This window comes from Schistocerca serialis, chromosome 5, assembly GCF_023864345.2.
Source record: "Schistocerca serialis cubense isolate TAMUIC-IGC-003099 chromosome 5, iqSchSeri2.2, whole genome shotgun sequence".
Taxonomy (NCBI): domain Eukaryota; kingdom Metazoa; phylum Arthropoda; class Insecta; order Orthoptera; family Acrididae; genus Schistocerca; species Schistocerca serialis.
In genome coordinates, this window is record NC_064642.1 from 394,331,654 (window position 1) to 394,475,832 (window position 144,179).

At 44.9% G+C, this 144,179-nt stretch overlaps 1 protein-coding gene across 2 annotated transcripts; it reads right to left on the reverse strand.

The window, feature by feature from the left end:
• Positions 1-1,715: 1,715 nt before the first annotated feature.
• On the reverse strand, positions 1,716-69,612 carry LOC126480753 (zinc finger and SCAN domain-containing protein 5B-like). 2 transcript variants are annotated; one of them, XM_050104036.1, is made up of 4 exons: positions 69,221-69,612; positions 64,474-64,861; positions 60,144-60,372; positions 1,716-4,828 (listed from the first exon to the last, which is right to left on the reverse strand). In XM_050104036.1, exons 1-4 carry the CDS (start codon positions 69,601-69,603, stop codon positions 4,653-4,655), a joined length of 1,176 nt encoding a protein of 391 aa, XP_049959993.1. In that variant the 5' UTR covers positions 69,604-69,612; the 3' UTR covers positions 1,716-4,652. The 2 variants fall into 2 exon arrangements, with proteins under 2 accessions (XP_049959993.1, XP_049959992.1); XM_050104035.1 differs by having other exon boundaries at positions 64,474-64,918.
• Positions 69,613-144,179: the final 74,567 nt, after the last annotated feature.

Consider the following 144,179-nt stretch of genomic DNA (forward strand, 5'->3'; position numbering starts at 1 on the left):
GTGTCGGAATCGTGGACAAACCCCAGTTTTCGTGTTTCTCGGCATTCCGTGTACCTTACTTAGTGTGTTTTTCTTGGCGTTTTATTGTGCTGTTGCAAAACTTTGTTTAACCTTTTCCCTCCTTACTTTTCTGCAGAGTGCCTTTGAATCCTGTGGCCTGTAATTTCGCTTGTGCCAATTTCCGGGGCTTTGGGGGATAATTGATTAAATTATGTTTTGGAATTTATGGGATTCTGTGTGTTTGTCTGGGGTTTTTGCTGGCCTGTGCCCGTACGATTTCCCGTTTCCTCGCCCGGGCCTCGTACGTAAAGTTTAAGGTGAGTGAATTTTGGTAGTTCCCGTCCAGTGGTTCGGTGGTCCCCGTGCCGAAGTTTTTTTTTTTTTTTTTCTTTCTTTTCACCCTGCCTGTCCTATCTCCCTGGCATAAGGTTGGCTCCTCTGTGCCCGTGCGCGAGTGTGTATGGGGGCGACGGTGATCGTTTCCTAACTTGTTTATCTTTTCTTGCCGGCTTCTCTGCATAGACTGCCGAATCTGCAATTTGGTCTATGCCATGTTATAGTTGCTTCAAGTTGGTTCGCACACTCCCCTTGATAATGACATCTGCGCACCTATGAGATTGAATAACGTTTTGAACTATTGTAAGCTGGCGGTTGTCGCCGTATGTGTTAAATTTTAACTTGTATTTGAGTTTTGGTGTAATTGTATTTTGTTAACTGAGTTAATTTTATCTGCCTACTGCTGTGATGTCAGAAATGTTAAAATCCAGCTTTGGGCTCCTTGTGAACTTTTATGTTGATAACTGATGCAGAATTTTAGTGTAGTGATTTATCTTTTACGTTTTGGGGAAATTTTATCTTGGCAAATCCTTGGGGTTAAATTGTGCAACTTGTGTCTATGATCTATGGAAATGTTGGGATGGATTGCACTTCCTCGTTAGGCCTATCACTTATTCTTTTACTAAAGGCGTTAAGTGATATTTGTTGAAAGTTGTTTAAAAAATTTAACTATCATAAATTTAATCTTACCTGTGAAGCAATATATGTGGAGAGTTGTTATTTAAATTTCATTGTCTACTGTTCACTCCAATAAAACCACCCTGTTAAAGAAAAATTTTGGTGCTACCATTTGTTTCCCCCTTGTTCCCCTACCACGGCTCAGTTACTCATGTTCATTTCCATTTCACAGCCTCTCTACACACTCATTTCACCTCTGAGCTTTTCCACCTTTGGCTAATACTGGTTTCCCATTTCGGTTCTTGATATTGATATGTTCTCTTTTCACCAGTTTTTGTTATATGAGCATAATGCCAATGTCTAAGGCGTGTTTCTGTGCCTAGAATTTCGCCTCCTAATGATGGAGACCTCCTCAGAGACTATAAAGACGTCGTAGTTGATAACCACACACAGTTTTAGCCCCTGAGAATACCTCTAGCATTAGGCGACTAAAATTTAGGTGGAGAAACATGTCTTAGACCACAGTCTAATGTCCGTATACAAAAAGTCAGCAAGGATCTAAATTTCGGACGTGAAATGATCCAGTGTGTGATGGAAAGTACTGCTTGCGGTTGCGTCAGAAACGCCGACGAGACGCAGTATGTGGTTGTTGGCACTAGTCCAGGCACTGAATGTTATATGATTTCTTACCTGTGTCGTCTTTTGAACAGCTCACGGTCAGGAGGAGGAGGGCATTATGGAGAAGAATGAGCACGGGCGTCTGAACAGGAACGTACGTTTATTTGCAGTGAGCAGATATACAAGCAAGAGTAATGCTCGGCGAGGACGCTGGCGGTCGGCGGCTTCCGCTCTACAACGCGCAGGCGCAGAACCGCGCGACCGCTAGCGCCGCCGTCGGCATTCACACAAACTAGTGAAATACAATTTAAACAAATTTCTTGGAGAAACATTAATCCTTTTTTTTTCGGGGAAAGTGGTCGAGGGCTGTCGGGTATATCAAAGAGGAAGACTGGAAGAAATACAGGGATGGGAGTAAAGGGAAGTGGATAAGAAAATGAGAAGAGGTACTCTTTTCTCACTTTTATCGGAGTACGCTAAGTCTCTCGACGAGGGAAAAACAGATAATATTTTATAGAAATTATAACTATTTAAATTATCTCTTAAAAATACGTCAATATCTAGGCAAAAAGCAGTTTTTAAAAAATTCAACATGACAAATTATTCATTTTATCTTGCTTAAACATTAATAGGATGTACTTTTTTCTCTGATATTACGCCCATTTGCAACATCTGAGCGCCCGTATGCGTTTTTCCACCGGAAGAACTGTAGATGAGGTTTTTCACTTTCTTATTTAAATGCTGCAGAGGACGCGTTATTTGTACAATCACTTTGATCACTCAAAAAGATTAACTGACCCGCTAATCATAATAATCATAATAATAATAATAATAATATTTATTAATATATATTAAAAACAAACTTACAATAGCCTCTCGTTTTTTCTCTTTTTTTAATTTGGTTATTTACTCACTCGTTTGTGTGTTGTCTCGTTTTTTTGTAACATTCAAAGCGTCTATTTGTATGACAATTTTACAAATTGTAAAACACAATTGCATGTGCCTTAAATCTGCGCACAAAATATACATTACTTCGTACATAATTTTATCTTTAATGACAGATTTCGCGTGTTCAGCGAAGTCCTTTACTGTACAAAATACTACAAATACTAAAAAATCTAGTTTACTTTCCCTTTCAATAAATTCATTTGTTGTCACAGTCACTCGAGCTCACATGTACTGCTTTTTTTAAATTTCTTTCTTTTTTTACTTTTATAATTTCTTTTCATCGACCGTATTAACAAAGACTCGGAAAGACATAAAAGAATGTAGTCCGATTCAAAAGAGGAATGTGAAAATAGACTGAAGCGAACGGTCTGTAAGGCTATTTCAGAGAGAGGAAGTCGTTGTTACGCATACATCAGTCAAGGACACTTATGCTGTATACTGTGGAGAAAAGAAAAATAGTTTCTTAAACCTATGTCTAACGTACAACGAAAAACAAAGGTGACATAACATCTTTTGACAACTATTTCTACGAACATATTTTGATTTTCTGCTAACATTTGAAAAATATGTCGTGCCCAATAAATGCAAGAAAGAATACAGTTACATTACAAGGCCCACTCTTGTGAGGCACAATTAAAGACTATAAGAGAAATAACATTCGAATTCTTGCAACCACATGTCAGTCAAGAAATTTTTGACGGTCTTTTGCGGGTTCGAAAGCTCCACAAACAAGGAACCACTGCTATCGAGCCCGATATGGAAATACAAAAGTACTGGCACAATAACATCCATAATACAATTGTTTGCTGACAAAAGTCTTTTCTCTCTCAACCGCAGAAGCCAGTCTTATTTCAAAATACTGAAATTGCTTTTTCTTCTCAATCCCTATATAATTCATTTAATCGAAAAAATTTCTTACTCGTAAATATTAAGAAAAAATGGGAAGATGATTGGAAAAAAATTCGTAGACATGGAAGAAGCTTTTTTTTGTTTGGAGAGAAAAAAATTCTTTAAACATCTCGTTAAACCACCTAGAAAATGTTGGATTATGAAAAAACTGTCTTAGAAATTATTGGCGACGAAACCCTGATCTTGAACAGAGCATCTAATACGTAAGGATGTCCGCCCCACACTGCATCTCTTCATACCTTGTATCACACCTCATTACTTCACACCACATTACATCACACACCACACCACGTCACAAAGTGGGGCTCACCTCGCCCCCAAACGCACCGCCACGCACCTGCTCCACTACTCTACCGTCACACGACAAAAAATACGCTTCGTCTCGTGTAAAGCTTTTTTGAGCATTATTCCCGTGTAGCGCCTCTCTTGGTAGGAACCCTGATTTTTTTTTTTTTTTAATTTTGTCTCCTGCTTAGAAAATCGTCACCATACTCTCTCTCACCTTATTTTTTTAAAGTTTCTTAAAATTTCGTTTTCCAGCGTTTCTATCACCTTTTCCGCGCTCCTCACAGTGGAGCTCTACAGACGCTACGCATACCGCGGAACTACGCACTAACGGACGTGGGTTGCAGCGCACAGTACGCACACACACACTAGAGTGCTGACTGGCTACGACAAACGTCTCACGCAACTCACACGACGACTGGTAACACTTCTCACATTTGGCAACGTTACAATACTTATTTTGGGTATCACTTGTCTTCCGTTTTCTTTTTAAATAATTACTCTCCAGCTAACTTCTTTTTCTTTACTTTACACTCGAATCACTACGCATTTAATCGTAGTTTTTTTACCCCTTTTTTGGCATAATTCGAGTCGTCCACTTGCTGTCGAGCACTTGGAAAGACTGCTGTTTAATATTTTTAACACTAAATGAACTGGCCCCTGTATACATATACATATATATATATATTTATAATTCTTTAACAATTCATCTCTCTCTCTCCTTTTTCTGTGTCCTCTGTGTCCTACAGCTTCCTTCCAAAATACTTCCGGAAAAGAGTGGCGAGGCGCCGAGACCCGCTGGAAGGCGGCGGCGGCGGTCTTCCTCTTCTCCGGGAGGACGCAGGACGCAGAGGCTCGGCCGCGGCCGACGGCGGCGGCGGCTGCGGGGGTGGCAGTGACTGGGAGGCGCTGGGGGCGGTGCGGGGGCGGGCCCTGGCCTAGACGTGGCGCTTCATGTGCAGCGCCAGGTGGTCGGAGCGCGAGAAGCAGCGGTCGCAGTGGCGGCACTTGAACGGCTTGGCGCCCGTGTGCTTGCGGTAGTGGCGCGTCAGCTCGTCCGAGCGCGCGAACCTCCACTCGCAGCCCTCCCACGAGCACTTGTACGGCTTCTCACCTGCGGACACACAACAGCACACAACACGTCACACTCGAGTAGTCGTCCGTCGCTCGGGCGCAGCCGCTGACGCTTTTGGGCTGCTCTGGGCTGCTATGAACCCGTATGATGTCTTGCTGCGTGACACCACACGTGCGACAACAGTGGTTGAACAGAACACAAACAATCTTTGAAACTTCCTGGCAGATTAAAACTGTGTGCCGGACCGAGACTCGAACTCGGGACCAGGAGTTTCGCAGGAGAGCTTCTGTAAAGTTTGGAAGGTAGGAGACGAGATAGTGGGAGGAAGTAAAGCTGTGAGGACGGGGCGTGAGTCGTGCTTGGGTAGCTCAGATGGTAGAGCACTTGCCCGCGAAAGGCAAAGGTCCCGAGTTCGAGTCCCGGTCCGGCACACAGTTTTAATCTGCGAGGAAGTTCATATCAGCGCACACTCCGCTGCAGAGTGAAAATCTCATTCAAGACAATCTTTATTTAGTATCTCAAGGCTTTCAGATAAGGTAGTCTTGCCTGTAACTTACGAAATAACTTAAGGACGAAAGTAACTTTCTTACGAGCTGTCAGTGCCACGTAACATAACTCGATGAAACTTGAACTACACATACAAAGAACTGGTGAGTATATTACACAAGGTAGCTGAAACAAACGCGCAGGAGACGAACAGAAATGACACGAAACTTCCTGGCAGATTAAAACTGTGTGCCGGACCGAGACTCGAACACGGGACCTTTGCCTTTCGCGGGCAAGTGCTCTACCATCTGAGCTACCCAAGCACGACTCACGCCCTGTCATTACAGCTTCAATTCCGCCAGTACCCCGTCTCCTACCTTGCAAACTTCACAGAAGCTCTCCTGCGAATCTTGCAGAAGTAGCACTCCTGAAAGAAAGGATATTTCGGAGACATGGCTTAGCCACAGCCTGAGGGATGTTTCCAGAATGAGATTTTAACTGTGCAGCGGAGTGTGCGCCGAGATGAAACCTCCTGGCAGAAGCTGTTCCCGATTTCGAGTCTCGGTCCGCCACACAGTTTTAATCTGCCAGTAAGTTTCATATCAACGCACACTCCGCTGCACAGTGAAAATATCATTCTGGAAACATCCCCCAGGCTGTGGCTGAGCCATGTCTACGCAATATCCTTTCTTCCAGGAGTGCTACTTCTGCAAGATTCGCAGGAGAGCTTCTGTGAAGTTTGCAAGGTAGGAGACGGGGTACTGGCGGAATTGAAGCAGTGAGGACGGGGCGTGAGTTGTGCTTGGGTAGGTCAGTCGGTAGAGCACTTGCCCGCGAAAGGGAAAGATCCCGAGTTCCAGTCTCGGTCCGGCACACAGTTTTAATCTGCCAGGAAGTTTCGTATCAGCGCACACTCCGCTGCAGAGTCAAAATCTCATTCTGGAGCAATGACACGTTTATTCAAAAACAATAATTACACTAGAGTCACCGCGATTTATGATGGGCCCTCAACGTTACAAAAGGCGGAACATGGGTCTTCATAAACATGGACGACACTGCATATTCTGCAGCGTGCTCACATTCTGGTTTTAAAGGCTAGTAATTAGTTCTTGTGATACTCCTCCAGTGTGATGATGATGATGATGATGTATGATTTGTGGGGCGCTCAACTGCGCAGTCATCATCGCTCCCACGAAGTCCCAATTACTACACCGTCCAATTTTTAACTCAGTTCAGCGTAGCAACTGCCACGAATGATGATGATGAAACAATTAGGGCAACACAAACACCCAGTCTGCGGGCAGAGAAAATCCCCAAACCGGCCGGGAATCGAACACGGGACCCCATGATCCAGAGGCAGCAATGCTAGCCACTCCTCTAGTGTGGTTCACAACTGATGGAAAATCGTTGGCGGATGTGGAAGCGCTTCAATACCTCTCCCCAACGCATCACACACGTGTTCCATACGATGTGTGTCAGGGGAACAGGCAAACGACTCCATTCACCGTATATGCTCTCATTCCAAGAGCTTCTCATTTTGCGCAGTTCAATGAGGTTGTGCAATGTTAGGCACGAAAATGAAGTCAGGACGGAATGCACTCCTGAAACAATACACATGTGGAGGGCGTTGTACGGTGAGTGTACCATGTTTAAAGATATGGATGCCAATACTCCCATGCAACATTATCCTCCAAACATCATAAGAGCTGGACGATCAAAACGTTCATGTTCGATGGTGTTCCTGGCTGTGTTATGTACTGTCATATGGCGAGAAATGGGAGCCTTTAATGCGACCAGGCACATTGTCGAACATCGATGACGTGTAGGATGCGTTGGGCAGAAGTGTTCCAGCACGAGCAGGTACACCAAGGACCATCCAGCAGTAGTCAATCGCGCTGGTAGAAGAATGGGCACCCTACTATATGAACTCCATACCAGCCCGGTCCGCAGCTCCTGGTCTCGCGGTCACGTTCTCGCTTCCCGAGCACGGGGTCCAGGTTGCGATTCCCGGCGGGGTCAGGGATTTTCACCTGGTTCGAGATGACTGGGTGTCAGTGTTGACCTCATCATTTCATCATCATTCATGTGCTTGGCGAGATTGGGCTGAGAAAAGGTTGGGAATTTGTACGGGCGCTGATAACCGCGTAGTTGAGGGCCCCACAAGCCAAACATCGTCATCATCATCATCCATACCAACCGTGTGGCCAGCATCAAAGCACGTTACAGAGCATGCACCGCCGTCCTGCATGAAACCATGATTTTATTCTTTTGAAATACCAGTCCCTTTAGCATTAAACGACCGATTCTGTTGTAAAACAGAGACAGACAGTGGTACACCGAGGTACTTCTACGATGGTAGTGGACTGTAGTAGTCGCTTATAGCGCTCATGGGAACAGTCGGGACGGAGGCTGTGCTACTTGATAGTAGGTATTCCATGTATCTGAAGTTTTTGTAAGGAATTCGAGTTTCTGATACTACCTGATGAGTGGTTTTGAAATAAGAGTTCAGTTTTCATACAAAATTTATTAAATTTTAGGCCCATATTTGCTTGTTATTTAGGATTATAAGTTGTTGTAGGATCATGAATTAGTGGAAGCTTCGAGATGTCGGGTTGTGTCTAGGAAAAATACGGATTTGCTTTCAAATACAAGGTGAGTCATGAGGAAAGGCACATGCTTTGAGACGCGATAGTATTAGTGATTCTGAACAAAAACTTCATCTGGACATATCCCCTATTACGAATCGTTTCCGAGATAGAACACGTTATTATCACTTTTGTACGTTTTCGTTTAATAATTGGAAAATCACACACTCTAATGAAAACATGTCTCACTGCACACTTAAACTAAATTAAATTTGCTACAAATAAGGTGGTATTTTTTTTCGTCTAAGACTAACAGTTTGCGCGGAGAGATCGCGAGAATATTGAAAATCTCGCGCGACGCGCGTGCGCTGTAGCTTAGGTACTTTTTGTAGGCCAGTTTGATGTAGATTTCTGACTTGATAGACCACAAGCTTCCTGTATCACAATGTTCGTCTCAACTTCCGCTATATTACTGTGGTACGTTGTAAACACTGACAGTGAATAATACAGAAAATAAATAGAAATGTACATTAAAAGCGTTCTATCTCGGAGACCATTGGGAATAGGGCATATGTCCACATGAAGTCTTGTTCAGAATGCTATCACCCGTCGAGACACGTACCTTTCCTCCTGACTCACCCTGTGTATCACTCGAAATGATGTGTGGTTGGAAACTGTACATCCTAGTGGCTCGAAAGTGAAATCATCACCTGAAAACACTTAAATCTTGAATTTTTTGCCAGTTTCCTCTTACACTCGTTGCTTACTATAATGATAAAGATTAATTTTGTGAAAAACTTTAAAATTGTATCCCGAAGTGATAGACCTCCTTAAAGCAACTGAATGTTTACTCTTTGCTAATATCTTTTAGTATTCGTTGCTTACTGTGATAATGAATGTTAATTGCGCGAAAAACTAAAAAATTGTATACTTTTTTCATATTTATGGGACATAAAGGGTTAAAACAGAGCTGGGACCAGGTATAGATATATTAAGGCGTAAAAGTTTTGATTCGTCCGGACAACCACGCTCGTAAGTTCGCCGCTTCCGGGCTCCTGGGAGGTACGCCGGCTCGGATCGAAACAGCCCAGAGGATTAACGTTGAGGGGTGGTGTGCCGGCCAGCCTGGATGTGGTTTTCAGGCAGTTTTCCACATCCAACTAGGTGAATACCGGGCTGATACTTACGCGATTCGCAAACATTTTGAACACGTTCTCAAGCTCGAACATGGGATAAATCTCCGCGTAGACAGTTGGCGTACTCCCATCCCAGTGGGGAAAGGGGTGGTAACAGGGAAGAAATTCGACCGGCCTCTACGAGTAACATCGTTAATCCAATAATTAACGTGCCAACACAGGACATATGGGGTAAAGAACAGGAAAAAGAAAGGAAGCGTGGAATAGCTCAACAGGATGTACACTGCTCATAACATACTGAGGTGGCACAAGTCATGGGACAGCGATATACACGTATATACACTCCTGGAAATGGAAAAAAGAACACATTGACACCGGTGTGTCAGACCCACCATACTTGCTCCGGACACTGCGAGAGGGCTGTACAAGCAATGATCACACGCACGGCACAGCGGACACACCAGGAACCGCGGTGTTGGCCGTCGAATGGCGCTAGCTGCGCAGCATTTGTGCACCGCCGCCGTCAGTGTCAGCCAGTTTGCCGTGGCATACGGAGCTCCATCGCAGTCTTTAACACTGGTAGCATGCCGCGACAGCGTGGACGTGAACCGTATGTGCAGTTGACGGACTTTGAGCGAGGGCGTATAGTGGGCATGCGGGAGGCCGGGTGGACGTACCGCCGAATTGCTCAACACGTGGGGCGTGAGGTCTCCACAGTACATCGATGTTGTCGCCAGTGGTCGGCGGAAGGTGCACGTGCCCGTCGACCTGGGACCGGACCGCAGCGACGCACGGATGCACGCCAAGACCGTAGGATCCTACGCAGTGCCGTAGGGGACCGCACCGCCACTTCCCAGCAAATTAGGGACACTGTTGTTCCTGGGGTATCGGCGAGGACCATTCGCAACCGTCTCCATGAAGCTGGGCTACGGTCCCGCACACCGTTAGGCCGTCTTCCGCTCACGCCCCAACATCGTGCAGCCCGCCTCCAGTGGTGTCGCGACAGGCGTGAATGGAGGGACGAATGGAGACGTGTCGTCTTCAGCGATGAGAGTCGCTTCTGCCTTGGTGCTAATGATGGTCGTATGCGTGTTTGGCGCCGTGCAGGTGAGCGCCACAATCAGGACTGCATATGACCGAGGCACACAGGGCCAACACCCGGCATCATGGTGTGGGGAGCGATCTCCTACACTGGCCGTACACCACTGGTGATCGTCGAGGGGACACTGAATAGTGCACGGTACATCCAAACTGTCATCGAACCCATCGTTCTACCATTCCTAGACCGGCAAGGGAACTTGCTGTTCCAACAGGACAATGCACGTCCGCATGTATCCCGTGCCACCCAACGTGCTCTAGAAGGTGTAAGTCAAGTACCCTGGCCAGCAAGATCTCCGGATCTGTCCCCCATTGAGCATGTTTGGGACTGGATGAAGCGTCGTCTCACGCGGTCTGCACGTCCAACACGAACGCTGGTCCAACTGAGGCGCCAGGTGGAAATGGCATGGCAAGCCGTTCCACAGGACTACATCCAGCATCTCTACGATCGTCTCCATGGGAGAATAGCAGCCTGCATTGCTGCGAAAGGTGGATATACACTGTACTAGTGCCGACATTGTGCATGCTCTGTTGCCTGTGTCTATGTGCCTGTGGTTCTGTCAGTGTGATCATGTGATGTATCTGACCCCAGGAATGTGTCAATAAAGTTTCCCCTTCCTGGGACAATGAATTCACGGTGTTCTTATTTCAATTTCCAGGAGTGTAGATGTCTGTTGTATCGCGGACACAAGGTATATAAGGGCAGAAAATTTGCGGAGCTGTTATATGTAGTCAGGTGATTCGTGTGAAAAGGCTTCCGACGTGATTATTAACGCACGACCGAACTAACAGACTTTGAACGCGGAATTAAAGTTGGACCTAGACGTACGGGACGTTCCATATCGGAAATCATCAGAGAATGCAATATTTTGCGATTCAAAGTGTCAAGAGTGTGCCGAGAACACCAAATTTCAGGCACTACCTCTCACCACAGGCAACGTAGTGGGCGACGGCCTGCACGTAACGACTGAGAGCAGCAGGGTTTGCGTAGAGTTGTCGGTGCTAACAGACAAGTAACACTGCGTGAAATAACCGCAGAAATCAATGTGGGACGTACGGTGTACGAGTCCGTTTGGACAGTGCGGCTAAATCTGACGCTAATGGGGTACGACAGCAGGCAACCGACGCGAGTGCATTTGCTAACAGCACGACATCGCCTGAAGCGCCTCTCCTGGGCTCGTGACTATATCGGTTAGGTCCTAGACGAATGGAAACCTGTGACCTAACCCGATGAGTCTTAATTTCAGCAGGTAAGAGCCGATGGCAGGATCCGAGTATGATGCGGACCCTCAAAGACACGGAGCCAACTCGTCAACAAGGCACTGTGAAAGCTGGCGATGGCTCTATAATGGTGTGTGCTGTATTGACAAGAGAATTGTCTGGGTCGTCTGGTGCAGCTGAATCGATCATTGACTGTAAATGGTTATGTTCGGCTACTTGGAGACCACTTGCAGCCACTCAACGACTTTATGTCTCCAAAAAACGATGGAATTCTTATGGATGACAATGCACCACGTCACGGGCTACAATTATTCGTGACTGGTTTGAAGAACATTCTGGACATTTCGAAGGAATGATTTGGCCACCTAGATCGCTCGACGTCAATCCCATCGGAGAATAATGAGACATAATCGAGAAAGTTCGTGTACAAAATCCCGCACCGGCAACACTTTCGCGTGTATGGACGCTGTAGTGGTCCCGAACGAATGGTAGAATCCACGCCGAGTTCCTGTACTACGCCGGGAAAAAGCAGGTCCAGCACGATATTACGACGTATCCCGTCACTTTTATCACTTCAGTTTGTGTTGGTATTCGAAGCCCAATGACTTGAATCAAAAGAATATTGGGTCATTCGAATTGCATACTTTCTTAGTATCAGACCCTTGCAGGTGTCAGCGGCGCAGGACCTGAACATCGCTGACGGCGCTCCGCGGCGGCGTCGATGTCCAAACCTGCTGCTCCCCTGCGGCCCTGGGCGACGGTAACTGGGAGCCGGGAGGCGGCAGCGAGGCGTGTTTTTATCTCAATTAGCGCGGCTGCGTGCGGCCTCTTGTCTCGGGCCCCGGCGGAGTAATTAGATTCTACACGTGGCGATGGCGCTCGGAAGGGCCCTCCCGCTACGTACGCCGACGCGTCGCCTGCGCCCTTTATCAAAGCCGCCCTTAAGGGACGACGAAAGGCGCAAGCGAAGCGCTAACGTCGTCTTTGAAACGCAACTCGAACTTTTCGTCGTCGTCTTCCTCTTCTTCCTGCTCACGAAAGTTCATCTGAGAATTTTCACCTGACATTTCGTACGTTGCGCATTTTGTATCCAGACAGACTTGTTTTGTAGAGCTGCTTACAGTTTTTCCACTAATTCCTGCAGAATTATTCGCTCAAATGTGATTTTTGTCACTCAAACTGCAACACCTGGAAGAGTAGCGAATAACGAATGCACGTATGCCTTATATTAGGAAGAATATACACTCAAAAACAAAAACAATGAAAATTACAGAAAAATTATATGCTTTATCCCGGAGAAAGGTCTTCACAAATTGAGCTAGTCAATGATGCACTGATCCACGTCCGGCCATTATGCAAGCAGTTATTCGGCTTGACATTGATTGTTAGCGTTCTTGGACGTCCTCCTGAGAGATATCGTGCCAAATTCTGTGCAATTGGCGGGTTAGATCGTCAAAATCCCGAGCTGGTTGGAGGGTCTTGCCCATAATGCACCTAAAGTTCCCAGTTGGGAAGAGATATGGCTCAGATCTTGCTGAAATGTAAATCAATGATGCCTTGTCATGAAGAACAACATTATGGGGCGTAGAATGTCGTCGACTTACCGCTGAGATGTAAGGACGCCGCAGATAACAATCAAAGGGACACTGTTATGAAAAGAAATGGCACGCCAGACCAATACTCGTGGCTGTCGGGCCCTAGGCGGAAGACTGTCTGTATCCCACCGCTGACCATGGCGTTTTTAGACACGTCTTCAGCCTGGAATCTCATTGACTGGAGCAGAATGTCTTCACTGATCAGTCTCACTTCGAACTGAGCCCCAATGACCAGCGATGACGTATCTGCAGACGCCCCATATCAGCCCAGACCAGCAACCAGCAGTGATGGTCTGGGGTGCCACTTCTTTTCATAACAGGACTCCTTTGCTTGTCATCTGTGGCACCTTAACAGCACAGCGATGCGGCGAGCATATTCTACACTCCGTTTCGTTGTCCATCGCCTGCCATCCTGAGCTCACATTGCAGCAAGATACTGCCCACCCGCATATGTCGAGAGTTTCTACGACTTGTTTTCGTGCTTCTAAAACCGCACCTTGGCCAGCAAGACGGTCGAATCGCTCCCTAATTTAGGTGTTTCGAGCATTCTGGGCACGGCCCCCCAGTCAGCTCGGAATTTTGACAATCTAACGTGCCAGTTCTACAGAATTTGATACACTATTCCTCGGGACAACATCTAACAACTCTGTAAATCAGTGCCAAGGTGAATGACTGCTTGAACAAGGGCCAGAGGTGGATTAACTTGCTCAATTTCTGAAACTCTTTCTCTTGAATAAATCATCCAATTTTCCTGAGACTGAAATCGTTTGTTTGTCTGTACACGTACATCACATCTACCGATTTTAATCCCATTCGGATAATTTCTTCATGGTTCGTCGTTCTTTAGTCTTTGAGTGTACTAAGAAGTGACGTGAAGTGGGACGATCACGCAAACTCAGTATGTGCTTTAAATTCAAGGAAATAATACCGACAGTAACTGAGAGACATATATCAAACAGATTAATGAGAGATGGTACCGAGTTCCCATGGTACACAAAACAGATCAGAACATTGTTGCAGAAGTGAGAGATGGTACTGATTTCCCATGACACACAAAACACGTCAGGACACTGTTGCAGAAGTAACGAGAAAACTGTGTCAGATTTAAAAGGAAGCAAAATTCCCAAGATTTGCGAAGGTGTAATGAAGCTATAAGTTCAGCGTGAACGTCAATGCGAGATCCTTTTAATCTTTGTCACAATGACATTCTGTCTGGGCCGGCCGGAGTGGCCGTGCGGTTCTAGGCGTTACAGTCTGGAACCGAGCGACCGCTACGGTCGCAGGTTCGAATCGTGCCTCGGGCATGGATGTTGTGATGTCCTTAGGATAGTTAGGTTTAATTAGTTCTAAGTTCTAGGCGACTGATGACCTCAAAAATTAAGTCGCGTTGTGCTCAGAGCCATTTGAACCAGCCATTCTGTCTGGAAGCTTAGCAGGAAACCCAAAGATATTCTGCTTGTATGTAAAGTACACTAGCCTCAAAACGCAGTCAGTATCTTCACTCTGCAATACCAATGGTGACTTCACTGATAACTGTACCTCTAAAGCAGAGTTCCTAAATGCGGTTTTCCGAAATTTCTTCACCAAAGAAGGTGAAGTTTATACTTCAGAATTCCAATCAAGAACAACTGCCAGCATGAGCAACTTAAATGTCTACATGCTCGATGTAGAAAAATAGCTTAAAACACTTAAGAAAGGCAAGGCTTCCGGTACAGATAATGTACCTGTCAGGTTTGTTTCAGAGTATGCTGGTACAACAGCCTCACATTTAGCTATCATATACAACCGTTCTCTCTTAGAAATATCCACACCCAAGGACTGGAAACTTGCACAAGTCATAGGAATACCCACGAAAGCTAATGCGAGTAATCCGCTGAATTACAGATCCATGTCAGTAACGTCGATTTGGAGCAGGATTTTGGACAAATAGCCACCACGGATTCAGAAAATATAGTTCTCTTTATCCGCAAGAAGTAATGTGTTTCATCGACAGGGCATCTCAGATTGATTCCATGATTCTAGATTTTCACATGGCTTTTGACTCCGTTCCTCACACTCGACTTAAGTTGCGTAACTATGGTGTATAGTCTCAGTTGTGGGACTGGATTCCTGGTTTCCTGTCAGAAATATCACATTATAAGTCGTCGAGTGGTACACAAGTAATATCTTCAAATGTTTCAAATGGCTCTGAGCACTATGGTCATCTGAGGTCATCAGTCCCCTAGAACTCAGAACTACTTAAACCTAACTAACCTAAGGACATCACACACATTCATGCCCGAGGCAGGATTCGAACCTGCAACCACGGCGGTCGCGCGGTTCCAGACTGAAGCGCCTAGAATCGCTCGGCCACAACGGCCCGCAAGTAATATCTGGCATTCCCAAAGGAACTGTTATTCATCAGATGATCAAAAGCAAAAATGATTTATACATGGTATCTGTATGGTGCGAAAAGTGGTAACTGAATAAATAATTGTGTAGTATAAATGCACCCTATGCAAGACAGAGTGGAGCACATGGTGGGAGATATTCATGCATGGCTCTATTACTGAGTACCACTGCTAATCCATCTCTTTCCAATTCCGCTCGCAAATGGTGCGAGGACGATTGTCTGAATGGCTATGTATAAAGTTAATCTCTCTTAATGTGTCTTTACGGCCTTTAGGCGAAATGAACGTTAGACGCTGTCGCAGAAGTGTATTCTCTGGACGGTGTCCCTCAAAGATCGTTTTCTTCCGTAGAAGGATTCTCTTTGAAGCTCATGGAGCACCTCTGTAACACTCTCGTGCATATCGAACTGACGGGAAACAATTCTAGCACCACGCCTCTGGATTGCTTCGATGTCTTTCTTTAATCGGACCAGGCAGGGGTGCTCAACACACGAGCAGTGGCGAAGAAGGTACGCAGAAGCTTTCTGTACGCGGTATCCTATGTACGTGGGCTCCACTTCTCCAAAATGGCACACACGGTCATTAGTGCAAGTTCATCGCCAAAATAGTTTCAGCGCAAAGATGCATGTTTGCCGTATCACTTCTTATAGGTTTCAAACACTTATGATTCATGTTTTTACTACAAGGATTTGTTGACAGGTAGCATTAATATGAAAATTACAAAAGGAATCTCACATAATTAGCTAATTAAAAATGTTGCAAGCCTTGGTCATAGAGAAAATTATTTCCTCCAATATATATCACCTACCGAAAGTTTCTTTAGAATGCTTCATCGCTTATGGTAAGATTTAAAGAGAACAGCTTTGGTGCCCAATAACGTCTAAGATTTTCATCGATCGTCAAACATCAACTGCGTTTTAGTTGGAACACAAGAGGTTCCCCTTACAGAAGGGAAACCCTTTGTCAATAAATCATACTCTCATGCAACTTAAAGTTTCCGAGACTGTCGCGGATCCTGTTTATGTGACTTTAAATGACCCAGAGCGAACGTCTGCCATTCTGGAGAACTTTAACTTTTCTTTTCCTGTTTTAGTCGAATACCACAAGCGGTATGTCAGAGCGTTTCGGACAGGCCCGACCGCACAGCTGCGGCAAAACTCTTACGACCGGAGTGTCTTTTATTTACGATTCCCCGAGGTGAAGTGGGGTGATAGAAAAATTGAGAGATTTACGACGTCGGACCGTGACGTATCTCTTCACTTAAATCCCGTCCGGCTGTGGCGGCGATATATCCGACCGGCGATATTCCCCTCCACCCCCTCCTTCCGCTTTCCCTACTTCCCATCCCAGCTGTCCTTATCGGCAGCCACTTCCATAAGGATCATCCGATAAGGTTGTCGGCTTCAGATGCGAAACCAGGTGACCTGGATTTCGTCGCAATGCAAGTACAGGCACACGGATTAACTTTTAAAAGGGATTGTGAGTAGTTTCAACGCAGAAAACCTTTGAAGAGTGAAGAGTCACCTAAACAATTCTCAACTTTTACGAGTGCTATACTTCGGAAAAATTTATGTATTTACTGACTGGAACGTGGAATATCGCTGTTCTTAAAGTAAAGCCCGCTTCCTTCTTTGATGTTTTTCTGCCGTGTCTTCTGCCAAAATAAAATAAAATTTGGAGCTGTTATGCATTATAACACACATTTCTGTACTTATGATTATTTTCTTTCTCTTTTCTTTTTGTTCTCGACGGTTCCAGTCAACAAACCATAGTAATAACATGAATCAAACGCATTTGGCCTTTCTCTATGTAACTGTATACAGAAGCAGATTATAGATTCATTTTGGGGATGTTAACTGTTTCAGTCCCATACAATACAGAGCCAAAAAACTACAAGTGACATATAGTGTACTCGAACTACAGTCAGATAACGTACACAAATTTAACCATTTTGAAACACTACAGTGCCAAAGAAACTGGTATAGGCATGCGTATTCAAATACAGAGATATGTAGACAGGCAGAGTACGACGCTGCGGTTGGCAATGCCTTTATGCAAGTGTCTGGCGCAGTAGTTAGATCGGTTACTTGTGCTACAATGGCAGGTTGTCAAGGTTGAAGTGAGTCTGAACGTGGTTTTATAGTCGGTGGATGAGCGATAGGCCACAGCATCTCCGAGGTAGCGATGAAGTTCGCATTTTCCCGTACGACCGCGTCACGAGTGTATCGTGAAACATCAAATCTCCGACATCGCTGCGGCCAGAAAAAGGTATTGCAAGAACGGGACCAACTACTACTGAAGAGAATCGTTCAGCGTAACAGAAATGCAACCCTTCCGCAAATTTGTGCAGATTTCAATGCTGGGCCATTAACAAGTGTCAGCGTGCGAACCATTCAACGAAACATCATCAGTATGGGCCATTCGTGTATGACTGCACGACATGAAGCATTACGCTTCCCCTGGACCCGTCAACACCGATAATGGACTGTTGATGACAGGAAACATGGTCGGACGAGTCTCGTTTCAAATTGTATCGAGCTGATGGACGTGTATGGGTATGAAGACGACCTCATTAATCCATGGGCCCTGCATGTAAGCAGGAGACTGTTCAGTCTGGTGGAGGCTCTGTAATGGTGTGGGTCATGTGCACTTGGAGTGATATGGGACCCCTTATACGTCTAGATACGACTCTGACAGGTGACACGTACGTAGGCATCCTGTCTGATCACCTGCATCGATTCGTCTCCATTGTGCATTCCGACTGTCTTGGGCAATTCTATCAGGACAATGCGACACCCCACAATCGCTACAGAGTGGTTCCAGAAACACTATTCTGAGATTATACACTTCCGCTGGGTACGAAATTGTCCAGATATGAATATATTGAGTATAACTGGGATGCCTAGCGACGTGCTGTTCAGAAGAGATCTAGAGCCCCTCGTACTTTTATGGGTTTATGGAGAACCCTGCAGAATTCATGGTGCCAATTCCCTCCAGCACTACTTCAGACATTAGTCCATGGCGCGTCGTGTTGCGGCACTTCTGGGTGCTCGCGGGGGTCCTATACACGATATTAGGCAGATGTACCAGTTTCTTTGGCTCTTCAGTGGATATTCAGGTACCGTACTACTGTGACGCCGAGCATTGCATCCAAAGTGATTACAATAAATACCAGCGGATTAGCTACCAGCAGTCGATAATGATAAAGTAGTTGCAAAAAGGCCAGTTTTAATAACATTCTTATCCACACAAGTAACAAAACGCTCTCTTTACGCAGGGAAAGGCAATGAAGTAGGCACACTTGTAAAGCCATCCGTCGAGAGACTGCCTTAAGTTCATCTCGCAGTGCATTTAAACACAAGGCACGCAGAAACTTTGTGTGAAGCCCAAAGTCGCGATATTAACGGCCGGGCGCGCTGTTTCGCTGTCTGCGTTTAATAACAAGGGCAGCCAACCGACGCAGACGAATCGGGTCGTCAGAGTATTGCTCGTCGTACCAGGCAGCCATTGGAGGTAGACGTACAAACAATTATGTCAACTTCTCAGAGTTAATAAGAAGTTTTCGTGCCCTTGGGACAAGCATTTTGTCTCTCTTCTGCTGGCCTTCTAAACATACAGCTGGCAAATGCACTGACACCCAAGTACTTTCGGGTTCTCCTCTTCGTGATGTGTATGAACCATTGCTGATCATGTTAAATGAAATAACTGACCTGATAACAGCGGTTACTGAAAAGACCTGGATACGTCAAAAAATGGTTCAAATGGCTCTGAGGACTATGGGACTCAACTTCTGAGGTCATTAGTCCCCTAGAACTTAGAACTACTTAAACCTAACTAACCTAAGGACATCACACACATCCATGCTCGAGGCAGGATTCGAACCTGCGACCGTAGCGGTCTCGCGGTTCAAGACTGCAGCGCCTAGAACCGCACGGCCACTTCGGCCGGCTGGATACGACAGTAGCAGTTGTGACCATCAATTTGGTTTCTACATTGAAGCGCGAAAGAAACTGAGATGGGCATGTGTAATCAAATACAGTAATATGTAAACAGGCAGAATACGGCGCTGCGGTCGACAACGCATACATAAGACAAAAAGTGTCTGGCGCAGTTATTAGATCTGTAACTTCTGCTACATTGGCAGGTTATTAATAATTTAATGACGCTGAACGTGGTTCTATAGTCGGCGCACGAGCCATGGAACACAGCTTCTCCGAGGTAGCAATGAAGTGGGGATCTTCCCGTACGACCATTTCACGAGTGTACCGTGAATATCAGGAATCCGGTAAAACATTAAATCTCCGACAGCGCAGCGGCAGGAAAAAGATCCTGTAAGAACGGGACCAACGACGACGGAAGATAATCGTTCAACGCGTACTGCTGCAGATTTCAGTGCTGGGCTATCAACAAGTGTCAGCGTACGAACCATTCAACGAAACATTATTGATATATGCTTTCAGAGCCAAAGGCCCACTCGTGTACTCTTGATGACTGCACCACCCAAAGTTTTACCCCACGCCTGGGCCCTCCAACACCAACATTGGACTGTTGACGGCTGGAAACATGTTGCCTGATGGAACGACTCTCGTTTCAAATTGTATCAAGCGGATGGATATGCACTGGTATAGGGACAACTTCACGAATCCTTGGGCCCTGCATGTCAGCAGTGACTGTTAAAGTTGTTGGGGGCTCTGTAACGGTGTGGGGCGTGCGCAGCTGAAGTGATATAGGACCCCTGAAGCGTCTAGATACAACTCTGGCAGGTGACACGTAAAATTTGTAATTTTCCCGGCGAATCAACTGTTCAAAAAGGTTTCGGGCTTGCAGTCGGTCATCGTAATTCGGACAACTGCCAGCCATCGCCAGGTGAGCCGAACGAGGACTGACGAAGACGTTCTCCGCTCCAGCTTATACAGTGCGCTCATAGTACTGCCGCGCATGCGTTGCAGTCGTGGAGACAGAAGGGCCACACCGCCCAGCGGCAGCGCCTTCGCTGGTGAAAGTGCAATACTCAGCTGCCGTCGGTATTGTCTCTGACTGCAGCTATCGAAGTTTTCTGGCGTCTCCGTCTCGAGCAAATTTCGGAGATGACGGGATTCCATGCGTTATTCAATTGGTAACCACTGCCACGGTTCATTAGATTTCCCGCAATGCGTATTTCAACGAATTCTTTGATAATGGAGCGCCAAAAAGTTGTCGCTGTGGCCAAAATCAAAGTTTTGTCCTACTCCATTGAATGTCCGTTAGAAATACAATGTTCCGCAACTGCAGACTTACTGGGTTGCAGTAGGCGAGTGGAGCTTTGATGTTCTGTACAACGCTCTTCCACTGTACGCGTTGTGTGTCCTACATAGGCCATACCACATTGACACAGTATTTTGTAAATTACTACCTTCCGCAGTAACAAATCATCCTTCATCGATTCCAGCAAATCCGAAATCTTAGAAGGCGGACGAAAAACCACTTTCACATGAAAATGATTAAGAATCCTCGCTATCTTGAAGGAGATATTTCCAACGAAAGAAAAAAAGCTAGGGACCTGGCTGGCGCGTTCTCCTCTTTATCCACTTCCCGGTTCCTGGCTCTAGTTGAGAAGGTTCTGTTAATTTGCCGGGTCGAGTACTAATTGTCTCTGAACAACGTCCTCAAATGTGCAAGTTGCTTAGGCAAATTCTCTGCGTCCGACACCGTATGTGCTCTGTGAACAAGGGTTTTAAGTACACTCATGGTCTGAGATGGGTGATGGCAACTTAAAGAATGCAAATACAAATCAGTGTGAGTGGGCTTACGATAGACAGGATGTCCCACCGTGCCGTCACCAGAACATCCAGGAATGGGAGGCAGCCATCTTTCTCAAGCTCCATAGTAAATCGAATATTCTCATGGATGGAGTTAAGATGATGAAAAAACTCCATTAACTTTTCTTCTCCGTTGGGCCACACTATGAAAGTGTCACCGACGTATCTCCAAAAAACAGTTGCTTTACAATCCGCTTAAAACAAGTGACACGTACGCAGCCATCCAGTCTGATCACCTGCATCCATGCGTGTCCATTTTGCATTCCGACGGATTTGGGCAATTCCAGGAGGACTATGCGACACCCTGCACGTCCAGAAGTGCTACGAATTGACTCAAGGAACACTCCTCTGAGTTTAAAGACTTCCACTGGCTACCAAACTCCCCAGACATGAACATTCGTGCCGAGGACGGGCACGTCTTCCCGCTCGGGAAGCAGCGCGTTAGACTACGCGGCAACTGTATATGTTACTTTGTTGTTCAGAGATGAATCCTAATCCGTGCAGACCTGTCAGTACTACGGCTTGCTTGGCAGGTCGTCTGGTTGCCACTGTGAGCACTCGATGTGTAGCGGACGTGCGGCAGTGACAGCGCAGCGCAGCACATAAACAACGCAACGCCGGCGGCGTCCTCGTAGCCGCTGCCGCCGTGCCTCAGGCCGTACTGCCCCCAGGGGAGCGCTGGACGCCCGCGGGGCATTGAGACGAATGAAGCGCCGCCTCCAGGAGCGAGCCGGCCCGGGCCCACTGTCCGCCTCCAGTTTCGCGGGCGACGGCTGGACGGCTGGCGCGTGACGAGAATGGATGGTCACCGCTGACGGCGCCGGTCGATATCTGGCCCGGCTCTGCTTTACCTTACACCCAGTGCTCCCGTCTCTGCTGCTACCTACACGATTTCTGAACCTCAGCTGCCGGCCGGAGTGGCCGAGCGGTTAAAGGCGCTACAGTCTGGAACCGCAAGACCGCTACGGTCGCAGGTTCGAATCCTGGCTCGGGCATGGATGTGTGTGATGTCCTTAGGATAGTTAGGTTTAAGTAGTTCTAAGTTCTAGGGGACTTATGACCACAGCAGTTGAGTCCCATAGTGCTCGGAGCCATTTGAACCATTTGAACCTCAACTGTCCACAAACGCGCTCTTCCTACTACAAACTAGTCACCTTCTTGATTTTGATGCGCAACTATTACTTTTGGAGTCTTCAGTCTTTCAACTACTTTACTGCTACTGTGCAGTACCATTTCTGGACCGCGTCCGTCAGTTACTGCTGGCCGCTATTGTGAACGGCAGCTCAAGTTTCCCAGTTTCCTGTGACGCGGGGCTGATCTTCCGCCTGGAGATAATGGAACATATACACTGAAGCGCCAAAGGAACGCGTATTCAAATAGAAAGATATGTAAACAGGCAGAAGACGACGCTGCGGTCGGCAACAGCTATATAAGACAACAAGTGTCTGGCGCAGTTGTCAGATCAGTTACTGCTGCTACACTGGCAGGTTGTCAAGATTTAGGTGGGTTTGAACGTGGTGTTATAATCGGCGCATGGCCGATGGGACACAGCATTTCCGAGGTAGCAATGAAATAAGAAATTTCCGTACATACTAGTACGCCCTTCAAGAGTGCACCGTGAATATCGGGAATCCGGTAAAACATCAATCGCCGACATGGCTGCGGCCGGAGAAAGATCCTGCGAGAACGGAACAAACGACGACTGAAGAGAATCGTTCAGCGTGACAGAAGTTCAACCCTTCCTCAAATTGCTGCAGATTTCAAAGCTGGGCCATCAACAAGTGTCAGCTTGCGAACCATTCAAAGAAACATTATTGATAAGGCCTTTCGGGGCCGAAGGCTCACTCGTGTACTCCTGATGACTGCACGAGCCAAAGCCTTACCCCTCGCCTGGGCCCTCCAACACCGACATTGGACTGTTGGCTGGAAACATGTTGCCTGATCGGACGAGTCTCGATTCAAATTGTATCGAGCGGATGGATATGTACGGGCATAGGGACAACCTCACGAATCCGTGGACCCTGCATGTCACCACGGTACTGTTCAATCTGGTGGAGGCTCTGTAATGGTGTGGGGCGTGTGCAGTTGGACTCATATGCGACCCCTGAAACGCATCCTGTCTGATCCCCTGCATCCATTCATGTCCATTGTGCATTCCGACGGACATTTTCAATTCCGGCAGCACAGTGCGATGCCCCGTACGTACAGAATTGCTACAGAGTAGCTCCAGGAACATTCTTCTGACCACCAAACTCCCCAGACATGAACATTATTGAGCATGTCCATACCACGTCGAGTTGTGGTACTTCTGCGTGCTCGCGGGGGCCCTACACGATATTAGGCAGGTGTACCAGTTTGTTTGGCTCTTCAGTGGTCATACACACTCGGCAAGTCATCGTACGGTGTTTGCTGGAAGGTATCAAATGGTTCAAATGGCTTTGAGCACTGTGGGACTTAACATCTATGGTCATCAGTCCCCTAGAATTTAGAACTACTTAAACCTAACTAACCTAAGGACATCACAAAGCACCCAGTCATCACGAGGCAGAGAAAATCCCTGACCCCGCTGGGAATCGAACCCGGGACTGGAAGGTATCCTGTAGCACTAGTGGTCGATCCCTGTCTTGTTCCAGTCACGAATGGAGTCAAGGTGAAACGAGTCACTTAACACCTTCTTAGCAGAATGTACCTTGGCGGAAATTAAATCGTACTGCAGCCGGTCGCAAACTCCGCTTTTCCAAATTCTCTATATAGTGTCACACGAAAAGAACTGACCAGACTGAGCACTTGTAATGTCAATTAAAATTTTGAAGAGATGCTCTATCCACAGATATGTATCTACCTTCCGTACGTCTTGTAATTCTGGTGTAGTTGTCTGTTGAGTGCAGCCGGCCGGTGTGGCCGAGCGGTTCTAGGTGCTACAGTCTAGAACCGCGCGACCGCTACGGTCGCAGGTTCGAATCCTGCCTCGGGCATGGATGTGTGTGATGTCCTTAGGTTAGTTAGGTTTAAGTAGTTTTAAGTTCTAGGGCACTGATGACCTCAGAAGTTAAGTCCCATAGTGCTCAGAGCCATTTGAACCATTTGTTGAACGCACGGAGGTACTTACAAATAACTAGGTATATAAATAATTATTTCGGAGCCTTATTTTGCAGTTAATAAGCATAATTGATTCGTTATCTTATCAAATTACTTTTTCTGTTACAGATACGTAATTCTGTTAAGAGTTTAAATTAGGAACAATCTCAGAATTGTTTTTGTGTACATAAAATCTGTTTCCGAAATTTACATGATTATCTGCAATTTTAAAACCCTGTTTCATATTTCCCAACTATTCCGTATTAGCCTCGAAATCGACTTCTTTTAAAACTTATGATAGGAGAAAGGGACCAATAAGCCGTTATGGAAAGCAAAAGAGATCAGGTTTGTAAGAACAGTAAATGGATACACTAGAGCGGACAGCTTTCGAAATTCGGAAATTCGGGAATACACTGAAATGAATATGTAGAAAGAAAAATTGGAGTAACATTACCTCTCTGGACAAGAAGATGTAAGACAGTTGGGAGAAGACGTCAGCGAAGACCGAGGAAGCGATGGATACAGTAACAGGCAAAACAAGAAAAAGCCTAACGCTTGAAGTGAAAATGATGATGATGACGATGATTATGATGTTTCTTAAACTTTATTGATAGAAACACAAATATTTATTTTTAAATAGCGTATTTCGGAGCTATGAATGAATTCAGTTTTGAAATACCACTACAAATAGAAATGGTATTCCTGCTTCATCTATAGGGTAAGTCAAAAAGGACTTTACAACTTTACAATGTTGCAGAAATTTATTGAGATAATTTATAGGATCAATAGATGCATCATTTTGTAGCAGAGGTTTACGTTTCACTTAAAAGTGTGAAGTGTCATTTTGGTTCGATGTGACTAGCATTTGTGATTCGGCAAACGTCCCATCGGTAATCAATTTCTTGCCACACTCGTTGCAGCAAATCGGGCGTAACTAAAGCTACGGCACCGTAAATTCGATTTTCAGGTCGCCTAAATTGTTTGACAGGATAGGAACATACACACAATCTTTAATTAAACCCCAGAGATTGAAATCCACTGGTGTCGAGTCCGGGGAGCGATTACCGAGGAAACCTCGGACTTCCGTGAGGAAATGAGGTGGTGCACCGTCTTGCTGGTAGTAAACCTCCCCATATCGGTCATATTCATCGATCTGTGGAATTAAAAAGTTTTCAAGCACCTCCAGATACACAATACCGGCGACAGTTTTCTCCACGAAGGAGAAAGGGCCGTGCACTTCCAATTTGCTAACGGCACAAAACACGTTAACTTTGGGAGTTTCACAAACGTGTTCCAGAGTTGCATGTGGATTTCCGCAGCATCATATTCTGCGGCTGTGGGAGTCCACCATGCCACTGATGTGAAATGCTAACTTACCACTGAAGATCATTCTGTTCAGGAACGTCTCGTCGTCCTCTATCCGATGCAACATTTCCGCTGAGAATTCCCCACGAGCAACCTTATGTGCATCATTAATGTGCTGTTCCATTGTGAATCTATATGATTTCAAGCGTAAACGGCTACGCAGTACTCGTCAAACGGGTTGGTTTTTGTGAACTGCGGGCAACACTCTCTCTAACCTGCTCGACATAATCATCAACACGGGGGCGACGTGATGATTCATCATGTCGCAGCAAAAAACCCATCTCAAAACAGTTCTTGTCCAAGAGTAACTTTTTGGCCTGCTTTGAGATCCTTGAGCCTATTCGGTGGGAACTTTATTCGGAAGAGTTGTTGCAGAGTTCGTTTCACGAAACCAAAACACACCGTTAGCGAGTTCCGCACCACTGAAAGTGGCCATTGGAACTGTGCACTACGCTGGCGCTGCTGGTGGCGGAATTGGGTACTGATGCACTATGTGAATTAGACACGAAATTGACTGCTACGAAATGATACATCTACCGATTCAGTAAGTTGCCTCAGTAAGTTTCTTTATCATTCGAAAGTTTAAATTCCTTTGTGACCCACCATGTATATTAAAGTATTAGACGTATTTTACTGTAATTTTTATTGTCATAAAAATCTTATGCATATGTGCCACGTTAAAGCAGGGGTGATAATGAAAAGTTATATCTGAGATGGGAGGAGGGTGGAGTGGGAGAGGTGGAAAGGAATTGTGTAAATCCCCTCCCACAAGTGAATCCTGCATCCGTGCCTGATATCTAATCTCACTACAGCCATAGAGACAAAAATACTGATGTAATCGTCAGAACACATCCTGTTAAGACAGAGAGAGAGAGAGAGAGAGAGAGAGGAGGGCAGAACACGAAGCGTGCAAAGTAACTTTCATGATTTGGCAACAGGAGAATTAGTCCAAAGAAATATCAGGGAGGGAAGTGAGGATGGGCACAGCAGGAAGGTTAAAAGTTGGCGGCACGTCGGTGTCAGTGTCGCCGTGGCTGCGCTGCCGCCTCCTCGTCTCCTGCTCCCTGTCGGCTCGCCGCTGCGCTTCTTGAGGAGGCGGCGGTCCCCTTGAAACCGGCGGGTGTGAATATACATGAGGCATTCCGCAGCCGCGCCGGCGGTTTATACATTCGGCGCATGCACCACATCCAATTGAATTCCTCGTGTCGCCTCGCCTTATCCCCCTCCCCCGCCGCCGCCGCCGTTTGAAATGCATTCCGAACGGCGCCTCGCTCCGCCCGCCTCACGTCGCCGCTACCCCGCCACCGCCGCGAGTTCCTCCAGCGGTGCGGCAAGTGCTGCGGCTGCCTGGCCGATAGCAGCGGCACGGAGAGGGCGAGGAGCGATCCGTCGCTCCGCCCCGGGTGTAACTGGCGTCGCATTCCGGCGGTGCCCGGCTATTGGACGTCTGGCGTCGCGGCGGTCGCAGGCTTCGGCAGCGCACCGCACACACTCTCCCGCAGACACAGTGTCGCCGAGGCGAGAATTCTTCGGTTTCCATTCTTCGACAGCGGCAGGCAGAGTTCCCCCCACAGAGGCGCGACCGAGGATTCCCCGCGGGATCGTGACGGGAATTCGGCGTTCTTGTTTGTCGCCAGATTTCCTCGCCCCCCCCCCCCACCCCCTTCCCCCTTAGCTCTTCCCTCACGCCTGTCCCAGAGGACTCCGTGTGTACGGGCCGTACGCCACAGTGTTGGGACTGGCTGCGCTGAGCGGATGGCTGGGGAGGCAGCGACGAGACTGACAGTCCTCATCTTGTGACGTTGCTCAGTGAGGCGATCAGTCGCTGGATTCCTCACGGGAAGCCTGATTCCAAATCAGTTTTCTGCCAAGTATCAGTTTTCTTGAAGTATCTCAGATTATTGCTTGTTCTCAAATCTCATCAGTATGTTCTCTGACATCAGAAGTATTTTCTTTCTTTTTTGCGTCCAGACGACACATATTTCACCATAATATGAAAAGTAACCAGACACCTATTAGTAGATATCAATACGGATTGTGTCCAAGCTTCGCGTCTGTGACGACTTAAACTGTGCTGGGGACACTCCCAATGAGGTGTCTGAATGTCTGTGAACGAATGCCAGCCCATTTTTCCTGAAGGCCCGAAACCACAGAAAGTAGACATTGTGGGCGCTGGGTTCTGTTGTTACTCATCGCTATGGTTATTATCAATTAAATTCGCCAGCAACCGTGTAATTGAGATGTTATTTCATTTAATTTTGACTACCAGTTTCGGTATTCCAGTGTGCCATCTTCAGGTTTCATATGTTGTTGTTGTTGTTGTGGTCTTCAGTCCACAGACTGACTTGATGCAGTTCTCCATGCTACTGTATACTGTGCAAGTTTCTTCATCTCCCAGTACCTACTGCAACCTCCATCCTTCTGAATCTGTTTAGTGTATTCATCTCTTGGTCTTCCTCTACGATTTTTACCCTCCACGATGCCCTCCAATACTATATTGGTGATCCCCTGATGCCTCCGAATATGCCCAACCAACCGATCCCTTCTCCTAGTCAAATTGTGCCACAAATTTCTCTTCTCTCCAATTCTATTCAATACCTACTCATTAGTTATGTGATCTACCCATCTAATCTTCAGCATTCTTCTGTAGCACCACATTTCGAAAGCTTCTGTTCTCTTCTTGTCTAAACTATTTATCGTCCACGTTTCACTTCCGTACATGGCTACACTCCATACAAATACTTTCAGAAACGACTTCCTGACACTTAAATCTATACTCGATGTTAACAAATTTCTCTTCTTCAGAAACGCTTTCCTTGCAATTGTCAGTCTACATTTTATATCCTCTCTATTTCGACCATCATCAGTTATTTTGCTCCCCAAATAGCAAAACTCATTTACTACTTTAAGCATCTCATTTCCTAATCTAATTCCAGCACCATCACATTTAATTCGACTACAAGGTTCGATATACATCTCTCAAAAATAAACGATATTATCACACTGTCCATATATCCCACGATGTCGTGAATTAAAAACCGTATCCCAAGAGATTCATTCTAAGGCTTTATTGCAATTCTTAATCGAAGTAAGTGAACCACATACTAGCTACAAAAAACTGTACGAAAATATTGTTTATTTTTGAGAGATGCATATCGGGCCTGAAGATGGCACAGTGAAATGCCGAAACTGGTAGTCAAAATTAAATAAAATAACATCGCAATTCCGCGGCTGTTGGTAATTACTTGACCAGCTGATGTCACCTGTCCATGACGGATCAACAGAGACATCTCAAGGTTGCTCCATTGAATTGAGGTCGGGACACTGGATAGGTCCGTGCATTTCAGGAATGTTATCGTCCACAGGTCATTGTCTCCTAGACACTACCTTGCGACATGCCGTACTGTAATGCCGATAAACAATCGTCGTCTCCGAACTGTTCTTCTGTCGTATGCAACACATAGTTCTGTAAACCGTGTTCATATCATTCTCCATTTAGTGTTTTTCTTAATCGAAGTAAGGAAACCACATACTAGCTACGAAAAGCACCCCTAATGTTAATGAGGTGGTCGATTCGGTTTAAATCCCATGTGTTTGGTTGCCAGAGCAGTACGATAAACTAATCTCGGTGCTCTTCCAAGCACGCAATTACAATGCGAGCTGTGTGTCACGTTGCATTGTCCTGCTGGTAGATGCCGCCGTACGAAGGAGAAACAAACTGCGTACAAGATCGGACACGGTTTCTCAGAATAGATGCATACTTGCGTTGATCCATTGTTCCTTCCAGAATTACGAAATCACTTAGGGAATTCCTATGCCTGCATCCTTCCGACGATTGTTGCAGGGTGTTTGCTTTCGGAAGTTTCATGCCGTACACGCCAACGGTCATGGAACGTAATACGTTATTCATACGAAAAGGCGACCAGTCGCCTCTTAGTTGATATCTAGTTTCGGTACTGGTGTGTAAATCCCAGTCTTCATCGCCGATGAACAGTAGTCACCATCGGTGGATGAACGAGGCGCCTGCTGCATGGGCGCATACGTAGCAACGGTCGCTGAACGCTCGTTGCAGAGACATTGTTGGTAGCCCCGTAGTTCATCTGTGCTGTCAGTTGCTCAACTGTTGCACGTCTATTCGTCCGTACACATCTCCGTAACTCTGCAGCGATTTCGGAAATGGCTCCACGTTTGGTCTTTTGGACGTCAGATAAATCGCTCCCGTTTCCGCATTACGACGACGACTGCACTATTTTCCGCGTCTTCTCAACAAGCTTCATATACATTCCACTGTTAATGCTACCATCTGCCGTCTGTGAATGGTTAGCACACGTTGACGTCGAACATAGGCAATGGTCACATTAATGTGACTGGACCGTGTAGGACATTCAACATTCTCATTATATGCAAACGATTTATTGGCAGGACTCTAAGACTGTTTTCTGGCGATACTGTTGTGCACAGGAAGCTATGGTCATTTGATTAGCCGGCCGCTGTGGCCGAGCGGTTCTTGGCGCTTCAGTCCGCAACCGCGCTGCTGCTACGGTCGCAGGTTCGAATCCTGCCTCTGGCATGGTTGTGTGTGATGTCCTTATGTCAGTCAGATTTAAGTGGTTCGAAGTTCTAGGGGACTGATGACCTCAGCTGTTAAGTCCCATAGTGCTTAGAGCTATTTGAACCATTTTTTTTTCGTTTGACTAGCGCAATGAAAAGCGGAAAGACTTGGACAAAACTTACATTTGGTATAATGAATGGCAGCTCTCCTTAAATGTCTTTATAGATAAGACAGTGCCCGTACTTCCTGAGCTCGTCACATCGTGTAAGTATTTTGGAGTAATACTAAGAAGCGATATGAAAGAGGGCGATTACGTAAAATCAGTATTACGAAAGCAACTGAAACGGATCTGTGAAGGTGCAACGCATTTGTAAAGGAAATCACATACAAGACACTAGTGTACCAATTCTAGTGTATTTGCAGTGCTCCGAGTCCTTATCGATGCATGACGTCAAACATCGAATAATTCGCAAACGCGATGCTGAGATCGTAACAGGTCGGTGCAGCCAACAGAAAACTATAACATAAATTCTCTGAGAACTTAGATTCCTTGCAAGAAAGACGGCGTAGTTCTCACGAAAACCTGATGGTAAAATTTAGAGGCCTTGTATTCAAATAAGACTGATGTCAGCACAATATATTGATAAAAATGATATACTGAGCATGGAAATTAACTAACTGGTTGATTCTGTTTTGTTGTTTTCTTATTATTGTTACTGTAAAACGACACTATCATAAGTGCATTTCGCTATGCTCGCGTCCAAAAATATCGTTATTTAATGTATCCATACCACGTACCTATGAACCTTTTCCCGCACTCCACTACCCTTCCTTTCATTCTTTTTACAAATTCTGAAATTTAAATATTGGTTTAATACTTATTAAAATTATTAATTAATTTTCAAATGACATGACATTACTCTGAGACGAGTAACTCTTCAATTTTTCTAAAATAAAAAAATAAATTAGTGGCTACTTCACACCTTTCGGATGTTTACTCTTATACCCCAAAACGATTTGGCTGTATTCGATTGAAAAATATGTCTGAGAAGTATTTGAGGAACGGAACCGTGGCACACTGACGGCTGTCGTTTGGGGTCAAGATAGTACCTGCCTGTCAGAAACTTGCACCTGATGCAACGATGGAAAGACACAAAATGCAAATGAAAGTTTGCATAATGCTATTTTGTCCAAGTTCCCGAAGTAAAAAAGAAGAAAACGTACTTTATGGACTTATGAAAGTTGTTTCTCAGTATAGTATGGGATGTTTGAAGGCTGAAGAAAGCAGAAGTCCCAGCACCCATTTGTCACCCTCCCAGGGGAAGATCAGCTTGTCTAGAGATCAGCGATGGATCAAGCAGTCCACAAGGAGCCGACTGGAAATAATTCAGGAAAAAGGCTACTTTACTCACGAAAACAGCACAAGAAAAAGCCTTACAGGAGCAGGAAGGGAAAACGCATGCTACTGATGAATTTTCATGGGCGTTTATCTTGTACCAGCATTTAGTTTTTAATAAAATTTTAAAATCCATTTTCTGTGAGTTTGTTTTTCTAAGTTCACTGCAACTTTCTTATATTAAATATTAACCAACCTCTACGAAATTTTTGCAGGGAGTAGGCTTGAGGTATTTGCATACTTCTATGCATTAACATTATCGAAAATGTAGTTTGATATTTTATGACCATATTTATGCACCGATAACTAAAGAACGCTTTAGTTTGAAACTTGAAAAATTACTGAGAGTAAATTAGTAAGATGATCATAAAATGAATGGATAGGACTGCTGAACAGCGTCTTTTCAATGTACCTAGAATATCTGGACTGTGAAAATTGTGGGGTAAGAACTAGAAACTGGTTTTCAAAAATACCTTTAAAATCATATTTAAAATTCAGAACTTATAAACCAATAAATGTCTTCACGTCTAAGCTAGGGTACTGATACATCTTTAAAAGGGAGGCATGATTTTAAAATTCTGTAGAAATAGGTAAAGTAGAAGACATGTTAAAGTTTTGGATGAGTATCCCCTTAATGAACGTACCTATAAAATGAGCCGAAGTAGCTTGTCCTTCGCGAATATACATGAATAGAGAAAGATAGGCTTGCCCTACACCTATGGAACCTTGAATTCTACCTACTGTTGCGTTTGGTATCGTAGACAGTGTAACACCACCTTTACATCACAACACGCAGCATGTCACTTAAGATATTTCTCTTCTTTTTTAATCTTATGTAGTAACGTGTCAGATTTTATCGTTTCTATGATGGGTTAGGTCCCCAGTTTTCCTCTACTTACATCTGGAAAATCACCACTGGTTAATGTAAACCGGTTATGCCACTGTGGAATGCTGATGTGTTTGTGACGTATAAAACACAATAAAATAAAAAAGAAGCCACTATCGTATATCAGGCGTATGGATCGACGGTGTTAAGGTAGGAGAGACTAAGACCAGTCTGTACAGAGGCATACAGGCAGCCGTTTGCCTTTGCTCATAACCTAATGAAACAAGACACGAAGTCCATAATATTGGTATGAAGTCTCTCCAATATGCACTGAACATTGGCAGTGGAATATATAAACAGATGTGCCCTATCGATCACAAGTATACGGACATCCATATGTAATGTGGAACTGACCACTAGAATTCACCATAGGCAGACCTATCAGTATGAGAGTAGGCAGAGAGTATTGTCTTGTCAGCACATCAGCAGTAGTGCCAGATCGAGTCTGTGAGGACAGCTACGTGACTTCGAACGTGGATCAGTCTTCGCATGTGATCTGACTAACAAAACCGTCAGGGGCATTTCAACGCTTCTAAACTGTGCCCTGTGACCTGTTGGTGGTGTGATTGTGAAATTGAAACGTGGAGGAACAACCACAGCTAAACCAAGACCAAGTGTCATCTACTGACGGACAGCGAACGTCGACCGCCATTTATGAGGAATTTCCATTGCTCAATTGTGAACGCAGAATGCAACTACACTACTGGCCATTAAAATTGCTACACAAAAAAGAAACGCAGATGATAACCGGGTATTCATTCGACAAATATATTATACTAGAACTGACATGTGATTACATTTTCTCACAATTTGGGTGCGTAGATCCTGAGAAATCAGTACGCCGAACAACCACCTCTGGCCGTAATAACGGCCTTGATACGCCTGGGAATTAAGTCAAACAGAGCTTGGATGGCGTGTACAGGTACAGCTGCCCATGCAGCTTCAACACGATACCACAGTTCATCAAGAGTACTGACTGGCGTATTGTGACGAGCCAATTGCTCGGCCACCATTGACCAGACGTTTTCAATTGGTGAGAGATCTGGAGAATGTGCTGGCCAGGACAGCAGTCCAACATTTTCTCTATCCAGAAAGCCCCGTAAGGACCTGCAACATGCGATCGTGCATTATCCTGCTGAAATGTAGGGTTTCACAGGGATCGAATGAAGGGAAGAGCCACGGGTCGTAACACATCTGAAATGTAACGTCCACTGTTCAAAGTGCCGTCAATGCGAACAAGAGGTGACCGAGACGTGTAACCAATGGCACCCCATACCATCACGCCGAGTGATACGCCATTATGGCAATGACGAATACACGCTTCCACTGTCCGTTCACTGCGATGTCGCCAAACACGGATGCGACCATCATGATGCTGTAAACTGAACCTGTATTCATCCGAAAGAATGACGTTTTGCCATTCGTGCATCCAGGTTCACCGCTGAATACACCATCGCAGGCGCTCCTGCCTGTGATGCAGCGTCAAGGGTAGCCGCAGCCATGTTCTCCGAGCTGATAGTCCATGCTGCTGCAAACGTCGTCGAACTGTTCGAGTAGATGGTTGTTGTCTTGCAAACGTCCCCATCTGTTGACTCAGGGATCGAGACGTCGCTGCACGATCCGTTACAGCCATGCGGATAAGATGCCTGTCATCACGACTGCTAGTGATACGAGGGCGTTGGGATCTAGCACGGCCTCCTGAACCCACCGATTCCATATTCTGCTAACAGTCATTGGATCTCGACCAACGCGAGCAGCAATGTCGCGATACGATAAACCGCAATCGCGATAAGCTACAATCCGACCTTTATCAAAGTCGGTAACGTGATGGTACAAATTTCTCCTCCTTACACGAGGCATTACAATAACGTTTCACCAGGGAACGCCGGTCAACTGCCTTTTGTGAATGAGAAATCGGTTGGAAACTTTCCTCATGTCAGCACGTTGTAAGTGTCGCCACCGGCGCCAACCTTGTGTGAATGCTCTGAAAAGCTAATCATTTGCATAGCACAGCATCTTCCTCCTGTTGGTTAAATTTCGCGTCTGTAGCACGTCATCTTCGTGGTGTAGCAATTTTAATGGCCAGTAGTGTAAATAGTAGGTAGTGACTCAAAACACCATCGTCGGTGACTTCGTAGCTTTATATTCGCCATTCTCGAAAATCTTGATGCTGACGCAACACCTACTACTCAGCCGCAGCGCTAGGACGGTGTGGGACTCGGCGCCGCCGCCGCCCCCGCCGCCTACACCACCAGCGCAGGCGTATCCGCTGTGCACGGCGCCTGCGCGGTGCGGCGCGCCGCCGCACGTACTAGATTCGATATCGTAAATTCGACAGCTTCCTGCGGCGCGCTGTATCTTTAGCTTTTTATGCCAGCGGCGCAGACTCCCGTGTATAAAAATCCGCAGGATACGCGCCGCTACAAGGCCCGTTGCCAGCTAGGGACCGCGCCGCGAGCTACGCCGGACGCCGACAGTAAACAGCACCGCCGACCAAACCACCCTCCCCGGCCGACGCTGCCGTTTCTCTCCTTCCGCCCGGCTACAGCCGCTGGCGGATCTTACATCTTGGTCTTCAAATACTGTCCACACGCACCACGCTTATAAGTGTTCGTAAAAAGCAGCATTCTTCTTTTGCATCATCACCATCGTTATCATGTCCGGCTCTGTCAAGTCGGAACGGAGATAAGTAATGTCAGGCATCCCACAAGGCTCCGTATTAGATCCTTTACTGTTTTTATCGTACATTGGTAAAGTGTCATCAGTTCTGCCTTAGTGTAAAAGCCACATGAATGCTGATGACGTCCAGTTGGCAGTGGAATACGTAAACAGATGTACCCTATCGATCACAAGTATATGGGGGTTTCAGCGCTGACCAGTGTGCATTATCAAAATGGGCACCTGATACAGGGTTTGTCAGGCATCCCACAGGGCTCGGTATTAGATCCTCTACTGTTTTTATCGTACATTGGTAAAGTGTCATCAGTTCTGCCTTAGAGTCCAGTTATAACTAAGTGCAAAACCAGTAATGCAGCTGGGTTTCAGCGCTGACCAGTGTGAATTATCAAAATGGGAACCTGATAGAAAGTTAAGGTGCAATTCATCCAAAACACAAGCGGTCCTAGTTGGTGATTAAAGGTTTATTAGAGTGAAATACCTAGAATCTCTACTGTCTTTAACCCGAAATGAGGCAAATGTCACTTTCTTTGCCCTCAGTAAAGAGTCTAGAAGTTACAATAGATTAAAACCTGAAATGCACTGAGCACTTCGCAGCGTTCCACAAGAAGGCATCAGCCCCTCTCCATGCCCCACAAAATATAAAAAAGAGATCCCCTTTTGATTTGAAAGCGAAAGTTGAAGAAATGCTAGGACTTCCATTTGTTGATTACGGCGATTTTATTCTGTGAATTGATTTCAGGAAATAATCTCGCGGCACTCCGAACTGGCTTTTTGATCATATTTCAACATCTCATGTTCAGCTACCTTGGCTACCTGCAGACAAGAGCAGAGATTTCCACACAACCTGCCTCCTCCACCGTCTTACCAAAAATCCCTCCTCGTTAACATTCTTGTCTGAAGAACACACCAAAAACAATAGTTGCCATCAAAACGAAATCGTTTATGACCCATTCAGTCTATCACGCGCTTCCTCGAAGTGCTTTGCAGCAGCCGGAATTCGCTTCTGGGCTGATCTCCCTCATTATATCGCAGAACTGAGTGACAGCTGCAGCCTGAAGAGACAGTTAATGACGTACGTACTAAACCAACAAAAATGTCTGTCTCTGTTCCCGTCCGCACTTGTTACTCCGTTACAATTATTTACCTCCTTTCCAGACAGATCTGCCTCATTTCCCAAAGCAAATATGACAGTTACAAAAGGAAAAATTAGAAGTATTCGAAAGTCCTATGTAAACGAACAGAATAAAATTCTGAAGTCTCGCGAGACTGGTGCGCCTGTAGGTGATACTTGCAAGTCAGTTGGTTATTGGGTGGCCGTAGCAGACAGTATGTCGTCGTCTAGAGTAATTTATTTTTTAAGTGTACTTCTCGCCCCAATTCTACTAGCGCGAAGTACATTTTCAAAACATACGCGTTTTCGTTTTCTTGTATTTAACTCTTGCATCATCTCTAATGCCATAATCTGCACCGTAACATTTACACCCTCACGAATCAACTCACCTGACTCTATATTGTAGACTATGCAATTACGCAGCATATGTGGCGTCGTGTGTGATCGGTACCTCACGGTGCCATCGCAGCATGCCATGAGCAGAGGCATTACTTTAATAGCACGGGTAAAGCAGGCATTTAAATGTGATTATATTGAGGGTAGTGGATGGAGAGTCACCTGGGTGGAAGATGTCCCTCTTTAACCGCCATATTTTATTTTTCGAAGCAATTTATGTTCCTGGTCGTTTGAAACAACTGTTTCTGGGAAACCGCTGAGGAAAGAGCAGATGTCGATATGATGCTTGCCCCTTCACTCTGGCCCATACCTTAATATCCTAACTCCTTCCATACAGAACATTTTTTTAAAGAAAATAGTCACTTAAGTTGAATTCTGTAAATATTTTGGCATATTAGACGAGGGCAAAAATAGAAAAAAATTCTGTCACTAAAATTTTAATGGAAAAACTACTAGCACGATCGTGTGAATCAAGCTTTATTTCACCTCGTCTTCTGACTTATTGCCGCATATTTCATATTATGAGGAAATGTACTTGTTTATTCGATGTAACACTTCGTGGTGACAAAATGTCATCTGCTGTAGGCCAGTTAACGTGCCCATCGCATCACTTGCCCAAACACGATACTGAACGAGGTGTGTGTATTTATATCTTTTTTGAGGTACTTAAATCATCTTCTGATAGTGACTCACCCATTCCTGCACTCCTCTTTTTGTCCGGACAAGACAAAATAGCCAGTGGCCGGGACATCCTAAATTTCAAAAGTTTCATAATGTTCTTTTTCGCTGTCTGGTTTTCCCGGTAGTGCTCCCTGCGCTGAAACCAGCAGTTGACAATTGAAGACTCTGCTAAGAGCAGTAATCAGAGTCTACTTTCTGGTTTTGACCTTAAAGTTGCTCAGTGAAATTTCATCTCCAGAGCAGCAGTGGGCTAGCGTTTTCTGTAACACAATGTGAAGTTCTGGGCGCTTCAAAATCTTCTTCGGCTCTAAAATCATACATGAGTCGTCTACTGGTGACTGTATGAAGGGGAAAGCAGAAATTTATCATCTGAGGAAATGTCACTCAACCCAGAAGTGACTAACGGAGCACGAATCTAATTTTCTGCTGATCCTGCATATAAAAAAACTGATATGCATCAAATCTTTCCCAAAAATTGTTCAAATGGCTCTAAGTACTATGCGACTTAACATCTGAGGTCATCAGTCCCCTACACGTAGAACTATTTAAACCTAACTAACCTAAGGACATCACACACATCCATGCCGGAGGCAGGATTCGAACCTGCGACCGTAGCAGCAGCGCGGTTCCAGCCTGAAGCGCCTAGAACCGCTCGGCCACAGCGGAAAGCTTTCCCTACAAACTTGAACAAAAAGTAGTGATAGAGCGAGCAAATAACACTTTCCATTCAAGGCTGAAGTTATGCTATAAACATCTAATCCGCACAATCGTTCTAGTACAGATTTAACGAAAAATTACTATACGTAGGTATTACTGACAACAATCGACAGTATAACATTGTATACTTTTTACGAACGCTCATGCCCAGAAATTTGCTGAAACAACTAAATTACGAGCTGTTGACCTGGCTAAGATTTGTATTAACTAAAGCCAATAACTTGCGGGCCAATGTGCCCTGCGGTTCTAGGCGCTACAGCCCAGAAACGCGCTGCTGCTACGGTCGCAGGTTCGAATCCTGCCTCGGGCATGGATGTATGTGATATCCTTAGGTTAGTTATGTTTAAGTAGTTCTAAGTCTAGCGGACTGATGACCTCAGATGTTAAGTTCTACAGTGCTTCGAGCCATTTCAGCCAATTACTTGTTCCGACTTCTACTGGCACCAAGTCAAGACAAACGACAAAAGTACAGTGGCTGACATGAAAAGTGAAGCACCCAGAAGAAATAGTGGATGTCGTTGAAACGTTGTGCACGTTGCCCAGAAATTAATGCATCGTATTATTTATCTCAGCCGAAAGGATTGCCTCGAATGCGAAACGTTACGTATGTATTATTTGAAGTCTCCTGAATGAGCGCGCCAAGTGTCTGTCACTTCTGACAGATGGCACGGCTGCAGGACAATTTCAAAATGGTGTCGGAAGGTAATGTACGCTACAAGCAACGTGTTCCATAGAATTTCTCACTGAGGAGAAAGAAACTGTGGGGGATATTCACAAGTGCCAGTCCAAAGTCTGTGGAGAATCTGCTGTCGACAGAAGTACAGTTAATAACTGGGCACGGAGGGTGAGAAGGTGGTTCGGGGGAGCTCCACGATCTGCAGCGGGGAGGCCATCCACGGCTGTCAGACCCGACACACCTTACCTAGCCCTCTCTTGGACCATTAAAGGATGAGATTCGTGGAAGATATTTTGACGACGATGAGGAGGAATTTTGGAACACGTATTATGTTCGAATATAATGACTTTTCTCGAGACTAGAAATCTACTCTGTAGGAATCAGCATGGGTTTAAAAAAAGACGATCGTATGAAACCCAGCTCGCGCTATTCGTCCACGAGACTCAGAGGGCCAGAGACATGGACACACAGGTAGATGCTGTGTTTCTTCCGCAAGGCTCTCATACAGTTCCCCACAGTCGTTTAATGAAAAAAGTAGGAGCACATGGACTATCAGACCAATTGTGTGGTTGGATTGTGGAGTTCCTAGATAACAGAACGCAGAATGTCATTCTCAATGGAGAGAAGTCTTCCGAAGTAAGAGTGATTTCAGGTGTGCCGCAGGGGAGTGTCGTAGGACCGTTGCTATTCACAATATACATAAATGACCTGGTGGATGACATCGGAAGTTCACTGAGGCTTTTTGTAGATGATGCTGTGGTGTATCGAGAGGTTGTAACAATGGAAAATTGTACTGAAATGCAGGAGGATCTGCAGCGAATTGGCGCATGGTGCATGGAATGGCCATTGAATCTCAATGTAGACAAGTGTAATACGTTGCGAATACATAGAAAGAAATATCCCTTATCATTTAGCTACAATATAGCAGGTCAGCAACTGGAAGCAGTTAATTCCATAAATTATCTGGGAGTACGCATTAGGAGTGATTTAAAATGGAATGATCATATAAAGTTGGTCGTCGGTAAAGCAGATGCCAGACTGAGATTCATTGGAAGAGTCCTAAGGAAATGCAATCCGAAAACAAAGGAAGTAGGTTACAGTACGCTTGTTCGCCCACTGCTTGAATACTGCTCAGCAGTGTGGGATCCGTACCAGATAGGGTTGATAGAAGAGATAGAGAAGATCCAACGGAGAGCAGCACGCTTCGTTACAGGATCATTTAGTAATCGCGAAAGCGTTACGGACTCTGGAGGAGAGACGCTCAGTAGCTCGGTACGGGCTTTTGTTGAAGTTTCGAGAACATACCTTCAATGGTTCAAATGGCTCTGAGCACTATAGTACTTAACTTCTGAGGTCATCAGTCCCCTAGAACTTAGAACTACTTAAACCCAACTAACCTAAGGACATCACACACATCCATGCCCGAGGCAGGATTCGAACCTGCGACCGTAGCGGTGACGCGGTTCCAGACTGAAGCGCGTAGAACCGCATGGCCACGCCGGCCAGCGAACATACCTTCACGGAGGAGTCAAGCAGTATATTGCTCCCTCCAACGTATATCTCGCGAAGACACCATGAGGATAAAATCAGAGAGATTAGAGCCCACACAGAGGCATACCGACAATCCTTCTTTCCACGAACAATACGAGACTGGAATAGAAGGGAGATCCGATAGAGGTACTGAAGGTACCCTCCGCCACACACCGTTAGGTGGCTTGCGGAGTATGGATGTAGATGTAGATGGGGAGGTGATTCACACAGTGAAGCACTGGCTCCACCACCAGGACACGAATTGCTACCGATAGGGCATACACGCCCTTTCGCGCTGGAGGAAGGTCTTAGGATGGAGATTACGTGGAAAAATAGGGTGTGTAGATAATGCACCATTCTTTCGTGTGTGTAATTCTCATTATGTTCAGTAAAGAACTGTTGAAGAAAAAAAATGCGGTGCGTTACTTTCTGGGTAGCTTTCGTACATCAGTGTTGTTTGTGTTTGATTACTGTTGTTAGAGGCCTGGGAGTGTATAGAAGCAGTGTACGTAGCGCGGAACCTGCACAATCAATGCGGGATGGTTGGAAGAAGGCAAGAGACTCATTCCGACAGAAAAGGTAAGAACTGAATCCACACGATAGTGTGGATCATTGTGGAAAAGGCTAACGTGTCTCCGATGTCGCCTGAATCGCCGTGTGGACGGACGCCAGCTGTGACAGTCAATGTCGGTGCACAGACTGGACTGGCAAACTGTTCCCTGCGCGAGTACGAAGTGTGTTTACGTAGACAAGAGCGCAAGCTCGCCTCGCAACGTAGAGCGTCCAAGATGAGCGCGCAGTCCAATACACGAACTCTGTGGAGAGTATCCTCGCTCACGCGGCTGCGCGTCTGCCATCCGTGCAATCCTGCGACTCCGCCAGGAATTTAGGACTGCAAATATTCCTCACCAGAGTGCGCCCCCGTTCATCCTTTTTCTTTCCTTTTTTTCCCCTCCTCCTCCTCCTCCTTCTCCTAGTTTCAACTTTCGCGTCAGATAACGGGGGCGACCGACTGCGGGCGCAGGAAATGAGGACGTTTGGAGTGGTGCGGACGAAGGGTGGGGGGGGGGGGGGGGGGGAGCGGCAGGACGCCCAAAGAGCCGGCCTGACATTCCGGGGTATTCTTCACCGCTGCAGGACTCAAACAATGCACACTCGCGGCCAAACTTCTCCCTGCGAACGCGGCCGCTGGCCCGATACATATTTTAATGAAATTCTTGTACCAACAGTTTGTTACGGTAACATTTCCGCGCTTCCGTGTAAAAGGATTCGGAAGAAACCCCTTGCCTTTTTATTTTTCTCTCTTTACTTGGCCGCCGAAATACTTTCGAAGGCGAAGAGCGCGCCTCCGGAATCGGCCGCGGAAACGGTATTCCAGAGAACTTCCGCACAAGTTTTAACAAAGCTCCTGCCTTCTCCCTCGCCGAAGTGGTTGGAAGTAAACCCTAACGCAGCGCTGTTTCTGAAACGCACGTCTTAAGCGAAGAAGAGCAGAGACAAAAGGGGAGCATTATTAAAAAAATCCTCCGCCGCCCTTTCAGCGATATAATTTTTTCCCAGTTTTAGACTCGCCGCCTCCTCTCGGGGCAACCACTACTTGCTAGAACAGAAGCAACCACTTGGTGGTGATTAAAGAAAGGCAGACAACTCGAAGTAAAAGTCGTGTGGTATAAAAATGATGTCTAAAATCGGAAATATTACTTGTGGGTTGCCCTTCGTTGCAGGGAATCATCTGAATCCGCCAATTGGCGCTAGCTGAGATCACGATGTAGTAGTTCACATAATGTGCAATCCGACCAATTTGATCAAAAATGCCTAGACACATTCTTTGCCTTTATGATGGATTGAGCTCTGTTGGAAACACTTCGAATGATGTGATGTTGTCTGTGGAGGAATGACAGCCCATTCTTCCTCAATAGCAGAAATCAGAAGAGGTAGTGATGTTGCGTGCTTGGGCCAAGCCGACATTCTAACTCAACCCAAAGGAGTTCCATTGGGTTCAGGTCCAAACTTTGGACACGCCTGCCCATTTCAAGAATGTTATTGTCCTATTGTCCACAGATTTATGTTCAAATGTGTGTGAAATCTTATGGGACTTAACTGCTAAGGTCATCAGTCCCTAAGCTTACACACTACTTAACCTGAATTATCCTAAGGACAAACACACACACCCATGCCCGAGGGAGGACTCGAACTTCCGCCGGGACCAGCCGCACAGTCCATGACTGCAGCGCCCTAGACCGCTCGGCTAATCCCGCGAAGCTCCACAGATTTATGCCTCACAGAAGCCGCTTTATTCCACTATGGGTTGTCATGCTGATACAATCAGTCAATGTTGTAAAATGTGTTCATATCCTTCCACAGTTTCTTCAACACTGTAAGGCGACCACATCCTAACCACGAAAGAGACCCCCACTCCGTCAAACCAGCTCCTCCGTACTTCGCTGTCTGCCGTTGATTCGGCTAATCCAAAACCTTCCACAAGTTATAACGTGATTCATCACTCCAATATCACTCGTTTCCAATGACGCCGCTCTTTACAAATCCTCAAACATCACTTAGGAGTGACTAGAGAAATTTGTAGTTTATGAGGAGCTGCTCGAGCATTGTGCCTCAGTTTCTTTTTAACACCCTACATACAGTCAACGTGCTAGCTAGACTGCTGGAACCACTTGGAACTGACGATTGATTATTTCCACTGACTTCATACGATTGTTTAGAACCGCTGTCCACAGTGCTCGGCGGTCACTATCCGTCAGTAATGACGTCTGACTGGGTTCAGCTGTGGTCGCTTCTTCACGTTTCCACTTCATTATCGCATCCCCAACAGTCGATTTCGGCAGCTTTAGACGGATGAAATATCCCTGATGGATCTGTTAGCCAGGTGACATGCAGTTCCTAGCCCACTTTCGAAGTCACTGTGTTTTTCTCTCCAACCCATTTTGATACGATACTGTATATTTCGTACCACTGTAACTACACATCTTCATTTAGAATGAGATTTATTTTGAGACTTGTTGCCAAAACTAATTTTTTGTGTAATTAATTTAACTTTCATTTCTTGACGACCAATAATGAAGTAACGGTAGAACGGTAATATTTTAAGCTGCATCCTTCGTGGATGGACTACACTTACTGAGGATTCTTCCAATAAATCTCATCTGAGCATCTGGCGTACTTGCACTTAGCTTTCTGTGGTCGCTCCATTTTAAATCACTACGTATACATACTACTGGGACATTTTCTGTGTGACTGATTCCAATGATTGTTCTGCAATTGTACTGTCGTACAATAATGGGTCTTTCAGCCTACTTTTACATATTTGAGGGTAAAGTGCAATCCCCACAGCAAGCGTCGAAACTATACAGGTATTGCTGCATTTCGCTACAGTTTACTAGTGTTGCGACTTTTCCGTATAAATTGGAAATTTGTGGTAAGTTCCTGTGGGACCAAAAGTGCTGAGGTCATCCGTCCCTCGGCTTACACGCTACTTAATCTAACTTACGCCAAGGACAATACACACACCCATGCCCGAGGGAGGATTCGAATTTCCGATGGAGGGAGCCCTGCGAACCGTGGCAAGGCGTCCGAGACCGCTCGGCTACCCAGCGCAACTCTTTTTGTATAGGGTTGGGTTGGGTTGTTTGGGGAAGGAGACCAGACAGCGAGGTCATCGGTCTCATCGGATTAGGGAAGGATGGGGAAGGAAGTCGGCCGTGCCTTTTGAAAGGAACCATCCCGGTATTAGCCTGGAGCGATTTAGGGAAATCACGGAAAACCTAAATTAGGATGGTCGGACGTGGGATAGAACCGTCGTCCTCCCGAATGCGAGTCCAGTGTCTAGCCACTGCACCACCTCGCTCGGTTTTTTTTTTTTTTTTTTTTTTTTTTGTATACAACTGCATCTTCGTGAAGATTCTCCATGGAGCCTACTGGGCCATGTCACAGTGCAGAGGAATATCTCTTTAATACATAAAACATTGTCCTACTTGCCAGGTATATCACCAGTGTCAATTACATATTTATCAGCTTCCATACGACCATGCCACCCAAAGTTTTTTCGCTATGAACGTGTCAGGACATAGTTAACAGCATGCTGATTAGAACATTTATAAACAAAAGAATTAAAGAATTAATATCATAGGAAATTATCGTGAGAAAGTATGTGAATAAATAGCATATTGTACAGGAAAGGTCTCGGCTACCGTGAAGGTCTCCTGTACACAAGGAATGAGCTACAAGGAAACCTTTCAACTTGGCGTACAATAAGGCAGTGCCTATGTTTTACAGTGTTTGTATAGTTCGATGTAATGTAGCTTCGGACATGCATGCACGCATGTCCGCAGCAGTAGACACTGCTGACAATTGATAGCCGTATTAAATTATGAAATGATTTAGCAAATTGCAGATACGGTCGTACAATGACTATAAGATTTACTAGCAACATATGAAAATTTGTACCGGACCGGGACACGAGCCTGGATTTCCTACTTGTCGCGAGCGGTCACATAAACGGCTTCGGCTATCCGTGCACGCTCCTCGGACCAATCCAAACCTCCTCCATATGCCGCACTGTCCACAACACTTCTGATCGCACATCATGTGATCCCCGCAACAGGGACAGGCCAATGATATCATCGTCACTTTTAGCCTGTCTAAACTTATTTTATCTTAGAAAAGTGTTGCATCCACACAATCAAACTGCGGCGCGGCACGTTACCTTTTTACCGCCCTGCCAGTGTCCAGCAATGTTCAATTGTCTAGCTAAAAGCTGTAGTAGAAAATACTAGACCACTAATGTCTATTGCAGGTCGCAACATACATAGAATTGTCCGGTAAACGGGATGTGGCTAGCTACTGAAATAAAAGTTTTAACTTGGCAATGTATATTTTCAGGTGTATTTTTACGATAAAGATCACAGTCAATACTGCCAAGTCCGTACTAAGTGGCAACACAATGTAAAGTTCACACGCACACCACAATCACACATGTAGCCAGTTTATGGTATTTACACCCGTTACCGAAGTTAATAGAGTTCACCGGATCGTTTCGTTATAAAAATGCTCGCTCAAATGTGCACTCTGCTCTACACGTAATACCTGTTCCAGTTTTAGATCGCACAACACGCCACGCGGTTTTAACAAACAGTCAAAAGCAATAATTTTGATATTCCGTCCGAAATTCCACACGACTTCCACTATACCGTTCACTTTGTGCTACTTCGCGAACTCGTAATTAGCATTTTTCCGCGATTTTACAGTACCTTGGTCGGAGCTGCTTTCAATGAGATGTTACTAGTTCGAACCCCCATAGATCACACTGAAGGCTTTGTTCCCAGCATAGATTGACGCGAGCCTGCATTATTCTGATTGGCTGATACCACAAACAATCAGGTTACAGTATTATACCGCGCTAACCCGCGCTTTACTTCAATGACTAATCATAGTAAAACATTTCTTTCTGTGGCAATTGCTAAATAAATAAATTTAGAAAAGTATCAAATATAAAATTACTCCTTCCGAAATTACCGATTAATTTGTGTTCTACTCACGATTTATTAGTACCATAAACTGACTGCACATTTAAATATAGTAAATGCCCTGTATAGTTTAACTGGTACTTCGTGAATAAACAAAACAATTTTCATTTACTTCTGTTCTTCTTCACTCATACAACACTCACACTGCTAATTACAACACATATAAAACAATTATAATGATGCAAATACATTAAATATTAATCAAACATAACCTTACAACATTGTTTGACTACGACTGCTAGCACTGTCCGTCAACTACTGACCTCCGCCGCCTACTAGTACAACTATGTGCAGCTCTGTAACTCAGGTCTATGTCAGCTGGTGACATCTGTCGATGACTTATGCCTATAACGATATCGTCCTAACAAGTGACAGGATGGATGGGAAGGCGCTACGCCTCAAAACGTTATTGTTAAATTAAGGAAAATATCTACACTCCTCAACCAACCGTTTACGCCTATTAGTGCCTCACACCCAAAATTATAGATGGCTCATTTGGTGGACATTCCTTTCCTGAAGCCAAGCTGCGAGTTTGGCAACAAATTTAATGTACTGAGATGTGCCCCTACTGACCTGTATATCAACTTGTCGAAGATTCCCTGACAAACACTGTATGTAAACCCCGCTTGTTTACTGCGCTATAGAAATGTACCACTACTTTGCGTGCTCGCTGTTGACGGCGTCCTAACTCCCTCGATGTTTGGCGCTGGCCAGACAGAATTAACAGGGGGTTCCGAAGTCCACGCAGTGGAGTGCAGCACGCCTCGATGCAGCAGCTAACTAAGGACTGAAAATAAGCGAAAACAGCCCGGCGCGCACCGACTATAGGACAAACTCGGTGACCGCTCTCCGAACGCCGCGCCGCGGCGTGCCCTTGTCCGCTGCAGGATTAAATTACCGAACTTGTGAAAGCGGCGCGGCGCAGCGCGGCGCGATCCAGACAACTATTCCAATTAAACATTTGTCGCTGCAAACAAGTAAGGAGCAGCGACACTCGAGACGGCTGCCGGGGTACGACCGGGCCGTGATTAAAATCGTAAGGGGGGGGGGGGGGCGGTGGGAGAGGGGGGGATAGCCCCCCCCACTCACCATCATCAGGCACTTGAGGCGGAAACTTTTGTTTGTTGCCTTCTGGGATTTCCTGCTAGCGAGGACGTAGACAACGAAAAGAGTCAGCTAGCAACTATTCGGCCAAGAAATCTAGAATTTCTCGCTTGAAGTATATTTCATTTAAAAGTTGCGGGAGAAAGTACGTGTAGGCTATTCTTGTTACAAAAGAAAATTTTGCCACATCAATTTATATTTTTACGTGCATCAACCCGCGTTGATTGGCTTGATGGCTGATCATCTATAGGAAACATTCCAGCCAGCTAAGGAGCACGTTCACACGCTGACCACACCTGACGCAAACAATAAACCCGACACGTTTCTTGAATTTACACGCAGAACCACTAAATCATAGGAATTAGAAATTTTTCTGGCAATGCATTCTTATGGAAGTAAGTTTTAACTTTCGTTACTTAATCTGATACTAAAATAGATAAATAACGTGGATGATATTAACTATACAGGGCGATTCAGCTGCCCCTAACGATGTCGTTTTATGCAACCCGCTATGCTATATTAGCGGTCCTTGAAAAACTACTCGGGATATTTTCATATTCCCTCGCTCGCTCGATACGCGCTGACTGTTAGTCCTACAGGGAAAATTAACAGGACCGTTTCGTAAGAAATATATTGTGGTAGAGATTTGTGTAGGTATACGTTTCGCTTCAGGTGAAGCTTTTTGAGTTATTCAAGTGATCTTCAAACGCACCTCGACTGCTATATTCATCCCTCACCAGGCAGGATTTCTATCATGGCACACTCTCCTACCACTGTAAAAAAAAATTAGCAACTGCCCGAATTGTTTTCCACATTCGACGATTTTTGGTTTTAATTGACTGGCCTTATTACGCCTCTGGCATAGGCAAACACTTACAAATTGTTAAATTGATATTTGTATAACAATTTTCTGACTTTTAACAGCATAAAATCAACAATTCCCTCACTTTAATCTGACTACGAAACTACTGTTCTTCTAAGGGCTTAAGTTAGGATCTAATTCGCGTTATTAATTTCAGCGTAACGTTTACAAAAGTCGTTTTTCTTTAGTTGCCTTCACGGGCATGTTTAAATTAACAATGTTAACGAAACAGCCGACGATTTTGGTGGTGTAACAGACCAATCAATAGAGACCAAAAAGTCGAATATCGGCAATAATTCGAGTAGTCGGAAATTTCTGTACAGTGATATGAGGGAGTGCCACGAACAATGTATTGGAAGTCGTGACTGGTGAGGGATGAGTGTGGGGGCGGAGGTGCGTTTGAAGGTCACGTTAGTATGTTTTTATTGAATAATTGGAAAACCGTGGCCCTCAGCGAAAACGAATCCCAGTACAAAATTTAACTATATTAAATTTCTTACAAAAAGGTAGTGTACATCTTTTTTGCAGGACTAACAGTTTGCGCGTAGCGAGAGAGGGAATATGAAAGTCTCGCGCGTGGTTTATGAAGGCCAAATACACACGGCGCGTTGCGTAAAACGACGTCTGTAGGGGCATTGATCATGATGATGTGCAATAAGAGCCATTCACTTCAGGAGAGTAACACTTGGGTTTGGATATGGAGAGGGTTGGTGGTATATATCGGACCACTAGAACACCTTTTGCCCCAATGGTGTCCTTCATGAGTTTTTCAGGAGATATAAGTAGGAGGAACGAATATTCATTTATTGGTTGATACTTCGATTACCATCTCCTAAGGTTATTTATATTTATACTTGCTATTTAAATATAAATAACATTAAATAAGAAGATGATACTATAGCGATGGCGGAAAGTGAAAAAGAGTTAAAAGATCCTCTCACTAAATGCGAAAGCAGAAGTCGCAAAGCTGGTCTATGCTGAATGTCAAAAAAACTAAAACTGTAACTGTACCTATCATTTCATGGTACATAGGGGTTGAAACAATGTTCAGTTATCTCGCCTCCAAGATTCCTGCTGATGGTGACTGCAGCACGAAATCAAGAGATGCTTGTTACTTGGCAGAAAGGCAATGTTCTACTTCGACAATGTATTAAGGAGCAGAGACATAACTTTAACAACGAAGATCCGTATAGGAAGGGCTATGGTCTTTCCCGTAGTGATGTACGGACGTGAGAACTTGACAATAAGAAAAGCTGTCCGGTGAAGAACAGACATTTTTGAAGTGTGGTGTTGAAGAAAACTTCTTAAGAGTTCCATGGACAGCAAAGAGAACGAACGTGTCAGTACTACAGCAAATAAAACCAGCTTGCTGTTTGGAAAGTCCGATACTGAAGAAACAACTGACCCAATTTGGGCGCATTATGAGGAAACGTGATTCGCTGGAGAAGACATTAACGTATTGCCTCTGAATCCGCTTACAAAAACCGATTTTTTTAATATCAACTTAAGTCGATGTTTAGACCTTTTTGAACAACATGGTGGTTAAAATAACTGGATTGGACATCAGGAAGTCGTTTAAAAAAGAAATTAAAAATCTCTCGGTGTGCTTCCACACCCTTGTTTCCGCTGCTTTTACACGTCGGTGATGTCATTAGATTCCTGTTCGAGAAACATACACTATAGAACTGTTTTACAAGCTGACAGCCCTGTTAGAAGATGTGCTTTGCGATCCTCTTAAGTTTCCCTACCAGATATTTGGTTTCTGAGTATTATTTTCCTTTCTGTCGCTTGAGTTGCTGCTGTTTGGTTACTCTTGAAAGTTATAAAGCCCGTAATTTGTTTTAATGTGGGGCAGTTAGCAGGTGTGAAATTCTAGAGCTGCTAGGAATATATTCTGGGTATAATATGGTAGAGTCACTGGTGGCAACTGATTGCATGAGCGCGGCCATAGCTGAAACGTGCGTGCTTGAGGCAACTGAAGACGCCAGAATAAACAGGGGAAACAAGAAAAGGAAGACAGTAGATGAAGGACGTGTAAACCAAGAAGATTATGCTACCGGAATGTATTGGAAACCACAACGGTGTCGCCAATGATTAACTATACCTATGAATCGAATTTACCGAGAATTAAATTTTTTGATATGTTTATTTTATGCACATTTAGTCTGAAATGTTTTGGGATGTTGTAAGGTACTGTTTGGACGAAATTAAACAACAGACACTAACATACTATCAACAGGAAGGAAAATACTTACTGGTAATTTATAAAAAAGTAACCTTCATTTTGATTGGGCTGCAACACTCTTAACTGGAGTGCGATCTTTCTTGCCTCCTGATGTTGTAGTAAGTTCAATGTTTTCTATATTTTTGTACACTGTTGTGCGACGACGACGTCGATATCTCCTGTACGGCAATTTCAAACACATGGTAGGTACGATAGGCAATTACATCTCTATCATTAAAACTTTCAAGTCCAGGTACACTCGAAACTCCACTACCACCTCTCACTATGGCAACAGTGAACCATCCATTTCCATGTGAGAAAGTGTCGTTTATGTCCAAGCTGAAATTAAGAGAACATCCAAGAAATACACAAGGTCCATCGACGTCGTCGTCGCACAACAGTTTACAAAAGTATAGAAAACATTGAACTCACTACAACATCTGGGGACAAGAAGAATCGCATTCCAGTGAAGAGGGTTGCAGCCCATGCTCTCGTCGATGGACCTTGTGTATTTCTGGGATGTTCTCTTAATTTCAGCTTCGATATAAACGACACTTTCTCACATGGAAATGGATGGTTCACTGTTGCCATAGTGAGAGGTGGTAGTGGAGTTTCGAGTGTATCTGGACTTGAAAGTTTTAATGATAGAGATGTAATTGCCTATCGTACCTACCATATGTTTGAAATTGCTAATAAAGACTTTGGTAAATCTGCTAATGATTCTACGTCTCCACTTGTATACACGTAACAAAAGAAAACCTTGTTGCTGAAATGACATGACTGTGCCTATCTTTTAGATAGACATGTTGTTTATGTGTACTTAAAGTTTCATACATGTACGTAATATAGTTAATAATTGGGTAGATTCCAAGTATGCACCGGTATGTCCCATTAACAGTTCACGTTTTTCAGTTAGAGCCGTGTAGAGTTTATGAAAATTGTTTGTATTTTTCCAAGCGACCACACGCAAGGCGCCTTAATGCTGAGGAAGATCGAAGGTAAAAGGAGGAGACGGCAGTGAAGGATGAGATGGATCGATGACATCGCAGAAGTAATGGATTCCAACCTGCAAAGGCTCTGTTGGTTGTGCTGTTGTGTTGCCTGATCGAGTCGTCAAGTTACGGCTTCCTGTGGCGTTTACCATCTTTGATGCCGAATTGTTTGCGATCTTGCGGACAATGGAGCAGATGAGATGTGTTCCCAGTCTCAAGTTTCTCATCTGTTCTGACTCCCTGAGTGCCCTTCAGACCATGCAACACTTGTACCCAGCGGATACGGTCGTCCAGAACATCAATGATGTCCTATTCCACCTGCAACGGCAGGGGAAGAAGGTTTCTTTTTGTTGGGTGCCGGGGCACGTGGGCATTAGGGGAAACGAACTGACGGATGTGGCTTCCAAAGATGCATGTTCCCTATGTTCCCTCCCTCACGTTGTTAAATGTGCCGTCCCCCTCCATGCTGTCACCTCCCTTTTGCGTTTTCGTGTTATGCGTAAATGGGAAGAGGAGTGGCTGGCAGTCGGTGAAAATAAGCTGCGTCTGGTCAAGGCCACCACGCGGCCATGGCGTACGTCCTACCAGTCATGCAGGCGGGATGAGGTTCTCCTCACTCGCCTCCGCATCGGGCACAGTCCCTTAACGCATGGTTTTTTACTCCGGCGGGAGGACCCCCCAATCTGCAGTGCTTGTGGCGTCCAGATTACTGTCCGCCACATTTTACTTGACTGTCCCTCATTTTCTGACCAGAGGGCGGTGGTTTCCTTGCCACCGGATTTGCCCTCTATTTTGCAAGACGACGCAACGATTGTAGTTAAGATCTTACGGTTTTGTGTCCTGTCCAGTTGGTTGCCTCGGATTTTAGGGAGTGGACTGGCTCACCCAGGTTTAAGGTAAGAGGTCCGCCAGTCACGATTACCTACTTGTTTCACTTCGATTTCTGTTCTCTTGTGTTTCCTTTCCGTTTTTAGTGCGTTTCTTCTCTTCTTGTTTTGCCTCCGTATGTGAGGATTTGGAACTGCGTCAGGTCTGTGTCTTTTAGCCGTTCTCCTTGTTCGCTGTCCGTCTTCGTCCCTTCACCGCATGTGTTCCTGCTTCTATGCGTTTGGGCGCTGATGACCATGCTGTTTAGCGCCCGAAAACCTCAAACCACACACACACAGAGAAAGTGAAGGACAGAAGAAACTGGCACGCTTTAGCTCGTGGGATCAGGGAGAGTCGGAATCAACTAAATGAATACTGAGAGAAGAGAAAGAGAGACTATTTCGTGAAGTATTTACTATTCCTGCTGAAACACGCGTATATTATACAATGTATTGCCGACGGAGGTAATGCAGTGGTTAAGGACCAGGACTCGCATTCTGGAGCAACTGGATACAAATTCCCTTTAGACCATACAGATTTACGTTTATCGTGATGTCTCTGAACCATTTTAGGCGAATGTTATGACAGCCCCTTAAACCACATGATGCCCGACGTTCTTGTACAACGCGAGCTCGGCCCTGATTTAATTATTTATACATCGACGTACCACAAAACCCGAATCTTCCTCCCCTTTCAGAACCTAGAAGAATATGAGCCCAAAAGCAGTGGCACGCAAGGTACGTTTGCCGAGTCTCATTTTTTCCCTCCTGGTCCTGTTAAACAAAATTCAGCGTTTAATGTAATCTCTGTCCCTCAGAAATATTCTGCATGCCCCAGGTAATGTGGTAAAATGAGTAAAAAGAGCAGTCATGGACTTTGCAACGAAACAAAGCGAATATTTTAATTACGGCGGCGGGGAAGTGCCCAGGGCACGCCGACGAAATCGCACAGCACAAAGCGCACACCTCGTCCATTTGAAGTCGGAATTCTAACCATATTAACAGGCGAAAATGAAATGCACTTCTCCCATTCACAAAAGAAGCACTCTAATTACAATGGACGCCTCCCGCCCTCTGTAAGACGAACCCAGCCCTTTACGTCAATGGACTACAGCTCTCTTCTCTCAGAGCTCTAAAGACTTCTCGGGAACCCTTTAGCCATCATCTGAACCTTTTTTTTCCCGATAGCGGTGAAGAGAGAGCGCACAACTCTCTTACATGGTAGGACGACACACTGATTATTTTTTCCGTCTCTCGCAAGCAAACTGTTCGGACACATTTTAATTCTCTGTGTAGCGTGTGTAACTGAAGAGCACGTGAAGTTCAGTCGAGTTCCACTTACACAGGCCTTTTCGTCTCTGACCGTAGTAAAAGAACCAGCCGCATATCTATTATTTGCAGGCTGAATATCGCTACTCTTTCAGCTGGTAACTCTCGTGGCTGCTCGCTGGTGAATCAAAACATCATGGCCATTTGCTTAATACCTCGCCTCGCATTTATAGGAAAAAGTTCATACCAAGTAGCTAACCTTTCTCGTGACAGTGGTATTTAAATATCCTTCAGCACCAACAATAAGCTACAACAGCACATTGTTCATTGCAACAAGACAAATAGCCAGTGTCACAGCAAGTCAGGTATTCACTAACTTTTATGTGACATTTGGCCACAGCTCTCCATAGGCCAGACGGGAAGGAGTTTCCCTATAAGATACTTTGAATACATGGGTGCCTTCCGGCTAAACAATTTTGATAAATCACTTTTGCAACAAACGTGAAAGAACATGGCCACTCAGCTACAGCCATTAAAGGCAATCTGCAGATATTATACACTGTCAGCAAAGGAAAGAAAATGAATCTTCTTAAAGAGGTCGGAATTCACATCCTTAGCTCCAAATCCCCACATCTACTTCTCAATGAACACGTATTCCTTGCAAACAAGTCATTTGTTTACATCTTTAAAACACTTTAATTCATAACCCCCACATAGGTAGCATTTTTTTCTAAAGTACAATGTCAATTAAACCTTACATAATTTACCAGCAATCATTCTATAAATTTTCAACGACTTTGTGGTTCGGCCAACATGAAACAATTTCATTTTCGTAATTTGCTATATCTGTTACGTAACTGTATGTGTAACATCTTTGTACTTCTTTGACTTAACCTCTTTGACCATAATCTCTCTTTTCCAACGTAAGCTCGTTGGACGTTGTGAGTGCATGTGCTTCTGAAATTACCAACACCTAAACTGTCATAATTTATCAAAGACATAATAGGGAGGTACGAATAATTAGCATGCTCACTACTATACAGTTAACGTGTAAATAACGAAATATTTTTGTAAAAAAAGTGTCGTAAATGTAACATGAAAAACTCATGGTTGCACCAGCTATATGTAAGTACGGCAATGGCACGCCTCCGAAGTGGCTGAGCGATCTGAGGCGCCATGACACGGATTGCGCGGCCCCTCCCGCCGGAGGTTCGAGTCCTCCCTTAGGAGTGGGTGTGTGTGTTGTTCTTAGCATAAGTTAGTTTAAGCAGTGTGTAAGTCTAGAGACCGATGACCTCAGCCATTTGGTCCCTTAGGAATTCACACACATAAGCACTACAAATTGTACAACACATGCCGCTTAGCCGCTTACATATTTCTCATTTGTGTCTATTTAAACGTCATCATTTGTTTTTGATTCAAACCGTGGTCCATAACACTAACAAGGGAACCTCCCCATCGCATCCCCCTCAGATTTAGTTATAAGTTGGCACAGTGGATAGGCCTTGAAAAACTGAACACAGATCAATTGAGAAAACAGGAAGAAGTTGTGTGGAACTGTGAAAAAATTAGCAAAATATACAAACTGAGTAGTTCATGGCAAGATAGGCAACATCAAGGACACTGGGACCGCAGGAGCGCCGTGGTCTCGTGGTAATGTGAGCAGCTGCGGAACGAAAAGTCCTTGGTTCAATTCTTCCATCGAGTAAAAACTTTAATTTTTTATTTTCAGTTTATGTGACAAACTCTTATGTTTTCATCACTTTTTTGGGAGTGATTATCACATCCACAAGAAAACCTAAATCGGGCAAGGTAGAAGAATCTTTTTACCCATTCGCAAAGTGTACAAGTTAGGTGGGTCGACAACATATTCCTGTCATGTGACGCACATGCCGTCACCAGCGTCGTATAGAAAATATCAGATGTGTTTTCCTGTGGAGGAATCGGTTGACCTATGACCTTGCGATCAAATGTTTTCGGTTCCGATTGGAGAGGCACGTCCTTTCGTCTACTAATCGCACGGTTTTGCGATGCGGTCGCAAAACACAGACACTAAACTTATTACAGTGAACATTGACGTCAATGAACGGACGGACAGATAATAACTACGCAAAAATAAAGGAAGTAAAATTTTCACTCGTTGGAAGACTTGAACCAAGAACCTCTCCTTCTGCAGCTGCTCACGCTACCACGGGACCACGGCGCTCCTGAGCTCACGTTCTCCTTGATATTGCCTATATGGCACATGGACTACTCAGTTTGTATATTTTGCTTATTTTTTCACAGTTCCACACAACTTCTTCCTGTTTTCTCAATTGATCTGTGTTCAGTTTATCAAGGCCTATCCACTGTGCCAACTTATAACTAAATCTGAGGGGAGTGCGATGGGGAGGTTCCCTTGTAAGAATGGGAACTTGTACATGAATGTAAACCACATGAAGATGGGCACAAACCAGAAACCGGCCGTGTGTTATATAAAAGCGTCTTGTATTGTAACTGGTAGTGGTTTTTATTCTACACCCAATAAAGTATCAGTCATGGAGTTCAGCTGCATCGATTACGGATAAAATACGATTAATAACGTATTGACCCACCTTTGGAACGCAACAAAGCATCGTTTATGCGAGGTACAGATTTGACAAGTCCTCGGTAGATTTCCGGAGGCACACTTATGTGATCAACATACGTTTTTCATATTAGGTTCATTGGGCTGCCACCTACTGCCAGGTACTCCATATAACTGACATCAGTAATCATTAGACATCGTGAGAGAGCAGAATGGAGCGCTCCGCGGAACTCACGGACTTCGCACGTGGTTAGGTGATTGAGTGTCACTTGAGTCATACGTCTGTACGTGAGATTTACACACAGCTAAACATCCCTAGGTCAACAGTTTCCGACGTGATAATGATTGAAAAGGTGAAGGGACACGTACAGCACAAAAACCGTACAGGTCGATCTCGTCTGTTGACTGACAGAGACCGCCGACAGTTGAAGAGAGTGATAATGTGTAATTGGCAGACGTCTATCCAGATCATCACAAAGGAATTCCAAACTGCATCAGGATCCACTGCAAGCACTATGACAGTTAAGGCGAGAGGTGATAAAACTTGTATCTCATGATCAAGCGGCTGCTCATAAGCCACATATCGCAGAGGTAAATGCCAAACGACGCCTCGCTTGGTGTGAGGAGCGTAAACATTGGACGACTGAACAGTGGAAAAACGTTGTGTGGAGTGACGAATCACGGTACACAATGTGGCATGCGATGGCAGGGTCTGGATATGGCGAATGCCCGGTGTACATCTGACAGCGTGCGTACTGCCAACAGTAAAATTCGGAGGTGGTGGTGTTATGATATGGTCGTGTTTTTCATGGAGGAGGCTTGCACCCCTTGTTGTTTTGCGTGGCACTATCACAGCACAGACCTACATTGATGTTTTAAGCACTTTTTTGCTTCCCACCGTTGAAGAGTAATTCGGAGATGCATCTTTCAACACGATCGAGCACCTGCTCATAATGCACGGCCTGTGGCGGACTGGTTACACGACAGCAACAGCCCTGTAATGGACTGGTCTGCACAGAGTCCTGACCTGAATCCTGTAGAACACCTTTGGGATGTTTTGGAATGCCGACTACGCGCCAGGCCTCACCAGCCAACATCGATATCTCTCCTCAGCGCAGCACTCCGTGAAGAATGAGCTGCCATTCCCCAAGAAACCGTCCAGCACCTGATTGAACGTATGCCTGCGAGAGTGCAAGCTGTCATCAAGGGGCAAGGGTGGGCCAGCACCATACTGAATTCCAGCATTACTGATGGAGGGTGCCAAGAACTTGTAAGTCATTTACAGCGAATTGTCTGGATTCTATTGATCACATAATATATATGACAACGTCTACTCACAGGTCACGCATTTCTGATCAATTACTGACCAGTGGTTTCTGGGTGCGGAGATGTCGGCCGATAGCGTACCAGATCTGTAACATCTGATTCAGTTCAGGCGAATATGCTGGACGAAACATCAATTTCTGTTCATTATCATGCTCCTCACACCACTGCAGCACGATTTTGGTGTTGTACCATGAATAGCTATCCTGCTGGAGATGCTTCGCTATCGGAGAAGACGTCATAGCTTGTAGGGATGCCGGTCATCCTAAATAATGTTCAGGCAGTCCACAGCTGTGACGGGGCCCTCGATTACTAACGCAGGACGTTCGCCTAGATGACGGCGCATATTCACACAGTCATCAACCTGGTGCAACAAGAAACTGATTCATCTGACCAGGTGTCAAGCTTACATTCTTCTTTGGTCAAATTTCGACTATTTCGTGCCCTCTGCTTTCGTCAATGACAACGTGTGAACACGTTGGGTCCTTCTGCTACAGAATTCCATGTTCAACTATGTGCGCTGTTCGGTGTGCTTTGGAACGCTTGTGCCCTTACCAGCACAGCAGTCCGTCTCCAAATCTGCCACATATCCCCACCTGTCCTGCTTTACAGAGCGCACAAGCCTTCGACATCCAATTTCTGGGATGAGTCATGGTCTGTCAGCACTTTCCCGCGTACTCGAGGTCTGATCGTTTTTCAACCACGTTCCATAGATATTCAAGACAGTATCAAGCCAACTGCCGCCAAGTTTTGCCTTTTACGAGACACCTGTTCCTAGACGCCAGGTCATAAAAAGCTACCCTTTGCGGTAGTCCTTCTTGGCAGTGGTCTTTCAATATGCGGCCCGTATAGTCGCCAGAAAAACACATCACTTGCCTTTGCTCCACTTATAGAGACGTTCCCAGGAGAAATGGTCAATATCCAGAGACATGATGCGAACGATCATTCGAAGCAAAAATGTCCAGTAAACATCGGCTCTGAAATGCATACCTTGTCAGCTAGGAGAATTTCGATCTTCGACACGGTGAAATACATTTCTTCTGCTGAAAGCTCTTTACTTTCCATGTTTTGCGAGGTGGTAGTATGTATCAAATCAAGAAAAAACTATCCAGCCTGCCTTAAGAGTTATCAGCACTTATTCATCTTCACTACTGTGAAGCACACCTTTCTAATGAACAAGTGTTCATAGGTATTTAGGTACGGTGTGAATTTTAGAGCTCATGTTTACTAGACTTTCAGTTTCGAATTATCTTTCCTGCCGTATCCCTGAACATTAACTATTCCTCTTGCGACACCTTGTGTACCCCTTGCCGCGTCACGTGTCCATAAAAAGGAACGAACGTGTGCTTGTGTGTGTGTGTGTGTGTGTGTGTGTGTGTGTGTGTGTGTGTTTGTTTTCCTGTATCTGTTTACGGGCCTATATAGAAAGTTGATTCAGAATGGGAACACGAAAAGACCGGCAGGTTCAGCAACACCAAAATTAGGGTATACAGCTTAGTCTAAAAGTATGATGGCAATAGTAACCGGGGTTGTTAGCTGCAGTAGATCTTTCGAAATGAAAAGGTTGCCATCAACTGAGAAATAGAGGAGTGATGACGATAGAAAATATTTTCGTTATAAGACTGTCTGTTATCACAAAGCATTTAATTAATTTCACTCACGCATTAAGTATGTAAGAATATTAAAATTGCATTCACGTATAAGGTACGAAATGATGAGGTACTAGAGAAAATTCTTGATATAAAGTTTCTGTGGTAAAGTGTTTGCAGAAGAAGTCCGATCTGGATAGGGTATATGCTGTGGCGCCTTCGAATAATTAAGTTAGTGCTGTACAGAGAAGTAAAAATGAAAAATTGTGGGACCAGACTAGAATATGCAAACGGATTATCGATGGCATTTGCTGCAGTAAGCAAGTGCAAATGATAATATTAGCGCATGGTGGAAAGAGTAGATGACTTAAGACAGAAAAAAGATAAAAAGTGCGTGCAGGGTGCGGCCCTTAAATCCGGACAAATTTCAATTCGAATTTGTCACCATGTCGTAGTTCTGCCGTAGGTGGCGATCGGCGTTCATGAAAGGATAGGCTTCTAGTAAACAGTCAGAACCTCAAAATGGCAGAGACGTTTCGGACAAGTGCGGAGCACAACCGAAGAGCTGCAATTATTGACAATCTTGGCGCTGGGCGTTCGCTCACTCAAATAGTTCTGTTCATCGAGTACCCGAGCTCAACTTTTTACCATATTGTGATCAAATATAATGCTTCAATGAAGTCTGGGGAAGATTACACTTAACCGGCGAGGAAACGTCATTGGAAGAAACGCTTGTCAAGAACTGCGGCAGTCACTGAAAAAGCTCAGGCACTGATTTCGGTGGACCCGGGGCAATCGCTGAGGAAATTGGCGCCAGTCTTGAATGTCAGCGAGTGGACAATGCGTCGAATAGCAGAGGAGGACCTCATATGAGCCCTTTAGTGTAAAACTGGCTCTCGGACAACGTTAACAAGTTCTGGTCAAAGGATTTCTGGCCCCCGAATAGCGCGGATTTGGACCTCCACGACTTCTACTCGTATGTCTGGAGCGTAGTCCAAAGAGTTACCAACAAGACGAGGCACCCTAATGTCGTATCTCTACGCATAGCATACGCGAATACGGACAGCGCTGTTTTGAAGAATGCGTGCGGTCGCTTTAGGAACAAGATCGGAAAAAACTGCTCCAGAACTGGCCATTAAGACCCAACGGTACCGACTGGCCGCCGTGTCAGCCTCAGCGTTACTGGATGCGGGTATGGAGGGGTGTGTGTGATCAATCAAGTAGCTCCTCAGTTTGCCTAACAGGGGCTGAATGCACGGCGCTCGCCAACAACGCTCGGCACACGGGATGGTCCTCCAGCCTCAAGTGCTAGGCCAGTCGGACAGCGCTTGACATCGGTGATCTGACCGGTGTTACCACTGCGGCAAGGCCAATGACTTTTAGAACAAGACCAGAGGCGGTCATTGCGGTTGAAGGGGTTTACTTTGAGTAACGTTAGCCTTGAAAGATGCCACTACTTACTTATAAAAGGGTTTCCATTTTTATTTGTGTTTTGTTTTAATAACTGTGTTTTTAAAGAAACGTTTCATTTGTCCTGATTTAAGCGCCACACCCTGTATGTTTGAACCACACGGTGAGAAAAAATAAGATAAACAGGTTGCATTTCTTTTACGTAGGAGGGTTTGTGAGCGATGTTCACCCACCTGTATGCGTCCGCTGGTGCGCCTTGAGGTGCGAGCTCTTGGTGTAGACCTTCTTGCAGCCGGTGAACTGGCACTTGTGTATCCGCCTCTTGGAGTCGGGCGACACGTCGTGCCGATGTCGCGTGGGCACGTGGGTGATGTGCGGTGCGTTTGGCGCCACGCTGGGTGGGAGGTGATGGTGGTGGTGGTGATGGTGATGCGCCGATGACGCTGACGCGCGGAACACCACCTGAATCACGTTTGTGCGTCTTTACCTACTGGAGAGAAGCAACACTCTGTGCGTGCTGCAATGAACTACTGGGCAGATAAAGCGCCACGACATCTAACGAATGTTACTCATTATTACTTAAACTTCCTAAAGCACAACTGTGGTCAGTAAATCTGAGATTAAAGTAAGATAAGGGGTTTCAGTTACTCATATTGTGAGGACAAACTGAAAACTTGTGACTTGGGGCGGAGACGAAATTCATATTATTGAAATTTTGCAATTCGTATGTTAGCCCAGTTAATCACTTTTTTTCATCTCGCCCTAATTAATCTCGATATGAGGTTAATGAAGAGTTTTATTCAAGTAGAAGACCTATACAGTATTTCGGAAGTAACAGTGACAACAATCGACGACGACAATCATTAAATTTAAATTAAGCCATCCATAGTACATGGAATCTGTCACAATGTCAGTTAGCAAGCTAACACTGATATTAACAATTCTGGAATGTCCCGTTTGTTGTGTGTGTAAAATTACTTGAGAAATAGGATGGTAGTGTCAACGGACAGAAAGTTGAATGCACTGCATAGAATGGAAAAAAGGAGAACTGTTGAAAAAGCTTGTAGCTGAAATTGATTGGAAGGGACATTTCTAACAACAATAAGTAAGGAGTGGATGGTCGAACGGTTGAACCTGTTCTATGCAACGAAAAGAACTACAAATTTTAAATGCTGACCCCGGAAGAAGACTTATAGCTGTAGAAATGGATTATTTACGTATATATACACATATTTGTAAATAATGACGAATGAGACAATGATGTACAGAATTGAAAGAACCTTATGAAAGTGGTATGGGTGTAGGTTGAGAACGCCAAATCATCGGGAAATAAAGAAAATTTTTGGATGGAAACAACCTGGCAGACATAAGTGCGTCAGACCACAATGTCCTTGGCTGACCACATCATCAAAGCAATGGAGAATCACGGAGTACACAAGGAGGATGTCCGGAAAAGCGAGACTTGGCAGTAGAAAATATGGATTGAGGAAAATGATGATATTAGTGTACCTTTGTATTAATCTTGTAATAATAATAATAATAATAATAATAATAATAATAATGGCAGAAACAAATAGAAATTCTTAAAGAAACAGCAGAAAGAGTAAGTCTCCAAATCTCATTTGAAAAAACACAGTATATGACTAGCAACAAACTGGCACCCAAACTTTTGGAAACTAAGTATGGAAAAATCAAAAGAGTTTCGCAATTCAAATATTTAGGTGAAACAATCTCAGAGACTGGTCTAGAAAAAATTGGAAATGAAATTCGTTGTCAAAAGATGGAGACAGCTTTTAGACTTACAAAAGACATCTACAACAAAAAATGTCTCTCGAGGTACTCTAAATTGAGACATTACAACACGGTCATAAAACCAGAGTGCCTTTATGGGGCTGAAACGCTAATTTTAAACAGAAAAAAGGACATTCAAGAAATCCAAAAAAGAGAAAGAAAAGTAATCAGAAAAATTCTAGGTCCAAAATATACTGAAGAAGGAACATACAGGCTAAGAGCAAATAGTGAAATTCAACAATACACCAGCATATATTCGGATATGAAAAAACGCAGATTAAAATTTTATGGGCATATTAAAAGAATGGATGCTACCAGACTAACTAAACAAGTAGTGGAATTCTACGAAAATCGAAGTAAAGCTAAATTTGAGACAATAAAATGGATTGCTGCTATAAAAGAGGACATGAAAGAGGCAGATATAAAACAAGATGAAATTCAAGACAGAAAATTATTTGGGCAAAAAATTCATGACTGGGTAGTTGGTCAAGCTGAAAAACCAAAGAAAACTGGAACCACATGGTCTGATGAAAGGAAAAGAGCTCATTCCGAGAGAATGAAAACAATTTGGGCAGAGAGAAAGGCTAAAAGAAAATAACTGAATGCCCCGTGATTGTACTTCGCGTGGTCCAGTAGGGCCCAAACGTGAATAATAATAATAATGGCAGTAGTAGTAGTGGTAACTCGAACGGGGTCAGATTGAAAGAATAAACGGCATCATTCTGATGATTTCTTATGGTAAACTTATCACTGTTTCTTCGTCTGCAGACAATGACGGTATGAGGATATTATGACACGTGCGGGAGCAAGAAAGCAGCTGGACAAAATTATGGTTTATTTACAACGCAAGAGGGAGGTGCCTTCGGCTGAACTTATGCTGAAGAAACACCTAAGTGATCGTGCAGTATATAGAACACGAATCTGACTCAAAGCATCATTTCAGCACATAAAGCACTGTTAGTTTCGAATATATCGTGAAACTTAATGTCAAAGTAATGTACAATTTGCGTGAAAATAAATTTAAAATTGCTGTTTATAGAATTTAACCTATCTCATTCTATTGTTTTAATCTCTGGATTAACCGAATTTTGAAGAATCCGGATGACCTACGATACGACCTAGACACGATAAACGAGGTTTAGCTATACATATTGCACAATAAATAAAATCAGATACGAAGTTCATATACAGATTTGTTCTGTTGTGCAGCTTTTGAAAGTTGCAGTTGTGAGTCTTTTATTCAAGTGGATGCACTAGAACACCTTTTCAATAAAAATTTTCTGGGTGTGTGATCAAGTCTTGATTTGGTAAAATAAGCGACATTTCGGCTACTCATGTGGGCAGTCTCTTATCAGTGTATATGCTGAACATTGGTAGTTTCATCACATATCACAGGGTCATATTACCAGAAGAATTTTATTGAAATCGACTCTAGCCATGAAAGCCTATGCCCATGTGTTGATTAATATGTTTAAGATATCTATCCCTTCACTTTTAGGAGTCCAGAAATAGGTGCCTGAATTCAAATACCTTAAAGATGATCCACTTAAGCGTTATCCCATCGTTGCAACTATATGTGAAACACAGAGGAATCATATAATCCAATATTCCACGATCAGTGATTACAAGAGCATGAAATGGCAATGCAGTAGGCATATGGGTTGGATCATTTTACACGAGACTTATTAAGCAGAAAGTTTCGTACCTTTTAGACTGTTGAGCAACAGTGAACGCGGAACGAAATTCTCTGCAGTGTTTGGACCATTTTTAAAAGTAGTCCAACAGATTTTGTGCCACATTTTGATATCACGTATGAGACGTGTAGTCACCTCCTCTTCGCACCAGTAAATTCCTCAGAAATACAATTAATCATCTTATTTCCCCTGAATTGTGTCAAAATGACTTCAGGAACACTACTAAATTGGATGTTTGTGCCTGCTCATTGAAGGTGGATAGCATATGCACAGAAGATAACAACAATACTGGAATACATCTGCTCACTGGAGGTATAGTAGGTTGGTTGGTTTGTGGGTTACATGAGGAAGAGGCAATCAAAATAATGGAATGCACCTGCCCATTGGAGATAGATCGTATGTGAGGAAAATCTAATTCTAATATTGGACTCTATTTGCTATATTATCGGTGGGTCTGGTGTCAGGAAGAGCTAATTACAACAGTGAAGTGGATATGCTCACTGGAGGTACAGTACATTGGGAAGCAGTAATCACAGCACTGAAATGAGGTGTGTAGTAAATGAGGAAGAGCTGATCACAGTGTTGAAATGTACCAGCTTGGTAGAGGTGGCTGGTATGATTGGAAGAACTAATCGCACAAATATATATCTTGCCCACTGGAGGTAGGTCGTAAGTCTTGGAGACTTAACCACAATATTGGAACACACCTGCCTTTTGGAGAAGCGTGGAATATTAGGAAGATCCAGTCACAATGTTTGGACATATCACATCTCGTGTTGGGTGTTACTTCAAGAAGAGCCATTAATAATAGTGGACCAGACATGAGCATTGGAGGTGGAAGGTATATCAGAAGAAGCTAATCACATTATTGAACTGACGCTGTCGTACTGAAGGTGAGGACTGTAGAGGAAGACCTAAAAACCCATCTATCAGTTCAAGGTACAAGGTATACCTCGAACTGCTAATCACATAATTGGAACGCAACTGCCTGTTGGAGGAGGGTGGTGGCAGAGGAAGAGCTAATGATGCACCTGACCGTTGGGGATGGGTGGTATTAGAGGAAGGATTAGTAGCTCACCTGTCCGTTGGAGGTGCTGCCGGCGCTGGAAGAGGAGCTGGAGTTGCTGGAGGAGTTGCCGCGGCCGGACTCGGGGCTGGACGGCGGCGTGAGCAGCGGCTGCACCACCTCGTACAGCAGGTCCTCGTCGTCGTCGAGCGCGTCCGGGTCCAGGTCGCCGTCCGCGTCGCCGTCGCCGTCGACGTCCGCGTCGGCGGGGTCTCCGCGCTGGCCCTGGCGCACCAGCAGCATGGCGGCGCGGCACGCGAGCCGCCCGCCCGCCGGCAGCTCCTGCCACGACAGCTCCGCCTCATCGTCGTCCACCTCGTCCAGGTCCTCCTCGACGTCCACGTCCACGTCCACGTCCACGTCCAGCTCGTCCAGCGCCTCCTCGTCCTCGGACAGCGACCTGCCACGCGCACCACGGCGGTCAGCCCACAGCATCAGAGGAAACTGCCGTCTCGATCTGTGTCCATCACAAAACTTCCCGCTCACCTCAACTGCAGTACAAGAGGCACAACAATAAATTGGGTTGTTAGTCATCAAATTGTTTCCGAGCTCGAACTGAGTGAAATAACCTTAACCGCACCGTACTTCAGGCCAGTGTTCTAGAATCACGTCTGTTATTTTACACTACGCCAGGCATAAGAACAGTTTAAGTTATTCATCTCTCGAGACTCGGTTTGTTAGTGTTGCTACGATAAACGCCATGTGGTACCCACCGACAGCTTTGTTTTCATGGTTAACATTATACGTAATTTTTTTTATCTTGTAACATAATTAATTTTTGCTGCAAGCTACTTCATAATGTTGTTTTATCTCCATACATAGTACGGTGCATTTCGAGAATTTCTTCTCATTTTCGTCTAGTTGTGTTTCGTTTGCGACGGAGATGCTGATTTTTCTTTTTCTTTTTTTTTGTTGCAAAGCGAAAAACAATTAATTATGTAAGTCTTGAACTAAGCTGTATTTACTTACCGCAGAGAAAAACATGTCTTATATAGAAAGTAAATACTACCACATTTTAAATGCAGACTTACATTTTTACAAACTTTTTCGCTCTTGCAGTCGAAAACGACGAAGAGAAATGTAAAATTCAGCGTCACTCATACAATATTGTGTAAGAATGGGCACCCTACACCACCCGTCGTAATGTGGTGTGGAGATAATAGACCTAAATTCTCGCACGATTTCGTCACACTCCGGAAGACTGTTTGTTGTTGCGATTTCCAATTCAGTGATTAGTCTGATGCAGCTCTCCACTCCTCTCTATCTTGTGCAAGCCCCTTCATCTCGGAATAGCTGCTGCAGCCGATATCAACTTGAACTTGTTTATTTTATTCAAGCCTTGGCCTCCTCCTACAAATTTGACCTTCGACACTCCCCTTCCTCAGCAAACTGACGATTCCTCGGGTTACGTACTGTCATCTTATCCCATCTTTTAATCTAGCTGTACAATCAATTTCTTTTTTTTTTCCTTACTCAACTGAATAGCTACGCCATCTATGCACCCAGTCTTCAAAATTCTTCTGTAGGACGGATTTCAACAGTTTTTATTCTCTTCTTGCCTGAACTGATTATTGTCCACGTGTCACTTCCACGCAGGGCTACACTCCAGATTCTATCAGAAAACAACTTTCTCAAACGTACATTTTATATTGGGTGTTAACAAATTCAGAAATGTCTCTCCTTGTTAATGCTAGCCTGCAATTTAAATCCATTCTGTTTCCGCCATCACCAGTTGTTTTACTCCCCAAACAGCAAAACTCATCTCCTACTTTCAGCGTCACGTATCCTCATGTAATTCCAGTATACAGTGTGTTTCAAAATTACACTGAAAAACTTCGAGGGGATGGAGAAGGTGTCTTGAGAAATAATAGGAACCCGCGTCGGCGCTACAGTGTGTCGAAATTTTATGCGTATATGTATATACAGGGTGATTCAGAGATGGTTACAAACTTTCAGGGATGATGGAGAAGGATAAATGTATCAATCAAAGATAAGGGACCCTGGTCCGGAAACGAACGAGTCGAAAGTTATAAGCGAAAAACTTTCTGGTACCTCGAATGGTGGAATACATGGACGGGAAAAGTATACGTTAAGAGCTATAAGCATTTTTTCAATAGAGGAGATGTGTTTCATGCTAGTGATCAACAAGTAGTGCTCATAGCTCCTCAGCTATGCATTTAGAACCCATGTTTACTGGAAATATTTTTCTTGTTTTGTTCGATACTACCACTTCTGAAAGTTACCTACCCTACAATGTTAGCAATAACAGTACCGACACTTGTATTTCACTGGCCAGAAGTATCAGAACTGTTTTCGTTTATAACTTGCGACTCGTTGGTATCCGGCACAGGGACTCACACCTCTAATTGATACATTTATCTTTCTCCATCATCCTAGAAAATTCGTATCATCATCACGGAATCACCCCCTATATACATACATTTACAGGCGCCGGAGTCTATAATTTTAGTGCTCATTAGTGTCATTGGATGACATTTCTGGACACAGGTTCCTATGCTCATTTTGTGCCTCAAGACATCCCTCGAAGTTCGTACGTGTAATTTTGAAACACCCTGTATATTTGTAAAACGTACTCTGAAGCTGTAATGTATTTGAAGAAATTCCTGTCACCACCAGAAGCTGCTTGTAGTGAATACTGCTTTACTCACGACTAGTCATTTTTCCACACCACATGACAACAAGGATCTATCAAAGCTGTACGAGCTTCGTCAATAGGTCTCAGGAGATGTCATACAGATGCGATAGACGTGTGTTTATTGGTGATGAGGAGAACATTTGATAGCAGTGGAGAAAGTTGTAATATAAATTTTCACCACTAACACAACTGTTAATTTGGATATGACTTTTTACGTGTTAACCTGTCTTATCAAGATCATCGCCATCAGCCAAACTAATCCTTCCTTGATGTGGCCCCTTTTAGTCGGCGTGCATCATAGGATTCCAGCAGATTCTTCCAGTTGACAACTGAATCTAGCTCTATATGTTCAGTCGCTGCCCCATCTTTCTGGTGACGTTCCCACGGTCTTTTTTGGCATAAATTGAGCTCAAGTCTAGCATCTGTTTTGACCATCTGCCATCCCTTCTTCGCGCGACATGACCAGCCCACTACCTTCTCTAGATGTTTACACTTCCCGTTACGTCACAGAACTTTGTTGTACGTCTGATATCTACTGCTTTCTTTCGGTCTTTCTTTTTGTAGCAACATTTACCTTTGAAATCCTCGTTGAATTACTAAGAGTTTTCCAGCAATTGAACTCATTTAGTGTCCATGACTCACATCCATAACTTATTACTGGTACACATTAGACAGGAACTATTTTCTTCATCTCAGCCGATATCTTATACCTGAAAACTGAAGATTATCTTCCGTAACGTTGTGAGATTTATGTAATCCTGATTCATCAGTTTTAAAGTATCTACTGAGGTATATCATCATCATCTGAGGCAGTTCCTTTTTCTCATCTTGTCTATAGCACGTCCCACATCTGCGGGGAGAATTTCTGGGGTTTGGAAGACAGAAGCCCACCAAGATGTCTCTTATCAAACCATATTCGTAAGTCGACTTGGAAATGATTGTCAATAAAGCATTATTCACGAAAAGCAGCTTACGGTGGTAACATGAATTTCTGCTTATCTAATTCCGTCAGCATCGACTAACTCAATTCGATTTCATTACATTACCCTCGTTGTACGATAATCGAATTACATATGACGATGGAGTCACACTGAAGCGGCAAAGAAACTCGTATAGGCATGTGTGTTCAAATACAGAGATGTGCAAACAGGCAGAATACGACGCTGCGATCATCAACGCCTATATAAGACATCAAGCGTCTGGCGCAGTTGTTAGATCGGTTACTGCTGCTAAAACGGCAGGTTATCAAGGTTTAAGTGAGTTTGAACGTGGTGTTACAGTCGGCGCACGAGTGATGGGACGCAGCATCTCCGAAGTAGCGATGAAGTGGGGATCTTCCCGTACGACCATATCACGAGTGTATCGTGAACATGAAGAATCCGGTTAAACATCAAATATCCGATATCGGAGGGCCCGGAAAAAGATTCTGCAAGAACGGGACCAACGACGACTGAATGATATGGGAACCCTCATACGTCTAGATACGACATTGACAAGTGACACGTACATAAGCATCCATTCATGTCCATTGTGCATTCCGGCCAATTCCAGCAGGACAATGCGACACCTCACACGTCCAGAATTGCTATAGAGTGGCTCCAGGAACACTCTTCCGAGTTTAAACACTTCCGCTGGCCACCAAACTCCCCAGGCATGAACATTATTGAGCGTATCTGGGAAGCCTTGCAACGTGCTGTTCAAAAGAGATCTCCGCCCCAAGTACTCTTACGGATTTATGAACAGCCCTACAGGATTCACGGTGTCAATTTCCTCTGGTCGAATCCAGGCCACGTCGTGTTGCGGCAGTTCTGCGTGTTCGCGGGAGCCCTACACGATATGAGGCAAGTGTACCAGTTTCTTTGGCTCTTCAGTGTACATCGTGCAGTGTAGTAAATAGTAAAACAAACACTTTCGACTGAAAAAAATTGTTTATTATACTTCACGTGTTCTTTCATTTGTTTATTTTATTTTACGTGTCAACGTGAGTAGAAAGATACTTCTTCAAATGACACGCTGCTTAGTTGTGCGAGCTGTGAAGAGAAAACTAAGCCAATATCTGAATGATACTGTATCATAACTGTATCAGTTTGCACCGGTTCTCACCTGGCAGAGATATGTCCGACGTCGTCGTCGTGGTGCCGGCGGTGCTGCCGGGAGGTGGGCGTGCTGAGAGCGCTGGAGGCGATCGCAGCTCTGGAGGTGGTGGTGGGGGCGGTGGCGGTGGTGGTGTGGTGGAGGTGGTGCTTGGAGACGCCGGGCACGCTGGCGAAGGACGTGGCCGAGGGAACGGCCGGCAGCGGGCTGGCGGCCGGCGCCCTCCTGCTGACGGCGGCGGTGGCGGCGGCGGGGGCTGGGCTGGCTGTGGGCGCCGCCGGCTGCGGGGGCGGCGGGGGCGGCGCGGGGCTGCCGAGGGCCGCCTCCTGCTGCGCGGAGGGCGACGACCGCGGCCGCTGCGCGCGGGGCTCCTCCTTCAGGTAGCGCTCCATCTCGTAGCACGTCTGCAACGCCCAGAACGAACCCAGTCACAACACACCCCACACATTCTGATGGCACTCCCACCAGCGGTGGCAAACGACTCTGCTGGAAAAAATGCAACACCCTGAATGGCAAGGTCACCTTACTGACAGGTGAGGTGACAGGTAATTTGTCATTGTGGGAGTATTTGCACTCCGTCTTCAGGCCACAAATGGCCCATCGGGACCATCCGACCGCCGTGTCATCCTCAGCCAAGGATACGGATAGGAGGGGCGTGTGGTCAGCACACCGCTCTCCCGGTCGTTACGATGGTATTCTTTGACCGGAGCCGCTACTATTCGGTCGAGTAGCTCCTCAATTGGCATCACTAGGCTGAGTGCACCACGAAAAATGGCAACAGCGCATGGCGGCCAGGATAGGCACCCGTCCAAGTGCCGGCTACGCTTAACTTCGGTGATCTGACGGGAACCGGTGTATCCGCTGCGGTAAGGCCGTTGCCCATTGTAGGAGTATATGAAAACAATTTCAGACCTGCTAAGTGAAAACAAGAGTGCAGGGAGAAATTTCACTAGAGATACAAGTGAAACATGTGTGCAAATACGTTTGGAATCTTTCAAGTACATGTAAAATATATCTCACATGTGCCAACGAGGGCAAATACACTGGAAAATAGCTCCTCGTAATCCCAGGATCAATTTCAGCCGAATTTGGTGCACACATTATTTACTTTCTGGAAAGAAATAATATGGGAGTAACAACCAGCAACCACCTAATAGGGTGAGGGTGATAACGTGGTGGGAGAAGGGGGTAGGAGGAGATGAACAGGGAGCAGGACGAGATGGACAGTAAGAAGGGTGGGGAAATGGACAGAAAGCGGAGATGGACAGAGAAGCGAAAGAGAAGGAGAGAGAGAGAGAGAGAGAGAGGGAGGGAGAGGGACAGCCGCAGGAGGAGCTTGACAGAGAAAGGTGGAAGAGCAGATGGACAGAGAAAGGGGCAGGAGGAGGACATGGACGGAGAGAGGGGTACGACGACATGGACAAGATAGTGCCGGTTGGAGGAAGTAGAAGCGAGGTGAAAGAAGGAGCGAGAAGAAGATTCGAATGAATACATACGCAGGCAACGTCAGGTAACTACTAGTAGCTCTGTGCTTGTTGATTAAATATCTGGGCGTAACGTTCAAAGTGATATGAGGTGGAACGAGCATGTGAAAACTGTGGTAGGGAAACTCCCGTTTATTCGAAGAATTTTAGGAAAAAGTTCAAAAATGGTTCAAATGGCTCTGACCACTAAGGGACTTAACTTCTGAGGTCATCAGTCGCCTAGAACTTAGAAATACTTAAACCTAACTAACCTAAAAACATCACACACATCCATGCCCGAGGAAGGATTCGAACCTGCGACCGTACCTTCCGCGCGTTTCCAGACTTTAGAGAACCGCTCGGCCACTCCGGCAAGCCTAGGAAAAAGTAGCTCACCTTTAAAGGAGACAGCATATAGGACGCTGATGCGACCTTTTCTTGATTACTGCACGAGTGTTTGGGATCCGTACCAGGTGGGACTGAAAGAAGACATGAAGCAGTCCAGAGTCGGGCTGCTAGATTTGTTACGGTACGTTCGAACAACACGTTGAGTGCTACGGAGATGCTTCGTGAACTCAAATGGCAATCGCTGGAGGGAAGGCAACGTTCTTTTCGAGAAACACTATTGAGAAAATTTAGAGAACCGCAGTTTAAAGCTGATTACCGAACGATTCTACTGCCTCCATCATACATCGCGCGTAAGGACCACGAAGATAATATACGAGAAACTAGGGCTCATACGGAGGCTGGCTCTATTTTCGAGTGGAACAGGAGGAGAAATGACAGGAATTGGTATGTAGGATACCCTCCATCACGTACCGTATTGTGGCTTGTGGAATATCTATGTAGATGTAGTCATGTGCTAAAGCAGCCACTCCCAAGTTAGTCTTTGCCCTGAGGAAGAGCGTTGGAACATGGCCGAAATGTCACATTTTTTAGTATTTTAGCATTATATTTTATGAGATGGCGTCGTGGTACAGCGAACAGGATTTTAATGAGCTTGTCCTGGTTGCTGCAGTGCGGCTTGCGAACATTAAATAAAACTGTACCACAACATTTCACAATGTGATTGCTAGACAGAGAGTTTATCCATTCCTCCGATTGATAGCTCTTTTGCAGACAGCAGCGCAGTTATATCACGTAGCACAGTCGCTTTCGTCCTACCGCGTCCACGCCGAAAGCACCGCGCCGCGCAAATCCAACGAAATAGTTTCGGCGCAGCGATGTGCGTTGCGTCCGGTGTGGGCGACAAACCGCACCTCTCTGCCCATCGTCGAGCAACAACGAACAAGTTCGGAGAGATGGCGGTACATCAAAGGAAACGGTTCGTTCGTGCGTTCTCTGTCTGGACCGCGTTTCTCGCTACCAAGCCAGAACGAGGCAGTAGTGCTCCGCCAGGAAGCGTGTGGATTAATTTGCGTTATATCTCAAACTAAGTTTCAGCTGGAATCATCAGGAAATAAAAACCTTAACACATCTGTACCGAGCACAAACGGAACTGCGGAATCCGAAATATAATTATTGGCATACAACAAAACACGACGCTGATTGCACTCCTGAGTGCAAACCTATGCTGAACCATCGGCCCCCTAATCACCTCCGACCTCTTCAGTCCTGATTCTCCACGTCAGGTGTCGCAGTCAGCCCACGAAGGAGAACATCATATTCTTCCCTATGAGTATTGTGCCTCTTTTCAAGAACTTGTTAACGATTTTTATCTCACAAAATGCATTGGTAATACAGAAAATTTTAAATAAAGAATGTATACTTTTCACTGCATCTTTGAAAGACCTCAAATTTCAGGATCGTTAAATTACTGGTTCAGTCAAAATGACTACGTGTCTGAAATCTCTCAAAAATATTTGGTAAAAATGTTCAAACCTCCAATCACATTTTTAGGATCATCCAACTTCTGACTGATTTGATGCAGTCAGTCACGAATTTCTCTCCTGTACCAATCTTTTCATCTCAAGTAGCACTCCCATCCAACTTGCTCCATAGTTTCTTGGACATGTTCCAATATCTGTCTTCCCCTACAGTTCTAAATCTCTACAGACCCCCCTAGTGCATGGAAATTACTACCTGCTATCTTGAAACATGTCGTATCATCCTGTCCCTTCTCTTGTCAATGTCTTACACATGTTTACTTCCTCTCAGTCCGTATTCTGTACTCAGTAGACAATTCATTTTATTCAATATGTCCTGTAAGTCAACCTAGTTTTCACAGACGATAGAAATGTCATCAGCGAGTCTTACCATTGAAACGTTACCGATCACTACCGAGACGTATGTCACTTAGAATACTATCTCCACTGTGCCACTCCGAGGCCATACTGACTAATTCCAGTGGATCAGAAACTGACAAAACTCAGATTAAAGTTAAATTCATCGCGAAAATTCGTCTTTAATTATAGCTCAAATTTCTGTTCATCACATTATTGCGATGGTAATTTTGTGTGATGTACAAATTTGACGAAAACACAACACATATAATCATTGAACCACAGAACAACGTAGAATTTGTATTTTTCAAGAGTTAGTCACTTTGTCAACTGAAAAAGTTTTCTTTTTATTTCACTTTAACTTCCAATGTGGGTAATCATCACAATAAATGTTACTGAGTTCTCTAACTCTTGGCCGTTGTGTTCCTGACGAGTGCTCACTAACTTGTAGTAGTCATCGTTCACAGGAGGACTTTATTTCGGCAGGAGCATGGGATCGGTCCTCTTTCCGTTGCTGATGTGACGAATATGTGAGTGTAGGGCATCCTGATTAATATTCGCAAATTCATGTTGGCAACCTGTTCTAGATTCCTTTAGGTTCACTACAAGGAATGAAAGATCCTCGTAAATGTGGTACTGTGCTGTAGAGAGTAAGGCACCTCTCCAGTCGAATCCTTCGTCCGTCAAACCAATTACAGGTAAGCCATCGACTGTCTTCTTGACGTTTCTTATAGCATCTTCAAGAGTCTTGAAGACAAAAAACTCATTATGATTCATTTCAATTACTACAAGAAGGTTCTTTGTCTTGCAGTAACGAATTATGTTGTACCAGTCACTGGTGGGAAGATGTTTTGTGTCTTTTTCACTTCATATTCAGTCACCATGAAGCCGAAGTCCTTTGGCAGATAGCTGTACCCAGACGTTAAAACCTTTAAATCTATAATATCCGCTTTGATTTTTGTGCTTTATCGAAGCTTCATCATAGTTAACTCAGTTTTTATGTTTCGATTCTGATCACCCACATATCAGAGTACGTCAGAATACGTTTGTGGGCTTTTGCTTTGTTTGTTATGTGCTGTTTCAGGCATGTAGCCACTTCGTGTGAGGCGCGAGAATCTTCTTTTCCTGGCCATACATCAATAAAGCCTTGGTTGTTCAAGACGGTTCAAACAGCTCTAAGCACTATGGGACTTAACATGTGAGGTCATCAGTCCCCTAGACTTAGTACTACTTAAACCTAACTAACCTAAGGACAGCACACACATTCAAGCCCGAGGCAGGATTAGAACCTGCGACCGTAGCAGCCGCGTGGTTCCGGACTGAAGTTCCTAGAACCGCTCGACCACAGCGGCCGGCCCTTTTTTTTTTTTTTTTTGTTACTGAAAGATTGACAGGTTCAAATGGCTCTGAGCACTATGGGACTCAACATCTTAGGTCATAAGTCCCCTAGAACTTAGAACTACTTAAACCTAACTAACCTAAGGACATCACACACACCCACGCCCGAGGCAGGATTCGAACCTGCGACCGTAGCAGTCCCGCGGTTCCGGACTGCGAAAGCATGATAGCCAGAGTTGTGTATGTACAAGTTTCATTTATTATATGCAGCCGATTTTGTTATCATTACATATAAGTATTTTGTGGTAATACTAACAGTGATATTAAGTTGCGTGATCACGTAAATTCAGTATTAAGGGGGACGATTGGAATATTTAGATTAAATATGAAAAAGAAAATGCTATAAAAAAACATATAAGAAAATTGTAGTCACTTTGCCCTCCGGATGTTCAGTTGCCATGGAAATTATTGTCACCTACTGGTGCAATAATTAACGAATAGAGTTAAACATTTTGGCCGCTGTAAACACATATGTTTGTGAGGCTTTGGTAATCAAAAGCAGCAAAATTGTAATAAACTGAGGTTAGGCGGTTTGATTTCTCCGCATTGGTTTGGCCCACTGACGATGATTTCTACGTTTTTCCACCTTCATGTGATGATAAACAACTATGAAAGCAAAGCTTGCGATTTTCAGAGATTTGCCTCCTAGTTTTATTGACGCGCGCGCGCACTCTCTGGAACCACGCAGCGCACCTACGAACACTCTGCTACATTCTATGGATTTCTGCGATTTTATATCCGCTCTGCGCCACGCGTTTGAGCAGTGCACTGTGTGCCGCATCTGGTGTGGAGGCGGCTTCACAAATCTGGATCCCGTTACACGTACGTGACACCGCGACTACCCGTAAGTACCGACGAGGGTTGTCACCACTGTGCCGTACTCCTTCTGGAAGTTCCATTTCCCATGCACCAGGTTGCCATATGCTGCGTGTATGTAGCGGTAAACGCTAACAATATAGGATAAGTGTACTGGAGGAGGACGAGAAGAGGAGCAATGCCCCTCACAGTGATGCCTTATCTGATCTGATCTGTGATGAAAATGTGTGGAGTCTTGTCTTATAGCAGCCATCAGTGGGAGGAACAGCAGGCTAAACACAATCGTCCCGACGACGGAACTGCGGGTGCGGGCCGAAACCTTACGCCGTCTCCCCCTGCAGGAGGAGACTTCCTGGTGGCCACCTCGCTCGCTCTCTCTCTACCGCTACCGCTTCTTTTTTGTGCGTCCGGCCTGCGGAAGCCACAACAAACACGAAGCAGAGATCAAAGGCCGGCTCTTCCGGGCAATCGCTTAGTATTACGCGCCGTCTTAACCCGCCGTAGCTTCAAAGTAAAGCCGCCCTACTAATTAGGCGGGCCAATGGCAACTGCCCACTGGTCACTGTAACATGACTACAGGACCTCCGGAGGCTGGTTTCCGTCGTCTTAATCTCAGACGACGGACGGCTGCAACCCCAGGAGCCGCCAAGAAACTAACACGAAGTGACTGCAGGGAAAATACAAAGAAATCGACAAGGAAATGGTCATCGGAAGGTTTGATTCAGCATATAGAAGAGTCACGACAATCTTCGACGAAATTAGTAGCAAGGGCAGCAATATTAAGAGTGCAATGGAGATTTCACTGTTAAGCTCAGGGGAGAGGTGGACAGGTGGAAACCGTAGCCCTACTCTGAAGTCCTCTACAAAAAGTAAGCCTAGTGTGATGATGCGGCAAAGACAGAAGCAATGGTCCGTATGAAAGATGCAGAAGATCCAGTAATTGAGGTAGAGTTGGAGAGAGCTTTGGAAAATTTCCAATCAAATAAAGCAGAAGCGATTTTTCGGAATTTGTAAAATCATTGGAGGATGTGGCGACCAAACGAATATTCCAGTTGCTATGTTGCTGTGATACTGGAGTCATACAATCAGTTTTCCAGAAAAATATCATCCGTACTATCCCGCAGATAGCAAGTGCTGGTAAGTGCGAGAACTGTCATCACAATCAGCTTGAAAGCCCATGAATACAAGTTGCCGACAAGAGTAATGCACAGAATAATGGAAAAGAAAATTCAAGAACTATTAGATGACGACCGGGTTCTCTTTAGGAAGGGTAAAGGCACCAGAGAGCAGTTATGGCACTGTGCATGATAATGGAAACAATCAAGTTTCGTTTCTAGAATTTGTCGACCTAGAACAGCGTTCTGCTTTACGGAAGGGTGTAAGATGTTCGAAATTCTGAGAAAATAAGAGCAAACTACAGGAAAATATGGGTAATATGTAGAATGTACAAGAATCAAGAGGGAATAATCGGATTGAAAGACAAGAAGCGCTCGGATTGAAAAGAGTGTAAGATAGGGATGCATCTTTTGCCTCTACTGTTCAATCTAGACATTGAAGAAGCAAGATTGAAAGAAAAGGAAAGTTCAAGAATCAGGGTAAAAGAATATAACTGACAGGATTCATTAATGACATTTCCCTCCTCAGGGAAAATGAAAAAGAATTACAGGCGCTACTCAATGGAATGAGCAATTTAGTGATTAATTTTGGAAAGAGATGTGTAATGAGAAACAGTAGAATTGAGAAAAGCGAAGAACTATATGTCAAAATTTGTGATGGCAAAGTAGGTGAAGTTAAGGAATCCTGCTACCTTTGAAGCAAATAACCCATGACGAACGAAGTAAGGAGGACACAGAAAGCAGACTGGTATAGGCAAAGAGGACTTTCCTGGTCAAGAGAATTCTACCAGTAAGGAACATAGGCCTTAATTTGAGGAGGAAATTTGTAAAAAATGTACGTTTGGAGCACAGCTTTATATGGATAGTGAATCGAGGACTGAGATAAAACCGCGAAGGAAAGAAATCTGAGATGTGGTGCTCTGTAACTAGGTTGAAAATTAGAGGAAGTAATAAGATAAGGAAAGAAGAGGTTCTCCGCAGATGAACGCCAGTAAACTACAAAATAAAATCCCAGAAGACAGGTCAAGATGTCGAAAGGAGCAAATAACGCGGCTTAGATGATGGGAGTTAAAAAGAAAAAGTAAGGTTTTTTTTTTTTTTTTTTTTTTTAAGAGTCCCATTCTGACAAAGAAATAAATCAATGTCAGGAGTTCCTGTTTTTAAGTACGATTAAATGCTTGTGCAAGAGTCAAACTAAAGGCCCAAATTTGTAACAAAGTGGAACATGTTGCTCTTTGCACATTTTCCTCCAGTTGTTTTCTTTGACTTTTAGAAAGCGGAGGTAGAGGTTGCAGGCGTGTAGAGTCCACATGCGGGGGAAGTTTTCCTTCGGTGTCGCTCCTGCGCTTTTATAATCTCATTCTTGGTTCGCCAGGAGACGGTGTTGGCTTTTCGCAGTAATCTGTTGACTTTCAATTTGGATTACCGTGATAGAATTTGCCGGCTCGCGGCCCGAGATGGCGAATACCTAATAAGGCAAAACTTCCGGACGTGTTCCTGGCTTTTAGCCCGGGTGCCACTCGAGCGTCACTCCGCCTTTGAGTAGCGCAACGGATGAGAAGCGGACCAGAGTGGTTTTTTGGGGACAGCCTATTCACGCAGGAATATGACAGCACCGAGAGAAACCAGCCTTTTCGTCTTCTTTCTTTTCGTGGTATTCACTGCTGAGCTGGAAACATGCATGAATGGCACCGCGTACACTCATTTCAGTGCACTATAACACGACTATTTTTACTCCCTGCCGAAAGTCTGTAAACGCCAATCTTCCAATCTAGAAAACGTAAAAGAACTGCACATAGTCAGTGACATGTCAGAGTTGCCAAAGAAATTAAAAGGGAAAAGAAGTGTTTTACTTGGATGAAATATGATCAACGAGGGCGTAATAACAGGAGTTCGAAATGCTTATAATATTTCAATTGCAAATCTCTTCAAATGCAGAAACAAAATTTGTTTACAGCGGCGGATCAATAAAGTTTCCCTGCTTACGAATTATTGGGTAGGTGGCTCTTTCCTGGAATAAACATTTCCTTGCAACAGCAAAAAAACGGGAACACAGGAATTGATTTGCTGTTTTCATTAGCCTCCAATTATCCATAAGCGTGTTAATAGCTAAAATTTTCGCGTAACTACTATAAAAAAATTCATTTAATTTACAGCGATGTTACTGAAGTCTAGGTCTCACGTGATACTCACTATAAAAGCAAATACCTCGAAAAATTCAAAGAAACTAACAGAAGGTTACAAAGTACAGTCAAAATCACTCGCAATGCTGCACCAAAATTTCTCTTTCTATGGCTAAGTATGACACTGAGATTGGAGACAAAGGAAGCTAATTAACTCAAACTCTCTTTGAATGGTCTATTTTCAACTACGCCGAAATCGTAATGCAAATACAGATTTTGTAACGTTATGAAACTGTCGACCACCTACTCTGCTTTACAAGAGTTGAAGCTTCAAAAACTGATTCAAATGGCTCTGAGCACTATGGGACTTAACATCTGAGGTCATCAGTCCCCTAGAACTTAGAACTACTTAAAACTAACTAACCTAAGGACATCACACACATCCATGCTCGAGGCAGGATTCGAACCTGCGACCGTAGCAGTCGTGCGGTTCCGGACTGCAGCGCCTAGAACCGCTTGGCCACCGCGATCGGCACAAGAGTTGAAGCCTCATATACTTTCGTGAATACTCCTCTGCTGTTTTTCATCAGCTTCTTTGCATCTTTAACTCCTTTCAAGTGATTTTCAGTCACAATCAAGAATGAATAATATTAAGAAAGCATTTTGGTACTAGAAAATTTCCATTGCATCTGGTGTAAGCGCAAACATTTCGGTTGTGGAGAGGGGGAGGGGGGCCTGCTGCCCTGATCCCCTCCCCTGCGTGCAGGACTGCACACAATTATCATGTTTTTGTATATTTGACGACGACTGTATTGGCTAAAAGTTTATTATGTTTCTTTTACTAGTTAAGAAGACAGACGCATTTGACGATGACCTAACAGGTCAAAATCGGTCATAAAGAAGGAAACATTTTGCTATCAAAAACTGTTTGGGACTCCATATCTCTGCCCTATCAATCGGATGCACGACTATCTTTTCGGCTACTCTAATGGCGTGCTACGGTACTGCAACGCGGAGTTTTTAATGTGCCCAGGGCTGCAGACGTATACCTACAAACAAACAAATAATTAATTACGTTCTTTCGAACGAGAATTAAAACATTATGAGTAGCCCTCGCATTGATTTCACCAGTGAAACACCGAATCACAGTTTAGCAGTCCATAAATCTTCAATTCCCCTGGGTTGACACACAGTTGCAACGAGAGGAGCTGTTCTCTGGCGCCAGCATATTTACGAGCAGTTCAACCTTCCCGCTCGTTCGTCTTCTGTATCTGCAGCATGGCCGCTGCAGTTCTGCGCCTCTGAAACCGCATTCGCCCTTTCGCAAAACAAATGCGCTCGCGCTCGCTCACACACGTGCACAAACAAACTCTCTGCTGCACCGACCGCCCAGACCAAATAAACACGCCACTACTGTGCGGGGAGGGACCGGCATTTTTGCCGGCCGTGGGAAGCGCGGTTGCATATATCACAGGGGCAGCAGGTGTTTAATTAGTAACCCAGTCCGTGGCGTTTACCTCTGCATAGTCCCGCCTGGGAGCGCTGTGCGTTTCCTTTCTCCTCTACGGGCCCCGAACCCCGCGGGTGGGCCAACCTACCCACCTACATTAATTAAGGTAAACAGCGCGCGGCACATTTCCGACGCGGATTCTTTTCCGCCCCCTTCCTAGCGTTCTGCTGCCTTCTTCGAAGCATCCTCCCTGACTCGGGGCTACCGTCTTAAGTCTCTTCCCCCTGCCCCTCCCACCCCCAGTCTCCAACGCTCGACCCTTACGCGTGCTGGGAGGAGAGGAAAATTGAGAAACGCGACGAGAACAAGGCTCTGTCGTTGGCGGAGCCGACGCAACAACGAGAAGCAATTAAAAGAGAGGAAAATTAAATAGCAAGCAGGAGACAATCAGGAGGCAGACAATAGGGATACAATCCGGTTTCATTAAAATGTTCAAATATTTTATAACCCGGAACCTGTCAGGAATGAGAGGCGCGGCAAAGGTCGATCGAACAACTTTGCCGACAGCCGCCTATTGTACTGTCTGTGTCGGAGACGAGCTCTGCATCTTGTCATCAAACTTCGGCATGTCGAGAGCGAGGGAATTCGCAAAAGGAAGTCACACTATGAACCTACGATAAAGTATTCTACAGGGCAAGTTTGTTTGTGTGGCCATCATCCGTAGCAAGCTCAGAAATATTTGTTTTGTAAAACAAAATCGCCTTTTCTTGCTGTAATATTTTAAATTTCTTCAAAAGCGTTTCTCCTTTTACTTACCTCTACCTGTGGTAGAATTATGAAATCAGTTTTATGCTCACATATTATGAGGTTCTCAGAGAACGAAAATCTCATCTATAAAAATCAACATGGATTCCCCAAAAGGACATCTTCAGTGAGATAGTTCTTCGGGCTTTTGGTTAGTACCTGCGTTTCCTCTCATCTGCCACGCGCTGGAGGTCACACTATAACTTCACTTACGAATCATAAGCACTTTTACACATTCCGAACTTTTTTCCTCACAATTTTCATATTGTTTCCCTCTTTGCTGTGGAGCCGAATTAGTCTTCTGTGATTTGTTGTAGATATCTGATCGAAAACTGAGATTTAAAACGTAATTCCTGTGAGTTCACTGTATGTCTCAAACCCGTTAATTTGTTAATAGGGCTCCACAGCAAAAATGGCAAAAAATATGAAAATTGTGAAGGAAAAAGTTCGGAACACGTAAACGTGTTTATGTTTCGTAAGTGAAGTTACAGTGCGACCTCCAGCATGTGGCCAGATGAGAGGAAAGGCAGATTCCAACCAAAAACACGAAGAACTATCCCACTGAAGAACCCTTAAAGTAAAAACCGGCACGCGTCTGGAAGAAACAGAATACATTACAGCGATAAAATGCGGTTTTTATTTACAAAGATGTATTCTACAGGGATTCTGTTTGGATTATACGAAAGATTTTGCTCCCCTTCCAGTTTATCGTAGGTCCATGGAACGACAACGGTTAACTAGCGACTGGAAAAAAGAGCAGGTCATTTCCGTTTTCAAGAAGGATCGTAGAACGGATGCCCTTGGTTATAAGCCTCTGTCGCCGACGTCAACCTGTTGTAGAATTATGAACCCATTTTTATCCTCACATATTATGAGGTTCTCGGAGAACGAAAATCTCCTCTGCAAAAATCAACATGGATTCCCCAAAAGGACACTTTGCAAAACTCAGCTTTCTGTGTCCCTCCAAGTGACCCATTGCTCTGTAGACATCGGCCCTCGAGATTGACGTCGTATTCCTTATATCTGGGATCAACCATCGGGAGCGACCTTACGCGTAATGACCACATAAAACCAATAGGGCTAGTGGGAAAAGAAAATGACGGACTGAGAGTCTTAACATGTATCTTAAGAAAATTTAATACATCCACGAAAGAGGTGGCTTACGAAACACTTGTCCGACCAAAACTTGAGAACTGCTCTTCAGTCGGGGATCATTACCACTTTGGATTAACGTAAGAGAAGGCCGAGACCCAACGAAGTGCGGCGCGTTTCGTCAGGGGTTCGTTTAGTCGTCGCGAAAGCGTTACAGAAATGTTCAGCAAACTCCATTGGTAGACGCCACAGGGGAGGCATCACGGAGTTTACTACTGAAATTCCACCGAGCGAGGTGGCGCAGTGGTTACCACACTGGACTCCCATTCGGGAGGACGACGGTTCAATCCCGTCTCCAGCCATCCTGATTTAGGTTTTCCGTGATTTCCCTAAATCGTTTCAGGCAAATGCCGGGATGGTTCCTTTGAAAGGGCACGGCCGATTTCCTTCCCCATCCTTCCCTAACCCGAGCTTGCGCTCCGTCTCTAATGACCTCGTTGTCGACGGGACGTTAAAAAAACACTAACCTAACCTAACTACTGAAATTCCGAGAGAGTACGTTCCGGAAAGAGTCGAACAACATATACATCCTCCCATATACCTTTTTACAAAATGACTACAACGACAAAATTCGGGACATTAGATTTACCGACTATCGTTCTTCCCAGACGCCGTTCGCGAATAGAAGAGGGCAGTGTGGGGAGGGAGGGGTGAGCAGGGCTCAGACAGTGCTACTAGAAGTACCCTCCACTATACACAGTCATGTGGCTTGAGATGTAGATACAGAAGAGAGAGTTTGTGGGACGGTTCTCCTTGCTTACGAGGCAGGAATGCTGATCATTACACCACCGCAGCACTATTGTCAACAGTGCTGCACGAACTACCCAATTTACGGGGAAAATGAGCTGAAGATATGAATTGAAGTTTGTGGTGGGGAGGGCACCGGACTTCGGTAATCCGTGCAAGCCGGGGTTCAAGTCCTGACCGTGACAAAATTTTAATTCATGTTTTCAGTTTCCATCATTATTGTAGATGAAGATGAAACTTAAATGAATCGAGTAAAATTTAATTATAACATCAATAAAATTTATAGAAAGTATCGTTTGAGTAGAACACACAGTACATTTTGTCACAGCAATATGACGATGATTAAGAGAATTATTTAGTTTCCAGAATGAGATTTTCATTCTACAGCGGAGTCTGCTCTGATATGAAACTTCCTGGCCGATTAAAACTGTGTGCCGGACCGAGACTAGTACTCGGGAAGGTAGGAGACGGAAGTAGGAGACGAGATACTGGCAGAAGTGAAGCTGTGAGAACGGGGCGTGAGTCGTGCTTGGGTAGCTCAGATGGTAGAGCACTTGCCCGCGAAAGGCAAAGGTCCCGAGCTCGAGTCTCGGTCCGGCATACAGTTTTAATCTGCCAGGAAGTTTCATTATTTAGTTTGTTTCACAACCAACGAAATACCAAAACGCTACTCGCGCTGTTAACTAAGACGATTCACTTGAACAGCCCGTAAGAAACATAGTCATTTAGGAACGACGTGTAGTACGACCTGCTGATACTTATTGTGTGAAAAATATCAGTTCTTACCCTACCACGCACTTTATAGAGAAAGAACCCAACTCCAGAGACATCAATTTCTTGATCATTCGTGCTTCATAGCTGATTCATGTCTATTAATCACAACCACCACAGCTGCTACTTCAAAGTCACGATCGGTTTCGTTCAATGACCTTCACCAGATGGCACTGCTAAAAGTCTTCGTAGCTGATCCTCGTATAACTGTGCCCATATCATGATTCAAAAAGTCTAGTCGTCTTACGTAACGTAGAAGTCACAATCGGGATCATGACGAATGCACAAACACTCGTCTTACCATCTGGCAGACGCACAGTAGGCGGTGAGTGCAGTGTCTGTGGCTTGTTGTGTACACTAAACTTATGTTCCTTGGACCGGAACCTCGCTGTGCTTTGCCAGGTGGTCGGTGGAGTGGTTACGTATTCGTTACGTCCCAAAATGTGCCTTCAGCGTTAGGTAAGACGATTAGAGTACCTTAGTCGTGATACTGGCACAGTTCTCTGAAAATTTGTAACTAAGACGACGTACATTGAACGAAGCCGGTAGTGAAATAATAAATGTATCTTTATCCGGTTATGGTGGTTCTTATAAACATTTTCATTAATTTTCGTGATTGTTGAGAGATAATTTCTATTTTGGTATGAGGGATCAGTGGTTTGAGAACAAAACATTTGCACTTCGTTTGATTCCTTATCCCCATTTATCTATGTGCCTGTATTGCACTGAAAATATGTGTAAGTGCAAATGACGATATGCGCTCTACACCTTGTTTGGAAACAATGTATTTCTTGTACCTCATTATATTTGATAAAGATAATAGTAATACCTCTCCTTGCCGACAAACTCGCATTCCGAACTGCTCGGTTCTGTCTCGGATTTGTTTTTCCAGCGATGATCGTTGTACGTTAAGAGTGATAACATAGCAGTATGACTAGGAGATGAAGAGTTGGCTGATATGCCCCTCATGTCGCAGGAACGTGCGATAGAAAACTACTGAGCAGGTTGCGGAAGGCTGTAAAGACAAAATGTCGCGGATTGGTATGCACGGTGGTCTTTCTACTCCACGACTTTCCTTACGTTTTCCTGAACCCTAGGTTTCATATTTAACGATTTATCTCTACGCAGTTTGTGGAGATGTGTGAAGGATGATGGGTTACACAGGACCTGCATCACGGTCTTTGCTTTTCGAGGAAATCATTTTATTACGCAATTTCTTTTTATGAGTGCAACTAACATCTTCCACGCAGAACAAGCTGCCTCTGTTTACGACGCAGAACTGAAAAGTGAACGCTTTTGCTAATGAACTATGATTAGTGCATTTCAGCTCTGATGCAACTCATCTTCGCTGAGCACATAAAATCACATTCACACAAAGGAAAGTTTTTCAGGTTGATCTGTAATCAACGGAACGAGCCTTCAGTAGTAACTAGTTGAACTTAAATGATAAAATTCTGTGCACTGATATCCGGAAGAGAGAGAAAGACAGACACCTTTTATTGCACCTTTTATAGCTTAATTACACAGACAGTTTGATAATATCTGCCTCATGTTATATATTATTGTAGAAATGCAATGGTACTAATGAAGAATATGTCATTAGAATACACCAGAACCTGGAATACGAAGGTGCTATGTTGTATTGGAGACTTAATAATTGGAACGTGGCTAAATGAATGATCTCAACCGGCCAGTGCTTTTGAAATTTGGGAAAGAATGACATGAATCGTTTTGTATTATCGCGAAATAGCGTAGAGAATGCGATAGATACGGTACGCCAATTCGGATGGCAGTCTACAAAGGTGTTTATTGTTGCTGCTGGATCTTCTCATGAAATTTCAGCCACATAGTTTCTCCTTAGTGTGTGAAAATATTTTGTTGGCTCCACCTACATAGGGAGAAATGATAATCATAATAAGGTGAGAGAAATCGGATCTCGCACGGAAAGATTTAAGTGGTCGATTTTCTCGCGTGCTGTTCGTGAGTTGTACGGTAAAGAAATAGCTTAAGGTTGGTTCCATGAACGCATTGCCAGGCACTTAATTGTGAATTCCAGAGCAAACATACAGATGTAGATGCAGATTAAAAGAGAAAGATGTTTCTGTAACGAACAGTCACTCAGTTATGTAAAGAAATCAGTGAAAAAATTACTAACTCACTAAACAGTGGATTCTCCCTCTATTTCTTACTTTAATGCTCATCGGCTGCCTAACCTAGATTATTAATAGACTATCCCGGAACCCAATACTAACTGCAGGTTGCCTATGTAATGGCAAAAAAAGTAACTTACAATATTTCACACGATTATCGACAGAATTTAATAATTTAAAATGCTCTAATAATCTACTCATTAAGTCTAATATTGTGGCAAAAGTTTGACACTATAAGACAAATATTCCTGTTATGAAATATGTGTTTTCCTTTTAGGCAGCGTAACTGAGGGCGCTCAAATACCTGGATTTGAGAAGATGAATACTTAGCGACTTAAAACAATCTTTTCGCAACTTTTCAAATCTTTACGCAACTTTTCTCACTGACACCCGCTCCCCACAAAATGATGGAAAGGAAAAAGATTATCACTTACTACATTTTCTCTGTTCATGTAGTAAAATTTTTGCACCAGGCATGACGTTTTAATTAATTACTTCTTTACTACCGAATCTACTCGTAACACAGTTTGCAGAGAATAACCGCATATTCCACTACAAAATTATATTATACGACCTGCAAAATTACATTATACGACACTCAGGTCAGGTGATGCGACGTCATAAATACTGAGCTGCATGAAAAACTTGCCGTTACTTGAAGTGGAGAGCAAATTACGTAGACTATATTCATCCAGTGTTTCGTAAAGAGAGCAGTTAGTGACTTCCACCAACTGTAAGCGTAATTTCAAACCTTTTCTAAACGTTTTCTCGGTTACACCCTTAACGCCAAATGTTCAACATATTAACTCATTTATGAAGTAATCAGACGTCTGATTCCGTTTATACTTGGGAGTTAGATTTTTTAAAAAATCGGGGGTTTACCGCTGAAAACCTAAACCAAGGCTTCCTATGCAAAGTACGCAGAAGCTGCAGTTGATAACGGAACACGCAGCTAAACATTGTTTCCTTCATTTACAAAGTTAGCCTGTACAAATATTCGCCGAGGGCTCTTCTAACAAGAACGAGACGGAATTTCTAGAAAACGGAGTTTCGAATTTATATTCATCAGAGTCCTTTATCTTATTGTACGAACGAAGTGGAGCAGGGCAGGGCAGCTTGAATGTCTTTATCCTCCCAGGTCCTCGCGTCCCGTAATTTCCCACAGTCCCGCTATTGTTGCGGGGCAATCCAATAAAGAAGTCGAAATATTAGATTGCTGCGCTCTATTGTGAGGAATCGCGCTCCCGTAGGCTGTATCTTCCGAGTGACAGAGTTACTGGGAGTAAATGGTATTTGGATTGAGTTTTCTAGCTTTATTTCCCGATATCCTGTGAGCGGCGGTAGCATTTCATGGTTAAAGGAGACGGTACACTAGGGGGAGGACGACGCGTCGCGTTTAAGCCGCGTTGTCTCTTGCCCTCCAATAGGCATCAGTTCCCGTTAGGAAGGATGAGGAGTCGAGATTGCTAGCTTCGTTCACGCAGTCTCTGCCCTCTTACTCGGCGTAAGGAAGCGGAGGCATAAAGACCGTTTCGCTACATGCTAAGTCCAGGCACAGAGAATTTGCATTATCAGTGTGTTATCAGTAACAAAGAGTACTGAATGTGAATATAGTATAACATACGTGTTCGTGTTTCAACGGCTGGTGCCTAGCAGGTTCGAAGTCAATCCACCTTTTCACATTTTCTCCGAAGGCGTCTTTGTGGTTCCCTGATGTTATCACTGACGGTTTCCGACTCCCAATATCCTTCAACTGCATCGACATAAGGACGCGTTCCATTTATCTTGCGTGACTGTATTGTATTTCTTCTGCAAGAGCGCAACGACGAGTTAATCGCAGTGCTTCTTGCGCGTTTATCGGTTGTTAATGTTTTTCCTTCCGTTATTAGGTACGCCAGTCAATACCTGCTTCATTTCTAATCATACATCTGTTAGTATCGTTACTTTTGGTAAGATATAACCAATTTCTTTTCAATATAATATTGTAGTCCTGCCCGTGCCCCCCTCTGTCACTGTACCAAATGTAACTCACCACTTGCCATCTCATGTTGCTGTATTTATGTTCACTGCTGTATTTATGTTCTTCCATAGCTTCTTGGTATAACAACTTCATAATTATAAAACCAAATCACAAATTTGTGGATGTTCTACAGGATTATTTATTTTGTTAACTCGTTTTTTGCTTTCAAACCCATCAACGTTTTTTGCTTTCAAACCCATCATAGAACTTTAAATATTGTCCTCATGGAGGATACAGTATTGAAACTTCCTGGCAGATTAAAACTGTGTGCCGGACCCAGACTCGAACTCGGGACCTTTGCATTTTGCAGGCAAGTGCTCTACCAACTGAGCTACCCAAGCACGACTCACGCCCCGTCCTCACAGCTTTACTTCTGCCAGTACCTCGTCTCCTGCCTTCCAAACTTTACAGAAGCTCTCCTGGGAACCTTGCAGAACTAGCACTCCCGAAAGAAAGGATATTGCGGTAACACGGCTTAGCCACAACCTGGGGGATGTTTCTAGAATGAATTTTCACTCTGCAGCGGAGTGTGCGCTGATATGAAACTTCCTCGCAGATTAAAACTGTGCCTTTCACGGGCAAGTGCTCTACCAGCTTGCTCTTGATAGAGCACTTGCCCACGAAAGGCAAAGATCCCGAGTTCGAGTCTCGGTCCAGCACACAGTTTTAATCTGCCAGGAAGTTTCATATCAACGTACACTCCGCTGTAGAGTGAAAATTTCATTCTAGGATACAGTATTGTTCAGCATTGTATCTCCTGTGTCATCTGAGCAAGACGCAACCAGGGGAAAAGAACCACAGGCGCAAAAATGCGAGATGCTGCCAGTGCCACAGAGACTCGCCACTTGCGCGAGCTCCACCAGCGCCACAGGCGGCGCTGAGGATGAAGATATCGACTTCGCCTCGGCTAATTCCAGGCCGAGTACAATCCGCCAATGACCGGACGACAACGGACAGAAGCCTACTCGAAAGATACAACAGCACCTTTCGCCCACTTGGTTATAGATCATCGCCCAGGGCTGACTTACAAGGAGACGACACGACCGTGGGGTCGGGGATTTGTCCGCAATTTTGTGTGGTGAAAGAGGACCCCTAACACCTCACGTGGTTAAAATATTAGGACGGACTACTCGGAAAATCTCGAGAAAAATCGATCCAAAGTTTCTTAGGTGCCTTATGAGTGTAAAATGTTAGTTCACTGCCGAGCCGCCGTCTGGCCTACATGGTTAGCGCTCGGACCCTTAGGCCAAAGGTCTCGGGTTCGATTCCTCCTCCGGCACTTTTTTTTTCTTATTTTGCTTGCAAAATTGCAGCGCATTGTTACGGAAGAATCGTGAAATTATTCCCAGGAAGATTGTACAAAAATTCATTCTAAAATTCACCATCCATTATCGTCACCAATATTCCGAGACATGATTAAATATACACGGTTTGCCTCAAAACTGTCAGAAACTCGAAACATTTTCGTAAATGTTAATGGGGCATATTTTTGTACAGATTTATTGCAAACGCCCTGTGATTGTAAAAAATCTGCTTTTATATGTATCGAAAGATGTCGCAAAAATTATTGCTTTGTTTGTTTTTACGATAATTACCACTGCGGTTCTTGTTTATAATTATTATATGTATAAAAATTGAATGTTTTCCAATCGACTTTGTTATTCTGACTTAAAAGGCAATGTTTCTCCTCGTATACTTTGCAATGAAAAATGGAAACCCCACCGCCATGAATTGTGTTGTTGGACAAAAAGAAAATAATTTTTATTCAGTAATGAAACTAATTTGTTAAAGATAATGTAGGTTTGGGAAACTTTCTGACTAATTGGTGGAATAACCAAAGAAAATGAAGCGGAAGAAAGAAAAGTGGCAGAAGAGGAATCGAACACGAGACCTCTGGCGTAAGAATCCAAGCCCTAAACACCTACGCCAGACGGGGGCTCGGCACTGTACTAACATTTTATACCCATAAGGCACCTAAAAAACTTTGGATCGATTTTTCCCGGGATTTTCCGGATAGTGCGTCCTAATATTTTAGCCACGTGAAGTGTTAGGGGTCCTCTTTCAGCACACAAAATTGCGGACAAATCCCCAACCCCACGGTCGTGCCGTCTCCTTGTTAGACAGGGAACGTTGTGTAGTGAACTCTTAGAAGTGAACAGGCAGTTGTTGCAAATTGCATTTGCCATGTACTGTGAAGTTTACCTACGACTATTTGACTTAGTCATTTAGGGCTTTTTTTGTTTTACGTTGCAGACTTCAATATAGAACTGGTCACAAAGATTAGTAAACCTTTTAACTAATTTATGTGACTTGGTTATAAATTCGCTCGAGTCTTGTAGAATCTTCGTTCTCCTATGCTGTTACCTGACACTGGGGCATTGTTGTGTAATAGTGGCAGGGAGAAGTTGTCTTAGCGGTGTTATTCATCAGAAGCCGTTTCACGAACTCACCAACTCGGCCTCCGCAGCAGTAACAACGAGGCCTTTACAAAACTGGCGGCAAGTGTTTACGAAAGTATCATCTTTGACGACGATTGGTAATGTCTGATTATGACCCTGTGGCCAAAATGCGGTTGGTGAAGTAAATTAATACTGTAAAATATCCTTGATTTTGAGCTTCTCGTTTATAATTGATGTGTTTCTTTACAGAATGACTATCGCAAGTATGGATCGTACGTATTTAACAATGCTACACACTGTATCTAGAAAAGTCTGGATAAAAAAAATGCGTTGAAGATTTGGCAAATGAGCGGTTCTATGAATCATTTGAAGATGTGTTCAGTGGTGAGGAATCAGTAGTTTCTGGTTTAGAGTCCGGCATCTCGATTCGGAAGCACATCCTGTTGCTAGTCATGTGTTTCATGAAACCTGGGTTTCTAAAAGATCGTCTGCAGACAAAAAGGCATGCTGCATAGAATTTAACGTTTTAGGAAACCATGCTCATAGAAAAGGTCGACTGATAGTAATATCCGATCTTGTAGCACCATCAACGTGAGTTACACACAGGGAAAGAATTACATTTAATAGTAACCTGCAAGACTTCACTGTCGAAGCAGATATTCATAAATTGTGATGTTGATTTTTTTGTATAACACCAATTAAAAAAACTGTATCAAATTCTACCACGAAAACCCTTATAAAGCAAAAATTCGCATGGACAAAAATTTAAATTACGGAGATACAATGTATAACGTGGTATATGCCACGTGTTTTGATTATCTAGTGGTTTCACAGCGAAAACACAACCAGTACCAGATAGGAACCACATAATTTTTAAATAGTGATTAAGAACATTTTATTACAACTACCGCAATTCCATTCAGTACCTACTCATTATTTATTCCAGCCCTTACATCTAATCTTCAGCATTCTTCTGTAGCACCACACTTCAGGAATTTCTATTATCTTCTTTACATTACTGTTTATTATACGCGCTTCCCGTCCGTATAAGGCTAGATTACAAACAAATACATTCATAAAAGTTTTTCTGACAGTTAGATGCCGATATAGGCCTTACTGCCACTTCCAAGGGATGCTTTCCTTGCTGTTACTAATCTAAGTTTTACATTCTCCTTACTTCCCATGGTCAGGTACTTCGTTGCCCAGTTAGTGAAATGGTGAAAGTAGAGTATCGCTTTCAGTTTATGAGTTTCTAATCTAATTCACCGTTAGTAGCTTGCGGGATGTATAATTACAGTTTCTGATCAGAAGTATACAGGCACCTATTAATAGACATTAATATGGACTGCGTCTAGTATTCGCCTTTTGGACTACTTCTGCTGGGAACCATTTCAGCCGGCCGGAGTGGCCGTGCGGCTCTAGGCGCTACAGTCTGGAGCCGAGCGACCACTACGGTCGCAAGTTCGAATCCTGCCGCGGGCATGGATGTGTGTGATGTCCTTAGGTTAGTTAGGTTTAATTAGTTCTAAATTCTAGGCGACTGATGACCTCAGAAGTTAAGTCGCATAGTGCTCAGAGCCATTTTTGAACCCTTTCAGTGAGGTGTCTCATTGTCTTTGGTGAAATGGCGATCCATTCTTCGTCAAGAGCCGAAACCAGAGGAGGTGTTGATCATGGACTCTGGGTTCTGGAGCGAAGACGTCATTCTAACTGATCCCAGATGTGTTAATTTGGTAGAGGCCGTGTTGTTGGGCAGAGCAGTCCATGTTAAGAATCTTACTGTCCACAAACCATTATCTCTTACACGCTGCTTTATTACAGGATGTGTTGTTATCCTGATACAATCATTATTTCCGAACTGTTCCTCTACTTTACGCAGTACACAATGCTGTAAAATGTGTTCATATTCTTTAGAATTTAGCGTTTTCTTAGGCTCAGTAACGGGACTGCGCCCTAACTACGAAACACAGCTCTATACAGTTCAAATAGCTCGGAGCACTATGGGACTCAACTGCTGTGGTCGTCAGTCCCCTAGACCTTAGAACTACTTAAACCTAACTAACCTAAGGACATCACACACATCCATGCCCGAGGCAGGATTCGAACCTGCGACCGGAGCAGCAGCGCGGCTCCGGACTGGAGCGCCTAGAACCGCACGGCCACCGCGGCCGGCCCCTATACAGTAACACGCTCTCTATGCGCATTCAAGATGCTAGCTGGACTGTTGTTACACCTTTGGAACTTACAAGTGATCCATTCTGCTGATTTTATGCGATGTTTTGCAAGTGCGAACCGCAGTGCTCGACGGTCACTGTCCGTCTGTATATGAGGTGTGCCTAGTCTGTATTTAGGTGCGGTTGTTTCTTCACGTTTCCACTCCACAATCGCTTCACCAACAGTCGACTGCAGCAGCTTTCGAGTAGTTGAAATGTCCCTGATGGGTTCATTAGTCCGAAGACATCTGATGACCAGTCCACATTCGAAGTCCCCTCACTGATCCATTCTGCTGTTACCGCTTCTCTACTGGCAACACAATACTCGCCGTCTCTTTTTATACTGTCGGATACGCCTATGGTGACATCTAGTGGTCAGTTCCGCACTACATACTTACGACCTGTTGGTGTATTTTTAATTTAATAAATGGCATAATGGAACCAACCATATGTGTTGTAATAAATACTATTCATAAATAACTCGTTTCGGTCTAATGACTATCTTCAAGTCAATGATTAATATCATATAAAATTTAAGGACATTAGTTACCGTCAAATACATAATATGTGTGGTAGCTGCAGTACGAGTGTGATGCAACTGCTAGCGCATCTCCTTAGTACGCCTCTCTCTTTAAAGGCGGATAAGCCGGGCCGAAAGGGCAAAATTTGGCGAGCGTAAAGGACGGGTTGAAGGGGAGGAAGGAGACCCGATTTTTATTTTTATTTAAGAAAAGGAAAAGAAAAAAAGGTAATAAAATCCAAAAGAAAAAAACAATTTTAAAAAAAGAAATAAAAAAAATAAAAATAAAAACGGCGAAAAAGAATAAAGAAAAAAGTATGCCAAGGGATCTGGGTTCGAACCTCAGCGCTAGCACAAATTTTAATTAATTGATTCAGCCAATAACATTATCGCAGATGACGATGAGACTCAATATGTCTCAGAAACATCATCTGTGTATGGTTAAAATACATAATTATCTTAGGTGTCTAAAAACGATCATGTGTTTGACACCTAGGAACCCTCACTAAACATTATGTGATATTAATCCATGACACTAAGATGGTCGCTTGACCACAGCTAGTTGTTTGTAAAGAGTAGCCTATTTATTACTAAGCTTTTCCCGGTGTCGTGATACCGTCCTCGAACTACACTGAACCTGCACAGTGGCACTTAAAGTGCCCTCCGCCACACACCGTTGGGTGGCTTGCGGAGTATAAATGTAGATTTAGATGTAGTTAACAGAAGATCTCATTTTTCGTATTGTTGTTGTTGCTGTTGTGGCCTTCAGTCCAAAGACTGGTTTGATGTAGCTCTCTATGCTACTCTATCCTGCATCTCCGAGTAACTACTGCAGCCAACATCCTTCTGAATCTGCTTACTGTATTCATCTCTTGGTCTCCCTGTACGTTTTTTACCCCCTGCGCTTCCCTCCAGAACTAAATTGGTGATCCCTTGATGCCTCAGAAAGTGTCCTACCAATCGATCCCTTTTGTTAGGTTGTGCCATAAATTTCTCTTCTCCCCAATTCTGTTCCCTAAACCTCCTCATTCATTATGTGACAGAGTCATTCTTCTGTAGAACCACATTTCAAAAGCTTCTATTCTCTTCTTGTCTAAATTGTTTATCCTCCGTGTTTCACTTCCATACACGGCTACTCTCCATACAAATACTTTCAGAAAGGACTTCCTGACACTTAATTTTTACTCGCTGTTAACAAATTTCTCTTCTTCAGAAAAGATTTCCTTGCCATTGCCAGTCTATATTTTACACCCTCCCTACTTAGAGCATCATCAGTTGTTTTGCTCCCCAAATAGCAAAACTCATCTACTACTTTAAGTGTCTCATTTCCTGATCTAATTCCCTCACCATCACCTGATGTAATTCGACTACATTCCATTATCCTCGTTTCGATTTTGATGACATTCATCTAATATTCTCCTTTCAAGATACTGTCCATTCCGTTCAACTGCTCTTCCAAGTCCTTTGTGGTCTCTGACAGAATTATAAAGTCATCGGCAGATCTCGAAGTTTTTATTTCTTCTCCCTGGACTTTAATTCTTACTCTAATTTTTTCTTTTGTCTCCTTCACTGCTTGCTCAAATACAGATTGAGTACCTAGCACTGGGCATAGGCTACAACCCTATCTCGCTCCTTTCTCAACCACTGCTTCTCTTTCGTGACCCTCGAATCTTATAACTGCAATCTGTTTCTGTACAAATTGTAAATTGCCCTTCTCTCCCTGCGTTATATGTCCCCATTAGAATTTGAAAGAGTGTTTTCCGTATTCATATTAACTTTAGAGGAAGAAAGGGAAGACTGTTAAAGCAGAAAATCTTGTTAATCCTGTTTTTAATATTCGTATCAGTTTTCGAGGTAGGAAGGCGAGAGTGCTAAGGCGAATTCCATAAACAGTATCGGCTGTGACACGATACTGGCAAATTTCCCTCCAGGCTAACCCGTTTACTCTGCACTCTATTTTGTCGTCGGGTTAGCGCGTCGCCCGGAGCTTCGCGGAAGGGCTGCAACCACAGGTGGCAGGAGGCTGCCCGGCGTCTTTAAGTATTCTCGTGGGCGCCCCTTTTTCTTTTTGGCGCGGCCGCGCTCGTCGCCCGGCGCTGTATAGACGAGGGCCTCTCAAAGCCCGCCGCACAAGTGCCGCGCCGCGGGCTGCGCCACCTCTCTGCTGCTGCTGTTGCTGTTGCTGTTGCTGCCGCTGCAGTCGAGGACTGCCACGCCCCCTCCCAGTCTCAAAGCCGCCACTTGCCGCCTGCGCCGAGCTCCCGGGCGTCGTTTTTACCACGGCGGGCCTGACAAGAGCAGGTCCTTTAATGGCTGCTGCTGCTGTTTATGAAACGACTAACGCCTGAGATAAAGCTCCTTACATGAATGAGTTTTGTAATCACTGGAACAAAGCTGGCACAGTAGTCGATAAAAGCAATGTAGTATCTGTTTTTTCTGCAGTAATTTATCATATCCACATCTAAATATTAAATAGATTTTCTTACCTACGATAAAGCAGAGCAAAGGTTCACATTAGTCTCTGCAAGTTCTTTTGCCACCCTCTTTTCGAAGACGGAGGCTGTGCCAGAGAAGTTAGTACTGCAGTCAATATGTATAACTATCGACGTTTCGGTTACTGTTGCCAGACATTTTCTTCAGTTTGTTTTTGTTTACTGCTGAATGAGAAAACTTTGTTTCTTGTATACCTGGAGACGTGGCTGTTATCTAATTCTTATAGGCTGTTGAGGACGAAGGGGAGGGATGTTGGAAGTTCTTTATTGCTGTTTGTATTGTTTCTTTTCACTGGTGGAAACCTAACAGTTTGATTAGTGTTTGCATTACTGCTTGTGACTGATGGAATTCGGCGAATGGGAACCAGGCGACAGTTGTAACGTGGCGCTGTTTACCTGCTTTCTAGAGCCGGGTGAGGCGCGCCAGTACTCTTATGTACCTGCGGCCGCTGTAGTCTCCCACGCGCCTGTGTGTATTGCTTCACGTGAGCTGTCGTCCCGTAACGCAGTCATCGTAGGCAGACAAGACGTCGAAAGTCGGTACCCGTCTTCCCTGTTCACGTTGGCGGGTCGTTTGACTATTTCTGTTGCTTCTCTAATCTTCTTCCGGACAACTTGGTTTCTTGCCAAATTTCATGATTCCAGATCAACGTGAAGTACCATATGCGTTCTGGTGAGTGAGTTTGCGAGTATCTAAAATATGCGACACATATGGCCGTATCTTTAGACTGTATTCAGCTAGAAGCTTGAAATTTTTATGCCGGCAAGGGACCGTAGACTTCTCGAACTCAATACGTCAACCTATTCCTGAGAAAAGGTTGTTAACAGTCTGTCGGACAAACAGAGAGAGGACAACAAAGCAATCCTACAATGGTTCCGTGTTTACCGACTTATGAACGGAACCCTAAAAAGCATATACAAATACGACTTTGGTTTGAAATACATAATTTTCACAAGCCGCTGAATGTCATCAGATGTCCTGTGCTGAAGTCAGGATGCGCAGACAGGTGAACGAGCTCAAAACCCGACAAGGTAAATTCTCAAAGAGACTTGACGATGAGCACACCTTTAGCAAACGCTAGGCGTCAGTAATGACGCTGTTGAGTCGCGTGACCCACATTTCCAGAACGAAGACGAGTTTACTGGCGAGATGGATCGTTTTACGAACAGGCCAAAACATAGGCGTCCTCAACCTAGGTCTCCGTCAAGTCATCTATTGTAGAAGAAAAACGGTAGCATTGAGGGGTCAACATGTAAAACAGGCCTAGCAGCATTACTTAAGCTTCACGATCAGCTGAAAATTTCAAATGACGCTATTTGGTTCCAGAGACCTCTTCTAGTCTCAAACATTTATGACGTACAAACGGAGACTGAAGCGACGAATGAAAATTTGTAGTAAGACTGGTATTCGAACCCAGGTCTCCCGTTCAGTAGCCAGATGGGCCCACTTGGTATTCCACCCGAAGTACCTACGCATGTGTTTCAGGCTGGGTCCACCGTTTCGCTCGATGCTGAGGTGCTATTCTAATACGGTTGGAGAGCCTCTGCAACGCTGTTCAAGTTTAGGGGGAATGCCAAGTGGCTGGCGACGCGTGGTAGGGTAGTCCGGTTTCAGTTGTGCAAAACCACTGTGGCGTAGTGGTTAGCGCATCTGCCTAATGAGCAGCAGACCCGCTTTCGAATCCCGGCCTTGGAACTAATTTCCATTCGTCGCTTCAGTCTACATATACACTGATGAGCCATAACACTGCCCACCTCGAGGATGTATGCTGCCTGGTGGCGCTGAAAGCACGTGAGCGGAGCAGAGACGAATGCGGAAATCCGCCGACTTAAGCGAGTTTGGCTAAAACGAGATTGTTGTGGCGGGGTGCCTGGGAGCGAGCTTCTCGGAAACGGCGAAGCTGGTCGGCTGTTCGCGGGCTTCAGTCGTGAGCATCCAAGAAATGTGGCTGAAGAAGGCTGAAACGACGAGTAGGCGCAAGAATTTGGACGTCCACACACCATCACAGAACATAGGGATCGGAGGCTTGCCCGCTCTCTAAAACAGATAGGCGGCGGGCGATTTGTGGTAGATCTGACGACAGAATACAGTGCTGTCGCAGGCACAAATGTTTTGGAGCACATCGTTCAGCGCACAGTGTTGTACATGGTGTTCCGCAGCAGAGGACCCTTAAGTGTTCCCATGTTGACCCAACAATAAGGTCAATTATGATTACAGTGGGCACGGGAACATCGAGATTGGTCAGAAGAGCAATGGAATCATGTCGCCTGGTGGGATGAATCCCGTTTATTGTTAAACCAGGTCGATCGACGTGTCCAGATACACCGTCATCCAGGTGAACGCCTGCTCGCAACGTGCAGTGCGCCACGGGTGCAGGCCGGTGGGAGCAGTATTATGCTATGGGGAACAGTCACTTGGGCTTCCGTGGGACTGGAGTAGTAATCGAAGACAACGTGAACATTATTCGGCACCACCTGTAACGCCTTATGCTCGATGTCCCCCTGAACAGTGATGGCACCTTCCAGCTGGATGACTGTCCGTGCCACAAAGCCAGAACCGTGCTGCAATTAATTGAGGAGCGTGACAGTCATCTCCCTTTAATGTTTTGGCTGTCAAATTCGGCTTGACTCAATCCGATTAAACCCAACTGGGATGCTATCGGGTGCCAGCTTCGCGCTAACAAACCAACAACCCGCAGAATACGAGAAGTGTGTGACCTGTCGCGTAGGTACCTGGTGCACGAACCTCTGGAAACATCAAGTATTCGTCGAATTCACAGCACGCGGAATCACTGCTGAATTGAGTTCTGGGAGTGGACCAATAAGCTTTTAAGTAGGTGGTCATGATGTTTTGACTCACCAGTGTATACATCTTAGTTAAATACACTACTGGCGATTAAAATTGCTACACCACGAAGATGACGTGCTATAGACGCGAAATTTAACCGACAGATATAATATGCTGTGATATGCAAATGATTAGCTTTTCAGAGCATTCACACAAGGTTGGCACCAGTGGCGACCCCTCGTGTAAGGAGCAGACATGCGTACCATCACGTTTCCGACTTTGATAAAGGTCGGATTGTAGCCTATCGCGATTGCGGTTTATCGTATCGTGACATTGCTGCTCGCGTTGGTCGAGTTCCAATGACTGTTAGCAGAACATGGTGGGTTCAGGAGCGTAATACAGTACGCCGTGCTGGATCCCAACGGCCTCATATCACTAGCAGTAACGCATCGTGCAGCTACGTCTCGATCCCTGAGTCAACGGATGGGGACGTTTGTAAGACAACAACCATCTGCACGAACAGTTCGACGACGTTTGCAGCAGCATGGACTATCAGCTCGGAGACCATGGCTGCGGTTACCCTTGACGCTGCATCACAGACAGGAGCGCCTGCGATGGTGTACTCAACGACGAATCTGGGTCCACGAATGGCAAAACGTCATTTTTTCGGATGAATCCAGGTTCTGTTTACAGCATCATGGTGGTCGCATCCGTGTTTGGCGACATCGCGGTGAACGCACATTGGAAGGGTGTATTCGTTATCGCCATACTGGCGTATCACCCGGCGTGATGGTATGGGGTGCCATTGGATACGCGTCTCTGTCTCCTCTTGTTCGCATTGACGGCACTTTCAACAGTGGACGTTACATTTCAAATGTGTTACTACCCGTGGCTCTAACATTCATTCGATCCCTGCGAAACCCTACATTTCAGCAGGATAATGCACGACCGCATGTTGCAGGTCCTGTATGGGCCTTTCTGGATACAGAAAATGTTCGACTGCTGCCTTGGCCAGCACATTCTCCAGATCTCTCACCAAGTGAAAACGTCTGGTCAATGGTGGCCGAGCAACTGGCTCGTCACAATACGCCAGCCACTACTCTTGATGAACTGTGGTATCGTGTTGAAGCTTCATGTGCAGCTGTACCTGTACACGCCATCCAAGCTCTGTTTGACTCAATTCCCAGGCGTATCAAGGTCGTTTTTACGGCCAGTGGTGGTTTTTCTGGGTACCGATTTCTCAGGATCCATGCACCCAAATTGCTTGAAAATGTAATCACATGTTAGTTCTAGTATAATATATTTGTCCAATGAATACCCGTTTATCATCTGCATTTCTTCTTGATGTAGCAATTTTAATGGCCAGTAGTGTACGTACAACCAAAGAACGTACGTAAATGCTGGGTTCTTTCTTCCCTGTCATTGCTGTGGCTGCGTTAGCAGCACAAGAAAGCAAAACAAAAATAAAAGGGCTGTGTTTGCCGTGTTCTCCACGCACAACTGCGACTAAGCGTGGCGTTATCTGACGAGGTCTTCGGCCGGCCGTACAGTACACAGGGCAGGGTGGGAGCCACTCATGTGTAGCGATGCCCGGCCTTGCGCCCTGTTCAGCAGTCCGTGTGCGGCGCCCCCAGTTCATCAAAATGCCGCTGCTGCTCCCGAGCGAGTCCGCTATTTTTTTCCTCCTCCTTTCTCTCCTTTCTTTTGTCCCCCCCTCCCGCTTTTTTATTTTCATCCGACAGAGTATGGGGGTGGTTGGGGGGAGGAGGAGAGAAGCGAGACGCCACGACAGGGCCTGCCCGAGCGAGCGCGCGGGGCTGCGGGCCGGGCACGGGGAGGCTTAGTAGGCAAGTTTTCCTTTTCTCTTTCTAATAACAAGGATAAAAGATCCCTGGCGCTCGGTCGAATACCAATAGCGCCGCTGCGGGAGCGGGCCAGAGGCCGACGAACCCCGCTACGTCGTCGGCGGCGATGTCGACGACTCCCCGCGGCGGGCGGTGCGCGCCTACCGGCGCGGCTAAAGTGCGTTCCGCGATACCCTGGGGCCGCGACCCGAGGCCTGCAGGGGAAGCGAATGCGGCTGCGAGTGGACGCCGCGAAAGCTGGAAAAGGGGCAGCGAGGAAGGAAAGGTCGGCATGCACGTAAATGAAAACGTCTGACGAAATTGTAATGCGCAATAAAAGCATTATCATCCTCATCATCGTCAGCTATTTCATATCCATTCCTCAACAAGGGCACGTCTTAAACTCAAGTGCATTCCAGTTGTAAAGGAACTGCTCATCGTACCTCGCTTTTAGCGAAGTATCGTAGATTACGATACACCATATGCTAAAGTATTTACCTTCTTGATGCATCACTGACATAACACTCATTCTATCCTACAGTCGTTGCTTTCATAAAAATTTAGAACTATTTGTATCTTTTTGAAAATAATTTCGATCATATCGATACTGTAAACATATACTTGGATGTAAAGATTGATTGTGCACTTGGGTGGTAAAAGTCGGTGGTTAGCGATATGCACATATACAGATTCCGGTTGTATCGCGTTTACAAGGTATAAAAGGGCAGTGCATTGGTGGATCTCATGTCTATTATAATTATCCGGGCTGTTATTGCGTGGTCGGTTTATGAATTCTGTGTCAATTCGCAACGTTTCGTCCCCGTCTGCGGAGGACATCTTCACGGGGGTCTGTAGCTTGATGGAAGGTCCAACACACGCACTGGCTCGCTACTGACTGCCGCTAAATTCCGTTTCCGCGCTTTGGAAATTGACACAGAATTCATCAACCGACCACGGCATAACAGCCCGGATAATTATAATGGACATGATATTTCCGGCCGTGAAAGTCTACATTTTAGTATTGGTGGAGCTGTCACTTCTACTCAAGTGATTCACGTGAAAATGTTTCCGACCTGGCTATGACCACACGACGTGAATTAACAGACTTAGAACGCGGAATGGACATTCAACTTCGGAAATTTTTAGGGAATTCAATATTCCGAGATCCACAGTGTCAAGAGCATGGCGAGAATACCAAATTTCACGACTGGTAAGGCAGGCCAACGTTCAATTAACGAGCGCGAACAGCAGCGTTTGCGTAGAGTCGTCAGTGCTAACAGACAAGCAACACTGCGTGAAATAACCGCCACGTACGACGAACGTAACCGTTAGCACAGTATTGCGACATATGGCTCAAATGGTTCTCAGCACTATGGGACTTAACATCTGAGGTCATCAGTCCCCTAGACTTACTTAGAACTACTTAAACCGAACTAACCTAAGGATATCACACACATCCATGCCCGAGGCAGGATTTGAACCTGCGACCGTAGCAGTCGCGCGGTTCCGGACTGAAGCGGTTCGACATATGGCGTTAATGGGCTATGGTGGCAGACCGACGCAGACACCGATGCGAGCGCCTTTTCTAACAGCACGAAATCGTTTGCAGCGCCTTTTACTGGGCTCGTGACCGCAACTGGAAAACAGTGGCCCGGTCAGATCTGTCCCGACTGCAGTCGGTAAGAGCTAGCGGCACGGTTCCAGTTTGGCACAGACCCCACGAAGCCATGGAACCAAGTTGTCGATAAAGCATTGTGGAAGCTGGTGTTGTGGACTGTGTTCACATGGACCTGAATGTGTCCCATAGAATCAATTATTGATTGGAAATGGTTATGTTCGGCTACTTGGAGACCATTTGCAACCATTCATGGACTTCATGTTCTCAATAATGGTGGAATTTTTACGAATGACAATACCCTATGTCATTGGGTCATAACTGTTCACGACTTGTTTGAAGAAAATTCTCAGCAATTTGAGGGGATGATTCGGCGACCCAGATCATCCAACAAGGGACATAATCGAGAGGTCAGTTCGTGCACAAAATCCTCCACCGACAACACTTTCGCTATTATGGACGTCTATAGAGCCAGCATGGCTCAGTATTTCTGCACGGGACTTCCAACGGCTTGTTGAGCCGATGCCAAGTCGAGATGCTGCATTACTCCGAACAAAGGAGAGCCCGACACGATATTAGGAGATAACACATGACTTTTGTCACCTTAGTGTACACACACATCTCTGTACTACGATTTTATGTATCGCAGCACTTGTTGACTTGCGTGTGTAACAAATAAGAAACAATCTGAGCGTAGTCGATTCGTGAGTCAGTAGCAGTTGTGTGTAGGCGTAGTTGGTTGGCCTCTGGAAACAAGTATTGCTCAGGTAAGATGGAAAGAGATAGGTGCAAGCATGTTGAGCTGTACTGAATGTTGGTTGATGTAAGTGGTTTCTTCGAATTATGCAAAGTGTTATGAGTTCTGAGAACTAAACAAACATTTGAAGAAACTGATGTGAAATCATGGTCAGGTCCTGGAGAAAGTGTCATCAATTCTGCCTCTAAGCTGGCCCTAGGTTGTGTTCCAAAACTGAACAGCACGGAGACAGAAGTGATGACACTTTCTGCAGGACCTGACCATCATTTGCAGCACAATGCTCAAGCACGTACAGTGCAAGCTGTTACTGATTTGTTTGACTGATGGAGCTGCTAAGTGCTATACCACCTACTACACTTTCCTGACTAATGCCTCCGTGAGTTCAGCTCGATTTCTAGACTGAAGGAAACACTTCACGGAATTCGCTTCAGAACTGCTACAAATTCGTCGGGCAATAGACGGAGCCACTCGAACTGTCGACACAACTACCACTGCTAAGAGTATCCTACGACTTCCACATCACTGGCAACGGGTTATACACAATGCTGGTGACTACTCTGAAGTTCAGTAAAACTTTGAAACACGTATCTATTACGTACGAGCTGTAAATAAATAGTTGCCACTATTAAAGTTCCAACCCTCGTAGGTAAATTGACGTCGTATATAGGAAAATAGCCATATGTATCATGTAGAATATTAACGCACATGAATTCCGTTCGACTCAGTCAGTACGAGGTAGTTATCCAGCAAATAAGAAGTGTGTTGTCAGTCAGGGCTATTACACATTGGTATTATTCTGGAAACAATATTTATTTCGTACGATTGTGCATCGTGTTATCCTGCTGCTACGGAAGGTGGGGAGAAACGTGGGAATGAACGCTGAGCAAAATAAAAAGGACAGTGTGAAAGAGAATGAGATGCGGCGACGGAACTCGGAGGAAAACAGCATAGGAGCGGGGTAACTGCTCCGTCACTCTCCAGGGCTGGGGGTTGGGGGCTGGGGACGCCAGACGGGAAGACGACCCGGCGCTACTTTCCTCTGGCAGCGTTCATTCCTGTCAGAGTAAACAGACATCAATCACTGGCGAGATGTGCTCACATCGGCGGAAGTGGAAACTGATTGCCGCGGGCAAGAGACGGGGGCGCCGGGAGTGTTCACGTTGCCTGTCTGAGTACTAGTGGGAGGGGGGGGGGGGAGAGTGAGCCTGAGGGGGCGGAGAGGTGGAGGTGAAGCCTATGGTTCAGGGAGGCTGGCAAACGTGCTAGCGTGCAGTAGCAGCCATCTGTTAGCTCTTCCAACACACTGACGGATGACTGTAATCGACGGCTTTGTTTTCTCGTGTCTTTTTTTTCTGAAAACAGAGGTTTGAGAGCAATGAGGCAGGACACATACTTTTTCCAGATTTGCAAGGTTGGTAAATCGCCCACAAATCTTCTGATTTGTGTCGTACGATAATGGACCACTTGGACTAAGTCCTATTTACAGGGAGCTACTCATTACTTTCTCCGCCTTGATCCGGCTCATCCAGTCAGTGATTGTGGAAGTCCATGACTCATCGCGCATTTCTGATACACTGTGCGTGAGCGTCACGTATCTCGCCGATCAAGATCTTTAGAAACCAGACGAACATTCGTTGGGGGTTGTAGTTTCGACGATGTCAAATGAAATTTTTACACTTAACCTGCATTCATTCTAATTTTTTTTGTCTGTTTCAGAACTAGTTACGGTGTTTTTTGTAAATAAAAATGCACCGAAGTACATAATGTTAATATGACGGTATTTTCTAACGAAACACTCGATACTGACTTAGATAACAAACTATTTGTGAAACAGATCAGGATTGTACATAAATACTAGGGGCGTTCAGTAAGTAATGCAACACACTTTTTCTCGGCCAGTTGCTGTTGAAAAAAATGAGGAATTCATTGTGGGACATCGTGGTATACTCTCTTTTCAGTTATTATAGTTTAATAAATTTCCGATAGGTGGCAGCACAATACATAGCCTTCAAAGTGGCGTCTACAACGGAGATGCGTTTCAAGCAGAGCCGTCATTGAGTTTCTTCTGGCGGAAAACCAGAGCATCGCAGATATTCATAGTTGCTTGCTGTTACCTGACAGTGAACAAAAGCACGGTGAGTCGTTGGGTGAGGTGTCTGTAACAATCGAAACACGGTTAGCGCAAATCTGTACGATCTATCGCCGCTGGTCCGCCGCACACAGTTGCGACTCCTACAATGTTGGAACGTGCGAACACTCCCATTCTAGGTGATCGACAGATGACAATCAAAAGCGTCGCTGCACAACTGGACGTCTGTGATGGTAGCGCTGACGCACTCGTCCTTAAGTTGGAGTACTCATTCCAATTGTTTGGGCCAATGAAGGATGCAGTCCGCGGCGAGGAGTACGTGGATGATGGGGAAGTTACTGATGCAGCGAGACGTTGGCTCCGACGTCGACCAGTGGGGTGATACCATGAAGGCTTACAGGTCCCACCAGAAAGGGGCGTAAGATCGTCGTATTGAACGGAGATTGTGTTGAAAAGTAGGGCTTTGTAGCCAAAAGAGTGGGAATAAGATGCCGTATTGGAACCCTGAATAAAAATAACCTGATCTCAGAAAACACAATGTGTTATATCACTTGTCGAACGCTCGAGAATTTAGTGGAAAAATGTCACCTTCATTTAATAAATTTATGGATGTGGTGCCCACTATGAAGAAGATTTTTACAATATTGGCTTTTTGTTCGCGCGCGAGCAGAATTTTTCTTTTTTTCTCAGTTTACGGTAGTCGCTGTTAGCGTATTGCAGTTACGTGAAGCATTATTCGACATAAAATGTGATAGAGCACAGGTTGTAGATTGTGGATAAACAAGTAAAACGTTACGAAAAAGAGGGAAAATTAACTAATAGTACGTACGAGGACACTGTGATAGCCGGCCGCTGTGGCCGAGCGGTTCTAGGGGGCTTCACTTCCGAACCGCGCTGCTGCTACGGTCGCCGGTTCGAATCCTGCATCGGGCGTGGATGTGTGTGATGTCCTTAGGTTAGGGTTGTTGGGTTGTTTTGGGGAAGGAGACCAGACAGCGAGGTCATCGATCTCATCGGATTAGGGAAGGACGTGGAAGGAAGTCGGCCGTGCCCTTTCAAAGGAATCATCCCGGCATTTGCCTAGAGCGATTTAGGGAAATCACGGAAAACCTACAGCAGGATGGCCGGACGTGGGATTGAACCGTTGTCCTGCCGAATGCGAGTCCAGTGTCTAACCATCCTTAGGTTAGTTAGGTTTAAGTAGTTCTAAGTCTAGGGGACTGATAGCCTCAGATGTTAAGTCCCATAGTGCTCAGAGCCATTTGACCCATTTTACTCTGTGATAAGACGTCATTAAGGACCAGCACTGTGATTAACAATGTGAGTCCAGTAATTAAGATGAACAATACCGCGCCAGTATTGCCAAGAAATAACTGACTTGGCAGTAAAACTGGATACCGTAATGCAGGTGTAGCCCGGATGACTTCACTGCGAGATGCACACGAATGTATGGATACGTAAATGTTCAAATAATCACTTTTCCTTCTTACACCTTGATTATATCTCGTCTCGAATGTACCACTGCGAATATCTTTACTATTATCGTTCTTTACCGAAGAAACACGATTCCTTGAAGCGATGCAAGTACTATGGAATCAGAAAGGAGTTGTTGGTAGTGGGAGCTGAGGAGCGTCATTTCGGTACCAAGCGGCCGCAGGAAGCCACCCAGTGGAAAGACTGCGATGGAGCAGTGGAGTGAGCCATCTACCTGTAGGCGCGCTGCGAGAGCATGTCCGACACGTAGCGGTGGGCTTCTTGCGTGTAACTGTTGCTGTCGTTTCGCTCTTGTCAACCATAAGACTAGTTCGTAGTTCATTTAGTTTTTGATGTATCGGCCGTGCCCTTTCTAAGTAACCATCCCGGCATTTGCCTGTCGCGATTTAGGGAAATCACGGAAAACCTAAATCAGGATAGCCGGACGCGGGATTGACTAGTTCATTTCGAACTGTGTCCACTACGAAGAGCACTTGAAAGCATTTGAAAGGAAACGGAAGAGGAAAAACGTGCTACATAGCTATAAAAAATACGCCTGGGTTCTCTTAGGCCACCCTGTGTTCAACTGTCCCAATTATTACAAGAGAAGGAAATATGCAACATTATGGAAACTACTCTTGTCGCTTCAGTATAACGATTTCCTTAAGAGCTGAAAATTTTCATTGCCTACAGTGCTCAAAGATAGAGGCTTCAGCTATCAATTATTAATGGACGTACTGTATTAAAAGACAGGAAAGATGTTGCTGCAGAGCAGATCAAATCTATGCGGATGATCACAGGTATGATATTCAAAAGCATTACGTGTATAGATGAAATATGGGCTATTGTCAGTCATTCATTACGTAAAATTTGGATTGATGAAACTCCGAAGGGCACACTAGCAATGTCAGTCGGTAAAGGAGAGCGAAATGTTCTTTTACGCGGAAGTGGATTGGAGAGTTTTGTGTCAAGTATCCTTTTAGTATTTCGTTCGAAAGGGACAGGCGATTATCATGAGGAGATGAATAGTTTCTCAGAAGTGGTTCAAAACAACTCTTGTGATAAATCTCAAAAGGCTATCGGTCACTGTTACGTATAACGTCCTGTATCATTTAGCCGTTCGTGATATGACGCCGACAGTGGCAAAAAAGAAAGACGAAATTACTTCAGTGTTTGTAAAGACGAAATGTGAATCTCAAAGGAAATTTGAAGAGGGCTGAATCGCTTCACACTGTGTCATAAAATAAACCACAATTATTGTATTACGCATACAAAAACGACGTGCTTGTTCGCGCAGTTATTGTTTTGCCGCTTGAGTACGCGAATAGGGCACCGGATACCGTCTGGCGATGCTGCCACCTGGTTGCGCAAACTGTCAATGAAACTCATTCGTCTCACGGACTATAGGTGAAAGTTTAGAAGGAACGAACGCAATGTGGGCAGACTCGTAATCTGTCCCCTTATCCAGTTTCGCTAACGCTTGCTGCTCGGCGGAGACGCTCTCGCCTGGTATTCAATAGCCTGGTGAAACACTGAACCTCGATTTCTCGAAATCGCTTGAGAAGCGCAACTTACCAGAGCATCATTTTCTGTAAAACTTCCTGGCAGATTAAAACTGTGCGCCGGACAGAGACTCGAACTCGGGACCTTTGCCTTTCGCGGGCAAGTGCTCTACCGACTGAGCTACCCAAGCACTGGATCATTTTCTGTATCCCGTTATGTATCGGGTAGCTATAATTGAAGTGCACCTATTCACTGAGGTCCAGTGTGGGCTCCAATTATCGTTTGCCAGCGAAACTTGGTACATTTTCTAATCCTTTAATGCGGAACATATTTACCCCGGAAAACAAATTAGTTTCAGTTGTGGCCACGAGTTGCAAATCAGGCGCTCTTGTGCTGGTATGGCATCCACGTTGACATTTGAATAGCGCTAACGTGAGTGAAGAAGGCGGCTATGAAGAAGAGACACCGTGCGCTGTTAGTGAGCGGCAGCAATTACAGTGCTGCATTGAGAGAGTATCACCGAGTGAAAAATTGGAGGAGAGGCAAAATGTCATTAAATGGTGTAATGAGGATGATAATGAAATTCGAACGCCGGGTGAGTTTAGTGTGGCACCTAGAAGAGGAAGACGTCCTATCCCGGTTGAAGTTTTTGACGAGTTTGCTGTTGCTGTAACTGACCATGCAGCATGTACAATGTCACGAGAATCGTCTACCCGTAGTCAACAGTACGAAAGTTTTCGGTCTAGCTTTACACTGGTACCGTACAAAATCGAGACGGTGCAGCAACTGAAACTTCATGAACTGCAGCAAGTTTCTGAATTTGCTCTTTGGTTTCTGGCACGAATCGAAGATGATGAATGTGGCCGGGTATATTCTATGGAGTGACGAAGCACATTTTATGTAAAGCAGGGTGCAGCGAATACAAAGAACTGCCAAATTTGAGGTACAGTGACCTGTGACTCAATTGGGCTGTCAGGTGTACCGTGACGAGTGCACGTTATCGAATCCTTCTTGTACACCACGTGATTCCTGCTTTTAAAGTGCTCAACTGCGTGGAAACCACTGTTTTCTTGCAAGGTGCAGCAACGCCTCATCTCACTCTCCCAGTGAAATATGTACCTTCCACGAAAGTGTTATCTCCATAGATTTTCCAGACGCCTGGCCTGCAAGATCGTCTTATGTGAATCCTGTTACTTTTCACTCATATCTGGAAGAGCGCATTTACCAGCGACGCGTTTGGTCTCTACCTCGTCTGAAGGCCAGTATACAAGAACACGTTGCCCCGATTCCACCGGAACTGCTGCGAGCTACTATTTTCAACACGTTATTTTACGGAAGCAGCAGCCCGTCGACGTGTCCGGGGCACATACTGAACAACCTGTGTAATCGGCGGTTTATAATAAAATCAACAATATGCCTTTCTCACAGGTTTGACCTTTTCTGCCCACGTCCCGTTCTTAATCCATTACAATGGAGAAATATCTATACGTCTTTCTTGCATTCACAGCGCCTAATTTGCACTTGGTGGCCAAAACCTGAACTGATTTTTTTTCCAGCGCAGAACGCATCGCTTTAACGCAGTAGAATACGCCACACGATAATTACAGACCGCACTGTCCGCCTGTGAGTAGTTGCAAATCAATTACACTGAAGCGCCAAAGAAACTGATATACGCATGGGTATTCAAATACAGAGATACGTGAACAGCCAGAAAGGGCGCTACGGTCGGCAACGCCTATATAAGATAACAGGTATCTGGCGCATTTTTTAGATCGGTTACTGCTGCTACAATGGCAGGTTATCAAGATTTAAGTGAGTTTGAACGTGGTGTTATGGTCGGCGCACGAGTGATGGGACACAGCATTTCCGCGGTAGCGATGAAGCGGGATTTTCCCGTACGACCAATTCATGAGTATGCCGTGAATATCAGGAATCCGGTAAAACGTCAAATCTTCTACATCGCTGCGGCTGTGAAAAGATCCCGCAAGAACGAGAACAACGACAACTGAAGAGAATCGTTCGACGTGGCAGAAGTGCAGCCCTTCCGCAAATTGCACAGATTCCACTGTTGAGCCATCAACAAGAATCATTGTGCGAACCATTCAACGAAACAGCATCGATATGGGCCTTCGTAGCCTAGGGCCCACTCATGTACCCCTGATGACTGCACGACACAAGGCTTTACGCCTCACCTGGGCCCGTCAACACCGACATTGGACTGTTGATGACATGAAACATGTTGCCTGGTCGGACAAGTCTCGTTTCAAATTGTATCGAGCGGATGGACTTGTACCAGTGTGGACACAACGTTATGAATCCATGGACCCTGCACGTCAGCAGAGGTCTGTTCGAGCTAGTGGAGGCTCTGAAATGGTGTAGGGCGTGTGCAGTTGGAGTGATATTGGACACCTGATACGTGTTGATACGACTCTGACAGGTGACACGTATATAAGCATCCTGTCTGATCTCCTGTATCCATTCATGTCCACTGTGCATTCCGACAGACTTGGGCAATTCCAGCAGGACTGTGCGACATCCCACACGTCCAGAATTGCTACGGAGTGGCTACGGGAAGACTCTTCTGAGTTTAGACACTTCCGCTGGCCAACAAACTCCCCTGACATGAACATTTTTCAGCATAATTGGGTTGCCTGGGTTGTTCAGAAGAGATCTCCACCGCCTCGTACCCTTACGGATTTATTGACAGCCCTGCAGGATTCATGGTATCATTTCCCTCCGGCACTACTTGAGACATTACTCGAGTCCATACCACGCCGTGTTGCGGCACTTCTGCGTGCACTTTGGGCCCTACACGATATTAGATAGGTGACTAGTTTCTTTGCCTATTCAATGTATAACCACTTGGTACCATAATCGTGCGAAGGATAAGCAAATTCCGTGACCTATTCGGTGTGTGCTTCCCTTGTCTGCCAAATTTACTGGCAGAGCTCACATGCAACTTTTAGACATATTTCGCAATAGCTGATGCGATCAGAGTATCGTTTAGAGCGATCTGGTTGGAAAGACGTCTCAGGGAACTCCACTAGGGCTTTGCTCATCCGTTGGCTGGATAATTTATTAAACAGACGTTCCTGGAGAGGGAAAGTGAGCTTGGAGGATACGTGAAGACGAGGGCCTGTCGGCGTCCTCCCACGGCGATGGGATTAGTGCCAGAGGCTGCTCCGCCGGGCCGTGAGGGCAGGGTGGAGAAGGGTGCAGCGCGGATGGGACGAGCAAGTTTCTGGTCGGCCGCCTCGGCCGATACGCCTGCGCCCTATGAGGAAACTTGGCGACAACTTTTACAGAGCTTGACCGATGAGAGCGCCTCCGGGCCGGACCAGCGCACCGGCGCCTCTTCCGGGAACAGACGGGCAGCAGACTGGAGCGCTGCCAATAGGGTCAGCACGTCACGCCGGCCCGGGCGTCTCCCGCAACTTACGGAAAATATTGCCGGTACAAGAGGTGTGCCAAATCGGTTGCTCGGCAAACTCTCGAAGGTCATTACAGTGCGCGGGTCGCAGTTAAAGACTCTGAAATGGAGTCGTCCCGTATTACGTATTAAGACACCAGGTGGTTATAATTAAAGTGCAGCTACCCATAGCGGTCCTATGTGGGTTGTATTTACCATGTGATAGTGAAACTTGGTAGGTAACGAACCGATTTACGCTGGAAAAAATTAGTTCCACTTTTGGCCACCAGGTGAAAATCTGGCGCTGTGGACGCAAGAAAAACGTATACAGGGTGAGTCGCGTAAGACGCAACACCCCCATTATTCCGGGGGCGATTGCACGTATCGACAAGTGGTGTTCGGCGAATCATAGACGACTATGGGGCACATACTTTGGTACATGCACAATAATCACAACGTTTATATTGACCGAGATGATGAGGCAAGTACATGTTTTTTAAATGGGACGCTATACTTTTTTACCATCATTCAAACGCTCTGGAAAAGACGCGTATAGTGATGTAACGCATGTTGCTATTGTGATTCAAATTTCGCTTAAAAGACGCTGGGAAATATTGTACGATTGAAGTTCGAGGCGGTCGGAAGCGGCTGCAGACTGTAAACACGCCTCGTGCGACCCGCAGGCCGAGTTGCCGTGCTCTATGCAGCATGGCCTATGCTGCGAAGGTAAATCCTCATTCGCCCTCTTTCAAGCAAAGTTTGAATCACAACAGCAACATGCGTTTCATCACTATACGCGTCTTTTCCAGAGCGTCCTAATCATGGTAAAACAAGTATAGCGTCCCATTTAAAAAACATGTACTTGCCTCATTATCTCGGTCAATATAAACGTTGTGATTATTGTGCATGTACCAAACTATGTGCCCCATAGTCTGCTATGATTCGCCGAAAACCGCATGCCGATACGTGCAATCGCCACCGGAATAAAGGGGGTGTTACGTCTTACGCGACTCACCCTGTAGAAACGTTCTCATACATAATGGATTAGCAACTAGATGCAGGCACAAGAAGTTAAACAAGTGAGAAAGGCATAATGTTGATTTTATTATTAACCGCCACTTGGACAGTTTGTTCAATGTGAGCAGCGAGTCGGCGATGAGATGCTGTAAAGCGCCAGATTTGCACCTGGTGGCCAAAAGTGGAACTATTTCTTTCCAGCGTAAATCTGTTCCGCGCTAAAGGGCTAGCCCAGACTGGACCTGTGCGAGTAGCTGCACTTTAATTTCAACCACCCAGTACATATTTGAATAAAGCGTTACAGAATTTAAATTATAAAGGTGCATCTCGAATGTTTTCCACATAGATTTAAATGACAGTTGCCATTTTTGAAACTGGTGCATCGAGTGATGTTTTCGCAACAGGTAGTAGTAGCTAGTATAAGGCATCATTTTGAAATACTGGTTAGCTTCGTGTGGTAGGCGTTGTGGGGCATGGCTTGTACGCAGTGAAGCTCATAGGCTTCCAGGAACCGCATTGATGCTGTTTCAATTTTAGGCACCAGGTGCAAATCTGGTGCTGCGACACCTAGAAAGACGTGAAGTAATGTTTCTGTATGTAATAGATTAGGAACAGGACGTGGGCAGGTAAGGTGAAACAGTGAGAAAGGCGTAATGTTGATTTTGTTAACAACCGCCACTTACGCACGTTCTTCAATATGAGCACCGGAGACGCCGACGAGATGCTCTACAGCGCCAGACATGCACCTGGTGGCTAAAATTGAAACTAATTTTTTCCAGCGTAAATCGATTCCGCATTAACGCATCAGCCCACAACGGACCTCCGCTGTAGGTGCACTTTAATTATAACCTACTCGTATATATTTAATCAATGCATTAAAAAATAATCGCCACGCATCTCGAATATTTCCCACACGGATTTAAGTAATTATAGCCTTTTTTTGGAAATATTGATACCGAATGATGTTTTCCCAACAGGTAGTACCTAATCTTAAGGCTCCCTCTTAAAATGCTGGTTATTATCAAGCAGTAGAAGTTTGGGGGCATGGTTTCTAAGGAGTAAAACTCTTAACGGGCTTCCAGAAGGCACAATACGTGGAGCCTGAAGGCATCCTCTCACGGGAAATGAAGACGTTCATGGCAGAAGAACTGGTGGCGTCATTGCGCGGACTTCCACATCTACTACAATGCGAAACGTGAAAGGAAGAATCTACCAGGTAAGGTTTGTGCCTCGTGGAGAGGAACGAGGCGTATCAAATGCAGCATCGCTTTTATATCGAAAGCAGAACTTACGAGACGCCATATTCTATAGGTCATATGGCACTGAACTCTGTGTTGAGTGGTGATTATACTATAGCGCACGAGGTATGAACATTATCTATTTCAGAGCACCAGAATACTGAGAATTTCTCGAAAACGAGTAATTTTTAGTACGATTTCCTATGATGATGATGTCCCATACTCCGAGGAGCGTAGGGGACGATGCGGGAGACCCGCACCGCCGTACTAGGCAAGGTCCTAGCGGAGGTGGTTTGCCGTTGCCCTCCTCTGACCGTAATAGGGATGAATGATGATGATGAAGACGACACAACACCCAGTCATCTCGAGGCAGGAAAAATCCCTGACCCCTCCGGGAATCGAACCCGGGACCATGCGCGCGGTAAGCGAGAACGCTACTGCAAGGCCACGGACACGATTTCCTATAGCAAAGCGAAAGGTACTACATATTGGTAGTTAAAAATTTGTATTTGACGCTATTTGTATTATAACTTGCGAGCTATGGAAGTATATCGTTTCAATTACTGACTTATCAAATGCGTGTCGTTTTTGGTACAATTTTTTGCAGTTAAATATCAAATAATGACATGTGTAGTTACAGCCGATAGGTATTTGTACAAACGGCATGTGAAGTCAGGCTATGCTGTCAAGTTTAAACCTTAGCTTATCAGAAAGGAACGAAAATTATCAAGTTAAAGGTAACATTTCGTGACTAGTTACCTCCAGATTCTTTTTTCACTACCTTGTTTTCTAAAAGGTTCTGGGAATTCGTTATTAGTTTATCAGAAGTAAAATCTGCAATAGTCGATGTTATTTATTATAAATAATGTATCTGCTGAAATTCTTGTTGCATAGATCGACAACTGGAATGTTTTCCCAGTGATTAGAAATGTTAACGTGTCTGCCAGTCTGTGTCAGAAACTTAACATAAGTTTCACTCTAGAACTTTCTGCTATTATGAAATTTTGTGCAAAACGTTTATACCTATGTTTTGGTATTATGGAATGCCTCATGTCTATATCTTGCTGGTAAGTATCTTTTTAAGTAATAGTGAGCAGCTTCGAGAAAATCTCCTCTTCCATTCGAATGAAATTCCGAAACGAATCAGATTACTTTTACGTTTCAATCCCTTGCTAGCGGTAAACTTAACGAGCACAGATAGTCTGTGTTCCGTCAGGTTTGTCATCTGTCACGTAATGTTAATCCCGGCTGTTATAATTTTTTTTGAAAATGTATCTCAACTTCAAGAACAACGTATTTTTAAACTCTCCACAGTGTATCTGCAATATATTTTTGATTCGGCGACCGACGTAATCATAATGTCCTCGTCCGTTGCAAATCACACTACTTTGTTCTGAAATGTCATCGTGTCATTCCAATTGTGGTTAGGTAATTAAACGCATCGCTTTTAGAAGTCGGTCACTGTCTAGAGTTACTAGCCTGCTTTCGTCATTTACACATGATAGAACACAGTGTAGTTTTTGTTTCACTTCAAAGGCTATTCGACTAATTGCTCTGATTCATCAACAGGCAAAAGGAATCGAGGCCTTTGACAGCTTTTGTAATTATGAAATTAAAACAGACTAATGTTGCCTGTTAGCTTAATTGCTAAACAAATGGACAACATCAATCTGTCATCCTCTAGCGTGCTCTATTACGTCAGCTCGAGTGGTTCTTAATTACATTTCGTGTTCTGTACATAATATTTACGCAGTTTATTTCGTTAGTGCAAGCAATTATAACAGTCAGAAACGCTTGTTTAAAGTAGTCAGAAACGCTTGTTTAAAGTAGAAATACGATTTGCACAGTGCGAGCAGAATTGCTTCAACATAAATGAAACAGATTTTATTTTGCCTTCGCATTTGTACATTTATTTCTATGACGCAGCTGGCTTCGATCAAAGTTGATACATATTCAAAACTATGAAGACGTGTAGGCAACCCGTTGTATCTATATGGAATTACACATCACATTCAGAGTCATATTTTTACGATATTGCCGAGCGGAATGGCCGCGCGGTTTGAGGTGCCATGTCATGGATTGCGCGGCCCCTTCCGTCGGAGGTTTGAGTTCTCCCTCTGGCATGGGTGTGGGTGTTGTTCTTAGCAGAAGTTAGTTTAAGTAGTGTGTAAGTCTAGGGACAGATGACCTCAGCAGTTTGGTCGCTCAGGAATTCACACACATTTGAAATTTTTTTAACGATATGACTCGCTGCATTTTTACCATAAATGAGCAACTGAGAGGTCAAAATAAACGACAAATTTTAAATGGTTTCACAGGTGCGGAACATCCCTTGATGAATATGTCGGAAATAGTGTACAACAGTTTTAACACATAGCGTCTGTGGATTGCATCCTTTCGGCTTTCTTTACTGCTTACCGCCGGCCAGAGTGGCCGAGCGGTTCTAGGCGCTTCAGTCTGGAACGGCGCGACCGCTACGGTCGCAAGTTCGAATCCTGCCTCGGGCATGGCTGTGTGTGACGTTCTTAGGTTGGTTAGGTTTAAGTAGTTCTAAGTTCTAGGGGACTGATGATGTCAGACGTTAAGTCCCATAGTGCTCAGAGCCAAGCCATTTGAATCGTTTTTTTTTTTTGTTTTTTTTTTGTTTTTTTTTTTTTTTTTTTTTTTTTTTTTTTTTTTTTTTTGCTGCTTACCTTGGATGTGAGTGCTATTTCTCGATACTGTTCGCTCTTAAATACAAGGTACAGAAAAATCACGGTAACTAATTCATCACGAAGGTATTTTTATTTTCGTTAGTCTGCACGTCTCAGCTCAGAGTCAAAACTGTCATCTTTAAGTCAACACATATAATCCAACCCTCGTTTCAATAACTCATGATGTCACGTTATCAGTGCATTAAGATATTAATCTCTAAATTCACGTTATTTTATTCAGTTCAAGAGTATGAGAACACGAAAACACAATTTTTAACCAATACTTTGGTATAGAGGAGGGTTTCCCGAACTTTTCCCGCTTAACCGTGTGCTCTGCGGGAAGTGAATACGTGCTCCACGAAATTGCAAAAATTTGCATGAAAGGTCAAAGCTTTGAAGACAGAACCAATATTCAGATCAATTTTAGGTACCAGTTGAGTAACATCCCAAACAAGGACTTTTCTGATAGTTGTATGAACGTTCTGTGCGTTGCACACAAGACTGGGCGTGGAGGATGGGAGGGGGGCAGGGGTTATGCGGAACACCTGAAGCATTAAAACCACTCTATTCTCTATTTTTTATTTAATCGTCTCCTGAAACTTTTTGGACTGACAGAGTATGTACCGAGTACTGAAAATCACATGCTATCCGTTCTTGGTACGATAAATTACATTATCTGTCTCTTTTGTCGATATGCAAAAAGGTGCTTCGACTGACCGCGAATCCATATCCGACCGCTCTCTAGGAGACCCTACCCCTTCCCACTACCCGACCCTTTCACACACACACACACACACACACACACACACACTGGAGGACAGATAAGGCGACGGCGTCCGGTGCGCCTGCTCTAGATGTGTGATTTGCAAGTAGATTACATTCAATTTAGTTCTTGCGCCTCTCGGCCTGTGGCGGGTGTCACTGCGGAACCGTCCGAGATGTCTCTACAGGAACTTTAATTAGATTTTTGCCCCCGCTCGCGCTCGCGCGTGCCGCTTTCCCCCTCCACTTCCACCCCCGCCTCACTCCCCCGCCCCCTCCCTTCCGGGCTTCCACCGGAGGCAGAGGGAGATCCCCGGTCGCGAGAGGCGGGCGTCGCTGCCGGAGGGAAGGAAGGAGCAGGGCAGAGGATGCGCCACAGGGCGAGAAGTTTGACAGCGGCTCGAGAACATTCGGGAGCCTCTCCAGCACGGCCCGCTGTGTAATTATGTCTGCCGGTGCTCGACCCACCCGTGTTGGCTTCGCGAGAGTTGCCGCCTGCTCCAAAAGTACAACTAGAGGTGTGTTCACGTGGAGAGAGCGCCCTCGCCCGTACCACGGCGGCCCCCTCTCTGACATAAAGGGGAGACGTGAGCGGGGAATGCGGAGGACCAGCAGCTTACCACCAGCCTCTCTTCTGGCAGCAGCCTTGACCTCCCAACCGCTGCTCCAGCGACGCCACACACTCATATTTCCATGGTCGTAACAGCTGTGCAGTATCAAGTACTTTGGAACTCTTCCGGTGCAGTCCTCTTCAAGTCTTCGCGATATTGCACACTACCAATGGCTGGACTGTCGACTGAGGAGTGTGTGAGTTTCTAACAGTTAATGTTTCAGACATAGTTCTTACGAATAACATAAGGTCCGGTCACATTAACGTGACCACTACCTAGGTCGACGTCAACGTGCAATAACCAATCACAGATGTTGCGTATATTTTCACAATATATACAAAGGACCTAGTAGATAGTATCGGAAGTTCCATGCGGCTTTTCGCGGATGATGCTGTAGTATACAGAGAAGTTGCAACATTACAAAATTGCAGAGAAATGCAGGAAGATCTGCAGCGAATAGGCACTTGGTGCAGGGAGTGGCAACTGAACCTTAACATAGACAAATATAATATACTGCGAATACATAGAAAGAAGGATCCTTTATTGTATGATTATATGATAGCGGAACAAACACTGGTAGCAGTTACTTCTGCAAAATATCTGGGAGTGTGCGTGCGGAACGATTTGAAGTGGAATGATAATTTAAAATTAAAGGTTGAGATTCATTGGGAGAGTCCTTAGAAAATGTAGTCCATCAACAAAGGAGGTGGCTTACAAAACACTCGTTCGACCTATACTTGAGTATTGCTCATCAGTGTGGTATCCGTACCAGGTCGGGTTGACGGAGGAGATAGAGAAGATCCGAAGACGAGCTGCGCGTTTCGTCAGAGGGTTATTTGGTAAGCGTGATAGCGTTACGGAGATGTTTAGCAAACTCAAGTGGCAGACTCTGCAAGAGAGGCGCTCTGCATCGCGGTGTAGCTTGCTGTCCAGGTTTCGAGAGGGTGCGTTTCTGGATGAGGTATCGAATATATTGCTTTCCTCTACTTATACCTCCCGAGGAGATCACGAATGTAAAATTAGAGAGATTCGAGCGCTCACGGAGACTTTCTGGCAGTCGTTCTTCCCGCGAACCATACGCGACTGGAACAGGAAAGGGAGGTAATGACAGTGGAACGTAAAGTGCCCTCCGCCACACACCGTTGGGTGGCTTGCGGAGTATAAATGTAGATGTAGATGTAGAATAATGGAGGGTATATAACGCGTATCGTGGTGGGGGGGGGGGGGGGTGCGGGGGGAGGGAGAAAGGAGCAAGGAAACAGTGCAGTCGTTGTCATAATGCGGAAAAGGTGTGATTTATCTGACGTCCAAAAGGGCATGTTTCTTTCAGGCCAAGGGTGGAAGCATTTCCGAAATGGCTAAGTTCGTAAACTGTCCGCGTGGTTAAAGTACGAGGGCTATCCAGAAAGTAAGTTCCGATCGGTCGCCAAATGGAAACCACAGTAAAAATCCGATGAAGCTTCGCACAGATGTGTTGGCCAGTATCTGTAGAACGCCTGTCGATCGCATCACATCGCTCTTTTCAGTTCTGAGCGCACAGTGAGCACATTATGTACATAGAAAACAGTGTCTCCCGCCAAGTACGATGGCATGGTGAGAAATTTCGCCTGAAGCTATGCAGCCCACGTAACACAACTGTCACGCCGTTCCTTCTTCATGACAATTCTCGGCTGCACTCTGCAGGGGCAATGAAGATCCTACTACAGCGTTTCCACTGGGAAGTGTTTGATCACCTACAATACAGACAGCAATTGCCCCCCTGAATCTCATCTCTGCTCGTACGAATCGCTGAGTATGAAGACAACATTTTGGCACAGACAACGAGTTGTAGACCTACGTAGAGAATTAGCGGAAAGCAGTGGCGGCTGCCTTCTGTGACAAGGATATTGAAAATTGGTACAACGCCACGACAAATGTCTTAAGTCGGAGCGGCGATTATTTAGATGATTATCTGGGTGTTGTGGCTAGCTGTTGCAAATAAAACATTTTTGATTTTTACAGTAGTGCCCATTTCGCGGACGATCGGAATTACTTTCTCGATATCCCCCGTACACCGTACATGGCAAAATGGCACTATCCAAAACCGGCCCCGAGGCAAATGTAGTCCACTAAGAGCCGAAGGTGACGTGGGTGAACGATGGCTGCGGAGACGTGAAAGGGCGAATAGATGTGTAACTGACTGCTCAGATGAACCAAAGGGCTACCAAAAGTGACTCCTCAACGGCCATTCAGCGAACGTTGGTGCGTATGGGTCGCTTTGTTCAAGCACCGCTGCTCATCGGCGATGACGGCTGGAATTTGAAAGACAATATCGTAACTGGACGTCCCACTGAGCTGTAACAGGCGGACTTTTTAGATGAATCACATTTCATGCTCCAACTCGTATGGGAATCCATTGAGAGAAGAATATGTTCATTCCGTGAAACAGTGTTCGGAAACAGCCATTGGCGTGTACGGCGTAAAACGTGTGAATGCAAACACCCAGCGTGCGTTATGATCTGGAGACTGTTTTCGTGGCATTCCCTCAGTGATCTCTTCGTTATGGGAAGCACAGTGGATCAACGCAAGTCTGCTTCTATCCTTGGAGACAATGTCGACCCTACATGCAGTTTTTTGGTGTCAATAAACTTCACCAACAGCCGTATAGATTAAGATATTTTATTTTATTCTGAAAGTAACTAGTTTCGGCAATTCATTTTGCCATCTTCAGAATAAAATAAACAACTATACGGCTGTTGGTGAAGTTGACTGACATTGAAAAGTCCTCTGGCCATGATGGACCAACAAAGATTCTACATGCAGTTTGTTTCCCTCGCCACAGTGGCATCTACCAGCAGGACAATGCGACGTGTCAAAATAGTCCAAATGGCTCTGAGCACTATGGGACTTAACATCTGAGGTCATCAGTCCCCTAGACTTAGAACTACTTAAACCTAACTAACCTAAGGACATCACACACATCCATGCCCGAGGGAGGACTCGAACTTCCGACGGGGTGGGGGGCGAGCCGCGTGGACCGTGACAAGACGCCCCAGACCACGCGGCTACCCCCCGCGGCAGAGAACATGATAAATTCAAGCTAAGTGAGAGGTCAGTACTGAAGACTACACTCTGTTAAACGGAACTGGACTTCCATCTGAACCTGGTGACCCACGCGGATTTTATTATTATTATTATTATTATTATTAGGGTTACATCTCTGCTTCCGGAGTTTTGCAGTAGATGGCATTAGCGGTAAGTTGTGGTGCAGATGGTAGGTCGTACCGTCATACAATAGACTTAGGTATTTGTAAATATAATGCCATCAAAATATTAAAAGATTTATGATTGCATCATAATGTTATTTTCGACTGAATATGTCAACTCAAGAGCCCATTTCTCGTCAATTGCGGGATGTTTTAAATTTCCTCTTTAACATGAAGAAATCCGCGTCTGAGGCTCATAAAATACAAGGTAAGACCTATAGTAAGCAATCTATGAGTGAAAGAACGTGCATAAAATGGTTTCAACGTCCAAGAAATGTGATTTTGACGTCGAAGACCCGCGTGGTGGTGTAAAGGAGAAGATTTGGAAGCTACTTAAACCGACGGAAAATATCACAGGAAATCTTTATTGAAAGCAATTGATGCATTTGAGCCAAGCACTGAAAGACAAAGGCCACAGTACAGGGATAGACATGAAAAGGTGATTCTGCAGTATGATAGTGCTCGACCCTATGTCGCAAAGACCGTCAAAGCATACTAGGAAATGTTGAAATGGGAAGTAATACCCCACCTACCGTATTCCCCAGACACTGTTGCCTCTGTCTATCACCTTTTTCGACCAAATGCGCACTGCCCGGCTGATCATCATTTCCGGTCATATGCACAAGTGCAAAATTACTCCGATTCATGAATCTCCTCAAATGACAGCCAGTTCCTCCGGCTTGGGGATCGTATGCTGCGCGGAAGATGAGAGAAAGTAGTCAATACTTTCAGACGTGATTTTTTTAGGTTTTCGCATTAAAGCCTTGAACTTGGAGACAAGCGGCATAAACAAAGTTGTAGACAAATTATTATTATTATTATTATTATTGATATTATTACTTATACTAATCACAGCCTCAGTAATTATTTATAAAACGTGAAATCGTGTACCACTACTGGCTGAGTGTCCCCCAAGTGCAGGTTCAGCGGCCTAATGGGAAAGATTTTTCTGTCCTTCCAGCAAACTGACACCGTAGAAAAGTGTGAGAGTTGTGTGTTAGGATGTATCTGATAGGTGTGGGTAACTTTAATGTGCCTGTGTGTAGTGTGGTGTCATGTTTATGTTGGATGATGATGAGAGAAGGGAGACCTCCGAGCTAAACGTCACCATAACACGGACGGATCACCATCAACGGTCTTACATTTCCTTGGCTTCATGAGACGCTGCGGAGATTTTTAGAACTTGCCCAGGACACTGGCGCAGACTCTGGTGATCGGAAACTTCGAGACACCATCCCTCCTCCCCTTTGTCGTATAGGTAAAGGGTAAGCACCCAACAGCCTTCATATCCAGGCGTCTACCGATCCACTCACTGACCTCGCCAAGCATTGCGTAACTTTATTGACCTTATGAGAACCGATATATTCAACGAGGCAAGGCCGTTGGCATAGTTTCCAACCCTAGACTTCTATGAGAGGAGAGATATCGCGGTGCTCAAAGCCCGATATTTATATTCGAGAGAAGCGCCGCTCGAATTAGTAACCAGCGTGCGAGATTTAGTTTCCTATGCTTGCATTCAGTTACCTAAGATGAATGATGGACACCTATGGTCGAAGTTTTTCTCACTTCTTGAATGCCCCTCGTCTGGCGCATTAATTTTCCTTCGCTTGAGCAAAAATTCCCTTCTGTTGTACACGTTGATCTGATCCTCGGAACAACCGTCGTTGGACTTTCTTTTTTACTCTTTATACAGGACAGCATAGAAGAGGACGTACAAACCACCTTTCCGAGTATCGTTTCATGCAAACATTTGCGTCGTTCATCAGTACTTTTAATTACATATATTCTTAACTTCACAAAATCATCTTCAACTGTTTATTATGTTCCCAATCTCAGTGAAAGGTGAAATATTAAGAATTGGGAAGAAGTACTTTCTGAATTCTGGGATGAATTTAGTCACTGAATCGTCCTTTCCTCTGGTAACGAGCTCTTTTATACGCTCTTCTTTTCACAAACTCTTTGCCTCTCAATTCCGGTCACTGGCTTTAGTGGTGCTTACCCGTCCCCAATATCAGTACATCGTTCGCGCAACCATATTCCGCAGTTGCGAAACTTTTCTCAATAACACTCTTGTGACATTGATTCTGCTTCCCCAACTAGTAAGTAATCTAATTTATCAGACGTAACTTGTTTTAACTGCTGACAATGGCAGTCTAGGTCACCACGTCATATAACACACACACACACACACACACACACACACACACACACACATACATATGGGAGTAATGGGTATAAATGCAGATATTTATATTAGTGACTGAGGAACGTGTACTGAGCAACATTTCATCTGTATTTACTTCATTTCCAGACTAACTATTATAGCTGCTAGGAGTAATATGCTTTTAGGTTGATTAGTACCTGCAAGTGCATGTGGCAAGAGCAAGCCATTAACGCTTATTTTCCGTTGGCAGTAGGTCAGGTGTTGAAGGGTGGACACGTCGTTAGTCTATACTGCAAGGCGTAGTCCACTTAGTGCCTGAATTAAAGCCAGGCAGAAAACATCAGGTCGTAAAGTTTGTGACGTGTTTGTGGGAAGACTGTTCAATGCACAACCAATACATTGATGTGTGTACATATTAATGTTCCACGTATACATATTACAAAGCACAATGCTATCGAAATTATCGATTGCTGCTCCATGGCTCAGTTATGGGGGGAACGAATACATCTCTAATTTATATACTCATTGCCACGAGATGTCAGTTGCCATCCGTTTGCTTGGTTACCGTCACTTATTGCAACTCCACAGCAGAAATTATTTTGTGTTCTCCCGTTTGCGGAGTGCAGCAGTTGTGTAAAAAAATCGTATGGAAGTAGCGGATGGATCACTCGTGAGTTCCAAAGTGCTGTTAGCAGTCTAGCTAGCACAACGACTGTGCATGGTCGAGCAGCTCCTCATAAGCCACACACTTCTGACGTTAGTGCGAAGCGATGCTTGAGGTACTGTAAAGAGCGAGGTCACTGGTGAGTGGATGATCGGAAACTAGTGATTTAGAGCGATGAATCATTCTGCACCCTGTGGAAATCCGATGAAAGGATTTGGGTTTGGTGAATGCGTGGAGAACGTTACCTGACAATGTGTGTTGTACCAACAATGAAGTAAGCAGGAGGTGGTGTTACTTTATGGAGCTGTTTTTCGTGTTTAGGAAAAGGTCCCCTTACTGAGCTTAACAAAACGCTAAATGAGGAAGAATATGTACACATTTTAAAGCATTGTGTATTGCGTACAGTAGAGGAACAGTTTGGGGACGATGACTCTATAAGTAGACAAAGCGCCCCACCAGAAAGCGATATCTGCGGAGCAGTGGTTTATGAGCAATAACATTGCTGATATGGACCTACCTGTACAGAGTTCCGACATTAGCCAAACCGGCTCTTGAGGAAGAATAGGTTGCCATTCCTCTTCAGACGTTGAAAATATTCCAAGCAGAGTCCAAACTGTCATAAAGACGAAGAGCGCACACACTTCATACTTACGTCCACTGATACTTGTTCGGATACATTTGATTATACACTCCTGGAAATGGAAAAAAGAACACATTGACACCGGTGTGTCAGACCCACCACACTTGCTCCGGACACTGCGAGAGGGCTGTACAAGCAATGATCACACGCACGGCACAGCGGACACACCAGGAACCGCGGTGTTGGCCGTCGAATGGCGCTAGCTGCGCAGCATTTGTGCACCGCCGCCGTCAGTGTCAGCCAGTTTGCCGTGGCATACGGAGCTCCATCGCAGTCTTTAACACTGGTAGCATGCCGCGACAGCGTGGACGTGAACCGTATGTGCAGTTGACGGACTTTGAGCGAGGGCGTATAGTGGGCATGCGGGAGGCCGGGTGGACGTACCGCCGAATTGCTCAACACGTGGGGCGTGAGGTCTCCACAGTACATCGATGTTGTCGCCAGTGGTCGGCGGAAGGTGCACGTGCCCGTCGACCTGGGACCGAACCGCAGCGACGCACGGATGCACGCCAAGACCGTAGGATCCTACGCAGTGCCGTAGGGGACCGCACCGCCACTTCCCAGCAAATTAGGGACACTGTTGCTCCTGGGGTATCGGCGAGGACCATTCGCAACCGTCTCCATGAAGCTGGGCTACGGTCCCGCACACCGTTAGGCCGTCTTCCGCTCACGCCCCAACATCGTGCAGCCCGCCTCCAGTGGTGTCGCGACAGGCGTGAATGGAGGGACGAATGGAGACGTGTCGTCTTCAGCGATGAGAGTCGCTTCTGCCTTGGTGCCAATGATGGTCGTATGCGTGTTTGGCGCCGTGCAGGTGAGTGCCACAATCAGGACTGCATACGACCGAGACACACAAGGCCAACACCCGGCATCATGGTGTGGGGAGCGATCTCCTACACTGGCCGTACACCACTGGTGATCGTCGAGGGGACACTGAATAGTGCACGGTACATCCAAACCGTCATCGAACCCATCTTTCTACCGTTCCTAGACCGGCAAGGGAACTTGCTGTTCCAACAGCAAGATCTCCGGATCTGTCCCCCATTGAGCATGTTTGGGACTGGATGAAGCGTCGTCTCACGCGGTCTGCACGTCCAGCACGAACGCTGGTCCAACTGAGGCGCCAGGTGGAAATGGCATGGCAAGCCGTTCCACAGGACTACATCCAGCATCTCTACGATCGTCTCCATGGGAGAATAGCAGCCTGCATTGCTGCGAAAGGTGGATATACACTGTACTAGTGCCGACATTGTGCATGCTCTGTTGCCTGTGTCTATGTGCCTGTGGTTCTGTCAGTGTGATCATGTGATGTATCTGACCCCAGGAATGTGTCAATAAAGTTTCCCCTTCCTGGGACAATGAATTCACGGTGTTCTTATTTCAACTTCCAGGAATGTATATACAGGGTGTACATAAAGTCCGGGAACACTTTCAATTATTTATTGCACAAGAACCAAACATTGTACAGACATCATACCTATGTCCTTTTGAATAGAAACCCTAAAAGTTTTTTTTCATGTATACCGCCACGGAGTAGTTTGGTATGTTCGTGGGTACCTGAACACGGAGTTGCCGCATCGATATCGATCGATCGGCCATACTACGGAAGGGGACATCTGTTTCATGAAATGGCCTCCCCGATCACCAGATCCCACTCCGTGTGACTTTTTTCTATGGGGACACATTGAAGATCTGGTGTATGTACCGCCTCTAACACGTGATGCAGCAGAGCTCTGGGAGAGAATACCTGAAGCGACTGCCACAGTCGACGATGCCATGCTGGGACGGTCATGGCAAGAACTAGATCACCGTATTGACGTCTGCCTTGTTACTCATGGTTCGCAAATCGAATGTTTGTATAAAAAAAAGAAAAAAAAAAGAATAGAAACTTTCAGAGTTTCTCTTCAGAATGCAATATGTATGACATCTGTACAATGCTTAGTTTTTGTGCAATAAATAATTGAAAGTTTTGCCGGACTTTATGTACGCCCTGTATATCACAATGACCAAGATGCAGTTACAAAACGTGCATGCTTTCACTGAACTTGGTATTCAGGCAATTTTGCGCTACATAAATGAGATAATTCTTCGATGTTCACGTAACAGATAATTATTAATGCTGCGGAGAAATTTAAATAACATATAGCTGTCCTCTATGCAGAGGTTGAACTTGGCATGGTGTAATCATCTTGAGGTTGAAGATCCTTTGTCTGTGTTTGCTTTAACAATACATATGTTTCTGGATGGGTTCCGCCTTTAGCAAAGCACGATTTTGTTTTTTACCCCAAACTATTTTCACTGTAGTTGCAGCATCATCAGTGGGCTTTTCTTTTACGGCTTTTTATCACACGGTGTGGTAAACAGTGAAAAGTGACAGTGACAACTCGATACACAGAACTTCACAGTGAAGGGACTGGGGAAAAAAGAAAACATGAAAAACTGTGAAAGAAAACAGGTACTATAAAAACATAGTACCTCAGGAAAACCACACCGCCGGCCATAGTGGCCGAGCGGTTATAGGTGCTGCGGTCTGGAACCGCGCGACCGTTACTGTCACAGGTTCGAATCCTGCCTCGGGCATGGATGTGTGTGATGTCCTTAGGTTAGTTAGGTTTAAGTAGTTCTAACTTCTGGGGGACTGATGACATCAGAAGTTAAGGCCTATAGTGCTCAGAGCCATTTGAACCAATTTTGAAAACCACACCATGTGGTAAAAAGCCATAAAATAAAAGCCAACTGATGATACTGCAACTGCAGTGTAACATGTTTGGGATAAAAAACAAAACTGTGCTTTGCTGAAGGAGGACCCCATTCAAAAACGTATGTATTGCATATTCTAAGTATCATTTGTTGCTGGCGTTCCTCAGACTTGTCACGGGATTTAACCACTCGTTTGCAGAAGACGTACAGTTTACGATGAAATCAGAAACAGGATGCAACTACACATTTTTCACATGCATAGAACATTTTTGAGGGGGAGGGATGGGGAGGGCAAGAAGTGAGAGAAAAAAATCTTTGCCCGCGTGTCGAATCCTAGTATTTTAATGTGGCAGGTACCCACTTATTCACTCAATGAAACTGCAACCACCCTCCTTGTATAAAATATATACAACTGAAAATGTCTCCCCGCGATTGCAAATAAAAATTATTGTATCCTTTTATCGCCATTTGTTTTTCAAGGTGTTTATAGGACGAAGTCGGAGTCTTCGCGAGTCGTGGTTTTTCTTGTTGAACGTTTTGTGGGTGTGTGTTTTAGTTGGAAAGTGTGGGAGAGGTAGTGGAAGCACGAGAGAGAGAGAGAGAGAGAGATCAAAGTATGAATCCGCAAATGAGGAGGAGATGTATGAGAAACAGACTGTCTGAATCAGCCATGAGTCAGACTTGGAGGAATTATGCAGTCGCAAGACAAACGCGCGCCCAGCAGAAGACACAATAATTAATTATTAGCAGAAATGGATTAGTGGCGGTAATGATGTCAACGAAAACGGCGACTAATTTTCTGCAAACGCTTGTTTGCGCCAGGGGAACAGGTGCGTAAAACTGATCTAATTAGAGACCTAGGATGCAGCGTGACAAGAGAGTAAACGCGCCAATTACCTGGGAATCGTGACGATCCCGCGAGGGAGAATGGTCCCCCAGAGCGTTTGCCGTTGCTTCTACGGCTATGGTTAGCTCGCCTCCCAAAACAAGAAACAGAGGAACAGCATTTCCTCTACACTTATTCACTGTTATTTGAGTTGTAGGTGCTGTGCGGGTACCTCCAGCCGTAACCCGAAGACAAGATTGCAACCAAGACTGTTTTTAACCAATACTGTTAAGTACTGGTTTGCTGTTATGCCACATATGGACTGGAAGAATTTCAGAAGACAAGAAGTCTTCTTCTAAGCAGTGGGAAATATTGTTTTTGCTTTTGCTAAATGTGCTTCTCATACTGTACCCCTAAAGGTAGCAAACTGTTCACCATACTATCACTTTGTGTGGATAAATCGGCAGTTTTGCTGCACTGGGTATTCTACAAACTGCTATGGCGCTCCCCGCAGAAACTCTGGTTGGTGGGAAGTCGCAGCTGACTGCGGCTGCTACCACGCGAAACTCTCATCAAGAACAATGCGGAAAACGAGAGTATGTCTGTTCTTACTTGCCACCAACGAGGGCTACTTCCTCAACTGTCCTGTGCAGTGGGAATTATCAGTATTTGGTGCTTGAGAAGTTAATCTGCCGTATTCTGAAATTTTCGACGCTAATGAAAAGAAATTCATTATCACTGTCTTGTTGAGGAATCTTTTTCGTGTGGTTTTCCGAACTAGTACCTTTCTTTCCAACATTTCAAAAGAATTCTTAACTTGGGGATCCAGAAAAATTCTAATCCAACTGCTAATAAATAACTTGATCAGGTACATCGACTTGCCTAGGCACTACTTTGTTGAATTCTGTTTTCCACAACCGGATGAGAGAATGATGGCGTGGCACAAGCCTGTACCCGCTCGGCCACAGAAATACAACTACAAATCAGCTGCACATAAAAATATGTAGAACTTGTTTGATAAGATTTTCACATACGGATGATACCGGAAATTACGCTTCATAGATTAAGTTGACTTCTACATTTCTCCACTTTGACTAAGCCTACTTTTCACATTTGAGGAAGAGCATTTAACACTAGCGCCGCTTCCTGTATTCGGGGAGGCGCACCGACCCCTGGCAGATTAACGACATGGATCGTTGTGCTGGCCAGCCTGGGTGCGGTGTTTAGGCGGTTTTCCATATGCGACTAGGTGAATGCCAGGCTAGTACCCACATTCTACCTCAGTTACACGGATCGCAAACATCTCACATTGAGTAAAGAGATGAAGAGAGTACAATATACTTAATGCGACGTATTTCCCTGAATGAACTCTCTAAACATGTCTTCTTGCTCTACCTGTATTCCAGCACTCCTACATTTTCGCGCTATGCCTAAAATGATCTGTTCCATAGACTTTTCTCTTTGCCTTAAAATATGACTCATTTTTTCCTGTGTCACTTTTCGGAATGAAAGTACACGCCAAAGAAGATACGAAAATGAAAGCAACAGAAGGTGGAATCGGACACATAGCACAGCACAAGTATTTGGGAAATATGCTGACTAATAACTGGAAGAGAGAAAGAAATAAGGTCGAGAACTGCACTGGCAAAGCAAGCTTTCCAGGAAAAGAAACACTAATTACACAGTGAATTCGAGTTGTAGTTATGAAAGAGGTTGGTTAAACACTTCGTTTGGAGCGTTTTTTCTGTATGTCTGCGAAAGTTGGACATTTAAGAAGAGAGAAACAGGCAAAAGTGAAGCATTTGAGATGTGGGTTTGAAGGAGAATAGACAAAATAAAATGGATGGAAAAGTGAAAAGCGGCGAAGTCTGGAAAGGACAACGGAACAAACCACTCTCCTAAAACTTGCTAAGGAAAGGAAAGCAGACTGGGTGGGGCACACAGTGCGAGGAAAAGGAATTCCAACAATTGTTATCTGTACTACTATATGAAGACAAGTCAATATTTAATGTTGTTACAAAAAATCTCGCAGAGTACTTGACCAATTTAAGTCAAATTTTTGTATAAGCTACTGTAATGAACATTTGGAAGGACGTGGGCTATATATATTTGTAATATATGTGTATAAATATATGTGCAATATATAAATGGGAAATGTTACCCGAAAATCTCAGAAAGTTCTTGACCGATTTACTTCCAATTTTTACGCATTACCCTAGTAAACGTTCAGATGGACATAGACTATGTATTTTTTAGTATACAGTGAGTGTCAGCTGCCCCTACTGCTGGATTTTATGCAACCTGCAGCGCCTTCAAATACCTCGCGCACGATTTTCGTATTATCTTATTTGTGTATTATTATACACAAACTATTGGTCCCACAGGGAAAATGAACAGGACCTTTTTGTAGGAAATTTAATGTAGCGAAATTTTGTACTGCAATGCGTTGACGCTAGAGACTGTAGTTTTTTAATTATTCGAGAAAAACGTACAAACTTGACCTTCAAACGCGTTTTTCTTCTCAAAAACCGTGGTCTCCAGCGGAAATATATCCCAGTATATAATATTACTAGATTAAATTTCCTACAAAAAGACCCTGTTCATTTTTTCCGTAGGATCAACAGTTTCCGCATGGCACCCAGAGAAAATGAAAATCCTATGCGTCATATCTGAAGGCGTTGTGGGCTCCACAAAGACCACAGGTACGGGCAGCTGAGTCTCCCTTATTAATATATGTACTGAATAGAAGAGAAACTCTGTCACTCTTATAATACGCTGCTAAAAAAAAAGGAAAGATGCATCAATAAGAGAATACCATCGTGTAGCGGGAGTATCATTTTGAAAATATCCAGTTTATAATAACTTTACATAAACGGAATTTTATGGAATTTTTTCCCCAATCGTGTGACAGCTGCCCACTTGTTGTTAGGTCACTTTGATACTTATTTTGGACTGCATGTAGAGCATGGACCACACATCGGACACTAATGATTTGAACTATTAATTGTTCCTCCAGTACATGTTCTTTCTCATTATATTAATTTTTAAGCTAAAATTTTGTACACAACAATGTGGTATTCTGTTTCCATCCTCGCAGATGGTTTTCACATAAAAGCACTCCGTCTTCAGGACACAAGTGGCCCATCGGGACCATCCGACCGCCGTGTCATCCTCAGTTGAGGATGCGGATAGGAGGGGCGTGTGGTCAGCACACCGCTCTCCCGGCCGTTATGACGGTTTTCTTTGACTGGAGCCGCTACTATTCGGTCGAGTAGCTCCTCAATTCGCATCACGAGGCTGAGTGCAACCCGAAAAATGGCAACAGCGCATGGCGACTGGATGGTCACCGATCCAAATGCCGGCCACGACCGACAGCGCTGAACTTCGGTGATCTCACGGGAACCAGTGTATCCACTGCGGCAAGGCCGTTGCCTTTTCACATAAAACTGGAAATTGTTAGTTATAGTTTACTGACTCATGATTAGCATACTACACGGAATCTGAATTTGCAATAACAATAAACAAAGCTCAAGATCATAGAGAGTGGGGAAGAGAACATCGACAGAAGTGTGGGGGTGGGGGAGAAAATGGATATAGAGAGGAGAAAGGAGGAGATAGACAGAGAGAGGGACGTCGAGAAGATGCAGAGAGAGGATGGAGGAGGAGGTGAATAGATGCAGGGTAGCGGAAGAGGAGATAGACGAAGATGGGGAGAGGAGGAGATGAACAGAGAGAAGCAGGAGAAGGAGATTAGAACGTATATCAAATTCCCATATATTTTTAGCAACTGTGAAGCAATGCAGGGTACGCTAGTCGACAGAGTGAAATAGGAAGGAGAAGAATAAATGTGATGAAGTGAAAGAGGGAGGTATCGTACTATGAACCAGTGCGGTAGGCCTTGAACAGGATTAGATGAAGAGAGAAATGATGTCTGAAACCTGCCAAAAAGGCAGAACACCTTATGGTGATGATGGCCTCTTCGTAACCAGTAGCGCTCTCTTTTCTTTCTGATTACCGGTTCGGAGGCGCATGTTCCTAATTTTATAAGAAGAGTTTCTGCAGGTCTTTTGCGCTTTACAAAAACACGAAAGAAATAAATAGAAGTTGGAAGCAAATTGACCATCAAGAAGCTGTGTTTGGCGTGGTAGCGTCGCGGTGGCCCGACTACGTGAGAAAGCGACGACTGGACAGGAACAGGCTGTGTGGGAGGGAATGGAAAGCAGGGCAGGGTGGGGGTGACGGGCTGGAGGAGGGGGAAGAGACAGGGGTGGCGCTGCTGCGGCAGTGCTGCTGGTGTGCTGGTGGTGGTGACGATCCGCTGAATAAAACATCGGCTGCGGATAGGATTCCGACCGGCTGCGGCGCGCTGGCGCCCTCTGCAGACACTGCGGTGGCCGCCCCGACCAGAGGCCAGGTGTTACGACTGCACTCCGCCCGGCTATACTATACGCCGCGCAGCTCGTCGCAGTAGCACCCGGCGGGCCTTCGACGAATGGGCTCCCAGATGCGGATTGCCTCCGAGCCCCCACATTGTACATTCCACAAGTTCAAGATCTCTGGCTTCCTCTCATGGGATAAAGACTCTACAGGACTGTTTTTGGCTTCATCTCCTTTTATCCCCTGTTATCCCTCCCTGAAGCATCTGTGGCCAGGGATATACCAGTGTTAGATATGTAAATCTCGTCTTCCCTTCTCCCCTACGTACCTGTTCCAGTACCTGTTGGTCATTTATAATGGGCCAGAGCTGCATCGTGTGTACGTACGTACATTTTATCGACGTACTACAATGCAGTCAGCCAAACGCTAGTTCCTTTTGGAATTTATCCTGTTTATCGAGATGGGGTATCGTTAAGTTCTAATTAATGAGTCGCAGCTGTGTGCGGCACGCGGGAGATCTGACATGTTTGCCCGATCATCTTGAGATTACGGGAGATGCCTCACCCAATCACTAACTGTACTTTTTTTTTCACTGCCAGCCGGCCGCGGTGGCCGAGCGGTTCTAGGCGCTTTAGTCGGGAACCGCGCGACTGCTACAGTCGCATGCCTCGCGAATGGATGAGTGTGATGTCCTTAGGTTAGTTACGTTTAAGCAGTTCTAAGTTCTAGGGGAATGATGAGCTCACATGTTAAGTCCCATAGTGCTCAGAACCATTTGAACTATTTTTTTCACTGCCAGGTCTCTGTAAACATTCTGCATAAGCCTATGAATATCTTCAATCCTGTGAATTTCACCCAAAGGAAGGGGACTGATGACCTTATATGTTAAGTCCCACAGTGCTTACAGCAAAAGGAACCGCAGTGACAGCTCCCTACTTGGAACACACCTCCTTACAGATGCCTTTCTGAAGGCTAAGTGCAGCACCGCCACCTGTCGGAACTTCTTTAAACTACGGGGACTGAAGCGGGAATATTTCACGATGTCCCACCACAAATTCTGCACTTTTTTAACCGAATTTGGCCGAGAAAAAAATTTGTTGCATTACTTTTACGTACCTCGTAGTATCAAAACCGTTATGAAAACGTTCCTAGGTGCGGCTGAGGCTCAATGACCTACATTTCCACAGCAGGACTGTTTCTTAGTAGTAACTATAGCAAGTTGGACAGGCATGCACAACTGCGATCATTTATGAAGTAGAGGTTAGAGCTTACTATATTTCGTCGAGATGGGACCGCCAAAAGCTACTGATGTACACTACTGGCCATTAAAATTGCTACACCAAGAAGAAATGCAGATGATAAATGGGTATTCATTGGACAAATATATTATACTAGAACTGACATGTTATTATATTTTTACAAAATTTGGGTGCATGGATCCTGAGAAATCTGTACCCAGAACAACCACCTCTGGCCGTAATAACGGCCTTGATACGCCTGGGCATTGAGTCAGACAGAGCTTGGATGGCGTGTACAGGTACAGCTGCCCATGCAGCTTCACCACGATACCACAGTTCATCAAGAGTAGTGACTGGCGTACTGTGACGAGCCAGTTGCTCGGCCACCATTGACCAGACGTTTTCTACTGGTGAGAGATCTGGAGAATTTGCTGGCGAGGGCAGCAGTAGAACATTTTCTGTATCCAGAAAGGCCCGTACAGGATCTACAACTTGCGGTCGTGCATTACCCTGCTGAAATGTAAGGTTTCGCAGGCATCGAATGAAGGGTAGAGCCACGGGTCGTAACACATATGAAATGTAACGTCCACTGTTCAATGTGCCGTCAGTGCAAACAAGAGGTGACCGAGACGTGTAACCAATGGCACCCCATACCATCACGCCGGGTGATACGCCAGTATGGCGATGACGAATACACGCTTCCAATGTGCGTATATCGCGATGTCGCCAAGCACGGCTGCGACCATCATGATGCTGTAAACAGAACCTGGATTCATCCGAAAAAATGACGTTTTGCCACTCGTGCACCCAGGTTCGTCGTTGAGTACACCATCGCAGGCGCTCCTGTCTGTGATACAGCGTCAAGGGTAACCGCCGCCTTGGTCTCCGAGATGATAGTCCATGCTGCTGCAAACGTCGTCGAACTGTTCGTGCAGATTGTTGTTGTCTTGCAAACGTCCCCATCTGTTGACTCAGGTACCGAGACGTGGCTGCACGATCCGTTACAGCCATGCGGATAAGATGCCCGTCATCTTGACTGCTAATGATACGACGCCGTTGGGATCCAGCACGGCGTTCCGTATTACCCTCTTGAACCCACCGATTCCATATTCTGCCAACAGTCATTGGATGTCGACCAACGCGAGCAGCAATGTTGCGATACGATAAACCGCAATCGTTATATGCTACAATCCGACCTTTATCAAAGTCGGAAACGTGGCGGTAGGCATTTCTCCTCCTTACACGACGCATCACAACAACGTTTCACGAGGCAACGCCGGTCAACTGCTGTTTGTGTATGAGAAATCGCTTGGAAACTTTCCTCATGTCAGCACGTTGTAGGTGTCGCCACCGGCGCCAACTTTGTGTGAATGCTCTGAAAAGCTAATCATTTTCATATCACACCATCTTCTTCCTGTCTGTTAAATTTCGCGTCTGCAGCACGTCATCTTCGTCGTGTAGCAATTTTAAATGCCAGTAGTGTAATAAATACTTCTTAACTACCAGGTTTCGATCAACTGATCATCTTCAGGTATCACAAAATGATTTACAATATTCGCTCACAGCAACCTTCTTATTTTGACGCCAAACAGCAGAAATAAAACAGTTTACGTCACTACCATCAATATTAAAATGCGTTATACAATCAACATTTGAAGCGGATGAATGAAGACAAAATTCCAGTTCTTGTAAACAAGTGCAAGTCCTCAGGAAAAAGAGATTTAAGACGACCAAGAAAGAAATCTGTTCTTTCAGGCATATCCAAAAGAACAGAACTATTTTGATCCAGCAGCCGCTACCAATTAAGACACAAATGAATTAGGGACACTGACTGAGAGTGGGTCTCCGACTTACCAGGCAGATTCCCTGATCACTGCGCCATCCGGACTTGGTTTCAGATCCCGGTCCGGCACAAATTTTCAACTTTCCTCATTGATTTCAAGCTATGCCCTCTCCCAGCCGACGTCTGTAACTTCTTCGTGTCACACCGCCTAAGCTCTGCAGTCCAGAAAAAGAAGAAGAAGACAATCTACAGTAACATGCACTGACATTGTTAATCGACCTTCGTAAACTACCTCTCGAACCACTTTTTCCTTAGAAAACCTGTACAGAACTCGAAGCTGTAGGGCGTTATTCTACGCCCTGCTGCCCGTTATTAATGAGGAGAATCTTCCGTTCTCGGTTCTTTAGTGGGGAACTAACTGGCAACGAGGGAAGAGGTGCGGAGGTACTTGGGACGCTCGCAGAAAAAGAGACATCTGGCCGGCTCCCTGTTGAAACAGCATCTCCATAGCGGGCATTAAGTTAACTAATTAGCCGGCAGAGGCGCTCAGGCAGGGGTGCCACTTAATTAGCTGTAATTGGGCCCGGCGAGGCGCGGGGCGAGCAGGCCCACTCGTCAGTGCTGCACACGTGACGGTTGGCTGCCTGGCTGCAGCGCCAGCGAGACCCACACACCCTCCTTTGTGGCTGCCGGGCTCCTCGTGCGCCGTAAATCGCATTACTGCCGCCTGATAACGCATCGAGTGGCAGGGCGCAACTCACCACCAGAGATCGCTGTTGGATGCACTTACACTACTGGCCATGAAAACTGTTACATCAAGAACAAATGCAGATGATAAAAAAACGAGTATTCATGGTAAAAATATATTATACTAGAACTGACATGTGATTACATTTTCACGCAATTGGGGTGCATAGATACTGAGAAAACAGTAACCAGAACAACTACCTCTGGCCGTAATAATGGCCTTGATACGCCTGGGCATTGAGTCAATCTGAGCTTAGATGGCGTGTACAGGTACAGCTGCCCAAGCAGCTTCAACACGATACCACAGTTCATCAAGAGTAGTAACTCGCTATTGTGACGAGCCACCATTGACCAGACGTTTTCAATTGGTGAGAGATCTGGAGAATATGCTGGCCAGGGCAGCAGTCGAACATTTTCTGTATCCAGAAAGGCCCGTACAGGACCTGCAACATGCGGTCGTGCATTATCCTGCTGAAATGTAGGGTTTCGCAGGGATCGAATGAAGGGTAGAGCCACGGGTCGTAACACATATGAAATGTAACGTCCACTGTTCAAAGTGCCGTCAATACGAACAAGAGGTGACCGAGACGTGTAACCAATGGCGCCCCATACCATTACGCCGGGTGATACGCCAGTATGGCGATGACAAATACACGCTTCCAATGTGCGTTCACCACGATGTCGCCAAACACGGATGCGACCATCATGATGCTGTAAACAGAACCTGGATTCATCCGAAAAAAATGACGTTTTGCCATTCGTGCACCCAGGTTCGTCGTTGAGTACACCATGGCAGGCGCTCCTGTCTGTGATGCAGCGTCAAGGGTAGCCGCAGCCATGGTCTCCGCGCTGATAGTCCATGCTGCTGCAAACGTTGTCGAAATGTTCGTGCAGATGGTTGTTGTCTTGCTAACGTCCCCATCTGTTGACTCAGGGATCAAGACGTGAGTGCACGATCCGTTACACCCTTGCGGATAATATGCCTGTCATCTCGACTGCTACTGATACGAAGCCGTTGGGATCCAGCACGGCGTTCCGTATTACCCTCCTGATCCCACCCATTCCATATTCTGCTAACAGTCATTGGATCTCGACCAGCGCGAGCAGCAATGTCGCGAAACGATAAACCGCAATCGCGGCAGGCTGCAATCCGACCTTTATAAAAGTCGGAAATGTGATGGTAGGCATTTCTCCTCCTTACACGAGGCATCAGAACAACGTTTCACCAGGCAACGCCGGTCAACTGCTGTTTGTGTATGAGAAATCGGTTCGAAACTTTCCTTACGTCAGCACGTTGTAGGTGTCGCCACCGGCGCCAACCTTGTGTGAATGCTCTGAAAAGCTAATCATTTGCACATCACATCATCTTCTTCCTATCAGTTAAATTTCGCGTCTGTGGCATGTCATCTTCGTGGTGTAGCAATTTTAATGGCCGGTGGTGTATTTTATGTATAGGAATACCACTGCAGATTCGTTACAAATGACTCGACCTATATATTTTCACTCAGTACCTATATACAGATTGTTTCACAATTCATGTTTCACATTTCTAGGGGTTGTGGAGGGAACTTTTTAGATCAAGTTTTACAGAGGAATCCGTGTCTGGAAACTATTTGTTTCCGTGTTGCAAGGAAAACAAGAGCTATTCAGCCGCGCGCTAGATGTTTCTTAACCAGTCCGCCTGTTATGGTGGGCTACCCATGTTTATGAATGGTGGTGTCCTCCGGTTTCATGTGCCTTGCCTTCATGCTTCCTGGTGACGCGTCAGTTGACATTATGGTGACCTGTCCAGCAGTAACAGGATGCTTCAGTACACGTGCGCAAATTACCCCGATATGTTGTTAATCCAGTCTGGAACCCCGAGACCGCTACGATCGCAGGTTCGAATCCTGCCTCGGGCATGGATGTGTGTGATGTTCTTCGGTTAGTTAGGTTTAAGTAGTTCTAAGTTCTAGGGGCTGATGACCTCAGAAGTTAAGTCCCACAGTGCTCAGAGTCATTTTTTTGTTGTTAATTTACGGTGAAGTTTGCCGTAATGGAACAGGTGCGCAACGTCTGTACCATGAGCAGTTTATAAATCGTAAGACTTCATCTCTTCCCACCCTTTGCTGGAGTAGAACAACGGCTGAGGGAAATGGGAAATTCACAGGAGATAAAGCAAACTGTGGAGTTCCGAGGGCGGTGGAACAACATATTGGAAGAGGAAGTGCTTCATAAAGTTGAAGAGAAGCCATCGACGAGTACTCGAGCCACTTCACGTGACTTTGATGTGTTTCACTCGTCTGTCTGATGGGAACAGCACCTCCCCCAAATCACCCTCAGGAGGTACACTTCATGCCCCTCGCGGATCTTGTGCCACATGTCGGTTTCTGTGCATGGTTTTTACACCATTGCCCCAGTTCCCAAGGCGAATTTCGTCCACCCATGGATCGTATTTCAACAGGGAAGGTGTTTTGAAAGCTCAAAATAGCCCATTTAGGATCAAGAAAACCTCAAAGCCACGTGTACACGAAGATTTCAGCACACCTTCGGCATCAATGTATGGGCAGGTATCTGTGATGGTTGTGTGATTGAACCGCACATTCTGCCTTCGCACATAACTTGCGCTAGGTACTTGATATTCCTGCAATAAGTGCTGGCGGAGTATTTGGAAGATGTGCCACTGAACATTCGGCACAGATTTTGGCTCCAAGATGATGCCGTGGCAGCACATTTTACAGTTCGGACCCGAAACCATCTGAACTTAGTCTACGAGGACGGGTGGATCGGTCAAGGAGACCACATGTTTGGCCACCAAAATCCTCGGATTTAAACCTTTTGGACTTCTTCCTATGCGCCCACATGAAGTGTCTTGTTTACGAGACACCTGTCGAGTCGAAGAAGGTCTGGTGCAGGGTTCATAGCTGCAGCTGAAGTGATTAACCATACACTACGCATGTTGGGCAGAGTTTATACAAACTTACAGGGCGGATAACCTACGTGCACAGAACTTGGTGGTCGTCGGATCGAACAGATGTTCTAATATCACAGTAAATACGAGAAAAATCTGTAGATGTTATTTCCCTTGTAACATGGAAACGAATCGTTTCCGGTCATGGACTCCTGAGTAAAACTTGATCAAGTAATAAGTATCCTCTACAAACCTGTAGAAGTGTGATCCGGCCGCGGTGGCCGAGCGGTTCTAGGCGCTTCAGTCCCGAACCGCGCAACTGCTACGGTCCCAGGTTCGAATCCTGCCTCGGGCATGGATGTGTGTGATGTCCTTAGGTTAGTTAGGTTTAAGTAGTTCTAAGTTCTAGGGGACTGATGACCACAGATGTTAAGTCCCATAGTGCTCAGAGCCATTTTTTTTTTTTTTTTTTTTTTTTTTTTTTTTTTTTTTTTTTTTTTTTTTGTAGAAGTGTGAAACGTCCTGTATAAATAAGCTCACCGGGCAAAGTATCAGTCAGTCCTCTGAAAGCGAACACCGAACGTTTTGGAGGGCTGTAATCGGTGTGTAAAAGGCCGAGTGATATTCCGCCGGTGAGTACGCCATGGCAGTGAAGCGATATGTACATACGGGTCGGTTGCATGGGATCAGAGTAGTGAGATAGTTCGACGTGTCCAGATCTAACAAAATGGCAGAACGGAACTCTCGTGTTTCGAACTTACTACGGCCAAACTGCGAATGAAATTCCTCGATTTCTTAGTTTATCAATGTGGAACGTCCACGGTCACAAGGAGATGCCGCCGGTCATAAACGACCGACAACTGAGAACATTGAAGCTTACGCCACTTTTTGGCCATGCGCTGCCTCAACCTAGGCTAATACAGTAGGTGTTGGTAAAGCCTGTTTTTGTCTGCGTGTCATCTTTTCACATTGGTGTGATGGACGCCATAAGATGCTTTGATGGTAGACCAACAAGCAGAACAACCATGAGCAGACTACTCATCAAAACTGGGGACAATATGAAAACTGGACTACTACGAGTGGACAGGCAACGTGTCTCTGAAGCTGAATAATGTAGTTCACTGTGTAGGCATGCACTATATTAGTACTCATGTAAAATTTTGTGTTTGTAGGTTTAATATTGGGTGAAATAGCGATACCTAACTACGCAGAAACATTCATTATGGGAAACTGAAACTAAGGTTGTCATTTAAATGTTTATTTGACACTACAATAAGGAGCCAAGTCACGGTACATAAATTGTTTCTTTTTTTTAAAAAAAAAAAAAGAAATAAACTTAGTTTAAATAAAAAATTATGTACTGTGACCATGGCTCCATTATTATGGTGTCAAATAAGCATGCAATTAACCAGAATGAGATTTTCACTCTGCAGTGGAGTGTGCGCTGATATGAAACTTCCTGGCGGATTGAAACTGTGTGCCGGACGGCGACTCGAACTCGGGACCTTTGCCTTTTGCGGGCAAGTGCTCTACCATCTTTTTTTTATCTCATTTTGTTCGTTTTCGTTCGTTGCATCTGCTCGGGGCGGACGTCGCAAGAGACCCGTTTCAGGTCGTCGTTGATCCATTAACTCATTTTATTACAGAGGGCATCTAACCCTCTCACCGAACACGCTGACCGTGCCGGCGACCATCTGAGCTATCCAAGCACGACTCACGCCCCGACCTCACAGCTTTACTTTCCCGCGAAAGGCAAAGGTCCCAAGTTCGAGTCTCGGTTCGGCACACAGTTTTAATCCGTCAGGAAGTTTCATGTAACTTATGATATAGTCACACTCCTTTACGGCAATTATGTCGGAATATATTAAGATTTTCATGTTTCCTTCTCAATGGTAACTGGTCAAAACATTCCAGCTCCATAATCGTGTTGATTACGAGAGTCCTTTTGCACCTTTTTTAGTTTTTTTTCTTTTCCCTATTTTTCTGGCCTCCTTTGTCCAGCTGGGCTACACATTGAACGACATTACTGAAGAGTAAATTAAATATTTTAAGCTGGAACATGTCACACGTTCTTTAATTATTATGAAAAAAATTGACTTCAAAGAAAACAGTTTTTTAATACACAATATTAAAAATTAGTACATATTCCTGGTTTATTGTTTCAACAAGTTCATAGTTAAAAAGAATGAAATTTGTTTTGATCTTTTACTTTGAGTCGTGTAGAAGTAGTCTACATAAAATAAAAATTACACGTAATTCAGCACATAAGACAAAAATCAATATTCCACAGTTTTTAAATGTTTTTATGGCAGGGGTCAAAGTTTCATTCCAATATCTATCAAAGTTTTTGTGTTATTAAGTTCCAGAATGCTGATAAAAGCTAGAGGCCACGACTTCCAGGTACCCTTAAAGCCTGTAGATATAATGACAATACATAATGTTCGAAAGATATATTTTAGACCCAAAACGATAACCACACTTGAAACCAACTCGTCACGCGTAACACATCATACCACACTCCAGACTCATCACAAGCTTGTTAGCTCCAGGTCGATGATGGAACGAGAAATATGTCAGGGAACTTCCTGGCAGAATATAGTTCATGGAGTGGCTAACAGCTGAACTGCGTGCGTGTGTGTCTGGCGTTAACAGCGTTCGTTTTGTGACTGCCTAAACGGGAGAGGACCGCCTGTGAGACCGCAGGAGACAGAGAGAGAGAGAGAGAGAGACTGTTCGCAACTAATATTCAGAGTCACGCGGCCCGGTCCAACACAAACAGCGACGGGCGGCCGTGTGTCGTTATTGATACTGGGCTAAATGTTTGCCGTCGCCGCGCTGGTAGTTAGCAGCCGGCCGGCTGCTTAGATGATGTTTGTGCAGCGCGGGCCGTCGCATCGCGCGCAGGTTACCACCGCCGACCGTCGACCACCGACCGACTACCACGGCCGACGGCCTCTTCGCCAGCGCCCAAAAGCGCCTCGCCCGTCGCAGACAGTGCTGCACCCACCGCTGGCGGCCTTGTTTACAAACACCGTCTGTTGTCGGACACGCTGTTTGAGCGCCGCTCCGCCGATTATGAGTGCTTAATTTAGGGCAAACACTGAGAGAATAGCTTAGATTAAAGCAGGTACTCGCTCTAGATTGCAGTCTCGTTTGGCTTACCGGCCGAACTGTGTCGCGCGTAATAGCGCGCAATCCGGTACTAATTCAGAGTCCACATTCCACGGCCCACTCTCCGTGATGACGTGCCACCCGTACCGGTTACTGACGGACCGGCTTAACATTCGGTTTTATTGGCGCAAATGGTGCGGAGTGAATACGTCGTGTTTGTACTGGCGCGGACTCGCGCTTTGCTACTAGATTATTGGCTCCATGCGCGTGTTGTAACTCAGCTACGTCATTCTGAAGCCTGGTATTAGCAGCTGCAGATTTAATTAGCCAGAATTGTGATACTGCGTTGGTTAAGTGAATATACATGAGAGGACACGAGCAAAGTAAATCCATACGAGTGTAGCTCGTAATCGATTCGCGCAGCCTGTCGTCCACATGTCCCTCGTGTAGTTCATTACACCATCTCGTATGCAAGCAGATGGAGTCAGCGCACCGCTCGTAATCACATAATCACTGTCATGCACACTTTCCTTCGATGTGCACTGTCCGTTCAAAAAATTAAAAGACTGATTTTCTTCCAGAATGAGATTTTCACTCTGCAGCGGAGTGTGCGCTGATATGAAACTTCCTGGCAGATTAAAACTGTGTGCCCGACCGAGACTCGAACTCGGGACCTTTGCCTTTCGCGGGCAAGTGCTCTACCAACTGAGCTACCGAAGCACCACTCACGCCCGGTACTCACAGTTTGGAAGGTAGGAGACGAGGTACTGGCAGAAGTAAAGCTGTGAGTACCGGGCGTGAGTCGTGCTTCGGTAGCTCAGTTGGTAGAGCACTTGCCCGCGAAAGGCAAAGGTCCCGAGTTCGAGTCTCGGTCGGGCACACAGTTTTAATCTGCCAAGAAGTTTCACTGATTTTCTTCTTGACGCGAAAGCGACGTCAGCGTCGTAATTACGGTACTAGCTTTAATGAACAACTGTAAACAGCAGATGCGCGTTCGTGCAGCCGGTTGCGAGCGGGCACTGTTACATAGTGTGCCTGTACCGCAGTGTATCAATGCTGCTGGGTCGCAATTAACGATGGAGCAACATTTCTAAACTAAGTCTTGAAGACTTTCTCCACAGTGCTTTAAGGAACAAAAAATGTGTGAAATGTTTGTGCCGCACTACTTGGCTCCCGAGCAGAAACAATGACGCGTGGGCGTCTACCGTTACTGACTGAAACGTAAAAAAATCATCAGTGATGACGAGAGTTGGTGTTGTCAATACGAAAACATCAGCTAGGGTGCATCATTGCCAGTTCTATAAAACCGGCGACGATTTTGGAAAATTTGGTTCTACAATTCATGAAATGGCTCTAAACACTACGGGACTTAACAGCTGACGTCATCAGTCCCCTAAGCTTAGAACTACTTAAACCTAACTAACCCAATGACATCACACACATCCATGCCCGAGGCAGGATTCGAACCTGCAACCGTAGCAGCCGCGTGGTTCCGGACTGAAGCACCTATAACCGCTCAGCCACCGCGGGCCGTTACAATTCATCGGTATGATGTCTAGTATCTCATTACATTACGGTTTCCATGTTGTGATAATTCTCCTACTAATAACAAGCAACGTAGACCCTGCACTTCGATAAAACATTCACCCTAACTCAGTAGCAGTAGTTGCCTCGCATATTTTTCACAGTGGTTCAGTTGCGCTGTTGTCAGTATTTCAATACAATCGTATTATACCACCATATTGCTGCGCGGAGTGGCCGCGTTGTTTGAGGCGCCATGTCACGGATTGCGCGGCCCCTCCTGCCGGAGGTTCGAATCTTCCCTCGGACATTGGTGTGTGTGTGTTGTTCTTAGCATAAGTTAGTTTAAGTTAGTTTAAGTAATGTGTAAGTCTACGGACCGATGCGATGGCCCTCATCAGTTTGGTCCCAAAGGAATTCACACACATTTGAACATTTTTGGACATCTCACCAGATTCCAATTCGCAGAACAGAACCGCTGTACATAAAACTAATCTTCGTTGAAACTACAGCTTCTGTTAACTATTAAAATGGGCTGTATAATTTTTTATCTTAGGTGAAAAACTAAAATCTGATATACAAAAATTTCTTGTGGTGAACGGCGCAATAAAAAGAATACTGCAAAGAAAAGTAATCGAAGAAACTATGTCCAAGAATGTATGCAACCTTGTTGACACACTATTTTGTGTATGGAAGTGAGTTGTTGCCGCTGTGGTCTTCATTCCAGCTACTGGTTTGACGCAGCTCTCCATGCTACTCTATCATGTGCATCTCCCAGCACCTACTGCAGCCTACATCCTACTGAATCTGCTTAGTGTATTCATCTCTAGGTCTCCCTCTACAATTTTTACCCTCGACGCTGCCCTGCAATACTAAATTCGAGATACTTTGATGCCTCAGAACATATCCTACCAACCAATCCCTTCTTCTAGTCAAGTTGTGCCCCAAATTTCTCCTCTCGCCAATTCTGTTCAATATCTCCTCATTAGTTACCTGATCTACCCATCTTATCGTCAGCATTCTTCTGTAGCACCACATTTAGAAAGCTTCTATTCTCTTCTTGTCCAAACTATTTATCGTCCATGTTTCACTTCCATACATGGCTACACTCCATATAAATACTTTCAGAAACGACTTCCTGACACTTAAATCTATACTCGATGTTAACAAATTTCCCTTCTTTAGAAACGCTTTTCTTGCCACTGCCAGTCTACATTTTATATCCTCTCTACTTCGACCATCATCATTTTCGCTCCCCAAATAGCAAAACTCATCTACTACTTTAAGTGTCTCATTTCCTAATCTAATTCGCTCAGCATCACCAGACTTGATTCGACTACATTCCATTATCCTGGTATTGCTTTTATTGATGTTCATATTATATCTTCCTTTCAAAACACTGTCCATT

Bases quoted from the DNA above. Each gene is read 5' to 3' on its own strand.
- LOC126480753 (XM_050104035.1), bottom strand. From the start codon at position 69,603: ATGGAGCGCTACCTGAAGGAGGAGCCCCGCGCGCAGCGGCCGCGGTCG. The intron at 60,373-64,473 runs GTGAGCTACTAA...AACGTGATTCAG, and splicing joins GCAGCACCTCCAACGGACAG to GTGGTGTTCCGCGCGTCAGC. The intron at 4,829-60,143 runs GTGGGTGAACAT...GTGTGTCCGCAG, and splicing joins GCACCAGCGGACGCATACAG to GTGAGAAGCCGTACAAGTGC.